The following is a 138,469-nucleotide window of genomic DNA, read 5'->3' as shown; positions in this document are numbered from 1 at the left end:
TTCTGAAGAACACTATGTCGCTCGCAATATTGATAACTTGGAAGAGTAGCCTGATCATGCGGGTTAGCGATCAGAGCTTGTCAAAGCCAGCACAAGCCGTACAACAAGAGTAGCGATGTAAGTCGGGGCTGCCATCCGATCGCCATATTACATATCCGTTGTCCAAATTTAGCCGCCAGTTGCTGCAGTCAGGATATAAGATTGCGTGAGTGATTCGGAAGCGAGGTTGAAGAAGGCCAGGATGGAGGCATTGTCAACCCTAACATGTCAACAATGTATCTGCTAGGAGAGCTAAAGTCTCAGCTGAAGACAGCTGAGTTCGCGTACAAGCCTTTCGAATGGCGCGGGGGCTGCATATCGTGGACAGCACTTGTGGCGTTATTGAGCCAGACAGAGCCTATCGCGCGCCCATGACCAGCCTGCCATCTCTTGCCAGGCAGGAGGTTTCGCGTTACGAGCAATACCGATCACCATCTTTTTGCGACATGATGTGAGAGCGCAGTCTGCAGTCCGTCGTCGTGAATCCAGTAGTGTTGTGTCGTGATGGTATAACAATGAAGGTTTCCGCCGGGACGCCTTGCATCGCTCGGCGATTTAGCTGCTGCGGAAGCGAAAATGGAAGGACCTAGATTGTCGGGGGTTCGGCAATTGCATTTGCCAAGCATCACGTGATCGCGTTCCAGCCCTGAGGAGGCGCCTGACAAGACCTCCAACACATCTTCTGTTCACGCTTTGCTAGATTGGCATCAACTCTGGGATTTTGATACATTATTGAAGGCTTTTAAGTCGCTCCATCGACTATGATCTATATTGAGGTTCGCATTGAGTCGCGCAATCCGTGTACTACCTATCGTGTCCCCAGTATGTTACCTATCAACCGCCAAGTAGGAGGTGCTAATTAGCCGTATCTACCACACTCAGCAAGTCTAGCTGATTGGCTTATTTGACGTTATAGTGCCCGTAATTCTAAGCAAGGCGGCGGTTGAAAATCTTACTAAGGGCAGCACTGTATGGCGCTGCGGCATGGGGAGTCGGGAGGCCTGATTGCCAGGCTTCCACCCGGGCGGCTGCACAACGCCCTCGCCAGCGCTACTATGTACCCTCAAATCCTACTCTACAACGCGTTGCAAACACAATTGCGCAATCCATAACCGAGTGGACTTGTCGCAGCGGCATGGTAACGCCTCACGGATAGACACAGCGTGTGAGCCTCCCAGTCAGTCTCCCAGGTACTGCGCAGCGAGTCTTGGGCGGCTGACTCGCAATCTCTGAGCCGTGATCGTCTGGGGCGGTGGGCTGTGACAGGCGGCTACATCGAACGCTACTGTTGCTACGCTGAAAATGTTCACACATTCCACTTACTCCGGGCATCTGATGTTCTGATTGGAGACGACGCAGATTGCAAGTAAGTCGGCTAGCTGTTGCTAATTGCTTTTGCTGCGCAAAATGCCACCCAAATAGGACTTATCCCGAGGTTCAATACAGCCTTGTCAGCCAAAAGATGCGGCTGTGGCGTTGCTATGTAACACTGTTGTGCTGCACGTACATAAAGGCCGTCTAGTTCGTTCCGTGGGCTTACAAGCTAATTTACATAATGCACCCTCTCCAGTTACAAACTGTTGACTATCGCCCTGTTGCTTTTGCTCCTGGGATATGGCGACCACACAGCAGAACAAGGACCAGTACAGCACTTCTGAAATTGAACTCAGTTTCGCCAACAGTAAGGAACGAATACGTCATGAGTCGCGGATCAGTACCGATGCACCTCAGCTGGAACTCCTTCACCACAACGAGCGAGATGCTGCCAACTCAGACGATCGCAGCTCACGCGAGAGAGTACCGAGTACTGCTTTAAACGATGAGCTACCGAACGCTCCTCTGCTTGAGAAGCAATCTGACCTCTCTCTCGGCTGGCCGACATCACCGCGACCCGTCAAGAACTCCTTCAGTACGACCGCCTGGAAGATTCTTATTGATCTTCTCCTCCTGCTTCTCTCACTCGCATTCCTTTCCTTTGCTCTATTCGTCATCTGGTACAACGGTAAACCCACTAGCCGCCACCAGGATGCAGCTGGGAGGATCAAACAAGCTTCAATATGGGTTCGTACAAGTTCGGGCGTGTTAGATTGTTCATTCGCTCATCAGACCTAGGGCCCGACAATTTATCCTATACTCTTTGCCTCTGTGGTTGGGCGAGCGACGTTTGCAATTTTGCTTTGGAGGCTTGGGAAAGGCGAACGAATCGGCATTTTGGACACACTTGCTAGTAGCTCTTCGCTCACCAGCACCGTGGTCTCACAGTTGCAACTCCGAGCCATCAGCTACGTAGGCGTCGGTCTCATAGCTATATGGATACTGTCTCCTGTGGGCGGTCAAGCATCTTTTCGACAGATAAGCTACGGGCCAAAAGACTTTCCTGAAAATGCGGAATTTCTCTACGTCGTGCCTAGCCCGTGGCTGTGGCTGCCTGATTACGAATTGTTCAAGCCCACCTTGGACAGCTCTTACCTCGCTGCCCTCATGAGTCAGACTACTACACAAGGCTCTCAACGCGATACCTGGGGTCACGTCAAGGTACCTCGGATCGAGCATTACGAAAGCACATCCCCTCTCGGGGATGGAGGCTGGTACAGTACAGAAAACAGCACTCTGGAATCTTACTCTTCGTTCATTGGTGTTCCCATAAGTGGAATGAATTCACCGGAGTTCATTGACTACTCCACCACGATCCAGGCGAAGTACTTTCATCTGGAATGTGATCGATTCCTCGATGATTCCGACGATTGGGCAGCCCAGCATAAATTCAACAACGTAAGGTGGCTAGGGGACTTGTATTGGAACGAGAATGTCACCCAACGCGCCGAGATCCCTCCTGGTCAAGTTGAGCCTTTCGCTTTCGCGATTCAGACGGCACGTCGCAACTTGAAGTGTACGATTGAAACGACGTACGTGGAGGTTGAAGTCGCATGCTCTACATACGATGCCTGTGCTGCGGTTCGTATTCGACGCTCTCGCCTCGCACACCCACCGGCAGCACACACCCTATTGGGTCCACTGATAGGATTCAAGAACACACCTTGGGAATATTCACTCACAGCTATGTACGTTGGAGCTGAACCAATTGACGCTTTCCGCGGGGATGACGAGGACTCCGTGGCTAACGGTTCTGCTGAATGGGGCATGACAATCTTCTCCCGAAGATATCTCGACGACCCCGAGTACATCTTAGGAGTGGAGGATGGGACTTCCTTGGTGGCTGATGATGCGTCTTTGATCACACATCTCAGTCAGGTACTGAATGCACATTGGGCGACAATGAACGGCAAACGCTCGCTCATGGGGAATTTTGACATATTCACCTCTCGACCGAATGTGAATCTTTCTTGGTACCATCAAGATCAAGATGATATCCAGAACATGGACGCCAGAGCTCAAAACCACGCGTTCATCTTAGCAAGAACATGGCTGACTACAGGAACAAGACGCAGTAACGTCGAGGTCTTCAAAGCGCACTTCGGCTGGGTCATTGCGCTTATCGTCTCGTCGACCGTGCTCATCGTAGCGAGTCTGGTGCCGTTCTACCTCCGCACCTTTCTCCCGCATGGCCCAGACGTGCTCATGAACTTCTCGAGTCTGGCTGCGAGAGATAATCCTTATGTAGCTATACCGGGGACGGGGACATATCTCGATGCAGCTGATCGATCGCGGTTGCTGAAGGATGTGCGCATACGTTTTGGAGATGTCGAAGAGGGCGGTGAGATCGGGAGGTTGGCGATTGGACGGGCGGACGGGGATGTTGCGCCGTTGAGGAAGGGGAGGAAGTATGCGTAAAAGCTCCGGGAAGTAGGTGGGAGACGAGGTTGACCGGATGTCATCATACTACGTGTTGGGCACATGCTCTTAGATCATGATGGTGACGATGTATCTCATTGCCGGTGCATCGCTTGAATTCAACAGGGTAACTCGTTGATAGCGCAGTGGTGGAAATCTATGGGGATGTAGCGCGAGGACTGCGAACAAAGTTGCACGGCGCTTTAGCATCGGTGTGAGCACATGTCACCCCCGCACATTAACATCATGTATGAGACAGCGACGATCCGCGCTTATGAAAAAGCGTTAGACAGCGATTTCCGCAAGCTATGGTAGCCCACTTTGTCAAGACAGAATTGTCCCATGATGGTAGGATTAAAGTTCTCTATGCAGTACATCGTAGCGGCCGTCATCAAATTGACAAATTCGGGAAGAGAGTAATGACATGGATGGACATTACAAGCAGATGTATAACTGAAGACAAACGCACTATCATAAGCTAACGGTGAACGGGAAAGCCTAAACAATCCTCTGGCAGGCTAATCCCACACCTGGTAGTCTCTCCATCGATGCTTTATAAGGTCGTACACCCATCACCCCACCCACAAGATTGGTTCCGTCATTTGACAACGTCAAAGATGGCTATTTACGTGAGGCTCCTAAAAGGGACGTGTTTACGAAAGCTCCGTGGCGCATACAGGGCTTTCCTTCTGTGCATTAGCTTGTCCGGGCTGCCATTCTAGTTGTTGCCCAGACAGGCTCGGCTTCTTGGATTTGACTGTTTTCAAGGAGCGCCAGTTCGCAGTGAATGTACACATCTGGTTGCCCTTATTTTCGGGCAGTCTCATGAGTCTCGCGCACCGTTCGCATACACCACCCTCCTGTGGTTTACAAACTCGTCTCCTTGTCTTGCACGCGTCACAAGCACGTGATCTCCGGATGAGAATGCTAGCGATGTGCTTGTTATGAGGAATCAATTCAGGGAAAGCACTTCTTGCTGCTCCTTGAAGTACTCCCCGTCGTCCTTGGAGGGACGGATTCAGCTCAGCCAGCGCCCAGCCAATCGCGTTCCATATTTTCTTTTCGTCCTGATCATCATCCTTGCACTGATGTGTATTAACCAGAGTTTGAGGATAGATGCAGTTGTCTACCTTGAACCCATGAGGCAAACGGTCGATGTCAACTTTGTCGATGTCGTGTCGTATCTGATATTCTGTTTTGACTCCATCCAGAGAGTACTCATACGCAATCCAAGAAACACCGCTCTCGTCGTGCCATGCATTGGTAAGCGGAGCCTTGAGGTGTCCAAACGATGATGGCTTTAAATTTGTCCTCGTATTTATAGAGGGAGTACCTGGGTCCATCGGTATAGCATCGTCGCATACAGCAGCTGATGAATCGTAAGACGACCCATGTCTACTTTCCCCTACTTCTACCTCAGACACGCGATTTAGGCTGCTTGGAACGACCCTGTCATGACTTGCGTCATCTGCTGATTCAGCGTCCGAGTCAACACCGGAAGGTAGTATTGCAAGAGCGATTTCTTCCATATGACGCGCAATATGGAGTGCTAAAACTTCTCGGTCCGCGGATGTAAACTCAACACACAGGGGACATGTAACATTCGAGACTCGAATGTCCATGCCATGGTGATCCTGTAGATGGTCCATCAACCCCTCGCCGTTCTCGAAAAAGACGTGGGTGTCGTGGCATTCGGGAAAGAAACAAGCATATGCTAAAATGTCTTCAAACACATGCTTTCTGAGGCAACGTAGTCAGCATTGGTATAATTCAAGGGACATGGATATATGTCAACTCACTTCCAAGCTTTGGTCCGTCGAAACTGAACCTGCTTTTCGCAAATCTCGCATGTGAAAGGCTCGCCAGACCGCGCTTGGGCTGGCATTGGAGGCACACGCTTGTGACTCGCTTCAGCTCTGCTGGACGTGATCGAAGGTTCGTAGGCCGGATCTGCGTTTAACCCCACTTCGGATTGTGCAGGCACCGAGATTCCAAGGCCGGAGTTATGGAAGACCGTTTTCGCTTTCTCTACAGTGGTCGTCTGAAGCTCCTGCTCCATTGCTTCCCGTTGCAGACGAAGAATGTGATTATATCGATCCCAGTTCAATCTTCCAAGTTGGGCCACTATTTCTGGTGGAGCGAAAGGGTACTTTTCTGCAACACTGCTAGCGTAGGCCTGTTCCGGTAGGGTCTCTCCAATGTCTTGGATAGTACGAGGCTTCTCTTCGTCGAAGATTTCTCCAGCCGGTGATTCCAGGCTGGGTGCCAACATGATCAGTGTATCAATCTTCGTACGAAGGGTGTGACACATCGTCTCCGCATCTTGCTCGGGCTGATAAGCGAAATTATGTTGTCGACCAATCATGTCCGTGACTTGTTCCAGAACGGTCGCAACATCGGTAGACTGTAAAATCTCTTTACGATGATGCTCGCTGATCACAAGGTGTATCAAAGCTGACTCGTGTTAGCGTTAAGGTGATACAGTGGTATGAGTGAAGTTCACCTACAGGTGCTCACAAATCGAGAGATGGATACAAGAACGGCCAGGCAAGTGTTGCGCAGCTGGGGAGAGCCCTTAAGCACATCGTCAAGCTCGCCTCGCGGCAGTCCAAGGTCGGTACCCCAGAATAACAAAGTTGCGCAGGTTGACTCTAGAGATATGTAATGCCTGGCATCACTAGATTGGCTCCTAAACTCCTTCATGATGAGTCCTAGCATCTCTGTGAGAGATCTGAATAGTGACCCAAGAATTCCCAGCTCCTGGAGTTCGACATGTTGCAAAGTGTCCAGGGCGAGCGCTTGTAAAACCTCGTCTTCCTCTTTCTTCACAGAAGAGTGAGCTGATTTAGCTTTGCTACTCCTAGTCGTTTCCTTCACGTCTTCGAATTGGGGTTGAAAGTCGACATAAGGCGTGAGCTTCTGATGCAAAGTCTGACATACGAGTGACCCAATGTCATCCACGAACAAGGGATATAGCAAGTCGACGACCTTTTCTGCGTTCGCCAATTCCAAGGCACGCTCGAACGGAATCCAGACGCCTTTAAAATGTGTTGGCCCGAGTTTGACCACGTGTTTAGTCTTCTCCCTCTTCAGCAAATCGCCTTTGCGTGCTGCTGTCATACCAGTCAATGTGAGCAGCTTGGTGCCGTTGATCATGCGATTGTCGTCGCGACGAGCTACGGAGACACCCCTAGTCTCGACTTGATAGCAAAGACAGCCTTCATCTTTCCAAGGAGCTGTAGTAACCTTAGATAACGTTTCCGGAGGAGCGATTTTGCCTGCGCGACCGAAAGGGACCGGTGGGTGGTTCTTTGAATCGGAATCGGAGATGATATGGGCGCCCGGAGACCTTGCCAGTAATTGTGTTGTAGACGAAGTTGTTGGCTCGATCGCTGGCGACGACATGGTGTCTTGCTCGCGTTCCATTTCAGCCTGCCGGCGCTCCGTCACCAAGCCGCCTTCTTCCGTAGCCGATGCATTACGACGGTTCTTTGGTGGAAGCATGCGCGCCGACTACCTGGGACACCCCGATCTTCACGCGCGATAACCCCCCTCCCGAGGCTCCTGGCTATGGCAACGCGCGTTTTCTCTCTTCAATGCCCGCTCTGCGTCGAGGGCGTGCAAAGAGCTTGCCCAGATTTCGTTGGCGATCTGCACTTTGCGAGCCCGCTGCGCTCTGATCAAACCACTGTGTTTAGATTGATTAGAAACCAGCGGGCACGGTCAGTAGATGCTCAAGGGCGGGAAGACGATGGATAAGGACATGCGCACCAGCTGAGATCATGTAGCTTTTGCCAGGATGCCGACACGGCTGAGCAGCCACACGTGAACGGGCTGCGCATTGGAGGGGTATGCGCCGCCTATCGCATTGGGGGCCAAACTGCGCCTCGCTCAATCAACCTTGGAAGAGTGCGCATCCCGAGACTCATCAACCCCCATGTCTTTTGAGACTCATCTTTCACACCATGTCCGGCATCGAAATCGCAGGTCTAGTTTTCGGTGTTGTGCCCATTGTTGTCGAGATTCTGAAGTCATACGGCACGGCCAAGCGCACATTGGCGACCTTCTCACGACACGCGGAAGTTGCATACGACATCCAGCTGAGATTCGAAGTAGCAGCAGCGAACTTTAGCAACGAATGCCGCCATCTGCTGCAGGCTGCCATCGCCCATCCGAGCGATGTCTCTGAGATGATGGAGGACCCGACCCATAGGAGCTGGCAGGAACAAAGAAAGGAGATCGAACAGCGGCTGCGAGATCTGATGCAGCACGATTACGAGCTATGCGAGAGCATCGCGACGCGACAACGCGATATCCTTCGTGAGACACGGAACAGCCTGTCCAAGCTCGAGAATAGCCTGGGTAACGCAAAACAGTCCCGACACGAGTTCGCACGGAAGCTTTGGAACGCGTTCAATACAGCTCGCAAGGAGAACGAGTACCTCCGACAGCTTGATTCGTTGGACAGATGGAATAAGTCGCTGGGCAAGTTGTGTAAGCAGAGGCGCAAAATGCAGAAGCGTCGCAATGTTCCTTCGGCTTGCATCATCCGCAAAGCCGTGCCAAGGAGCTACCAGCAGATCCGCGTCGCCTCACAACAGTTAGGAGAGTCCATTCACGACTCGTGGTCTTGCACGAACACCTCCCACAGTGGACACCAGGCGAAGTTATCGCTCGACGCCAAAAGCGAGTACGATAACGTGCAACTCGACGTTGTCATCGCTTGCCAGCCAAAGCCGAATACGGCATTCCAGAAGTATGTCAGAGCGGGTACCCTTCACGGCCCGAAAGGAAGTAGAAGCGCTGTTGACTAACGACGATGTGTAGTCCATCTAGCAACGTCCCAATATGGCTGCAAATTCGGTCCATTACATCCCTCGCGATGTGTACGGCTCCAACGTTACCTCCACAGGCACTAGCGAACGCGTTTCGTTGTGGGATCAACGACGCGTCGGAAGCTAAGACCCCAACACCGCCCATCAAAGCCAAGTCGAAGAAAAGAGTCCGAATCAATGATCCCAAAGACAACATCAAATGTGTTCGAGCACCACCAACAAGCCACACGTTAGCTACACAAGCCCAATCTTTCGTCATGCTAGATCTAAAGACAACAAAAAGCGTATGCTGTCATGTAACGAGAGTGCGCTCATCTACATCGGCATGTCAAGATAGCTGCGTTGGGTTTCTTGAAGTCGCAAAGAGTCAGCCAACAACCCGCTTCATGTTCTACGATGCCAGCAAGCTCGCAACTAATGATGTACCTTCTTGCAGCCGTCGACAAGGAGCGCTACCGATCAAGAACCTCGTGCAACGCTTCCAGATCCTGCAAAAGATCACACTCGCGCAAAAATTGGCTGAGGCTGTTCTCCAATATCATTCAACCTCTTGGTTGCCGCAAGCATGGACTCTTCAAGATGTAGCATACTTCACGGATCAATCTCAAGCCGACGCGAACAATGTATCCAATGCACTGGACAGCTTGCATCTGAGCAACCGCTTCCCAGATACGACCTCGCCGGACAGTGTATCACAACAATCCTCCCTTGATCTGAAGCATAACTTCGGCATCCGTAACCTGACGCTAGCTAAACTCGGCGTCGCGCTACTAGAGATTTGTGCTCAGACGGATAGCACGACGCCGCAGCTGGAGGGATCACCTCAAACCCGTGAGATCATCGCGGCGAGAAAGCTGCTTGATGAACAACATCATTCGATCACGACTTTAGGCTCGCGGTACCTGCAAGTCGTGCGCAAATGTCTATATTGCGACTTCTCCTGTGACGATGACCTCCATGGCGAAGCGCTCCAGAGTGCGGTGTACACTGAGGTCGTGTGTACTTTACAGGATATGGGAACTCAATGGAAGAAAGTGTTCGGTCTTTGAAGGTTTGCGATGAATGTTGGATGGTATGGGTTCCGTAAAGAGCAACCCTGGGAAGCTAAGGAGCGCAAGTTGATAGCCTTCATGATTGTTCAGTTGAATTGCATGCGTGCCAGCGCTAGGACCAATGTAGCATAGTCTGGGCGGCATGACGTCGAGCATCAGCATGCCGGTGTCGTTGACTGAGACCCCACTTTCCGATTCCCAACACCAAAAATCCACATCAGAAGTCACACCTACAACGATGAATTCCCCGCGCCATGTAAGGTCAATAGCATGCACAGGTGTGGATATGATGATACATCGAAATACATGCGATCTGATGGAAACAGACCATAGCCCTAAAGGAGACGACAAGAACGCAACGCCGACCTCGGAAATTAGCTAACCAACACGTGATGAAATAGGCAGAAACATCAAGTACGGGATAACGCGTCGGCGCGATGCGCATCATAGTCGGCAGCTCACGAGCAGCGGAAGTCGGTGACGGCTGTCCAGGGCACCCGTGGGCGTCGATTTTGACGAACGGGAGGGTTCTCATACACAGCACGTCTAGATCAGCTGCGCAACTCTACTCATTCCCGTCAATTACATACAGACATCTTCAATCATACACAACACATTCGATTCCACGCTATCCCTAACGGCATTCAGGTATAAGGAACGCATCGTGTTCCCAGCAACAGTCCATCAGGCTTAAGGGCGACATCATCAGAATGACGACACACTGACTACATCAAGGCATCCCATGATTCATCTCCGAATGTGGGAGTAACGTGGTGTCACAACTCAAGTCGCGCCGACACTGCGTGAGACTACTCAGGGACTAGAATCAGGGTTTTCCTCCGGGCAAGGGTCTAAGAGAGTCTCGGTTAATAAGGCAAAGAAAAGGAAAATCGTGGTAGACGTGCACCATGGGCCTTCCAAGGCGGAGATTCGGAGTTGAGACAGGGGGAAGCGATCAACGGCAGCCCCTGGATGATGCGGCCGTCCGTTTGGAGCTACGTCACATTGAGCCTAGAGCCTGACATCAACCTGCAGCACGAGAAGATATCGCCTTCCCACGTGGCTACCCTGTCTATCAGATAATTATAGCATTCCATTGAATGCCTGTCGATGAAGCTCGCCGACATAGCGGGCTGCTCTCGCTTTCTTTGGGAACACCTCAGCTTCGGCGCTTCATAACCTCGGGTAACGGAGAGCCGCCGAGATGAGCGTTTCATCAATTGCTAGTCGTCTTAGAGGAAGCTATTGTTGAGATGAAGAAAGCGACGAAATGACACGAGTCAAAACACCGGCCACCCGCTGATGACAGCATCGATAAGTAACTGAGTTGAAATCCAGAAACACGAGAATGCGTAGTCAGAACCCGCAGTCTCCTCTTGGGTTCCATGCGAGGACTGATCTAAGGGCGCTAAACGAAGACTTTCACCGCCTTCTTCCACATGCTGCGGACAGGACGCTGCAAACAGGTTCAAGATGAGTTGCTAGTTCCCGCATGTGGGGTGACGTACCTGCACCCCCGCTCGTTCCAGTCACTAGGATAGGTCGAGAGAACGGGCTCCATGCCGTAGTCCCGCGATTGGCGTACGCGTACGATACCTCACTCGCCTTTCGCAAATCCCGAATGCGCAATGGCCTTGTAGTCTTCACATACGATACACGAAGATCTGAAAGACGAGTGGTTGTGATGTTCTGCGCCCCAAGCATCGACCCAAAGCACTGACAACATAGTCTAACGCCTGGCTTTGTGCGGCACGTCGAGCGACATCATGTTGAGCTGGATTTATCGGACGAGTGGGTCCGCAGATGATTTGGTATTCGCCATCCTCCAAGGTTGGCAAGATCTACACCAGCTCGTATTCCTCACCTTGGCAAGACATACACCATGTCATTTACAAAAAGGCTATCAATGGGAGTCGACGTGGCTAGGCGTCCTTATCCAGCTCATGCATTTTGTCACGGAGCGCGCAAGTGGAGTCGTGTGTATTAGAACTCTGGGCTGAGGTGCGCCACCGTTTTGAAACTAAGCTGAGCTAGTGCATCCCTAACGGTAATCTTTTAGAGGCCGCCATGCCGTCCGCGCCGTCTGTCCAGCATTTTTGACGGATCGTGAACCCTGGTCAGCTGCGAATGAGCCATATCAATCGAGCCAACATAACACCTCTAGTTTGATCATCTCTGAAGCCTTCCAAAACGTCACAGCCAAGTGATGGACCCGCACATCTCGCTTTCAAGCGCATGGCATCCCAGAATCACGTCGTCGGGGATCTCGGTCCCGGCGTTCTGTCATCAAGATCAGCCCAGAATAGTGTTACTAGCGAAGTCAACCTACAATTGGCTGATCGCGTCAGCGATCCGAGTCGCAAATAATAGCTGGAGTACCGCCACGATGATTGCCACAACCCCCACGGCGAGAGTTACCCACGTATCGCCGTTGGGCCATTCGCGGTCCAGAGCTGGAGCAGCCGCGGTGCAATTGGCGATAACCGAGATGGGGAATCTGGCGTCTCGTAGTAGAGAAGACATGTTTTGCGGTGTGATGCAGCTCATTTTGCGTACGGGAAGTTTGTGAATGTTGTTTCGATGAAGATGGGGATGACTGGTTCCAAATCTAGAAGTAGCCGTACAGCTCTTATACATAGCTACATAGCATAGCGATAGCTGCGACCATGACTGTGGTATCCACGATGGAAACGTCCAAGTTGCGACAAAGTGAGCTATATCGCGAGTTTCCTCGCAAAGTCTGGTTAACAGCGAACTTATCGCACGTTCACGAATAGCTCACTAAGGTTGATAGTCAATGCTGAGATGCGCAGCGATAATTTCGGTCAGGTCCCGCAGGCGCATGACAACTGCTAGGTCCGCCGAGCTCTAGCCCAGGGGATGATGCGTCGTGACAAGACGCCAACAACGCCTCTCTACAGTAGCACCACGCGTACCACAGTCGGGCTTGCGGCAGGGAAAAGTGATTCACAGAACATGGCAATTGCAAACACGGTTCTTCCTAAGTGGGTCCAGATCTTCAATGATTAACCGGCCGGCGGACACGGGCTTGACTAGCACCTGCGAAAGCTGGGGTCTGGATGCCTCGCTAGCGACGTCGCAGTGGTACTGGTACGGGCCCGGCACGAACTGACATCAACACTATGGACGTCGTTGTCGATGCTTATCGTGGCGCGCTGATCCAAGCGACATGCTTACCCAGAAGGGGTAAAGCCTTGGCCTAATGAAGCTTACTTTCTTACGATCCATACCCACTGCCATCACCGCTTGTTGTCCGTCTCTTCCCCGCCGAAAACCATAGCAAAGCTCGCAGAAACCGCCATGGACAACACCACAGGCCCTGTGGGTATATATGATCCTCAATGCCGGCACCTAGCCCGAAATCCTGACCTGCTCTGCATCTCTCGCAATCTTTGAGATCTAACACATTCCTTTGATACATTCTACAATCTCTCTACCACTGCCCCGGTGGCCTGTCAACTCAACTTCTCGCTCACTATCGTTAACATTTATACCCCACGTTCATCCATACCATCACGTTCCTTCCCTGCCCTTGGACACGCCAAACTCCTCGACAACCTACGCGAACTTTGCCGAGTACAATACGCCGAAACTCGCACATCCGTCAAGTAAACCTCCTTTGTCTCCGTCCGGCATCATGGCTTTCCCTAACCCGACGACTCCGTCTCCCGGCACTGCAATGGAGTACAACCCGACCATGGACATGGACTCCAGCACAGGCGAAGGTTCGAACCAGGCCACACCGCCCACACCATCGTACTTGGGCTCGCCGTACGGGTACGAGTCAATCCAGGGCACGGACTCCATCATGGCAACTCTTGGTTCCCCCTCCCTCGCTCAGCAGAACCAGGCCATATTTGCTCTCTTGGTGAGAGGCGCAACTCTAGAGTTCATCTTCCACTATGTCGAGACCTTCAAGCATATGGTGTGGTCCAACGATATCGTTGGGCTCGCGTTCATGGCGTTGTCTGGTAACCTCCAAGACCTCGCTATCATGGCGGTGATCCCCGCGGAGGAGCTTGTTGGAAGGATCCTACACGTCTGTCAGTAGATCTGGCTTATACTACGATACGACACTAATGATTCTCAGTGCACCTTTCAGCCCACCCGTTCATCGAGCCGCCCCCGAATGTCGCATGCGAACCCATCGATGACTCACGCCCGAGCACGAATGCCGGACCCTCTGACGAGACAACCCCTCCGCCTCAAGCCTCCAAAAAGCCGCGTGCCTCACGCAAAGGCAAAGAGCCAGCACAACAAGCCATTGTCCGAAGGGGCTGCCCAGGCAATGGATGGAAGTGCAAGCCTCATGAGGAAAGCACCAGGAAATACTGGGATTCGAAGACCGGGTTCGAAACTCACTTCACGGCCATCCACATGGAGGGATGTGCCGATGGCTTTCGCTGGAAATGCCCACTCCACGTCCGCGGCTGTGCTCGTTCGTTCGCGGGCAATGGGTCTGATCTCCTCGATCACCTTTGGTTCGACCACTGGGAGCCAGTAGAGCCTTCCCAGTAGGGGGGCAAACTTCATTACGTTCTTGTACATACCTAGGGTACCTTGGGTGAAACCCACTTTTCCAATCCAGCAAGGCTGTGACGCTCGCCACGATGCATTACATAGGCATGAATAATGACACTCTTCCTTCGTCGAGCTTTCTCCGCTCCCCAAGATGATCATCGCAGCTCGTGAAAACGGCGGTCCGGCGGCCCCTGCAGCAGCAGCTGTACTATGTTGACGTAGCATCGAGGACCACTCTTGCGTCGCATGCACCAACGAAGTCGCGATGCCACAACATAACCTTGGAAATGCTTAAGCTGAAGCATTAAGCACTCTGACGGGTGCGCGTCTCGGCGCAGTATCTGTCGCGTCGTGGCATCGCATGCGGCATGGAGGTCGATCGCTCATGCTAATAGGGGCGTCGACGTGCTAGTCACTAACACTGTGGTCTCTATCTCGGTCGTCTCTGTAAAGGCGCGACAAAAGTCGCGACATGTGCACAGCTGAAGTGCATCGTTCAGTTCCCGGGCGTTTCCGAGCGGAACGATGACGTCTGCATCTAGGCCACTTTGGGTAACGCGCATTTGACCCCCTCCGACTATTCCAAGGTTACCATGTGGCGCTGCTATACGCAGGGAAACCACAGATGGCAGAACAGTGTGCTACAAGAATGTTCCCAATAAAAGATTGCGAGCTGCGGACCATTCACAGTTTGCTCGATGGATCATCTCAATCACTCAAACCCTGAAAATCTCAACACATTCTCATCCTGCTCGTGTGGCCTATCCTACTCGTTCGTGTTCACGTCCACGTCCTCTTCCATCTGATCATCATCATCCTCCTCCTCGGCCGTAGGTTCCCACTCCTCTCTGACGGCGTCCTCTCCAGCCTCTTCCTCAGCCCGCAGAGCTTCTTCCCGCACCTTCTGATCATCTCTCGCTCGTGCGATCCGCCCCTCCTCCTCCTCCGAGACCCTCACACTAATATCAGGAACCAGCCTCTTCCCTTCCTTCCGTCGCCTCAAGATAAACACCCTATTTCCTTGCTCGTCCTGAAGCTCCGGGTTCACGCCAGCCTTTTCCTTCTTCCTTCTTTGCCTCTTCACTTTTCCATCTTTTCGGGCTATTTCCTCGACCTTGGTATCTCCCACCTTCTCAGCCTTGAAACATTTATCCAACTCGTCCATGAAGTCTGGGAAGGCGAGTACGTTATGCTTTGCTTGCGCTTCATTGTACGTGCCATATCCTACTTTGTAGTCGTCTGTCCAAGTCTCGTGGTGAAAGCCAGTGTTCCAGCGGTCCTGTGGAAAGTAAACATGGAGTTCTTTCCAGTAATGTGTCTCCTTGTTCCATGATACACTCTCCTTATTCTTCTCGGTGTCGCCTGCAGGCGTCTTCTTGTCTTTCTTCTTCGACTTGCGCTTCATCAGCTCCTTTTCCGCGGCGGTCTTCTTCCATTTTATCTCTTTCGTCGCACCGCAGTCGTTGAAACGCAGGGTGTATCCTCTTTTGAAACGGTAGTACTCAACGTACACTGGCGCGTCGCCCTCTAGTTCCTTCAGGTAGATAATGGAGTCGACGGCATCCGTCTTGGAGCGTTGCAGTCGTAGGGTGCTCGGTGAGTCAAATGTCAGCTTTGCGTAACTTGTATGGTGCTCGTAAACATGGAGGAACGGTGCTAGATCTTGGTTAGCGCGTTGTTGTGGTTTCAAAGACACATCGCAGTTTCTGGCGGAATGCTTACTGTCGTTGGGGCCTCCGGAATCAACACCTGACGTAGTGACAACTCCAGACGCGTGAGCTGCTGCGCGATCTTCATCTTGAGCAGCATCCTGTTTGTTCTTGGAAACAGCTTTCTTTACCATGGGAAATTTCGCAAGCATCTCCTGACGCGCATCGTCCTTCCCGCCTGAGCCAGGGTTGTAAGGAGGAATTGGTTTGGCAAGATCTTCCTTGGCGACGTATAGTCCTGGAAGCTTTTGAACAAAGTCTTCAACGGTCTCAAGTCCTTCGCTTCTGAATTTTGCACTGTCGTTGTCATGCATGTCTTTGCCGTTGTCGTGCATGTCGTTGCCGTCGTCGTGCTTGCCGTTGTCGTGCATACCGTGGTCCGACATGTTGTCGTGAAGCTGAAAGCGGTGTTATGTCAACATGAGACAGGGCGCATTGAGGAGGTCTCTATACTTGGTGAGAAGCTTGCTAAAATCGCTCGTGACGCTTGTGCATGATCACACCCTATGATACACAACGTCAGTAACAATCGTCAGATAGAAGACGGCATGCAGAAGACCTTTGTCGCTGCAAATGTCGATTATTATTGTGGTGTATATGATCCTCGAGTAGTTACGATACCAATTCGTTTCCTCGTCACGATAGCTTCCGGCTGTCATCTACATTCTGCCGTATCGCGAAGGGCAGTAGATCTTGAGTGTACATGAAGCGTAGGGCCAGACCGATGATGTGCCGAAGTCGCCCAATCATTCGATCTGAGGTGCGACGGGATCGCACTCTGTATGTCGGTCGTCGTAAGACGTGGCTAACGTTGCGTCCAAAGATCGACCTTCGAAATTCTCATACGCCCACTCGATCGTGGCGCCGCAGGGTCTCTGCGCAGATTTCCCTCCATTACTCTGCGTCGCATTGCGGCATGTCTCTGCCAACACACCCATGACCCCTCCAACCCATGGCGTATATGCCGACAACCTGCACAATATATACAATAGCGTGCCATCTCAAAAACGCCTTTGGGGTATCAAACGCCGTACAATGCCGTAAAATCGTGCAGGAAAGATATATCATGTCGTCGTTTCGTCCATTCCATCTCAGCAACTGCGCTCAAGGATTCGAATGAACAAAACGTGCGCCCTGACAAGGCGAGCGAGCCTGCTTGAAAGCTTTTATCCTGCCTAGCATCCACCCAGACACCCATGAGCGCTCGCCTTCGCGGCTCTGGTGGTGGCCTAATCGGATGGAGTATCCGAGGCGGCATTCGATGCCGTCGTGTTCGAACTGGAGACAGCGGCCGTCTTTCGCGCAAGCCCGTTGGCATTTGTCGAAGGACTTGGAGGCTGTCTTGCCTTTTCGATATGTGACGTCTTCGGACATGTTGGACCAGTCTTCGGCCCTCTCCTGCAAGTGTGGCTCGATCATTGTGAAGAGCTCTTCGAACATAAGTGGCCGTTCGGGATGCGATCGCGCTTGTTCCCATTGGGAGAGTCGTGTGAAGTCGTCTTCGCCGAGGTGGTGCATCGTCATGATGGCTTCGCACCACTGCTCGTTGTCGAAGCGCATGCTAAAGGGCTTCTCGCCGTTGAACATGGGCCAGTATCCGCGGAGGGAGACTCCGCTCTTCTTGAGCACCTGCGCTAGCATCTCGTCTCCGCAGCACTGTTTCTTGACGTCGACGCCGAAGAAGTGTGTCCCGGGGAAGTGCTTGTTCTCGCCAAACATCCTGCCCAGCGCCATGATCTTGTCCAGCGCCGCGCGCGATAGCACAAAGCCAGTCCCACCATGTGCAAAGGTGGTCTTCTTCTTGGGCCAAACGGGGGATCCGAAATAGTGGGCCGTCTTGGGGTTGAAGTTGGAGAGGAAGCGGTAGAGGTTGTCGTAGTTGACGTAGGTGTCGAGTTCCAGGAAGACATACCACTCCGACTCGGGCCGCATGTATGACGTCCACTCCATCATGGGCAGGAACTTGTACTTGTCCAGCCGCCACCCCTCCTCGGTCTTGTCCTGGGTGCTGTTCGTGGCCTGTATGCGGTCGTATACGTCAAAGTCGGGGTTGTTGAACTTGTACTCCGGGCGCAGGTGGGCGAGGGCGTCGGCAATCTCGAAGCCGTTGAGCGAGTCCTTGCGGTCCGAGAAGATGAGCAGGTCCTGCTTGCACCTTCCCAATCGGTTGAGATACAGCGGCAGCTGGGTCGCGACTTCCCCGGCGCCAATCTTCAGCACAATGGTGACGCGCTCCATGACGCCGGCGGTGAAGGGCGAGCACTCCTCACCAAAGTGCACCGGAGCGACGGGCGCGGGCCCAGCGGGAGGGGGCCGCTCCTGCAGTATGTCGTAGCCGCGCTCGCCCCGCCATAGCCGGAAGACGAGGGAGGTGAAGAGGAAGGTCACGAGGGTTATGGCGACGCACAAGAGGCGCAACGGCGTCAATCGCACCCTCATGGTGGTGGTGGTGCGAGACTGAGTCCGTCATGTTTGCATGAGCGGGCCTGGCGCGCGCAAATTGGCGCTAGTCCCAGCTCCAATCCGGCTAGCCGGCCGTTCTATGCGCGCCTCCGCGGGCGGCCTCGAACGTCTCTTTCCGACATCACCACATCACATTGACAACCTTTGGAGTATCATGGTAACACCAACCCCGATTTCAGCATACGACGCTATCTTTCGTCCTATCTTTTGTCATAGTCATTAGTACCCACCACGCCTTCTAGATAGCCATCTTGACCTGCCAATCTTCACCCCCGCCAGACACCCGGAACTCAAGCGAGCTAATCTTCTCTCTATCAATATCACCCCGGAGACGCAGACGCGTCAAGATCCCTCCAAAGTAGTCCACTCGGTTTCGATTGCAGCAACGTATCCTGCGCGCAGCCTCTGGCTTCATGACTAATGTCAACACCCAATCCAGCGCGTGCCTACGCACACCGGACGGACTACGACACAGCACTGGCTGTGCGCGTAGGGTAAGAGCATCCATATCTTTAAGCCACAAACCGAATCCCAAGAGTGACGGAACATAATCAATCGCCTCAAAAAGACTGATCGGCCTGTTCTCAATAACGACCTCGGCCTCGGGGTGACCACGCAGCCACTCGCCTAGCCATTTGAGGTCGATACTGGTGTTTGGTCCCCAGCCGTGATCGCGACTGAGTCCGACGACTAGCTTCCAGGCGGGAAGTGGAGCAAAGGCCGACGTATCACTATAGAATGTCCGGAGAAAGCGTTCTACTAGCACAAAGTGGATACGAGTCCTGACCGAGCCAAAGTACAAAGGCATGTACTCCGACCGAGTGGTTCGGCATGCATGGCCCAAACCGACCGCTGTCGACAGTCCGACGCCCGAGAGGCAGTAACCATAAATCCGGTTACGTAGTTCTGCAACAATGATTAGCAAAGTGCCGGCAAGCTCATCGTCATCACCTACCACCGGGAAGATCTAGGAAGCTTTTGGGTTTCGAGATGCCTGAGGTCTTCGTGTGTGAGGAGTGCGCGTTCATTGAATCAAGAGCGGTGCTCGAAGGCTCGTTGCCCAACATCTCCATGCCGTCAGGTACGATGCTATTGTTATTCGAGGACTTGCAATCGTGCGTGGTCAATTTAGAATGAAGAGTCAAGAGATCTGCGGTTGAAGGCACGGAAGAACGCTTCCAGGTTGTCGCCCTCGGAGGGTGTCATTATATCAGTGGTGTGCACAACATACAGCTTTCAACAATGCCTTTCACCCGGCCTTTCGTCAATGGAGTGTCGACTTCACACTTCCAGTACCGCTTCACAGTCTGGATTGCACTGTACAAGAACTTCTTCAAGAGTCGGTGTACTTGCGACCCCCTGCTACTTTCACCGATCCAATGGCATCACAGGCCTAACTGGCCGCGGGTACGGCGAGTCTGTGCCTACCTTGTAGCCACTCCAAAGTTGGCGAGGGGCGCAGTCCTCTGCGCATCGCCACACTGCCTACAAATCGCGGCGCCAACTCTACCTTTACCTACACATACAACTTCTCAACCCGTCACGTACAACCGCTACACTTACCGAAAGCCTCGAACACAATGGCACCCTCATTCACAGAGTAAGTATATCACATTACAACATCCTTGATATCTTGCTGACACATTCCAGGATGTTATCTTCCGCGCAGTTCACGTTCCTACTAGGAGCCACCCGCGAGCCCGTCACCGTCCATGGCGCCATGATGTCAGAGGTATCTGAGCCCTTGGACCGCCTTATCAACGGGTTCATGAAGGAAGCGCAGGAGAAGTGCGCCGCTCTGCCCCATGTCGATCGCGAGGTCTTCCTGGGCCTCGTCGAATACGCATACCGCAGTGACTACAACGTCCTTCCCTGCGAAATTGACCCCAATGTCGAAGTCGACTCCCATGTCGAAGTCGACATGGAGGCTAGACCGTGCGAGATCTTCGACAATTGGGTTCCTACAATAAGCGAAGAAGATTATGCCAAAGCAACCACCCCTGAACACATGTGGCATATGCCACATTTTTACCCAACGCCCTACGAGCGCTTTGTCGTCAAGGAGCAATGTCCATGTTATTATGGAGAAGACTGGGACAAAGTCGCCCCGCACATGAAAGAGCAACATGTTGGTCGTGTAAATTACAAACACAAGGACGTCTTCCTCTTCCACGCCAAGATGTACTGCCTCGCTGACTACTACCTCATCCCCGCACTGAAGGAACTCGCCATATCCAAACTCCACGTCGCACTACAACTATGCATGGAAGAAAAGTTCGTAACAACCCACGAGCGGGTCGAAGATATCGTCGCCCTGGCTTCCTTTGTCTACAACAGCGACAACACTCAAGACCACGATACCCCTTCGCAGCGTGATGCCCTACGAGAAGAGATACTGGGTTACATCATGGCTCAGATCCAAAACCTGGAGCTGCAACCTGCGTTCCAGAAGGCGCTAGGTGGCGGGGGCCAACTGGCGATTGATGTGATTTCTTGTTTGAGGAAGGGGCTGAGCGAAGGGGCGGAGAGGATTAAGGCCGCTATTGCATATAGGAATCTGGTGGAGGAACAACGTCTAGGACGAGGAGGCTACTACGCCCTACAAGCGAAGTTCGATAGACAGTAAGGTTGTGGAGTAGGTCTAATGACTATTTCTTCTTCGTTAGTCTTGTAGCTGCTTAGCTATCTCCAAGGTTTGCACAGTGACATATGTTAGTCATACGGTATCCTTCCTGCGACCTCTTCTGTCGTCTCATCACGCAGTAGTCGACTCATATCGCACCATCAGCGTCCGCTCCCTTCGTCGCAACCTCCACGTCCCCCTTCTCCCCCTCCCCCTCCTTCCCCTTCGGCCACCTAACCATATTCCACTCCCCACACCCCACAAACCCCGCATGCAAATACACCGCCCGCGCACTCGGCCTACTCTCCAAATACACAACCTCCCCCCTCGCATCCGCCTGCCCCAACGCCCACTCCATCAACCTCTTCCCCACACCCCGTCCTTGCCACTCCGGCCACGTAAGTAGCGGCGCGAGATACCAATGCCGCTCTCCGCCCGTCGCCTCCCTCCTTACCTCGTCGTCTTTGGCGAAGCGCTCGCTCCAGTTCTCCGAGGAGACGTGCGACCACATGAGATCGAGATCGGCGTCGCTCCAGTTTTGCGACTTGGCCCAGGAGTAGTGCGTGGCGGCGCTGCGTCGGAAGAGGTTGTGCACGGAGGGGTTGGTGGGGAGCGTCCAGCCGGCTATTCCGATTGTTGAGCCCGTGGGGGTGTAGACGGCTTTCATGAAGGTGTGATGGGGGTCGGTGATGGCGGGGGTTAGTCGTTGGGCCATGCGTTGGATACGGATTTGGAGGCTGTTCTCGCCTGCTGGGCGGATCTCTGGGGGTTCCTTTTTGGCCCACCAGTCTTCTGGGAAACAGAGGTAGAGGCCTTCGGCCTGGGTGGGGGTGTTAGTTTGATGGGGTTTATGGGTAAGGAAGATTGGGTGAAGGTTCAATGGAGCAACTCACGATCTTCTCAGCATCATCAGGCGTGCATTTCTCGATACGCAACTCCGATTCTGACAGCCGTCTTGAGGGCTCTACGGGCATTGTCTGGAAGCCATCTGAGTTATCGGTGGGCACTTTGATGAACTCTGCTTTTTGCGCCGCCATGTTTGCGATTGTTGTGGTTAAAGTCCTTAACGTCGAGGCATACGCAAGATGAGGGGATGTGACAACAGTGGCCTTGAGCTACCTAGCCAGACAGGCGCCCTTCAACACACTTATGTAGACACAAGAACTGTAGACCTGCGTTATGGTAGTAGCATTACGCCCTTTCCTAGCGCTTACTCGCGCGAAATTATCCGACGGAATGCTCAAATGTTCGCAATCAATCGACTCATCCTTGCTCATGCGCGTCGGAGTAGACACCGACCGAGAGCGCTTGAGGAGAGGGCGAACGCGATGTCACGCGTTACCTGAAGAGGGTTAGTGGCGGACGTTATTGCTCCGCTCGGAAACGGAGTGGATCGCGGAACCTGGCTGTGACAACGTTGTGACTTTGACACCACCATCGCAGACATCAAACGAGCTACACCAGCAGCTGGCGCTCGCACCGTATATGTTACGCGCAATCTATTCATCTCGAGTCAATACTCACGTGATGACGTTTGATGATTCTACAGGCAAGGTGTTTCGTCCAGAAGGTGCGCGGTGTGCTCGGTCTGATGCTAAGCTCGCCTGGGGCTCTCTTCAGCTGAGCAGGTATACCATACCATGCGATCATGTCTTCTGCTTTCGATTTCCTCATGATTCCAGCTAAGAGCAAACTACGGGCGACGACGGTAACATAAAACCTCCAGGCACCATGGAGAAGAAAGTGCATACCAAAACCCAGCAACTTCAACCAGATGTCCACGACGAACGACCAAAACGCTACATTGGTAGACGAAAAGATCAGCGACGGATATCTTGTGACCGGAAAGTCAGGAATCTATACCCAGCCAACAAGCCTTCATGGTAAGGTGTGCATCGATCGTCATAACGGTGAAGCATGGCGACAAGAGTGGAACTCAGACAAGGAGCATGAGCACCTACGTCTAGTGGATGTTGCTGACAAACGCGGGATATGTATTCCAGGCTTTCTCATCGTCCCCAGTGAGCTCGAAACGAAGATTGGCATTCGCTGGACGCAACCGAACGCAGAGCCTGTAAACATCTACGTATACCCAGCGTTGGCACCGCAGGTCCTGGAAGAGTATGTTCTCTATGTTACTAGCGCATCAGATCAACTTACAATTCACAGGGATAGGATCAGCGTCTCACTGGTTCCACCAACATCGAACACTCACGATGGTATGCTTGCCCTTAACACGATCTTGGTAGCCTAGAGGGCTGACTGACTACAGGAGATGTATATGCTCGAGCGCGGCGACACCGGAGCGGGACGTGGGACTTGGTCATTGAGGACGATGAAGTCGTGTACCAGCGCATGTCTGGCGACGACCTGCCACCCGAAGTCTTCGTGCCAAAATACTTTAGATTCCGCGCGGAATGTAAGTCTCATGCCTGCCACCCCCTACCTTCGTAACGACTAACCTCAAACAGCAAAGATCGAAATTGAGCGCTTCAAGAAAGGCTGGCAAGTACGATTCCTTAGCTGCGGTTCCACCACCAAAGCAGCTATCAAGGGAAACCTTCCAGGCGATCCGAAACGGGAGTTCATCAAGGATACGTCTTATTACGCGCTATACCCGCCGTCAGCTGAGTTCGAGCACGAGGAGTACGATGCTGGCAGTGAAGACGAGGATGAGGATGAGGATGAGGACGGGGACGACGATGGGGAGGTGAATGTCGCGAGGCGGAGCAGGCGAGAGAAACACCGAGACCGTAAGACATATCCAACATGGAGGCCGGAAGTTGCAAAGCACAACAAGGATGACTGGGAGGAGTTTGTGGAGGGACTGAAGCGCATTGTTGAGGAGGCGGGTGGTGTGTTCAGCATGCTCCGTTGATCGATGGTGAGTTTATCACGCGGCATTTGCGATCATGTATACAGGTATGATTGTCACACATGTGATTCAGCGTCGGCCATTTGATATCAGTTTCTCTACTAATCACGAGCATCCATGAACAACATAATGACTGACCTGAGCAAGCCTCTTGCCGCGCTCACGACATAAATGACTTATCCGGCTGCATGGTCGATCTTCATCATACTACTTCAGTGACATCCCGCTATGGAGGACATCGAATATGACAACAGTGAACATGACACCAACGAACGTGGAAATACCGAGCATGAGATCACTGAACCCGAGACAACTCAAGATGCTAACACAAAAGGCCCAGAAGAAGGTGACCCAGCGTGCGACAGCACCGCTGTTGCAGCTCCAGGCTCGAACAATTGTAAGTATCCTACACCACATCATCATCAAGCTGGCGAGACAAAGCTAACAATACACCAGCATTGTTCCTCTATGTCTTTGAGCGCAATTCGAGCTGGGTCACTCTAACCCTCGACTTAGAAGACCCGAACGCACCAAAGATGCAGCTTGACAAGAACAGACCCGTCGATCTTCGGAAGCAAGACGATGCCGATGAGCCCTTCCACATCGACTATTACACCTTCAAATACGGATACACCCTGCGTCTCAACAACTGCGGCCACACTACACTGATCAAGGGTCACCCTGTGGAAGGAAAGATGTACAAGGGAAAGAGCACGAAGCATAGCTTTGCCACAATCCGTTGGAAAGAGTTTCACATGCACTTACCTGCTGACCGTTGGCATGCTCAACTCAAGCATGAATGGCCTAGAAAGTACAGCGGTAGGGCGCAGGGTATGCACAAAGAAGACTATGCGAAACACAATGTGATCGTGTTCCCCAAGTTTATGGACAAGCTGGAGGAGATTATTGGAGAGGGGAGAATACGGAGGTGTAAGCTGAAGGACGGTGAGCTTGTTGATGTGGATGCAGAAGATGAGGCGGAAGGCGAAGAAGGTGAGGATAGCAGTGGGGAGGACGGTGGTGGGGAAGCTGAGATGGAGGAAAGTGATGAAGATAGTGAGTAGAGTGTAGTAGACAACGAGAACACCTGCGATGCAGCATGGATGAATGATGCGCATTGGTGGTGACATTGGTGTAGTTCTTCATCACCCGAGACGGCGCGAATGATATTAGGCTAGGCCTTGGTATCTGCGCGTGCCACCCGCGAAAACCAAACTTCACTGTAATCACAACAGGTTGGTGACTTGTAAAGCCAGTTGCGTCTGCAGAGTATAGCTGGTGATGAATTGCTAGGAGGTCAAGCATGACATGCGCAAAGGTCATTCTGGACGACATGAGTGTGCCATGCACAAACTTGTCGCGTTAGACAAGTTATAAAACTGGTAGATTTCCAGCTACCATACCCAGCATATTGTCCTTCTAGCCACCATGGACACCAGCTTCGAAAAAGACCCAAGCGTTCAAGTCACCTTCCAGAAGCTCAAATCCGCATTCAACGACTTCGAGAACCTCTTCTCCGGTCACGGAAAAGAGTACTTTGCCATCAAACGCAGAAAGGGACTGTACATACGCGCAGACGAAGGACGTAACCCACACCATTTCACCATCTTGCGTGAGTTCAGCGAACCGCCGCAAATCCAAGTTCTCTGGGACTCTGCATGGGAAGAAGAGAAGATAGACCTCCACAGGATAGGGCTTCAACCATGGCAGCTTGCGATCAAAGTTCACGGCCTTTTGATCTTCGGAAACGAGCTTAAGGAGGAACTGACGATCTTGATCCGATCGGGCAATGATGGTGAAGGTACACGACTACGCGTTTCGCCTATGGAAGAGGGGGACAAGTATTGTAGGATTATGGACTATGTGAGAGACTCGAACCGTAAGCCCGACGATCTGCGGAAGAATAAGCGGGTTGTACCAAGACGATTTCTTGGATTGGGGGATGAGGGCGATGCAGGTAAGTCGATTCTCATTGGCCTTTAACAAGAATGAACGCTTACTATCATTAGCAGGCGAAGCAGAGTCGAGGAAGGAGGAGGAAACATAATGGCAGGTCATTTGTGGCATGACTTGGGCATCGACATCCCGTTCGCAGGGGTGATGATGGCCAGTATCTCATCGTTTAGTTGGTATTGGGGGAGCTGTTCGTAGCTCGGTTGACTTCCATCGCATTTATGCCATGGCTGCTGTGTCAGAGCGGATGTGAGTAGTTCATTGTACGCATCGAATGGAAGATGCCCAGTTTGCGCAAAATCGTGAGCGAAGTTTGCACTATGATGTTTTGACAAGTCTGATGAAGCGTCAGACGGGACAACTCGTGACGAAAACGTATGGGGCGCATCGGGTGCTGACGACGCCATGTTTGAAGTCTGCTTGCTGTTACTGGAGTGATCGATTGCCGTAGTCAGCTTGACCTGACGCAAATTTATTACTATCAAACTTACTACAAGACTCATCATATAATGACGCCTAACCTCATCTTACGGCATCCACCAAAAGCTCACTCAGCACCAGGAGTTGACAAGACACGATGGCCCAGACGCGAAACGCCTTCATAAAGCTCAAAGATGCGATCAAAGATCTCGAGACCATAACGAGCCCGGACTCAGAGATGTATTACAGGACACAATGGCCTGGACTATACATCGCCGAAGACTTCGCAAACATGCCTGGCCATCTCTCCATTCTTCAAGACTACGTCATCGAAGCCAAAGAAGAACGTATAGTGAACTGCCTGTGGGACTCTACCTGGGAGATATCTCACACACTTTCCGGTCCGACTGTGAACATGGCAGAGAAGGCTGGCACTCGCGTACGTGGTGTTCTCGTGCTTGAAGCAGAACTGTCGGAGTGTATGACGATCTTATACAAGCCGGCTGAGGGTCCTGGAGTTCGCACGCATGTGAGACCGTTTACCGAGCGAGACGGATACCTCTTGAATTACGTAGCCGGGCAGGGCCCATCGGTGCGACCAGACCCCCGACCTCTGAACGACTCTGCAGAAAATATCGAACTATCGTCGCATGCAACCGGTAGCGAGGCCAGTAGAGATGCTGCCAACGGTAAGTGAATACTTTATGAGAGAACAGGAGAGTTGTCGCTAACAGCTACAAAGCAGCTGAGGACAACACTGAGCCTAAAGGAAAAGCCAGGGTGACGATGAAGATGCCCGCACACGCAGCCCAGAGCGAGGGCGAAAGCGAGGATGAAGACCGTGGTACGTCCTTTCAAGATGACCGACGTACATGGACACTAACAGTGAACCAAGCGACCTTCCTCTGTTGCCGCCGAGACGGATCAGGGACGTACTACCTCATTGTAGACGACACCAAGGTCTACCACCAACGATTAAGTCCGGGTATAGGAACAAGTTTCGACGACGAAGATGGTGATTTCATCCGCATGTATGAAGAGGGACCGAAGGAACCATACCGTTCATTCAAGTTGAGCGAACATTGTAAGTGGCTCAACACCCCAGATCCTGTCATTCTGAGCTAACGCATACCGTTAGCAAGCATTGAGATCTCGCCGTTCGCCAAAGGCTACACTATCCGCTTCATCGCATGCGGGCTGAAGTCCAAGAGAAAGCTGGAGAACTCAACAGATCGTGTGACTGTAGATGAAGAGTCTTTCCACGTTATTCATGCCAGGTCGGATGGTCTGCCGCATCGAGACTGTGTGGTGGATGCTGATGGCGTGTCGGAAGGGGAAAATTACGCACACACGTGGCATGACGGGACTGCTCAGCACAACGAGAACGTGTGGGATGCGTTTATCGCTCAATTGAAAGCGCTGGTGACGGATGCTGGTGGCGCATGGCTCGATATGAGATCTTGAGGGTATGTCCTGGGTCGCGTGCACACGGCGGACGGAAGCTAGCAGTCAAGCGATTTCGAGGTGTGCCGATTCATGTAACCTATGGAGTCAACTGTAGCTTAATGTCCTACAAATCCAGATATCGACAAGACAAGACAGGCGAAGACAGTGCAAAGACACCTGAAGTTCGAGCGGGAAGCACAGAAGGAGTGTCGCACCTGCTTTCCTCTGGGCCCCTGCGAAACGCACGCCCCACCGCCAAGCCCCCTATCCCCTTCCGTCCTCCCTGCGTCCCCACAAAATACCCGTCTTGTACCTCGGTCAAATTCCCCGAACACCAGCATATTACCATTACCCAATTCCGCATCTTCCCACCACAACCGCATCCTTGAGAAACTGGAAAACCAATGTCCATGCGCTTGTCGATCGATCCCATGGAACTTCACGCCGAAGTTGCCTAGACAGGTAGGTACGAGGGAACTGGGGGGATGGGGGTGTGAGTTACTGAGGAAGATGCTCCGTGGCCAATGAGCGGGAGGGACAGATTTGGGGATGCTGGAATGGGGTTAGTGTTCGTAGAGGCTCGCGATGTGGCATATGGGCCGCCTTCGAGCACGCTCACACCACTGAGCTGCAACACCTCATCGTCGCCGAGGCAAGAGCCATGTTTACCCATGGCAACCCAGCTTATGACGTCGACGTCAGGGCCTCCGCTCTTGCTGAGTTACGGTCTCTCGAGGCCTCGACCATCCCCAAGGCAGCGACATCTCCGCCTAGAGCACATGATCTCGCGAACTTGTGGTTCAGATGACACCGTGATTGCTGTTACCAACCTTGGAAGACCGAAGACATCGAACCAACCGAGAAGTGAACATTTGATGGCATATTGGGTATGGGGTGTTTTTGGTGGTCATGCTGTGTATCAATGGTCATACTTACATATGAACGTACCTTTGCGTATATATGAGACTTGCGACGTGCTCAGATCATTGCGATGGTCGCAGACCTGCATGTGTTCGGGCGCGAAGACGTCACGTGGTGGCATTCTGTGCAGGTGCTTAGGTGAATCACGAGGGCGCCTCGATTACTCCACCAATGAAGGGTAAGCGCAATGCAGAACAAAGATGATTTTCAAAATGCGAAGATATGTATTTTACTATTACAACGATGGGAACTACATGCGATGCGGAAATATGTGATGCAGGGGTATTGTGTTGTGTTGCCAAAAAACGCCAAATGAAGTGTGCTGTGCCGGGGCCGAATGATGTGATGCGAACGCCCAAAACTACCGATGATATGCCGGGGGGTATCTTACTACAAGACTATCGAGAACATGCGGAGAAGAAAAGAAAATATCGCTACACAATGTACGATAATGCGATAATGCGCCACCTCCGGTTCGCTATGACCAGGTGCAGCAGCCACGCGTGGCTTGAACGAGATGCGAGATGCAATGCTCATGAAACACATCAACGACGCGACCGTCTCCGACCACTCGATTCACCACTCCGATTGCTTGGTCTAGCTGAGGCCTGCGAACTGCTTACGCAATCCCAATTGAAAGGTATCTGCGATGTCGGGATGGTAACGCCCTCATACCTTCGCAGCCTCTCTCGTCGCGGAGGTGGGGAGGGTTGCGCAAATGCTTCTTGTCGGACTTCCTCAAGCGCCTGGTTGGTAGCGGCGAGTACAGCGAACCGTCTGTCAGGCACGCGACGAGCAGTTGTGTTTGGTGTGCGAGAACGCGCTTGGCGCGGAGAAGAAGCTGACTGGTCGTGCTGACGAGAACGGTGGTGGCGGTTCTGAGATCGTGATGACTCTGGACTTGTCTGGGATGCAGTCGAGGAGCGATGCTGGCGGGACGAGCGGTTGCTGCGGGGCGAAGAATCCAGGGTCTGGTAACTGCGGTGTTCGCGCTTTGGTGTCTTAGGCGGGGAGGGCGCAAAGAGTGACCACCCCCGAGAAGGTTCTGGTCGGACGTTCTTCTTCGATTTTGAATGTCTTACAGGGTCGCGCTTTGCTCCGCGCCCGCGCAGAGTGCTTTGCGACGTTTGCTTTGGGTGCTGCCGCCGACGGTGTTGACTTCGGTGGGGGCGTGGGTTCAGCAGAGCCTCTTGTGATGAGTTGACGCTACTTGGCTCAGCTGCACGGCGATAGACTTGCGGTACTTCGACGTCCAGTGTGGAGCGGCGTCTCTCGCGAGTTCGGTATGCATCTTCGTACTGGTGTTGCGATCGCGGTCGGTGCTCCTCCCTCTCTCTTTCGTGGCGCGGTGACCGCGGAGATCGCGGGGTAGAGTCACCAGATCTTTTCCTTCTGCTCGAATCCTTTGAACTGCGCTTCTCGGAATATTCTGCAGCAACTGGCCTTCCTTCTCCATGAAGCGCGCTATCCGCCGGTCGATCCCGCCTCTTCTTCTCGTCCGGCGACGACGAGTCTTTCCGCTTTTTGTTGCCTGGAAAGCCAAAGTTGAAGGACCAACACATGGCGATCAAGATGCAAGTCTCGGATCGCTATGCGCCTAAGGTTCAAGTCCAGTATCCAGGTTCTGAAGAGGTGATGACTGCATGCATACAGATGCCGAAGTTCGGAAAGCTAAATTCGACGATGGGGGACGCGGGTGATACTTAAGACGCGCGACACAAGCCAATAGACAGGAACAATCTAGCGTTTCAAGGGAAGGAGACTTGAGAGAAGCGGATTGAGAACTATGATATCATGTGAAGACAAAGAGTGTTCCGGCCGGGCAAGGGAGCAAGTGCACCGCAGTCGCGGCGTGGAGGCCAAATTCCAATAGACGCATGGCCATAAGCTAAATCAAGAAAGGATTCAGTCAAAGTACCTTGTATCGAGGGTTTGCGCTCCAATCAGGGCACAGCCCACTTGATGGTGTGCGAGAAAGTGACTGATTCGTAAGTTTGCACACAGTGGCTTACTGGGCCACATGACACCTCGGGCTCCAGCTGATCGCCTCATTGTCTGGCGCACTGCAGATGTCGGTCTGCAGTGAAATGGAGTGTAGAACACTGGAACACCAGCGCAGGGCCGGCTGTCAGTCTTATAAGCTGCAGCGATCTGCCCGCGACGTTTATGCTTCTTTGTGTGCGGCTTCTGTGCGTACCTGCGTCGCTGCTACGTGGCACCTGTGCTGTACAGAAGAGCAGCGGGACGGTTGCGGGACGATCCTGGGTGCAGAGTTCGGCCATGCTGCGAGGGCGATGGGCATTGCTAGCTGCATGCTGGTGCATGATGGTGCAGGTTAGCTGCATGATGATGACCGCCTGACCAGCCGAGCGCTGCAACATGTTGGGTTCCTTATCCTTATCGGCCCATCAGCGACGTCATTGGTGCGAGAGCGCCCCACCGCCCCAAGCGAGCTGTGAATGCTGGCTGCGATGCCTCGCAAGGTTTCAGCCATTCCTCATCATCGCTTTCAAGGGTTGCACGGCCGCGGGAGTGTGCTGTTCCTGCTTTTGCACGTCCTTAGCACAGACGGCGTTCGCGAGACACACGCTCCGCCTCGACGCCTTGCTGCAAGCAGTTCGCGCGCGTCGCGGAGCCTTGGTAGGTCCGAGGTAGCTATCCAATAGTCGTGCGCAGACGCCTTCTCCCAACCAAGTCGTGGCGTTTCCAATGAATCGAGGAACCATTCGGAAGCAAGGCAGAGCAATCTATATTGCAATTGCCGTGACCGACACCATCAGAACGATCTCGGCGGCGCCGGAGTATTGAGAAGCAGCCTGGGTTAGAACATGTCGCATGCTATACGATGACTCATCCAATGAAGAGCTGGGCCTGAGCCGGAGCTGATCGACCCTCAAGAGGTGGGGATGCGGTAGAACCCGAGATCAAGTGCTCTCGACTCGTTCCGATCGCACCTGCACGAGTCCTGTCAGTTCGGTGTCGGGCTGTTGCATAGCGGCTTGGCGAGAAGTCGCGTTGATGATACGTTGCGTCATGCAGGAGACTGTACCTAGAGATGATCTGGGAACATCGAGGATGAGATACGACGCGAAGAAAGAGCGATGTCGGAAACATTCCGATGGCCTGCCGAAGGCGTCCACCCACGCTGTGCAATCACGCTAATCTTCACTCGTGCCGCGCGCGCATCTTGCGGAAGCTTCATAAGCTACGGTGCACTGATGAGCGCAAAGAAGTCGAACGGTCAGAAATATTATATGCAGGCGGAACGAATGGATGGTCGAGACAGAAGCTGAAGCCCCAGGCAGTGCAATGGCTCAGCCCCAATGTTGTCGCGACTCAATAGCCCTGCCACGCCGCCTGCGCGCTCCTCAACCTTCTTATTCTTGAACGATTCAGCTTGCTGCATTGAATCTGCCTCTTCAGCTAACAGCGAACATCCACATCAATGAACAGCTTACGAACGCAAGCGCGGGAACGATTTCTGTCAGAGCAGAAGTTCAAGCAGGGTGCCGAATTATACGATGCTAGAATTTCGCTATTGACCGTGGCGCAATATACCAAAGCAGAGACAACCGCCAAACTAACCAATGTTCATTGGTCCCAGACTTCTGAGATATGTGACCAGATCAATACACCTATCCCCAAGAACGTCGACGCGACAGCAACAGCATCTATGCGGATGATAAGCTTGGAGCGCGATTTCGAAGGAGTCCTTGCCATCGACCGGCGAACCTTTCTGGAGATCTTTGACAACTTCGGGTACGATCCGTACTGGCTTGGCATGATACTGTCTTCGACATACGGGTTCTTTCCTCGACTGAAGGAAGGTGGCACGCAGTATGCTTGCTACCTACATACCGTGTCGTATACGATGCTGTGGACTTACGACCCTCATGCGACGACCACCAAAGCCGTGCTCATACCCCGAGAACATTCCCAGTATCCTCAGCAGATCTTTAAGAGTGTGATAGACACCATCATTCACCACAAGGATCTTATAAGCGACGCGCGTTTCTGTTCCTTCGTGTGTGCCATACAAACGGTCCGTTGGATCGAAGGCACTGCTTTCGAAAACCTGGGCCGCATTCGATCCATAGAGGTTACCACTGGGCATGGCGCATGGCATGAGGTGCTGCACGACTCTCCTCCAAGTACGGATGAGCTAATGAAGCATTCTAAGCGGCTGGGATTCGTACTTACGGCACTTGCAAATGTCTCCCGGCACGCTTGCATTGTAAGAGCAATCCTCAACGACCTTGTATCAGCCCAACCCTTGTCACCAATTCATTCGACGCTTGCGCAATCTTCGAGCACTCCCAGCGTTCAAATGCCATTGGACGATATCCTTGTCGCTGCATCGATGTTGGAAGGTCAGACGAAATCGGGCGAGCTGCAGGCAGTTTATCTCCAAGAGCGTGGCCGCACGCAGCAGGCTGTAGTAGGTTGAAACAAACAATCCAGGACGTCGCACCAGCAGCTGATTGTGAACTCCAGATATTCAACCTACTCACGCGTGACGATGCTAAAAGTAGCAAGGAGATCGCACTAGCAGCACGAAAGGACAGTTACTCGATGAAGACTATCGCGATCATGACCATGATCTTTCTGCCTCCTACCTTCTTCGCTACTCTTTTCGCTATGCCTTTACTCAAGTGGGACGGGCCAAAGGTCATACAGCCAAGCTTTGGCATCTACTGGGCTGCCTCTCTACCAACTACCGCGGCAGTACTTCTGATCTGGCATTGGATGTCATCAGAGGAGACCATCTTCGTTAAGGGATGGACGTGGATTAAACCCGGAAGGCTCGAGAGCGACCAGGATGTTGACGTAGATAAGGCTCACAACGACTTGGAAGCGTTTCGCTGGAATGGACTGAGGTACAAGTCGAAGCAATAGGGAGTGGGATACTCGCAGCATTTGTGTATCGACATCCATCAATGAAGAAGGTTCGTTCGGCTCTTCCGCATATCTCCGCGTCTTTATCTCCGGGTGGGGCACCCCGCTGTCGTCATCTCGCGACAATGACGGCAAGCATGAAGCTCTACATCAATATTCCTTACTTCGTACTACCGCACAACTCAGACAAAACGCCAAGATGCCTCTCATTGCGCAGAACCCCAAAGACCGAGTCATCCTCGGATTGATGACATTCGGTAAGCTTCGCAGATCAACACCCCAACACCATGACTAATGCATCCCAGGTCCCGACGAGACCAGCGGTGCGCGCATCACAGAGTTTGATGAATTCACCAAGCATCTCGACTACTTCCAATCCCAGGGCTACGATGAGATTGATACGGCGCGCATGTACGTTGGCGGCAAGCAAGAGGCATGGACGCGCCAGGCGGGGTGGAAGGATCGCGGCTTTACTCTCGCCACCAAGGTGTATCCTTATGAGGCTGGTGTTCACAAGCCTGATAGGCTGAAAGAGCATTTCGAGACTAGTCTCAAAGAGCTGGGGGCGGACTGCGTTGACATCTTCTACCTGCACGCGCCGGACCATTCCGTGCCGTTCGAGGAGACACTCGGTGCTGTGAATGAGCTGCACAAGCAGGGCAAGTTTGTCAATTTCGGTCTTTCGAACTTCGCTGCGTGGGAAGTTGCGGAGGTATACAACATCTGCAAGGAGCGGGGTTGGGTGAAGCCGACCATTTACCAGGCCATGTACAACGCAATCAGTAAGTATCTACCTTCTCATGCGGAGGGCATCGTCTAACTGTGCAAGCTCGCGCCATCGAACCCGAGCTCATCCCAGCATGCCGCAAATACGGCATCGACATCGTCATCTACAACCCCCTAGCCGGCGGTCTCTTCTCCGGCAAGATCAAATCCAAAGACATCAAGCCCGACGAAGGCCGTTTCGGCACCAAAGCAGATCGCGTCGGAAGCATGTACCGCGAACGCTACTTCAAAGACGCCACGTTCCAGGCTCTGAAGATCGCTGAAGACGCTGCGCAGAAGCATAATCTCACACTGCTCGAAATTGCGCTGCGATGGTGCGTTCACCACTCTGAACTGAAGACACGAGTCAAGGGCGGAAATGATGGTGTAATCATTGGTGTTAGCAGTTTGAAGCAGCTGGAAGGTAATCTAGCGGATTTGGAGAAGGGCGCGCTGCCTGATGATGTTGTCAAGGCGTTGGATGAGGCTTGGATGGCTGCGAAAGCTACGGCACCGACTTACTTCCGGTAAAGAGGTGGCATGTATAGCTTGATCTTATGCGCATCTCTCGATAGTCTTAGAATCGGAATTCAAATTTGAGGAGGGCTGCAGACCTCTGCAGGATCTCCGTTTAGCTATTGTCAAACATTATTAATATGTTGCTCTGCAAAAAGCGGGAGTCTTAAATCTTAAGTTAAGGCTAAGGTGATGGTGAAAGATGTTGCGCCACCGCATTACCGCCTACGCTCCAATTCCCGAACCCTGTCCATCACGCTACCGAACGTCTCATCAACACCTGTACTTTGACCTTCCTCTGCTTCTACATCTGCCGCTCTCTCTTCTCCCTCCGTCTTTCTCCCCTCTTCTTCACCAGAAACATTTGAGTCCACGGCTTTCGAATTTCGACTCTCCATCAAGACTCTACCTATCTTGTTTATCGGGGCTTCAGTATTCGCACCGAGTTCTCCTTGGGAGCCTTTTCTCTCAGAGTCAGAACGAGGCTGTTCTTTCCCCCATAGCCTCGTGGGAGATGTGTTAGTCATTGCGGCAAATTTTAGGATCCTTTGGACTGATAAGGGATTGGTGGGGAGGATGGAACTTTGTGTAAGTAGGGCAGTGAGATGTGTCACAAGAGAGGGAAGAGAAGCGATTTATATATGCAAGGGCGAATAGCAGTGGTTGTTCGTAAATCGAACGCCATCAGTGTGACGGGCGAGTACAAACGGCTATGTAGACCATGATAGACAGTGTAAACGCCTTGCAATCAGCTGTTGACTGTCGACGGCCAAAAATCTCATCGTTTTCGCTTTACGGCTCATATAAATCCATGTTATCCCGCTCCCCCGACGCACCACCAGTACATGGCGTCTTAACAAACCCATCTTCATGTCCACCCTTGTTCGCCAGCTTCACGCCCTCTCCTTCCACGTCCTTGTCATCGACTCCCGTGGCGCCATCAACGTCCGGCTCTTTAGCATACGGCGCATCATCAGTCTGCGTTCCCTTCGAGTTGGTAGACTCAGAAGGATCTGGTGTATGAACAGGCTTCTCTCTGTCACTTTTCTTGCGTGACTGCTCGTCCACGTACTGACCCCACAGGTTACGCCTTCTCTTGCGCTCGTTGACGTGTTCAGCAAAGCGTTCTATGTTGTCAGATTCTGATGCCGCAGGCTTAGCCTTGGGCTGTTCGGAAGGTTGGTCTCCGGCCATGTCGATGTTGCACGATGGTTGAATTCGTGGGCGAAGATGTTGGCATAACTACGAGGTTGCGCTGGACTTGAGCGAGCATATATACGTGGTGCTCATGCTACATCAACCGTAGTGATGTTTCCATGCAGGCATTCATGTACCAAACGCATTCAATACTAATCTTGACCTCTTCGCTCTGTCTATCTCCGCGCTCGCGTACATACCCCTCTTAGCCGTTTGCATCCCAAGTCTACAAAGACCAACCAGATGATGTACACCAGCCAGCACACCATCGATCACTTGCACATGACCTCCAACCGCCTCTTCAACAGCAGCTTTCATGTTCGTCATGCCAGCACACCCAAGCGTCAACACATCAGCACCATCCGCAACCAGCTTCTTACCTACGTCGCACATGACGCCAAGCACTTCCTCTCCAGGCTTCGATTCCAACTCCAAAACCCCGAGATCACAACTTCTTACACCAGCGCAGAACGACTCCAGGCCGTAGTGTTTCACGGAGTCCTCCAGCGTATACTGCGATCGTCGCGTTGTTGCGATGATGCCAAACCGACCACCCAGCGTTCGTGCAGCGAACAGCGAGGCCTCCATGATGCCAACTACCGGCTGCGAGAGTGCTTCACGAAGGACCTTTATGAGTGCGTGATCGCTGTAGCAAGCTATGAGGAATGCGTCGTACTGATGTGCAACGGGTATGATAGCTCGGGCGGCGGCGGCTGCGGACATGATGTTATCGAAGTTTGATTCGATAGCTGATGGCGCTGGTTTAGGGGCTGTAAAGCCGTAAACGGTGACGTCGGGTGGGAGTGTTGGTTTGAGTGTTTCTAGACAGGCGTTTGTCATTGATTTGGTAGCGTTGGGGTTGCAGAGGAGGATGCGGATGTGCTTTGGAGATCTGGCGCCTGTGACGGAGGCCGGCATCTTACGGTTACCATCGCTCGCTGTAGCCTTGGGTTCATGATGCACTTTTTCCGATTGTGCTAGTCGCGGCGGTTCGACAACTCCCGTTTGAGAAGTCAAAATGCCATAATGCTCTGTTCGTCGATGCCTGGCAAAGTCAAACGTCCGCGTTTTTCCTGGTAGGCATCGATCAAGATCGCAATCGGCGACGATGATTTCATCCTCCTCCGTCTTGCTCTCAGCGATGATCTTCCCATCAGGCCCAATGATAGTCGAGCCTCCTACCAGATCGTACTTCCCATCATCCAACCCGCATCTCGCTGCGCTGACGGAGAAGCATGCATTGGTGTATGAGTGGGCCTGCATGACCAGCTTGTGATGGAAGATGGCCTCAGCACGTGCTTCAGTTGGACTCACGTCAGCGGATGCACCCCACATCTGAGGAGCGAAGCCAGGCGTGTTGAAGCCCACGAGAACAACTTCGACGCCTTGGAGACCCAAGCTTCTCCAAGCTTCTGCCCAACGTCGATCGTTGCATATCATCATGCCGAAGATGGGCTCGCCGTGTTCAGGTGTGGTCTCCACCAGGCCAGGTACTCGGAAGGCGTTGAACCCTAAATTACCCGGCTTAAAGTATCTCTTCTCCAGCTGGTTGACGGCATCGGGCTCGGGGAAAGGGTCAAAGTCTCCGGGTAAATGGACCTTTCGATACTTTGACAAAATAGATCCGGACTTGGCGTGATAATAGACGCAGGAGTTGTAGTGGTCGCCGTCATCTGTGGCCTCTGCGAATCCGATGCAGATGTCGACCTTTAACTCTTTAGCTCGTTCGAAGATATGTCTCGTGTTTTCTGCTGTAGTCACATCGCCGTGCTCGAAGAACGACTCGAGTTCCGCTTCGTTGGTGATGAGATGACGAGGGAAGAAGGTGGTAAAAGTACATTCTGGGAATAGTACAACATGTGCGCCTTGCTCAGCGGCTTGATTGAGAAGACGGACGAGTCGGTCTATTGTGTTTCCACGGATGTCAGTGCGATGGACTGCGCCAACCTGTGCAGCGGCTATGCGGATCGTGCGCGACATGCTGTTTCGACTGGCCTTGGCGGAGTATAGAAGCGTTCTGAGTGCGCACTGGCAACTCGAAAGGATAGTCGGTCACACATCTCGTCATTTCGAGGACCGCGAGTTGTTATGCGCGTCGATGAGCTTATCAAAGGTGGGATGAGAAGATAGTGATGAAGTTCTGGCGATAGAGGCGGCCAGTCGCGTAAGGCCAGGGTGGTCTTAGCGCCCCCCGCACTTGACGAGGTCAAGCCTTCCCCGCTGTCGACCTTGCACTTCACTCCTTCTATGTATCCTATCAACTTCAATACAGGAGCTTGATGGCATAGCTTGCCTATCGATCATGCGCCCATGTAGATTTGCTATACTTTACTTACTCACTTGCTCCTTCTAATTCCGAATCTCACCAGAACAAGGCGGTGAAAGCTATACTTAGCTTTCCTTCCGCATGCCGAACTGCGACGTCACGTGAGCGCCAGGTACCACCACATCATTAATGGAAAGCACAATGATTTCCGCAAGCGATGTAGCCATCGAACCGTCGCCCACACGATCAAAGCAATTCCTAGATGCGCATCTGGACCTGAGTTCGCAGGAATAGTAATCCATTACCACCGACGGTTAAGGCGTGCCTTGTGGGTAAAGCCCAGCCGTGACATCCAGCTTGGCATACCTCAAAGCCACACAACTCGCCCTGATCACAGCATTCCGGCCCCGATCCGTACAAGCCTATGAAACGTCTGACTGTGCATGCATCGCGTGTCGACCACAGACTTGGCGGCTGATCCCTGTGGTACCTTTTTACGTCAATCGCAGGCTTAGCGTCAGTATCGCATAGCCGCGACCGCGAATAACAACACATAATCAGGCGTCCTGTTGCACCACAGCGAAACAAGGCTGACTACGATGTGACGTCAAGTTGGGCAGGGCGATGCACAGCCGTCAGGGCAACAAAGTGGTTGGCCTTAGGATGTACAAAAACAACTTGACGCCCTCGTTCTTCTACGTAATCGTCACCAGTCTCAATACCAAACGACCTCTACAAACACATTCCAACCATGGCATCAAGATCATCCCGACTCAGCAGCGCCCTCATCGCAGCATCCCTCCTAATCACCTCATCTCTTGCCCAGAACAGCAGCGAAATCCACCCCAGCTCCGACAGCTGTCCCGACCTAAACCGTTTAGGCGACCACTACAATTACCCCGTAAACGGCAGCGGCACAGCAAACGTGTCCGACCTGCGCATCTCCGTCACATTCGGCGAATTCCGCGATCCAGACAGGTGGAGCCGGACATTCGATGCACAGTCAATGGTGTACCTTAGCGCTCCCCCCAACAGCCTCGACCAAACCTGCGTGTGGTTCTTCCATGGCGTTGATAATGTCAGACAAGGCGACGACGAGAGCGGGTGTGATGGCGTACTACCGCAGGAATGTCTGGATTATCTAGAAAGCGAATTGACGCTCCCGGATGACGCGCTAGAGCAAATGACCAACGGCACCAGCGGACGCGCTTCGTTCGTATGCCCGCCACCGCACTTGAACGAAACGGAGATGAAAGAGATTTGTGGATCCGGTTTCTCGAGTAGCATGGGCATGATCGGTACGTCGGGTTTTTAGCTCGAAGTTCCCTCTTCTATGCGTCCGGGGCTTTACTAACTCACTCTCTGTACAGGAGGCACCCTCAACACAACAAACATGACCTGCACCGTCCCCCCAACCGGCGTCCAACTTCCAGAGGGCTACCACACCGCCCCGCTCGTCGGCTACGGCCCCGCCGGTGTAGGCAATTCGAGCTACGATCACGAGTTGGACAATTTCACCATGTACGACGAGTATATCACTCGTCCCCATCCTGTTGTTGTCGCATCTGTTGCGAACGAGAAGGCGAAGACGAGCGTTGTTTGCATCGCGCCCGACAATGTGCTTGAGGGGAGTCGTGTGCCTGCTGAGTCTGTCAATCAGCCTAGCGGTGATGGTAATGATGACGAGAGTGCTGCGGTGGGGATAGCATGGGGACGGAACATGGATCTGGCTGTGCTGGTGGCGGGGGTAGCGGGTATGTCTTTTGTGCTTGCGTAGAGAGATACATGGAGAGCGTGACGTGTGGAAGTTTGTGTGTCGTTAGAGATGACGGATACCATATACCCGCACATATCAAGAGAGGTTTCACGAAGAGCTCAGTAGTCGGCAAACGCCATATTTATCAACCCCAGATACTGTTCACGTCGTATCGTGCTGGACTTCAATTCGTTTTCACGTACCAACTACATCGACAAAGTCCACCGAAGCACACCCCACCCTTCCAACACCGACCAGATACCAACCCCTACTCAAACTCTGCTCTATACACCGTCTCCTTAACCTCCGCCTTCTTCCCATTATACCCACCCCTATCAGCGACAACCACAGCATTGACCGCCTCCTCCATACATCCCGCAACCCACTCGTCGTCTCCAACCGCCATATCCCGTGCATGCAGCCAACTTAAAAGTAGCTTGAAGTCGGCAAACGTGTCCTTGAAGCAATCATCGAGGATACGTGGATGCGATTTAGCCCACACGAAGAGCTCTACTTCCATGCAAGCTGACCTGTAGACTTCCATGTTCCTGGTCTGCGGCTTGGCGTGGAGACTTTTCGCCAGCAATCTTATCACTAGTGACGCGCAGATTGGGAGTGTCAACCAGAGACGAGGACAGCGATGGGTCGATTTTGGTGTCTTCCGTCGCGAGTAGCTTGGTTACTAATGCGATCGTGCTGTTGTAGTGATACAATTGAGACATTCGCTTCAGCTTGCGCATGTAATGAGCTATCTGGTGCAGGCGTCATGTCTTATCGGGGCATGACGTGAGGTGAGCGAGATGATGGGCCGGTGTTACTGACGTAGTTTTGGCTGTCTTTGTGAGATCGCACCTCCTCATCCATTGAGTCGTCGTCGGCGGAAGTCAGATCCAATAGTTCTGCGATCGCTTCAGCTTCATTGCGGAGGGAAAGAGATAGCGCGGAGTCATGATGTGGGGCTTGGTGTGAAAGATCCGGTGCATCGCCGTCGTCGGCGGGCGCCTGACTGCCGCTGGGGGATTGCGCCATCGTGAAAGCAGCCAATATGTAACTGTCGATGTGAGGATGCGAAAGTAGAAGAAGGCAGCAGCGAGGGTGGGGGAAGTAATGTTTGGAAATATACTCGTTTGCGCACTAACCCAATCGGGCGACTTCCTCTCTCACCCCGACGGCAACCCCAACTAAACAACCGCGCAGCTCGACCCAAACCTTGCTTGCTGGATTTGAGTCCGAACCTTAATGGCTACATATCATGAGGCCTGTCTCCAGAGCCCAAGTGCATCTCTGCCATGTCATGGTAAAGTTCATCTTGATCTTCCTCCTCCTCCTCCTCCTGCTCCTCCACATTCTCAGTATACACCACTCTCGCATCTTCTTCCTCTTCCTCACCGTCCTCAGTATACCCAACACCCGCACCCTCTCCCATTCCATCTCGCCCTTGACCCTCCCCCCGCCCATCCACATCCTCAACATGCACCACACCCGGCCCATCTCCCTCCCCCGCCGTACCAGCCGTACTCTCATGCCCCTCGTCCTCCACTCCTCCCGCATTCACCGGCGCTACACCATATTCCGCGGGGTCCAACCATTTCTTAGTCCAAGCCGCCTTTTTGCGCAGCCACTCCGCATCTATAACAACAAAATGTAGGTCAATCTCCACATTAAACTGCCCATTGAGATGAGCCAGTAGCCAAGGACTAATCTCATCAGGATCAGCGGTGCCAAAGTCTTCCAGTAGCCGCGCAGATGCGTGTGCGGGAGAGTAGCCCCAGCTTTGGTATAGCACCTCAGCTAGTTCCTTGAGGATCTGCTCTATTTCATCGAGTTTCGTGTAGATGGGTTGGAGGCGAGCTAGTATGTCCCTCTTTTGACTTTCGAATTTTGCTGCGGACGTGCTGAGCTGGGACCGGTACACTAGGTCTACGCTGTCGCGAACGCTGTAACCGCCAAACATTATGAGTTGATCGAGTTGGTCGAGGTAGGATCGTTCATCCGTGACACCAACTGCTTGCATGAGATTTCGTAGGCGGACGCGGATATTATCTCTAGAGCTCGTCAATAGAGCGTAGGGGTCGTGACTGAACCCGAGCCTGAGCCTGTTTATGTCTATCCTGAGGCCTTGCATCTTTGCGCGCGTCGAAGCGGCATTGCGGTATATGACGTTCAACCCATTGATGGTTTCCTGATGCGTAAGGATCTCGCGGCATACAGCTTTGGCTCGGGCTAGGGGGTCGTACCGAACGAGTTCGGTTTTGCATAGCGGACATGATCGGCGAGCGGCCGTGGCAGTGACGTCTCCGTCTATCCAAGTGCAGATGCAGTCTTTGTGAAAGAAATGATTGCATTTCCAAATCTGTACGACGTTTCCTTGGGGAGTTTGCTCGACCGTTGCTGCGGCGATCGCAGCAGCAAGGATTCTGTCCTGGGTCGTCATTCCATAGCCGTGCTCATCCGATGGCTGCTCTTCCGCTTGGTCCTGATGGGCGAAATCGAGCCGGCATATAGCGCAGTTGCCATCGGCGGGTGGGTTATCCACAGGTACCAGTTCATTCTTCACAAAGTCCTCGTAGTTGCCGTGGAATCCCCATGCCACGGGGGATGTGGTCATGAGGATGGCGTTGTTTGTTGGGGGCTGTGTGGGGTTGTCCATTTAAAATAATAGCCATGGGGTTTTTGTATAACGGGAGCAAGTTCAAAAATCTACGAGGACTACATACCTGAGGGGATTCCTTACCGCGGTACCCAAGGCTTGGAAGCATGCTTTGCGATGGCATCGAGTGATTAGCAAGCCACTCATGAACCTCGAACGCAAGATATCCCAACTCACCCACGAGGGTATCCGCAAATCACACGTCGCAAAGGTCAGAGATTGGCTCTGGTGACTGTACCATTGAGTCGAAAGACATTGCATGGGCCACTAGTCCTGGATCTTGGTTTCCAACCCTCGCATCTCCGTTGGGCGAGGGGCATAATTACTGTGTGTGTTTTAGGGGGTAACCGATATGTTCCGCGGTAGCGACAGGAGCTGTACCACGAGTGCGAGTCTGGCGTTAGGAAGATGCGCTCCACGAGGCATCGAGGGCGATCCGAGGACTCTACCAACGCTTTAACTTAGCCGGCAAGGTCATCGGAGAATGCGATGCATCATTGTTCTTTGGAATGGTACGACCTCCTGCGCTGTACTCTTAGAGGGTCAGTCTGATGCACAGCCCTCTCGCCAGCGGTAGCTATGCATTGCCATCGCGGTGCCATCGTCGACTCCCTCTCTTACGCGTCATTGCAATCCAGAAGAAATGCGGGTTCCTTGCAATAACATATCGCGACGTGTAACCTCGTCGATCATGGAGGCTGAAGCTGGAGAAGGTTGACACGTCGTCCAACCGCGACGATCCTGCCTTGTTTTTCAGCCAATGCCCAGCCCCAGCCGCGTCTGGGCAGTCGCGAATCGCGTCACCGCTTTCTCCGCAAAACCTCGTACCTCAGCTCCTCAGCTCCTCCATCCCAACTGCCCTGCGCAGGAAGAAGCATCAATCGCATCTCGCATCTCTGTTCGCGAGGTCTGCTACGCTCTCTCTTAAGCTTCCCGCCCGTCACCTTACCGTGGGGAGCCAATCAAGAGCTGCACAGAGCTCCAGGGCCCTCGGCCAACCACAGCTGCCCTCACTCCCGAATATCCGGAATCCTCCCACCAGGTACCATCAGCATGTCGTCCGCCCGCCACGGCCACGACAATTCGCACAACGTCTCGCGCGTCCTGTCCGACCATTTCAACAGCCGGTCAAACAATGATTCCGAATCTACACCTCTGCTGCACAACATCATCCCCTCGCACATCCACCCCGATGGCGAAAGCGGGCGCAAAGGCTTCCACCCATCGCACTTCATCAACGTAGCCTGGCGATCCGGCAGCAATGCCGCGAAATACACAAACCTTCTCTGGCCGTTCGTCATTGTAGCCATCGTACTGCATTTTGCGGCACCGGGCATGCCGATTGCTATCTTCGCGACTAGCTACATTGCCATGGTGCCGGTGGCCAATCTTCTGGGTTTCGCGGGACAGGAATTTGCGAGGAAGATGCCGAAGGTGTCTGGTATCCTGATTGAGACTGCGTTTGGTTCGATTGTAGAGATTATTCTCTTCATCATCTTGATTGCCAAGCACCATTCTCAGGATGGGTCGAGTGAACATGGGAATCTCATTCCTGTTATCCAGGCTGCAATTTTGGGTTCCATCATCACCAACTTGCTGCTTTGCCTTGGACTGTAAGTGCTTTGCGGACACATCATTCATCACGTGTATTAACGCGGATCTAGCTGTTTCTTCGTAGGCGGCCTCCGCCAAATGTCGCAAAAATTCCACGCCTCCATCAGCGAAGTAGGCTCCGGCCTCCTCCTCGTAGCCGGCTTCGGTCTGCTCATCCCCTCAGCCTACTACTCCGCGCTCAAAGGCTCCGCCGTCGCAAAAGCGACCAAGCACCACGAGTTCACCGAGAAGATCCTTCAGCATAACGTCTTGAGAATCAGTCAGGTGACGTCGATCCTCCTCATCATCGCTTTCTGCATCTTCATCTGGTACAACGCGCGCTCTCAACACTCGCTCTTCGATGAAGTTCTCGAGGCGGACGAGCACGCTGATCTGGATCACCATGAAGATCTTGCGAAGCCCAAGTTCACATTCACGGAATGCGTTGTCGCGCTCATCCTCTCTCTGGCCATCGTAACGCTCCTCGCCGTCTTCCTCGTTGAGCGCATCGAAGACGTAGTCGAGAATGGCGTGCCAGACCAGTTCCTCGGTCTCATCATGCTCCCGCTTGTTGAGAAAGCCGCCGAGCACCTCACTGCCATCGATGAGGCATGGGACGGCCAGATTAACTTTGCGCTTTTCCATTGCATCGGCCCGAGCATCCAGACCGCACTCTTCAACGCCCCGCTTGTGGTTCTCGTCGGCTGGGCAATGGGCAAGGACATGGATCTCAACTTTGAGATTTTCATGATTGTGCTGTTGGTGTTGGCTATTGTTGTTGTTGGCAACTTTTTGAGGGACGGAGAGTCGAATTATTTAGAGGGGGCTATGCTTATCGTAAGTCTATGCTCGTCTGAGTACTGGTGACAGGACGCTTTTGCTAACGATTCAAAACAGATTGTCTACGTTATCGTAGCTGTAGCAGCGTGGTACTATCCCAACCCCGATGTCGCTACTTCGAACGGTGCGGAGTAACGGGAAACGGTACAAGAAGAGATGGAGGGGAGGGGACTACGCCAGTTGGTACGGCGGATCGGTGCCCGATTAACATTGAGGTATTCTAGATCACCGGGGTTTGCAAGGTAGCTGGGGTTACTTTTTCTTGCTAGAAACTGTTATGTAACCAAAAAGTGGCTTTGAAGAAAGTCATTTATTGGTTCCATAACAGTTTCTAATAGGAAAAAGTAACCCCAGCTGCCTTGTGAGCGATGCCTTGGTCAATTACCGCGGCGTTGGGGCGTGGACGGGATGCAAGGAGGAGCACGCGATTACGGATTGCGATATGATCACTGTACGATACACGACATGATACTCAACAATAAGTTACTACGCAACATTACTTCATTCGCGTGAACCCATTCTTTACCAATAGGTTTTACACGCCTTACCACATTCATCTTCGACCTAATACCCACAATCCGCGCCCGCCAACTTAACAAGCTTAGGGAAATTCGGAGTACCGAACCCAGTAACCGGGTCCCAACCTTCGGTAACCGGGAAGCCCTCAACGTTGCAACCCCTGCTGAATCCCTTGGTGATATCAGTCAAGCCCTTGTATCCCTTCTTATACAACCACGGGTTCATGAAACCCAACGCAGGCTTCCCAGCCGCCAGGAGCGCATCGTTGACAAGCGCAAAGATACCACCTGTCAAGGGGCAAGAAGCAGAAGTACCAGAAATCGTTCCCTCGGTTCCGTTCCAGAAATACGCGAAATACAGACCCTGGGCCGCGAGATCGGGGTAGCCGCGCCCGGTCTTGTTGTACAACCCTTCGTAGGTGGAGTTGAGTGACGCCACGTATGCGGGAACGACTTTGTCTTGGTACCAGGGGCGCGCAAAGTAATTGCTAAACCCACTGCCACTGCTGTACAAATCGCGGAACCCAGCCGTCGTATTGCGGCTCGGGCGGTAAGCAGATTCCTCAGGCTCGAAGTTCATGGTAGCACCAACAGTCGTGACATACGGGCAAGACGCCGGGAACGCGGGCTGGAACTGATACGTGTTCTTGCCGTCGTTGGTGTAGCAGGTATCCGTGCCACCGAGACCGCGGTCGCCAGACGAGAAGAAGAGGGTAGTGCCGCGAGCGCCCACTTGGGCGAATTGCCGGCATACGCGCTCGGCGTAGCTTTTGGGGATGGTTTGCTCGGGCTCGCCGTAGGAGGTCGAGATGATGCGCGGGATGGAGCGTTGGGTTAGGAGCCAGTTTACCCAGGCGAGGTAGGGTTCGTTTGTGTTTGTGGGGGTGGAGATATCGGGGACGAAGGGGGGTTGGCCGCCGGTCGAGTAGGAGGTTATGGGTGTTTTCCAGCTTATTCCGGAAATGGCTTGCACGTCTAGATTGGCTTCGCGGCTGATTCCTTCGACGGTGGATTGGTTGTAGGTCAGGGGGCCGTCTTGGACGGGGCCGGCGTCGATGGAGATTTGCTTGAAGGCGTAGGCTTGCGAGACGGCTTCTGGGCGGTACTTCTCGAGGAACATTTTGGTGTCTGGGCGGATGGGGATTTCGCCGAGGTAGTTTGTGAAGCCGATGCTGTTCTTGCGGCTGGCTTTGGTGTGGTACCACTTGGTCTTGTAGAGGGTTTGGAAGCATTCTGGGGTGACGGATGTTACGTTGCACACGGCAGAGATGGACGAGTTCTGGGGTGTGTGGTAGCTCTTGGGTACCTCGACAGCCTCGTCGACGAATGTCGCGGCGTGGGCTGCGCCGCGGAAGAAGGATGTAGTGGGCTGGACGGTGTCGATGTGAGCGTGGAGGTGGCGTGGGAGAGACCAGGCTGTGGTACGCGCAACGACAGAGCCATCCTTGTGCTTGTAGTTGTGGTATTCGGTGTCGAGCAGACTCTCGACCATCTCAATGGGAAGATGGACGATGACCCAGTCCTTGGCCGAGCTGTAGCCAAGGTTGCTGGTGTCGATTCCGCTCTCGGCGAGCCACTCGTGCACCAAGTCGTGAGTCTCAGAGCTGGGTGCAACGAGTTCATCGACCTCGTCGGCACTCAGATGCTGACCGTAGCGGGCATGGTCAGGGTCAGAGACTACACGTCGTTAGCTCAGATGCCGCCGCATACCTTTGAATCAAAAAACATACCTTCATGAAGATGGCGATCAAGCTCCTCAAACCTCCCCTGCTTAAGACCAATCTGCAGCTGGATCGTCTTCCCGCCATGCGACCTCTCAAGCTTCGTCCACTCCCTCGGCGCATAATGCGTCTCCTTAACCACATACGGCGAGCGAGCCTGAATCGGCGAAGCCAGCGCATCCCGCGCGGCAACAGCAGCCAACACAACCGTCGCGAAGATCTGCATTGTAGCAATTGGTATAGGCGTCTCAGAAACAGATGCAGACAACACGCGCACGCCCAGTCCCACCAAGCAAGCCTTGCCAGCTATTTAAGCTCCTGCGAAGCTCCGCCCAGACTCGCGTCATACAGCTTCATGGTACCTTGGCGACCCTAGGGCAGGGCGCCCCATCTGGAAGGACGATAGTAAAGCGCATAGTACATGCATGTCGATCGCCGTATCGTCGGAACAGCCTTGACTGGATTGCTATCGCGTGCGGTACAAGCCAGGCTAGACAATCTCTTCATCGCGACAAGCTCAGCGTTGCCAAGCTGGCGAAAAGAACAGTCGGCCTGTCCATCACGCATCGTGATTCGTTCGAGGTGTGTGATAACGCAAATAGCGATGTTCACAAAGGCGGGGTGTGAAGTTGGCATGATAGCAAGGGCATTTGAACGGGAACTGCTCTAGCCCCGGAAACGGCCGCGCTAACGCTGGATTAGGCAGCTACAAAACTTCGACATCATCGTGCGCCGCGATAAACAAGCAAAGTCAAGCCACTAGCTGTTGGGTCCGACGGCGTGTTAGCTGCTCTTGGGCGTGCTTGACTTGCTTTTGGAAGGTGAGGGAGTGGATACGCGTTCCGGACCTCGAGAGAATGCTGCATGTACCCCGCCGCCAACCCGGTTGACGGCATTGTGAATGACCCAGCGACGTTTTTACGAGGAGCTTGTTGGGGCGAGGGACAATATGGTGCTCGCGCTTATCTGTGGCTTGATATGCGCGCGTTCGTGGAATATCTGGGCAGCGCGGCAGTGTGGACAGAACGAGTGCATCTCGTTGCATCGCCCGGAGATTTAAGCTTACCCAGGTACCTAGGTACGCCCACATCACCACCTGCCGGGTCGTACGGCATCGCATCTCCTTATCTCATCAATGTTAAAGCAAAAGGTATCACCGTGTTCGTGAGGGAGAATATCTAAACACCGTGACGGCTACATCGACGCTACGTCTTCACCTTTGCTGCAAGCCTCTCCGAGGTGGTCTAAGACCTACGAGATCTTCCATGGAATGAAATCGACAGACTACATGTCGCGTTTACACGAAGACTGTACCCCGATAATAGAAACTGACTGATTGTTTTCGCGATCATCTCTGCGTTATGAAATCGCGGTATCACTCGCAAACCCCCAGACTCTCTTTAAAGCACACGTCTGCTCTCTTAAACGCGCATCGTATACCTCTTCTCGGCTTTTCATCCACGAGCAAACACTTACCTAAGCTCATACACTAAAGAAACACGCCCCATACCCAGTAAAGCTTTAAGAACATGTCGACCTCAACGCCTGCCAAGGATGGGAAAGCGAGGATGGAGCCGCGCGAAGCAGGTCGGGCACCGCCTAAGAAACGCGAGAACGATGGAAAAGATGACGAGAAAAGCGGAAGCGTTGAGAATGGCGTTCGAAAGGAGGAAGGGAAAGGCAATAGCGGGCAAAATGATAAGGCCGACTCTCGTCTAGAGACTTGGATGGATTTTGTGAAGAGATCAAGGACGTGATTGCGCAGGGGCGCAACTAGTAGACGTGAACGGGGTATGACGGTACTGCCAAGTCTGTTCCTTGGGATAGTCTGCAAAAGATTGGCTATGGGCATACATCACACGACCACTTCTTGTTTGATATACCCAGGCAGAGCAAGCTCAGTGATGTTTAGCAATTAGCATTTACGATAAATCCAAGTGCTTTCCCTTCGTCTGCGTGAGATCACATCACCCAAGAGTACCAGACTACCAAGAACCAGCCACTGCTTCACTATGTCATCCTGGGTAAAGTTATCAAAAACGAATCCTCAGGCCGAACCAGATGCCGCAGCTCAAGAACTCTACCTCCCCACCAGAATCCGCGGCTTGTACACTTCCCGTCCCATAAAATCCCTCCCCGTCCACATAAAAATCGCGATACGCCAACCTGGAGCGAACAACCTTCAAGTCGAGTGGTCATCGTCCTGGGACGAAACAAGAAAGGCCTGTGACGATGGGGTCACCATACCAACCTTGAAAGATGCCGCTGCTAAAACCGTCAACTGCTATGGGAAACCCGGTGCACGTGTTCCTGGCATCTTCGTTGCGAGTGAAGAGGTGGAGAAGCCACTGGTGGTCGTTTGGACGCTGGAGGGAGGGACGAGGACGATTATACAGATTCAGCCCGTGGGTAAAGAAGGTCAACAGGAGAGGGATGAGGCGGAGGAAGATGGGTTTGTCATGGTTCAGATGTGTTGAGAGGTTGGTAGTAGGCGTTGTATTCTTGCAGTAGGGGATGTTGTAGTTGGATTCACTGCGCACTTACCTTTCGCCATCTCTCACGGAAGTCGCTCATAAACATGTTCTCAGATTCACCTTCCTTCCAAAGACAAGTTCAGTTATTGTTTTCTAGATCGATCTCTCAAACAGTTTGCGAACGTGAGATCATTCTCGTAGTTATTGTATAGAAAGCTCGTCGTTTGACTCAGCGCAAACCCAGTGACCACTACCCGCTTATTAGCAAAACGCCCCTTCCACCTTTCCTAGCCATGAAAGTCCGCTTCCAACCTTGGGACTCCCGCCTTCCAAACATACCATCCATCACTTCTCACCAAATTATCCACTTATCCACTTGTCCACTCATCCGCTCATCCCACCATGCCCCGACCGCGCATAGTCGACCTGGAAAATCGAATCGACGAACTCACCGCTCATCTAAGAGTTGTCACAAAAGAACTATACTTCCCCATCCACATCCGCGGCGTGTACGTCTCCCCCAACAGAGATACACTCAACGGCACCATCTCTATGACGGTTGAGCGGCTAGCACGATCAGAAAACGGAGAGCTTAAGCCCTATACCCCTCCCTACCCGATACAGTTGTCGAACTCGGCGTATGCAGGACACAGACCAGAAGACATGGTGAACATGCACGGAAGGGTGGGTGTGCGGCTGCCTGGTGTGTTTGTTGCACCGGGAGAAGTGGAGACGCCGATTATTGTAACTTGGACACCATTCGCGGTGGGGATGAAGAAGACGGTGGTGAGCATTGAAGATCATACAGATCAGGACCTTGTGAGGTGACCTGGGTAGGGGACGGAGTTTGGGGAAGAGATTTGATAGCCTGTGGGGTACCTTTGCGAATGGTGAGAAGGATAAGCTGAGGGTGTAGTAGCAGGCGCCGAACATTGATACTAGAAGCTGTCTACTTCAGCCGGTCGGAGTGAGAAGAAGTGAAACTGTCATCTTTCTCCGCTGTTCAAGCGAAGCGCTGATTTGATGTTCACTGCGCACTTACCATCCACCATTTTCACGGAAGTCGCTCGTCAACATTCCCAGACCCACCTTCCTTGCAAAGACATCACCTTCCAGCAGCTGCGTCCTCGCCGATGCGCACGTCTCATGCACCCCAACATCAAGCCATCACACCACACAAGCCCCATCAATCAACGTACCGCAGACCCACTTACTCCCATTACTTCCATCCATCTATACAACGAAACGCGCTCTTCTCACCCATCTCAACCCACTCAGATCTCTTACCATCACCACTACCACCCCTCTCCATCCACCTCATCACCCAACCACATCATGCCTCCGCATCCGTCATACAGATCTCAACTACAAAAAATGATCCACGATCACACTGAGTCACTCCGAGACAGCAACCCCCGGCTCTACGCCGCAACGAAAGAAGTCAATGATCTCAAAACGTCGCTCCGGGACAGCGACGCTCGACTCCACGCCGCAACGAGAGGAGTCGATGATCTCAAAACGTCGCTCCGGGACAGCGACGCCCGACTCTACGGCGCAACAACAGAAATGTATGCGATAACCCCGTTCCGCGGTATCTACGTCTCGCTCGACCCCAGTGCCTTCTCAGGCCAAGTCCAAGTACAAATCAAGCTGCCGGGTGAAACGCAGTACAAGATCCAGTGGTCGACCTAGGGCGACGACCTTGGGATTATGTCGCGCCGTGGAGACAAGAACATGCATGGGAGACATGGGATACGGTTGCCGGGGCTGTTTGTGGATCGGGAGGAGGTTGATAGGAAGGTGCTGATTTGCCATACTACTTTGGAGGGGATTAGGACGTGGATGAGCTTTGAAGCGAGGGGTGACCAGCCGGCTGGGTAGGGGGGTGCTATGGATGTGTGTGCAGATGGGGAGATGGGTGAGACGAGTGGATGGTAGCGGGTGATGATTGAATCCATGCGCAGGTCTTGTGCTTTCCAAAAGTGCATGCTGTCAGATCACGATCCGGATGTCATCTGCCATGACGCAGATACTATAACTATCAATCGTCAGTACAATAAACCCCCATTCTTCATCCCTGTGCCCCTCAACCCATCACTTCCCGCAGCATCACCACGACTAATACCAAAGACCCAAAATACCCTTTCCCCCTTCTCCTTAATAGTCTACAGTACCATGCCAACAGTACCAGCACTCAAGGCCGCCCTCAACAACGTCAACGCGCAGCTCACAGTGCGGGACGCCCAACTCGCCAACCTCGAAACGCAGCTCAACAACCTGAAAACGCGGCTCAACAACCAAAGCTCGCATCTCATCCAAGCGGCACAAGAGTTATACGCGCCTATGATTCTCCCTGGCATATATGTCTCGCTCAACCCTGGACATTTCTCTGGTGAAACACAGATAGCGAGACAGGTACCTGGAGAAACCCCCGAACACGTTCGCTATGAAGAACTATGGTCGTCGGCCTGGCCGCGAGGGGTTCTTGGAGATGTGCAGTATAATTGGTATGGGTGGCATGGGACTCGTGTACCGGGTCTGTTTATCGACAATGTAGCGGTTGATCGGTGGGTGATCATTAAGCATACGTTCGGGGGTAAGACGACGTGGGTGACTTTTCAGTGAGGTGGTCACGGGGCTGGTTTGGGTGTCTAGATGGAGATGTGAGTTTGAAGTATTCTCAAAGCATGGTTCCCGCATGTGAACCCATGCTCGTGACTAGATCACTCGAGATGTGGTTATCAACTGACATAGTTACCCCCAAAGCCTTTCCGCAAGCATTTAAAACTCACAAACCACGAACCACATAACTGCCATCATCAACCATCACACGACTATATGTCCGCTTGCAACATCAAGCATGACAAGCACGCATCTGATCCAGCGCAAATTAACCCACCATCAACAATGAGAACAAGAAGACGCACTTGGTCATTGATACGCCTACATCCATTCATCTCATCCCCCCTTCCCACACAGCCCATCATTATAACCATGCCAGCAAGAACCAAAGCCAGACTGGAAATGATAGCCGACACTCAGCACAGAATGCTCGAGGGAATAACTAAAGAACGCGACAAGGCGATTACAGCGCGAGACGCCGCAAGAAAAGAAAGAGACAACGCAACACAAGACCTCTACATCTAGGGTGGGTGGGGGAGGCGGAGGGGAGGCGGAGGGGTGGTGGAGGGGAGGATGGTGGAGGTCAATCTATGCAGATAGGTGAAGATGAAGTAAACAAGCACGCCAGGCTCGGCACACGTATGCCTGGTATATTCGTTGCGCATGAAGAGGTAGAGAGGCTGATGCGGATATGGTATTCTACTGACGATGGAATGGCGGTGGTGAAGATGCACAATCTGGATATGGAGCGGGATGGTATTAGGGAGATGTATAGGAGGTGGAATGGCAGGTGGGGTGGGGTTTGTGAGTGAGCTGGGGATGAGGATGAGGAGCGGAGGATGTTGGGTTGTGGAGACTGGAGGGAATATCCATCGACGATAGACATGATTGCTAGTATCACACACCACACCCCCTCACCCCCGTTTGTCAAGCACCCCCTCCCTTCTCTATCCAAACCACAAACTACAAACCAACCCCTACCACTTCATAGATAAGCAGCCCATCCACCTAAGAAACATGTGAACTACGCTTTCACACTCTCTCAACGGACCTCCCTATCCTCATCTCATACCTCAACGTACCACTTACCGCTTACCACACAACCCAAACCATGGATCCCAACGACAAATGGCTCAATAGTCAACGTTACCAATGGTGAGGAGCCCCTCAGCGCTCCGCAGACAAGAAGGAGGATGAAAAGAAGAAAGACAATGACAAAACTACAAAGGCGATGCGGAAGGACAACAAGGAAGCGGAGAAAGACGGGCGACGTGAGGATGAGGAGCAGGGAGAAGAAAAGGTGGATAAAGATACGAGGAAGAAGGCTGATAGGAAGGAAGAAGGGGAAGTGTTGGCTAAGATCTTTGGAGACGAGTTGGGATTGAGGAAGAGACGATGAGAGGACGATGTCAGGTAAGTGGGTAGGGGCACCATGTAGTCCTAGCAGAAACCCCTACATACCAATCACTACCAGAGCGCAACTAGCAGAGTCTGAGAATTGCGATCTCTCTCATTTGATAGGTAGTACCTTGGCGTATGTAGTGATTATGTATTTCGGGAGTCATAAGTGGCTCGTCTCGCTCTGCGACATCGCAGTACCATGGATGCGATAGAAGGGAACCATAGCAAACACCATCAGACAAGAACATGCAAGACGAACAGAACAAGTTTCTATAGACTAATACTCGTACAAAACAACCGTAGTGCTAGGAGAAAAAAGGGTCACATCGGTCTTCGCGCGTCTAGTCAATGAGCAAGCTATTCAGCCTCGCCTCGGTAGCAATAACATCCAACGCCTGCTTAACCTCCAGCACGCGCCTACACTCGCCCAACCAATCCTTACTCAGCACCTTCGCCCACCCTTGTAGTCCATTCATCTCTCTAGCCGCAGCATCGAGATCACCCTCCTCGAGCAGAACCTCCGTCCGTGCAAGCACAGCCTCTACGTCACCACCAACAGCCAACCCGCTCTTCTTGAACAGCACCTTCGACATGGCGAGGGAAGCGAGATGGGAAGCCACACCCGCGTCTTCAGGCAACAAAGCCGCTTTCCTGACTTCAGAAGCGACGCGGCGGAAGCGGTCGATCAGGAGGGCCGAGCTGGGGATGCCGCGTTGGTAGGCGGCGGGGTTGATGCTCGCAATAGCGGCGCTGACGACGGGGTCGTCCTGGGCGATTTCCTTGAGCGCCGCGAGTTCGGTGACAAAGGGCTTGGGGATGGCTTGTGTCTCGAGAGCCGACTTGACGGCCTCGACGGCAACGACGAGGTGCTGCGTCTTGAGGTTGGCGTCGACGACGCTGTTCCACTCGGCGGTCAGCTTCTCGAGCTCGTGCACAGACGAGGAGAGCTCGTTGAGCTTGCCGAGACGGCCGTCGCGTTCGGCTTCGACGCGCTCCCGGACGTTGGCTGTGAAGGATTTTTGCATGTTGATGCTCTGTTCCAGGAGTTGGTTCTTGAGTTTCTGGTCGTAGACCTTTTGGGCGGCCTGGAGTTCGGACTGGAGGCGCTCTTTGTAGGATTGCGACAGGCGCTCGCGCTCGTTCTCGAATTCCTCCTTGAACTGGGCTTCTTGCGCCTGCATCTGGTGGTCGAGGCGCTGGACGAGCTCCTTGGCGGCCTCGTCGAATTCGGCGTGGGCGGCCTTGACCTTGTCTTCGGTCTGCTTCTGGAGGCTCTCCTTCATCAAGTTGATGTCGGAGACGACCTTGGCGAGCTCGCTCTTGGCCTTGTCCAGCGCTGAGTTGTACCTGCCGTCGTGGGCGTTGTCGGCGTTGATGACGGTGATGATGTCGTTGACGATCTTGACGACATCCTGGACGACGGGCTCGGTGGCGGATGGTACGCTGAGGTGATCGAGCTGGGAGATGGGCGTGGCGGTCTCCTTGACCTCCTTAACTTCCTTGACCGGGGCCTTCTTCTCCGTGGGCGCGGGTGCGCTTGATGAGACCTTCGGCTGTTGTCCGCCCGACTCGGTCTTATCCTGGGGCTTGTTGGCATCGACGGCGCTCAGATGGGGGCCCTTGGAGGCAAGGTCGCTCTTGTTCTCCTGAGCCGGGCGCGCAGTCAACCCGCTCCGTCCAGGGATGGTGACCTTGTTCTCGCCCGAGATCTGGGGGTGCAGTCGTGGTTCACCAGCGCGGCCGGGGAATCGCCGCCTGAACTCGCGCTCCTCGAAGTAGGCGACGGCATCCTCGCCGTAGGGAATGTATTCGGTGAAGAAGTCGTGGAAGTTGTCCGACACGAGCGAATACCACACACCACCGGCGTACCCGAGGCCAGAGAGGACCGTCAGCCAGAGCAGCAGCTTGCGGAATATGCGTCTCTTCTTCTTGGGCTTGGGCTGGATGGGGTCGGGGGCGATGCTGGACGATCCGGGGCCGGTGGGGGGAGTCGTCTTGGGCGATATGGCGGGAGCGTCACGCGATGCGCCTGCAGTCACGGTGCTGTCGGGCGCCGGCGGTGCCTTGGGAATGTCCGAGGTGGGGATGGTGCCCTTGGGGTCGGAGGGCGAGGTGGTGGGCGCGGGATTGGGGACGGCCGTCTCGCCCAGGTTCTTGCTATCGGCGTAGCAGCGCTGGGCTGGGAGCCATTGCGGGCGGGCGGCGCGGGCCAATGGGCGGGCAGCTGGACGGGCCCGTAGGATGGAGGCGCGCAGCATAATGGGCTGCCTCCGAATGGCGGATGGGGTGATGGGGGAGGTAATTCGGCGTTGTTGATGGGCTGGACGTCTGCCAACATGAAGATTTGGAGCTCGACCAACACACGTCAGGGTGCACGGACTCTCGGCAGTCCCAGGTTATCGCCCGCCGCCGCACCCACATGCTCCCACGACAACTCACCACCACTCCAAATTTGATGACAGCCAACAATATGCTGTGTCAAATCCACTCACACTCACAATCTTGCTCAATGACTAACCGCAGCTTCACTTCGGCTTCCCTTGCCGCGCGAGCCCACGGTTGATGATCCGAACTTGCAGCCACCCACTCACAGCGCCTCTTGTTATTCTGGTCGAGAGCAATGTACGGTTGACTGCCAACGAATTCTCTCACGGATTTCTCTTATAAACTGTCGATTCTTTCTCTCTCTCTCATTTCAACCATCTCTCTCTCACATCACTTTCTCAATCAAAATTCTATCCAAAGCAGACCCCAACCGAAACCAGTCAAGTCAGCCCAGCTGCGCCATATTGCAACGTCAGCACATTACGGCCACCATCACAAGCTACACCAGGCAGCCGCATTTTCACCTTCTCATCACCCGCGCACTCTCACACAGCTTTCGAGCGCCTGAGATCGTCGCAAAAAGCCAGACCCACCTTCCAGATCCGTCTGCAGGAGCAAATTCCGAGTGTGGCTTTGTCCTCGGCTACCTTTTCTCCGTCTCAACAAACTACCGCCAGCAACACACACGGCCAGCAAATTTGAACTTTCCAACTTCTGGTCAGCTGAGCATTCACACCGAACACCTGTTCGCATACCACGGGCCGAGAAAATCTCCCCCAACAAAACCCTTCGCACGAGACAAAGATCTCCGCGAAATCCCAAACCCCGCCAGCAACACAGCCAGCACAATTTGAAATTTTCAACTTCTGGTCAGCTGAGCACTCACACCGAACACCTGTTCGCATACCACGGGCCGAGAAAATCTCCCCAACAAAACTATCTCGCACGAGACAAAGATCTCCGCGCAAAACCCAAACCCCGCGAAAATTTAAACACCCCGCAAACCACAAAGATGTCTACCACACCATCATCCCACAGCTCCGCCACAGCGCGCGATGCCACAAACTACTCCTACGATCTCAGCAACGCGATATACGGCGCCTTCCCCAGCTGCGCAACCGATATCTCGCCGCGCAGATCACGCGCCGCATCTCCAGCGTCCGCATCAAATTCGTCAAAGAAGCGCACAGGCACGGCTACTGCAAACACCACCGGCACTGCAAACCGCACACTCTGCCGCCAAGCCATAAGTCTGCACCGCGAAAACGCGCCTCCAACCTGGCTGCCCGCACCCAATCCCACCACCACCACCAACAAACGCAGTGCGCTCGCGCGAAGACAGCAAGGACAACAAGGCATGAATATCCACGCGAGCACGTGCCTCAACCTCAATGCCAGCGCCGAAGACGAGACTTCAGAAGCGGATCTGTGGATTTTGCCTGAGCTTGACGACTGGGAGGAAGACGAAACCGAAACCGAGTCTACGATTCTTACCCCCTCGTCATCTGCGGAGTTGGACGCACCAGCGACTGGGGGAATGGAGAATAAGTGGGCCGGAGTACTACGCCGCGCTGCCAACTCGAACCTTGAGCGACTGCGCAACCGTATGGAGGGGGAGGGGTGGGATTTTGTCAAATCGGCGGATCAGGACGATGAGGATATGGATGATGAGGAGTTCGATGTGGTTATTTTGTCTGGAACAGCGAGGAATGAGTAGGCCGGGCGACTACGGAGGTGTTGATGATCATGATTTGTACGATGATGGGCGGAAAAGCGACTTCACTATTTACGATACCCAATTTTTGATAGAGTTTTTTGAATGGATTGTATACTCCAAACCACGTCTTTGGGAATTGCGTGCATGTGAATGGTGATGTTGTATGCCTCAAACTAGCTGATTGGAAATTGTGTGCACGTGAATGGTAATGATGTATACCTCAAACCACCTCTCCAGAAAATTTGCTCATGTGGAACCTGTTGTTGTATTCCCCAACCAACCAACCTACCAACCACCCAAAGATTATTACAAAAACATACTAAAAACTTCTAATTATACATCTCATCCCAAGTTCCCCCAACCCAATACCCCCCTTCCCCCATCTCTACCCACACCCTCCCCACCCTCCTCTCTACCCTCCCATCCCTTCTACCCCACTCCCTCACCATCCCACACAAACCCGCACCTACTCAATCCTCTTCTTCCCCTCCTCCAACCCCAATAACCTCGCATCACTCTTCCCGCGCTCATGTTTCGCCGCACCGCCCACAAGCGGCCCCACAACAGGATTATTCCTTACTTTCGCCAGTGTCTCTTGGAAGGCTTCGATTTGAGGGGGTTGGCGGTTGAGTTTGGGGAAGTTGACCTGTTGGGAAGAGAGGGTTAGCGAGCGTAATCCCTTAGAGAGAGTGGATGAGAGTGTGGGAGAATGGGTGGATGAATGATGGTAAGGGATCGAAGGAAGGAAGGGAAGAAGGGGAAGGAAGAATGGGGAGGAAAAGGGAAGACTTACATATAACGTCCCATGATTCCAAATGAAATTCGCACAGACGGCTGCGGTAAGGAGGGAGATGAGAAGGAGGAGACGTAACGGCCAGACCGCCGCGTCGGGTGCACGCTGAGTAAAGCTACCGACGAGAATGAAAAACACCGCCGCAGCAAGGATATACGGCACCGACTGCACAAAAAGCGGCCTCCGATCCGCAAACAGCGCCTGCCCACCCACCCCTCCATCCCCGGGTAAATAATTCCCCAGGAACAAATCGAATGCATCCTGTCTCGGTCCATCGGTGAAGTTATTAAGACAATAGCGCGTGATACTATTATTGAGATCCTGCAAGGCACCAGCTTTTGTCCTTACACCCAGGCGTGTGAAATCGGTCTTTAGGGCTCCGGTACCAGAATATGATTTCGACACTACATCCGCATTATCGGCCCAGACGTTGCGGAACAGGTGTTCGAATGCTTGATCCTCTTCTGCGGACTCGCCTTCGCGCATGAGACCGCAGTCGATGAGCATGCGGCTGAGAACGTAGCGGCCTAGCATACTCTGTACAACGTTCGTACGGTCGAGACAATCCATGCAGTTCGTGCGCACCACAGCCGTCTGGTGCCGTCGGACTTCCACGCCGCTGCCATCACCGGGCATGTCGACGCCGCAGAAGTAGCCATGTTTGAGGACGTGGGGCTCGAGTTCGTTCATGAGGAGTTTGGCGCGGTCCCACCTTAGGCCCTTTGTTTCGTTGTGGAAGTCAAAGTAGACGTAGTGGAGGCGGTCGTATACGGTTTGCGCTTTGGCGGGGTCGATGATGTGGAATTTCTCAGAGGTTATGCGGTCGCCTTCAACGTTTTCGGCGGGGGATGTGTGCAGCAGGTTGACCATTTGCTCGTAGGCTTCTTTGACGCGCTGCTCGCGGCCTTTTTGGTTGACGAGGTTCACCATCCAGTTGTCGCCGTAGAGCCGGATTTGCTCGGCGAAGTGCTTCTTGGCGGCTGGCAGCGCGTTGTCGATGCCGCGGACTTGTAGCTTGGGCGTGTATTTTAGGGTGTTGATTTCGGCCCAGTAGACGGGCACGCTCCCTCTTGTTTGCACGTATGCAAGCACCTGTGTCTCCTTTCCGGCATTTCCACCTGCTGCGCCGTTCTGGTTTGAGCCGAACCCGCCGGGGCCGCCCGATGCGTTGTCGTTCAGGATGATGGTCTGCTCCGTCTCGTTGAAGTTGGACACGTTGCCGTTCTCGTCGATACCGCGCGAAAAGTAGCGGGTTCCGGCCTTGAGGCGCGAGCGGCGGGTGATGAGGATGAAGGTGAGAGGGGTGCCCTTGATGGATGTGTTCTTGATTTCGAGCATTCCGTACATGACGGGCAGAATGTAGGGGTCCGCGCCTGGCTGGTGTCCGCTCGAGTGCCTGCCATATCCGCCGCTGAGACCTCCGCGGAAGTCGATGAGGTCGCTGGAGACGAAGCGGTTCCAGTAGAAGCGGTCGTCTGCGCGCTTCCACAGGGGCGTCGCGGGGTCGAGGTGGGCCTGGCGCTGGAAGGTGTTGGTGATGTCGAAGGAGTAGGAGAAGAACAGCGGGGACGTCTTGATGAGCGTCTTGAGCAGGCTGAGGTAGTTGTCCTCGTCGGCGTCGTGCAGCGGCTTCTCGCGCAGGGAGAGGAACTCGGTCGAGACTATTTTGTAGATCATGTGGCCCTTTATCCGGCCCATGGGCTGGGCCTTGGTAATGACGATGATGTACTTGTCTTCACGTGCATCAGCATTCGTGTCCCCTAGTGCTGTGCAGGAGAGGCATACCTAGTCGCAGCTTGATCATGCCCAGGATGCCGGCAATGCTCGACACACGCTTGGAGCCCAGCAGCTTGCCATCGTGGAGGCGGATGTCACCTGACGGGCGGTCTACCACGAGTGTAGGGGCCGAGGGCGACGAGGGCGACGAGAAGGCGTAGTGCGAGGGCGACGAGTGGACGTTGATGTCGCGGTAGGGGAGAGCGACGCTCATGATAATCTCGTCCACCGGCGTGTATACGGGGATCTGACAGTGGTGTTGAGTGTGTACCTAGGTGGTGTTTGGCGCGATGTGTTTGGATGTGTTTTCTCAAACGGGAGGTTTCGTCATGGCGGCCATTGCGGCCAAGGGTCAGGACGCAGGCTATCTAACTAAGGGCGCGCTAAGACATAGCATACTAAGGCATCTATACGCAGTTAATGCGCACACTAAAGTAGCACCTTAGTAGATTAATTTTAGATTATTCTAGAAATAATTCTACTTAAATAATAATAATATAACTCTACTAAACCTCTCTACTAAACTACGCTACTTATAATAGCTTACTAAATCTAAAGTATTCTTTAAGAAAATGTATAAACTATTTTTAGATTAATTTATAAATAATTCTAATAAATTTAGCTTACTTATAAGTAATTTCTCTAGCTTAACTAATACTTATTTAGGTACCTACCTTTTACTACTAACGCGTAAAGTAAGTCTATTATTTATATAGATTAGCTATACTACTATATTAAAATTAGAGGTAGAATTCTTTATAAAGTATAAACTATTTCTAAATTATTTCTTAATTATTTCTAATATTTCTTTTAGTAGAAGTATACTAGTTACACTACGCTTAGAAACTACTTACGCTAAGCTTACTAGCTAAAAATAGCGTTTACTAAGTAAGTTAGAAATTCTACTAACGCTTTAATCTAAGCTAAGATAAGTAAGTTTATTTAAATTACTTCTTAATTAATTCTTAATTAATTTAACCTAGGTTTTTATATTTAGACTATAGCTACCTATAATACTATTGCTAGCTTTTCTACTATCTTCTCTACTAACTCTTCTACTTCTTTTACTAACCTAGCTCTTATATAGTTTTCTACCTAGGCAGAATCTAATAATAAGTCTAAGTTAGATTATTTATTAAATAATTTAAATTAATTAGTAAATAATTTAGACTATAATAATTTTAAGAACTCTACTTTTATACTAGATAATAAGAAAAAGAATTAAGAGTAGAAAGAGTAAGAACACTCTCTCTCTAAGAGTAGTAGTTCTAGTATATAGTTAGGTTCTATTTCTAAGTAAATTATTTCTAAAATAGTTTAGAATTAGTTTAGTATAAAAAGATATATATTATAAATAAAATAAATAAATATTCTATAACTTTCTCTCTAGTAGAGGCTATATTCTTATAAGTAGAACCTTAATAGATAGAATAGCTAGTAAGATATTAGTATATATTAATTTTAAAATATTTATAGATTAGTTAGCTCTAGAGTTTACTAGAGTACTAGAAGGCTAGAGTACTAGAGCGCTAGAGCGCTAGAGCGCTAGAGCGTCTATACGCAGCCTATGCGCGCGCTAAGTTAGTATCTTAGTAAATTAGTTAGAAATTATTTCTAGAATAATTCTTTTAAAATAATAATAATACTACTCTACTATACTACTTATACTACTAACTAAGCTACTAAATCTTACGCTACTTACTACGCTAAATTATAGCTTACTAAGTTATAAGTATACTTTATAGTAATATATAAAACGTTCTAGAATTATTTATTAATTAATTCTAATAAATTTTAGCCTACGTTTAAGTAATTTCTATAGCTTAACTAGCTGCTATTTAGTTACTTAGCCTTTACTATAAATACGTAGAGTTAGCCTATTATCTATATAGATTAGCTATACTATATAATTAATATTAGTAGTAGCTTTTATAAAGTATAAATTATTTCTTAATTATTTTTTAAATAATTCTAACTATTCTTTTAGAGAAAGTTTACTAGCTACGCTTTTTTTAGAAACTATCTACTTACTACCTATAGATTAATTATAGTAATAGCTAGGTAGATTAGTATACTCTCTAACTAGCTAATTTAGCTTAAATTAGGTAAGTTTATTTAAATTATTTTTTAATTATTTCTAAATTAATTCTACCTAGTTTTCTATATAAATATTATAGCTAACTATAATATAATTACTAACTTCTCTCTCTTTATTACTAAAGAGAATTTAGATCTAAATTAATTCTTAAGTAATTCTAATAAAGAAGAAGAAGAAGTAGAAGATAAGAAAGAAGAAGAAGAGTAGAAATAAGAAGATAGAGGCGCTATCTCTAGCTAAGAGAAAGAAGAAAAAAAAAATAATAGCTCTTTTTAGAATACTATTTAGCTTAATAAAGGTTAAACTTAGGTAAATTATTTTTTAAATATTTCTAGATTATTTCTAACTAATATAGCTTAATTATAACTTTATAATAAATTATATCTAAAACTATTTCTCTAATCTAGATAATAAATTTAACCTTTCTTACAAAAAGTGTAACATAGAAAGCCTTAACACTAATAGCCTAGAGAGTAAGCTTTATTTAAATTATTTCTTAAATATTTCTTAATTAATTTTAATAAAATTTAGATTATACTTTCTTCTATAATAAGTTTACTATATATACTTCTTAGTAGTTCTTTTACAACCTTTCTAGAGAGACCTCTAAGCCTAATAGCTTATTTACTCTCTCTAAGTCTAATAGTAATAAGAATTAAAACTATAGTAGAATTATTTATAGAATAATTAAGAAATAATTTAAGAATAAATAGATATATAAAATAAATTTAATAAAACTATAACTTTAATTATATTTTCTATAAGTTTTAAAAAGTAGAGGTATTATAATACTATTAATAAAGGTAATAAGCTATATTTTAGTAAGTAAAATATATATTAATTAAAGTTTAAATAGTAAAAAGAAGCTTATATTTAAATCTTCTACTTTAGTAGAATTTACATAGCAAAGGCTTGTTATTTTTAAGTAGTAGGTAGTAAACTAATTAGAAATTAATTTTACTCTTTTTTTATTTTTTTTACTTATTTAAAGATATAAAGCGTAGTACCTCTAATAAGAGTTTAGTAGAAAGAGTAGCTAGTTAGACGTTAGGTTAAATTAGCTCTAGATTAATTAGAGAATAATTCTAAAGTTTATTTTAGATCTACTTCTTAGTAATAGTATTTTCTTCTACTACTCTAGAGTTATTATAGCGCTTTATTACTTTTTAAAAGAAGTAATAGATAGCGTAGTACGTTTATAAAAGTATTACGCTAGTAGAATTTAGTGTAATAAAGTACTAGAGGTAGGTTTTATAAATATATTTAATAAGATTTAATCTTTCTTTATAGCGCTACTAGAATTAGTTTAAAATTAATCTATAAAGAGTTCTAGGTAACTATTAGACTTATACTATAGAGACTTAAGAAGCTTTTATTATACTTTATATAATAAAAGAGTTCTCTATAGAAAATAATATATCTTCTTTTAGAGTTTTTAAGGTTAAACTTTATAGAGCTATATAGAAGTATAGTAAGAGTAGCATATTAGGTATACGTAGGCTAGAATAGTTAGTAATTAATTTAGAATTAGTTAGGTAGAGATAAACTTTATTAGAAAGAACTCTACTTACTATATTTAATATAGAAAAGATAAAATTAGAAAGTAAAGTAAGTTTTAGTAGATTTTATCTAGCGCTAAAAACTCTTTAATTATACTAACTATTCTAAGACTAGTCTAGTTACTTCTTAACTAGTTCTAGATTAATTTACGCTAAAGGTAAACCTATAGTTTTCTTACTTAGAGCTCTAACTTAGCCTTCTTAGTTTAGATTTAAAGCAACCTTCTTTCTTATTAAAGTTTTACCTTTTTATACTCTTTTTTAAGCTTACACTTTTCTTCTTCTAAGTCTATATCTAGGTTAGAGCGTTCTCTACGTAGATTAGTTCTAAATTAATTTAAAAATAGTTATACTTATAGAGCTAGCAATAAATTAGCTCTAAGAAGAAATAAAGCTAAAGGTAATAACTAGAATATCTATGTACGCAAGCGCTGCGCTACTAGCTAGAAGCTTAGACACTAGTAAGGTTACTATCTTAATAGCCTAGGTAATTTAAGTAATTTAAGAATATTATATTTTTCTTTATTCTCTTTCTTTTATTTCTTACGCTCTAAATAGTTTAGAATTAATCTATATATAAATAACTAAATACTTACTTTTTTCTTACTTTATATTATTATAAAAGTAGCTACTTAGGCTTAAATTTTACTTTAATTTATACCTAACACTATACTTTTTATAGATCTTATATTTTTATATATTTTATAGATCTATCTATATAGCGCTATATAAAATTAGTTATAAAATAATTTAGAACTAATTTAATATATAGTCTAATACTAACTAGAAGCTTATGTCTTAGGCTAGTGTAATAGCTCTTTATATATACTTATTCTATAGTATTTATATAGAATTCTAGTATATTCTAGGTAGCTCTAGATATACTACTATAGTATATATTTAATTCTATAGTAATAATAGAGTTCTTTTTATTTTTTGCCTATTCTTTAGCTATAGGTATTAGTACGCTAGTAAATAGGTTAAAGCTAGATTAGAGTTAGATTTGCTTATATTAGACTTTAGCCTAACTCTAGCCTTAATCTAACTATTATATACTCTCTATAGATAGAGGTTAAAGTTAGGTTATATAGACGTATAGTTAGAGTTAGGCTAAAGTTAGGCTAGAGTTAGGTTAGAGTAACCTAATCTATCTTTTGTAAAGAAATAATAAAAATAGTTTTTTTATAGTAAGATATGCTCTAGATTATTATATATAGTATATTATAGTTAGTTATTATAGTATATACAAAGCAGAAGAGAGCACCTATTACATTATATTATATATAGTCTAAATATACTTTCTCTTAGTAGTACTAAATTAACTCTATTAGAGCTTCTAAAGGTCTCTACTAACACTAAACTTTTTATAGTACTAAATTACTAGTGTTAAATTCTTAACCTAAATAGTAACTCTCTTTATATAAATTATATTAATATTAAGGTTTATAGTAGTTAGTTTATAGTTTATAAATTATAAAATAGATTACTATACCTTTAAAGTAACTAACTAAGAAAGCCTCTAGTAACTCTTATAAAGCCTCTAACGCAGATACCTAGAAGCGTACGTCTACTATATAGTTCTTTATAATCTTATAAATAAGATAACTAAATAGAAGTTTATAAATAAGTAGCTTAAACCTCTTCTAGTACTTATAGATCTCTTTTAGAGTAATAGCTACGTAGTATTAGACTCTATATATAATAAAAGAATATAATAACGTACTACTAGACTTATAATAATATTTTACTTTTAGCTTTAGTTAATATCTTATAATTACTACTAGAGTCTTATTACTACTACTAGGCTTCTTACACGCAGCCTTAGTAGTAAGTAGCTTAGGTATAGCCTTACTACTAGTTAAAGACTTTATAGTTTACTTAGTGTGCGCTATTATAGCTAGAGTATAAGTATAGATTAATTATATAGTACTACTAGTAAGAAGCGTAAGTAACTATAATAATAGACTATAATTATAAAGTATAGTAGTTATAGTTAATTAGATAGATAGGTAGTAGATAATATATTAGAAATATAGTAATTCTTAGTTAGTGTAGTCTATGCGCCTATAACACCGCTAACTAAGAATTACTATATTTCTAATCTCTAATCTCTAATCTCTTCTCTACTACCTACCTAATTAATTAACTATAACTACTATACTTTATAATTATAGTCTATTATTATGTCTATTATAATAGAATTTATTAAGTAAGAGCTATATAATAGTTCTACTAGTCTAGCGCCTCTACTACTAATTAAAGTACTACTAGACTTTACACGTAATAAGTAGAAGAAGCTTATAGAAGTAGTTATTATAGTCTATAATAATAGCGTGCGCTAATATAGCTAGAGTTATAACTATAAGAAAGATAAAGTTTATAATCTACTTACTACCTATAGATAACTTAGCTTTTAGAAAGGTTAACCTATAAACCTTAAGATCTCTTATAAAAGTAAATTAAGTAATAGCTCTTATACTATTATCTAGAGAAATAAAACTACTCTACTTAGCTATAAAAATTAAGCTCTAGAGTATGCTAAAGGTATAGATTACGTAGCTAAGTACTAGCTTAGAAAGAAAGTTATAGGTAGTAATAAGTATAAGAACTTAAGTTAGTCTAAGTAAGTAGAGATACTTACTATAGTATAAGAATAGCTAGATAAAAAGCGCTATTAAGACTATAAGAGTAGTAAGTTATTATAGCTATTTATTACTATATTATACTTATATATTATAGTAGAGTAGATATAGTCTAATCTTAATTAGATCTATAAGAAATAGAAGTACGCATACTATAAGGTTAATCTAAGAAAACTTTCTAGATCTCTAAATAAGGCTATAAACGTAACTAGTAATTCTACTAAGTTTTAGAGTTACGTAGACTTACGTATTTATAGTTCTAGTAGTGTTCTTAAAAAGATTATATATTTAACTTATAGAGATAGATTATTTAAGCTTAATAATAATTACTTTAAAAATATATAAGCTAAGAAGAAGTAGTAAAGATTTATAGATAAACTTATACTAGAGAAAATAGTAGTAGTAACTATATATAAATAGAAGTAAGTTTATTACGTACCTTTATTATATAAAGATACTAATAAAAGTAGATAAGTTAAGCTAGAGTCTATTTTTAATGCTCTAGGCTATAAGAATAATACCTTACTACGTAGTAATAGACTATACTATAATAGTAATAATAGTAATAAATGCAAAGAGAAAGTAGATATAGATTTAGATATTAATAACTTCTATAATTAGAGTAAAAATAAGTATAAAATAGAGAAATAGTAGAAAGAAGTATAAAAGAAGACTAAGAATAAAAAGAAAAAAAACTAGAGCTCTAATACTAACTTTAAAAGCTTTTCTAATAATAATTAACTAAGTTTAAACGCCTAGAAATACACTAGAGAATAAGCAATACTTAGCGCTTATTATAGCTAATTATAACGTTCTATAGTAGAATACATAAAAATAAAGTTACTACTTATTATTATAGACTCTATTAGTGTATAATTTTTATTTTTATTATACCTATATTATCTTAGCTAGTAATAAGAGATTTTATTAGAGTTACGCTACTTTATTATTTTGTGTAGCTAAGTAGTAGACGCAGCGTAATTATTTCTTAACTTATATTATAGAAATAAACTTACTATTTATATTTTCTCTATAGTCTATTATTATAAACTATTATTATAGTATACTTTACTTTCTATTATATTATTTCTTTTACTATAGCCTATCTATTATACAAACTTCTATATATTCTCTACCTATTAGTAATAACTAGTTATTAAATTACTAAAGAAGAGAACAGAACACTATAGCTAGTAAAATATCTACCTATAATTACTATAGTAGGCAAGATAGAAGCTAAACTACTTACTACTTAGAATAAATAGTAAAGTTTAACTAAATAGAGTAGAAATACAAAAGCGTCTACTCTATAATAGAACTCTCTAAACTAGTTTAGCTAAGTATAGGTATAGTTTAGAGAAGAAGTAGATTTCTCTAATAGTTATCTATACGTATATTATTTTAATTATAGTTTTATTCTTTAGTATCTAACTATAAAGAAAGATATTAGAATAAAACATTTTCTTAACTATCTTAAAACTTAGAGTTACTAGGCTACTCTAGTACTAGCTTATTTAACTCTATATAAGCTACTTTCTTAGTTTAACTAACTACACTAAAGATAAAATACTACTATAGTTTTAGTATTTACTACTTTAGTATTCGAAAAGAAGCTTATTTAAGTAGTAATTAATAGTAACTAGTCTTTCTAAATAGTAGAGCAGCTATTATTTTAACGCTTTCTTTAATTTCTTTAGCTAGATACTATAATAATTAGCTATTATAAGTTTAAAATAATATTCTATATCTAATTTAAAGAAGCTAGAGTTGCTCTTCTTAGTAGCCTTAGCTCTAATACTAAGATTTTAATTATATTAGATACTTAGTCTATAGCTAACTATCTTAGCTTTCTTACTATTAAGAGATACTATATATTCTAAGACTAGACACTTTAGAAGAAGCTTCTAGATTTTATTCTAATACGTAGACAACACACTAGAATCTCTATAGTAGTAGATATAACTTATATCTTAGAAGAAATAGATACTAGGTCTTACTTTCTAGCTATTATATATAATAACGCTAGTAATAATAATACTCTTACTCTAACTCTAGAGAAAACACTAGAAAAGTAGAGTATTTACTAGAGCGCTATAGAGAATATAGTTTCTTACCTAGCCTATATTATTAACTTAGTTATTTAGAATATTATCTAATATCTCTAACTTATAGCTACTATAGATATTTAGACCTAAGAACTACTATAGAGGCAATATATTAAGAATATAACCTAGTATATATCTATTCTAAACTTACTTTGCAAGGTAAGTTCTAAATTATTATATCTAGTTATTATATACTAATACATTTAAAGCTTTAAGCTATATATATAGTAATTAATATATTACTATAGTAGTATAAACGCTTTATTACTATATAATAATACCTACCTATAAAAGAATAACTATGTATTATTTAAGACGTTAAAACCTAATAGAACTCTATATTTAATATATATACTTACGTAATTAAGATATAGAAATATATTAATAAATAGCTAAGATAAGAGCTAGTATTAAAGATAGAAGCTTCTCTTACTACTTCTTTAAATAATAATAGCACTATAGAAGTAGACTTCTATAATTTTAGGTAACTCTAACTATTTTCTATTAAATAGCGTTACCTTAAGCTTATTACTAAGATACTTAAGCGCTTTAAGACTATAATAAGTTACTTTAGTAAGAACTAGAAGCTATAAATCTAAAATATCTAGCTTATATATAACTAACTCTTTAACTTTCTAGATAAAATAATAAAAGACTTAGATAAGAACGTAAAGAACTATAAGAACACTAACTAGCTAGCTATAGTATAAGTAGTAGTAAATAGAGGCAGAATAAAGTTAAGTAAATACTACTCTAAGATAGAGGTAGAACGTAGTTTCTTATTTAACTATATAACTATTCTTAACCTAACTTAAAAGCTTATAGTATATAAGGTATAGTTATTATATCTATTTATTATAGTGTATAGCTAATACGTGTATAGAATAATATATAGAACGTCTAAGATAAGTACATCTATTAATAATATTTTCTTACGTACTTTAATTAATATAATACCTATAAAGGCTTAGTAGCTACTCTAGACTTATTCTAGTCTTATTAAAGATTATTAGGTAGTAAATAGTTTTAGAAGCCTACCTCTCTACTATTACTAAGAGTGTCTACTCTAAGCTAAAGATTATCTAGCTAAGGCTTAGATAAAGTAAATAGTTAAACTTAAGAAGAAGAAGAGTTATATCTTAGCACTATATATATATTACTAGATAAGTTATTTAATATTCTTAACTAGTAGTAATTAAATAAATCTATATACCTTTTTCTATCTTAAGTTATAAAAGATATTCTAGTAATACTAATTACTAGCGTAGGTGTTAAGCGTATTTTTAATATTACTAAGAATATTATTAGAGATTAGAGATATAGACTTTCTACTAGAATAATATAGTAGATTATAGTTCTTAAGAATACTATTTTATAAGAGGTTAGAAAGTATACTAAGCCTAGTATAGCTAAGAGAAGTAGTAGTAAGGCACTAGCTAATAAGGTAGATAATCTTCTTAAGCTTTAAGTACCTATTAAAGATAAGCTAAGCGTAGAAGAAATTAGAGAAGATAAGCTTATAGAAGAGATCTCTCTAACCTAGAAATAAGCTCTCTTACTATAAAAATATTAGTATTCTAAGCGTTACTATAATAATTAGCTATAATAAAAGAATTTATATTTAGTCTATATTATATTAGCTATAATAAAAGAATTTATATTTAGTCTATATTATATAGTAACCTAACGTTAGCCTCTAACCTAACTCTAACCTATTATTAGTATACTTCTAACCTAATCTCTACCTATTACTAGTAACTCTAACTCTAACTATAACTCTTTTTTAGTAACTCTAGTCTTAACCTTAACCTATAGTCTATGTAGCTCTAACCTAACTCTAACCTAGCCTAAAGTACCTCTAACCTATTTACTAGCCTAGGTATTAGAGTATTTTCTAGAAATAGTTTAGAAATATTCTAGAATTAATTTAAACTACTTACTAATAAGTAGATTATATAGCTTAAAATACTTAGCCTAGCTTACTATAGTAAGTAGCGCCTACATTCTACTCTATAATAAATCTTTAATATATAGTATACTAGAATAAGCTTTATTAATAGTGTAAAGAAAGTAAATAATATAGAATTTTATATAGTAGCTAAGGTAGTACTTCTAGTCTCTATTAAGCTAGTTAAGGCTAGTAAAGTACTTTCTAAATTCTAAGCTAAAATAAGCGTAGATTAATTAGAAATTAATTTAACTTACTAGCTATCTACTTAGTATCTATATTAATAGTAATACTATAGAAACTACGTGTGTAGAGATGCTACTATTATACTAACTAATCTAACTACTTCTTAATAGTTTAGAAGAAGGTAGTAAATGCCTTTTAGTATATCTTAGAAAACTTAGCGTTAGTAGTAATACGCCTAAATATAATAACTACGTAGATTAGTTATAGATTAATTTAGAAGTAATTTACGTACTCTTTTTATAGCTCTTTAGTATAGTAGTAAAAAGAATTTCTTTTTAACTATTATAGTAGCGCTTAAAAGATATATCTATCTAGAAGGTTTCTTATTTTATAAGTAGTTTAGCTTACTTATTCTATACTTAGATAATAATATAGCTTCTACTAGCTAGTAAGATTTAGTAGATATATATCTACGTAGATTAATTTAAGAATATTTAGAAAATAATTTAGATAGCGCTTATAGTAGTAGAGTTAGAATACCTTACTCTTCTTTTAAAAAGAACTCTCTCTAAGCTAGCGCCTAAAGAAAATATAATTAATCTTTAGGTAGTAGCTATTCTTATAAGGTAGTCTTTGTTTACCTAAGTAGTATAGAGTTTCTTAATTAATAAAACTCTACGCTGCCTTAAGTAGAAAGCAAACTAGTTAGACTATAAAAAGGTAGCTAGAATAGTTTAGAAATAATTTAGAATTAATATCTATAAAATAGCTTATATCTTATAGTATTTAGTATTAATATTAATTAGAATATATAAACTATATTCTTAACTAATTCTATATCTAGCTACTAAAGTAGAAAAGATATATACTAGTGTATACTAGTTAAAACTACTATAAAGTATAGAACCTACTTAAAATACTAGAGAATAATAATATTAATTACTACGTTATAGTCTTATTAGATAAGTTTGTCTTAACTCTAGATATAGTTAGTATCTAAAATAGTTTAGAATTAATCTAGAAATATTTCTTAAGAACTTACTATAGTTTAGTAGGCGTAAGATTTAGAGCTTAACTATATTATAGTTCTTATAAAGGCCCTCTACTCTACTATCTAGAAGAGCTTATAAGTAGATAATATTAATTTCTAGTAGCACTCTTTAGATATAGTGCCTTATATTACCTAGAGCGTAATTACTATAAGTAATAAACTAAAAGGTAAGCTTTATTACTTACTAGAATTAGTTAGAAATTGTTTAAGAAATAGTTTAACTATATATACTATTAATTCTACCTAAAATAACTCTAGACTATAGAAATCTTCTCTATTAGTATAAATACTATCTCTAAACTAACACTAAAGCCTATTAAAGTAGCTTCTAGCCTTTCTTTTTTCTTTATTTTACTTAATTTAGCCTAAAGATATCTTTATTTACCTAAGTATCTTATATAAGCCTTTATTTACCTATAAGTAGGTAAAATTCTATAATTAATTCTAAATATATTTATATATCTTAATACTAGAGTACTTAAATACCTATCTTAAGATAGTTAAATTTAAGAAGAAGCTAAAAGTTCTTTTTTTCTTTACTTTACTAGCTCTACTATATTAAAACTACTTATACTAGATTAGTTCTAAATTAATCTAGAAATAGTTTGTGTAGGCTACTTATACTTTTAGTATTTTATAATACTTTCTTAACTAAAGAATATTACCTATTTACTTTTAAAACTTAAATAATATAGATATAGCCTCTAGAGTCTATACTAAAGTATTAAAGTAGATATATAGTATACTTAATAACTCTAGCCTCTAAGAAAGGCGTGCTACTATTTCTAAAAGTAAGTTAAACTATACTCTAGTTTAAATAAGTCTAGAATTATTTTAGAATTAATTTAACTATATACTTTAATCTAGTCTTTAATACTACTATTATTACTTTTACTAGAGCTAAATAAATATAAGTTAAATCTCTTATAAATATCTAGGTCTAATATATTAAGATTAATAAATTTAAGCTTAGCGTTAAATATAAATAATAAAGACTTTATATTATAGTATAGGTACAATCTAGTCTAAATTAATTTAGAATAAATCTAAGAATTATTTAAATTAAAAATTTTTTACTAAGAGCGCTAATTCTCTTAAGTAGTATAACGCTAGTATACTATATTTTAAAAATTACCTGTTTGCGTTAGCGTATGCTATGTCTTGGCGCGCTCTTAGTTAGATGGATTGTATGCACGGCCAAGGGTCCCCGACTCGCGCGCTAGGGCCAAGCACCAGACGCAGCACCTCGTCACAGCACCATCCAGCTCTTTCACCCTCACCACACCCCAACACGCCTCTCTCACCCATACCCCGACCCGGTCCCGCCTTGACCGCCCACTACTCGCACCACCACCCTCGCCCACTCTACACCAGCCCCCTCCGCCACAACCCGCTAGCGCCGCGTCACCCCCATCATGTCGGCCAGGATGCAGCAAGGCCAACGGCCCGGAGGCTCCAGATTCGCACAGTTCAAGCTGGTGCTGTTGGGTACGAGATTACTATGATATGTGTATGAAGACATGACTAACCTGCCCAGGTGAATCCGCCGTCGGAAAGGTGCGCAGGCCTATCAAGGCAGCCATGACATAAGCTAACATGCCGCAGTCGTCTCTAGTATTGCGCTTCGTCAAGGTACGCCATACCACATGTCCAGACATGTTCCGAGGACTAATGTATGCAGGACCAATTCGACGACTACCGGGAATCCACCATCGGCGCCGCCTTCCTCACCCAAACCATCGCCCTCGATGAGAACACGACGGTCAAGTTCGAGATCTGGGATACCGCCGGCCAAGAGCGCTACAAGTCGCTCGCGCCCATGTACTACCGAAACGCAAACTGCGCCGTCGTCGTCTACGACATCACACAGGCCGTACGTCCCTATCCCTCACCTTCCACCTTCCCCAGACTAACACCCCCAGGCCTCCCTCGACAAAGCAAAAGCCTGGGTCAAAGAACTCCAACGCCAAGCCAACGAAAACATCATCATCGCCCTCGCCGGCAACAAACTCGATCTCGTGACCGAATCCCCCGACAAGCGCGCCATCTCCACCGCCGACGCCGAGCAATACGCCCGCGAAGCCGGCCTCCTCTTCTTCGAGACGTCGGCCAAGACAAGCGAGAACGTGAAGGAGCTCTTCACGGCTATCGCGAAGAAACTGCCCATCGACCAGGCGGGACCCAGGAACCTGAGACCGGGCCAGCAACGACAGGGCGTTAACCTCAGGCCTGAGGCGAACCAGACTCAGGGGCCTGGTGGGTGCAACTGCTAGGGATGCGTGGGAAGGGGAATTTGGTTGTTTGGCATATTGCAAGGAAGACCAGGAGGTGATAAGAGACGAGGCGAGGCGATGCGACTTGGAATGAGTCCATGCTACTACTGGGTTACAGAAATCGTCCTCGGTATAGCCTTTCTTCGTACGTATCAGTATGTTCATTGTGGGACATTGGTGGGCCTTTTTGGAGTAAAGGGTTTTGTGTTTCGTCCGCTCGATCAAGTCCATATTGCTTTGTTCACTCACAAGAGAAGATATTTTGGGGCTGCTTGCACCGACCTTTTTTAATTAATGAATTTCGACAACTGCCCTACTGCGTACTCGTTTCCTTGAGACTGGTATATCGCCGCTTCCTCAGTCCAAGTTCGTCTTCAAGGATCTTGGTTATTCTCTCGGCGTCTCCCCTCTTGCCTTACTCTTGGCATGTTGGTCCGCCTACTCTGCATTCTATCTGTTCTGTAGCGATCGGTACCACGGTAGCTTTGTACCAGTATTAGTCTGTAGGAGTCCGTTCTGTTCGTCCTTCTCCGCATCATTTTCTTCTCATAAAGCACGTCCCACATACTTACTTCATAAACATTAGTTTCTCATTACTACCGAAGCTAACAAGTCCATTGATAACACGCATCTGGTAACTCATGGCATTTATAGATCTATTTAGCGTTACCTTTAGTATCTACACCATGGCAGCAGCCAAACGCTCACAAATCACCAACTGATGCCGAGAGCGTGACGTTTCTACGGGCTCAAGCTCTTGCCTAGTTTTCCCTCGGTATGTCTGACTCTTAGCTGAGACACATGGCTCTGTGTGTACCCTCAGCGTTAGTGTATCGGTCGTGGAGCTTGAGTTGTCGTAGTGACTCGAAGTCCACTCTATGTGGACCCGTTACCGTAGCTCATGTTGGTGTTTCAAACTCATGGCTCAGAGCGATGGCTCATAGCAATGGCTCAAAGCGGTGGCTCACTGAGAAGCCTGACTGTAGTAGCTGATTCCTATGGCTCATACGGTGGTATAAGTAGCATAATGGTATTGTCTTGCATCACCAGTAGCCATTGTCCATTATCCTCAATTCTGCAATCCATTCATCTAAATACCCATCACAATGTCCACACGAACTTTGTATCTGATCATCTGGCCCGCTCCAAAGAACCAGCGAGCTCACTTCGGTATTTGGGCGCCAGACGAAGAGGACGGTCTTGTTGGGACAGCGATCCACGTTGTTGGAACACCAATGTCAGGTTTCAAGCTGGAATTCAAGCGCAAGTATGACCATACGAAGACAGCTCGCGCACCACAATTGGTACCGCTCGGTGAAGTGCAAGAGGATTTGGTTCACAAGTGGGACGGCGAAAGGATGGACCACTACACCGCAATGGGTACTCTCGAGAAGATAGCTGAGCAGGTCCCGCCACCTAGGAAGAGCGAAAACTTCCTCGCACCAGTGAACGATGTGAGTAACACACAGTCTTTCTTAGACTAGCGCGCTGAATCAGGTAGACTACGAACCGTAGATGCCAGGAGTGGACGATGGACTATGTGCGCCGCCTCGTCCAGAAAGGTTATCTTCAGGAATCGGCCATTGAAACGGTCCAGGCAAGGCGAGACCCCCCCAATGTTGGTATCGGGCTTCGACCTGCTGCAGAGCGTCAACAGCAGGCCGCAGAGCAAGCAGGGCCACAGAACGAGTGATGTATCCATCGGCTCAGGTGCAGTGTTGTCGCGGGGCCAGGTCGTTTTGGGATGCTATTCGAGCATGCCAGAGCTCGATTCTTCTCCACGGATGCAGGCTGTGATATAATTCCTTTACCTTGTCATAGTCCATGTATGCGTCTACGGGTGAAGGCTTGATCCGTCTCGCTGGATCCGTTACCCTCGTTTGACGCTTGTCAATTTTGTCACATCGGTGCTGGTCATCGAACCATACTATATAAAATAATACAATTTTTCCAAGCCTTCAACTCTTGCTCTATCGCTCACTATCAGAACTTCCCAAGAGCCATGGTATAGAAATCGAAAGCCTCCAAGGCAGCCTCCTGAGGCTTCAAAAACTGGTCAATCCATCCGCGCCATTCCCCATCATGTGATGCCGTAAAAGCGGCTTTGCAGTACTCCCAATAGTCTGGGTACCACCCCGCTTGCTCCCAGTCGACGATAGCCGCCACACGGACAGGTGACTGGGCCGTAACGATAATGTTAGCCGGCCGTAAATCACCATGCGTTAGAACTATAGGTCCTTCGTCAGGGAGCAGCTGTCGCCAGGGATCTTCGATGCTCTTTGGGTTTGGCACATCGCGTCGCCATAGCCAGGACAGCCAGTCGTGAAAAGAAGCCCGAGTAGGAAAGGGTCTTAGTGATGGCAGACCTTCAAGACAGCGATCCGATCCAGCTTCCTGGCGGATAGACCCTGTGTGAACTGTTAGAGGCGTTGCAAACTGATGGGATTACACTCACCAATGTGTGGCTGCAACCCAGAGAATCTAACCTCGCGATAACACGACGTCATGGCTCGAAGATCACTGCAGACCGAGCTTTTATCCGCAGAAGACATCGATTCCCACATCCGTTCAAGCGTAGGTCCTTGTATATGCTGCATGTAAATGAACGTCTCGCTACTTTTGCCTGCCCGCTCCACGACCCTCCAACCGTAGACTTCAGGCACGGGGACCTTATCCTTTAGAAGCTTGTTCATCATCCAGAGAGCCACACCTTCTGAAGTATGCACATCGACCCCAAATTTGACGACGAGACCGAGTTGCGCGAATGTTACTGGGCGGGCGCCCTGGCGCGGCTGTATGAATGAGCGCACGTGGTCAGGAGAAGGGAAGGCTAGAGTTTTGCCATGCGTTTTGAACCATGTCGACTCTAGGAAGTCTACCTGAGGTTGTGTGGGGTCAGGCATGTCTGTGATGCAGATCTGCGGAGGGCTGCTCATGATGGCTGATTAGAACAGGTCGATAACAGGCTACACCAAAAGGAATGCCGCTGAGGAGAAGAACTGCTCGTGAAATGTGCTTGTGGTTCTTGTTCCTTCGCTATTTATGGGGAAGAGCGATTCATTATATGACTGGTTCAAGTTACATCGTGTGTAGAGTCACAGAGTGGAGATATGTTGGATTGTTGGACTGCGTCGTGCGCTGAAACCGGATGTCTGGTTGCGCCTGTCGGGACCTTGGATTAGTCCGGGAATGGATTAGTGTCAGTGCTATCCATCGCTGCATCCCGAGGTCATGCCGAAGACCGCACCATCACTGCACTGCACCATAGATGGACTTTGCGAAAGAGACTGTTTGTGCATAATCTCTCCTTAATGACTACTGCATTCGCTGCGCAAACAATACTGTAGTGCTGCAAGAACAGGCGGGCAAATACATACCCGCATCCACGATGCTTTCTTTGGCCACCACCTCGTTTCCATCGCATCCTATCATAGCTAGTACAACATACGTTCACTTATCTATACCTCCGAACCACTCCTGAACTATGCGCCTATCCTTGCAAAACTCCTCCTGCTCGGCATACGACGCCTGAGCAGATTCGATCAAGGTCTTGACAAGTGCTGTTACATTGTCCTTGTGATACCACTTTACAAGTAGATTCTCCACCTTCACTAACATTGAATAGTAAGCGGTGCGGGCTTCTTCGATGGTAGCGAAGGATAGGTGGCCGATAGGGGGGTAGTCTTTGGTAGGGGGGTTGTTAAGTAAGAAGGAGGTTAAGAATAAGGAGAAGTTAGAGGAGAAGTCTGGGGAGCGTGAGGAGTGCGAGGAGTCGAAGGAGTTGGAGGATTCTGCGGAATCGCTGTCTGATAAATTTTTGTCTGGAAAGCTGTCGTCTGAAGAGCTAGCGATAGAAGAGCTTTGGTCCGGAGAGCTGTTGTCTGAAGACTTGTCGTTGAAAGAGCTAGCGACTGAAGAGATGTCGTTAGTGGGGTCGCTAATGAGGTCAGAAGAATGGTCGTCAGAGGAGCAGTCATTCTCGGAGTCGCATCGTGATGACTCTGGTAGTGGAAGTGTTTGCGTCGATGGGTCCGATAGACTTGAGACTGTCAGCGGCTGCATCAATGCTCGCAACGAACTTAGTAACGCAGATTCAGCGTTCTCGGTGTCTTCCAAGTCATCGTCATCATCGATATCCTCCCCACCATCCTCATCCTCAACATCCTCCAACTCTTCGTCATCCTCTTCATCGTCGATATCTTCCCATACATCCTCATCATGGACATCCTCCCAATCTTCCTTGTCATCATCGTCATCATCGACATCTTCCCACTCCTCGTCATCATCAGCTTCAAACTCTTGTGCTGACGATACTTCTTCTTTTTCGAGAGGACCTGATAGCACGGCTTCAAGCAACATGCCCATCAACTCTCGCAACCTTTTCTCGCTTTCAAGTGCTCTATTGGCCAGATCTCGATCCTTGAAAGCGCCACCACCTACAAAAGGAACCTTTGCGTGTGCTGTGGCTGTGGCTGGGGACATGTTGTGAAAGGATTGAGGGTCTGGTGTTTGGTGAATTGACTTTTTCTCGCTTTCAAGTTCTTCGGCACGATTTCGAGCCTTTAGAGCGCCACCACCTTTAAAAGGACGCTTCACGTGTGCTGTGGCTGTAGACATGCTGTGGAAGGATTGTGGGTCTGTTGTTTGGTGGAGTAGGAGTGATTGAATGTAGCGGGAGTGCGCGCTGCCATGGTGAGGGTTTCTTAGTAGTAGTGAAGTCTTGAAATATAGTTATGGGACGCGAGTGGTTTTGACGGTGTGAAATTGCTGTGTTGGTATGATGGATGAATGGTGGATGTACAGTGGATGGTGCGTGCTGCAAGAATTATGTTTGGTCAGTTTATACACTGTGAAATTTATCTTCGTAACAATTCAAGACACACAGTTGTAGCACTCGAAGAAACCGATTAACAAACAATGCAGCCATGAAATTAAGTGGCTTCTTCGAGTGCTACAACCACCTATCGAGATGTTCTTCGAGCTCAATACCAAAGTATCCAGCTCTTCCTGGCTTGACATATTGAAGAAATGGGCTGTTTACGTAGGGGAATCCCTCACGAAAACCATTGTGAGGGGTTCCCCTACGTGAACAGCCCACTCCAACAACATCTCAACTCAACACCACCCCCATCCCGTTACCACCCCCCTAAGCCAACCCCGTACCAACACTCCAAGTCGCATCCGCATTAAAGCTCGCCGCGGCATCGAAATCATGAACACCACCGTTACTAGCAACGTTTCCAACATTGTTGTAATGACGAATATACCTCGTCGGATACCCCCACGCGCGAATCGAGCTGCCAGACCCCGAGAACCCTGACTGAGGACAGAACGTCGCATCCTCCTTGAACGCCTTCGACCCATCATTCGCCTGCAGCTGCAACACGAAGTTGAAATGGCGAATGTAACTACCAGCGGTGTCTTTGGATTCGAACGAGTAACAAGCACTGTTAGCGAGTCCAGCGCGTACGGTCCAGCTAGCCTGTCGCTTGAGCAGTGCGGTGCTGGAGGAAGAAACGACTTGCGTGTTTACGGTTGAGCCGGTGTGTGCGAGGTAGCGGTCTGTGTATCCTGCTGTTGTAGCGCGGAGAGAGATTGACGAACCGACTGTGTAGCCGGGTCCGCTGGTCAGACTTGTAGTGGCGTATTTCGCCGCGACGATATTGGCTTGCACAGCGTTCTCCGTCGCATCACTCGGATACCCACTCGTCATAACGCCCTCGTAAAATGTTCCTTGCGCTCCATTACTGTTATCGCCGCCGATACCTAGGATGATGGCGCCTTCTTTGCTCATGGGGTTGTAGCCTGAGGCGCTGGGTCGCGCGCCGTTGTAGTACGTCGACAAGCCGCCGGAAACGGCGTTTCCGCCGCGGAGCGCCCACTTGTTTGCTCCGCCCTTGAGCACGGTGGTGAGGAAGCGGTCTGTGAGAGTAGGGTCCGCTGGGTTGTTTTTGGGCGACATGCCGGAGAAGAGACCGTTTTCCAGGTCGGCCATTAGCCAGGGGCCGGAGCCGGCGCCGGTGCCCCATATGGTATTTGTCCCGAAGTAGATAGCCTCCATGTGGCCGTTGCCTGTGCTTTCTGTTAGATATATGCCGTTGATAAGACGATGTGAGAGTATGCTTACCGGTGTCGAGATTGTTCGTCTCGGCGTTGCCGTAGTCGAAACAGCATGCGTCGTTGTAATGTGTTCCGTCGAGGACGGCGTACATGCCCTCTGCTGCATCGCCAGTCGCTGAGCCGCTGACCTTGTTGTTGCGGTATCCGGTACCCGGTGAGACAAAGACACCATATGCCTTCTTCCCGTTCAACGTAACTGGTGCGCCGATAGCCCCAGCCAGGTTGTCGTAGCCATTAGCTTCCGGGCCGTTAAAGCCTCCTGGAGGAGCTTGAGTGAGGTGGTTACCACGACCAGATTGATCGTAGATGATGGTAATGAGACATGTGGTGTTGGCACAGAACTTGTCTTGAGTCGCGGCATTGGCTACACCACCGGCAGATAGAGGTGCGACGTTAGTCGTAGCGCCATCGGATCCGCGCTTCACCTGGTAAAGAGAACCGCTGAAGGAATTGTAAAGCGCGCGAGTGGTACTGTGAGCGGCGATGCAAGGCGTATTACCCGAGGCGTAGATGTCGCAAGGTCCAGCGGCTACAAGAGAGCCCGTAGCCACAAGGCCAAGCGCGGCGATCTTGGATGGTGAAGGCATGACTGGCTGTTGCTCTTATTACCGCGAGAGAAGAACCGGGCGATCGTCTGGATCAACCAGAGAACTGGTACATCGCCCACATTTAAACAAATGTCTCTGCAGCCTCGTTCTTACTTCGTCAATATACATAGTTCATGTCTGCGTCCGTGGACTAGATGAGAAAGGCAGTTGGGAATGCACGGAGTGCAATTTCTCCTCCAACAGCGACAAGGCCTGTACTTTTATCAGCCTAAGGACGTCACGAGGAAGCAGCTCCAGGTTCTCTGGCGCCTGCCCTCCCCGTATTTTGGCTGTAGAGATTGCGGGGGAGACCAGGGTATAAGGCTGTAGCTCCGGAAGATATAAGCTTTGCCGAGGAACATCAGTCGGATGACAAGACCTGGGCTAGCGTTTCCAAGAGCCGTCGGAGTCCACGCCGTTGCGCCGCATACACGTGAGAACACGTCCGTAACTTTCCATGGCAAGCAGTGTGAATCATTTACAGTTCTTGGTGCTCCACAGTCGAGAGTGCGTTGAGTTGGCCTCGGGATTCGCATCCGATGGCGTTCTAGATTTGATCGTCCTTTTGTGACAGTGCCGACAGGTATGCGTGTGACGTGTAAACCTTGGATGGTTGTTTTGAAAGGCGAAGTGAGCCAACTCATGCAGTTTGAAGCTCGCTGGAGTCAATAGTATCACGGCGAAGGTTTGCAGGGCCAGATTCACCGCTTACGGCATGCTTATGGTCGGCGCTTTCGCAGTTGGGTGGTTGGAGTTCGTTCAATAGTCTGGCCGATGTTCGCCGGGTGAGCTCAAGGGCTGCGATCCAAGGGTACCGTGGACAGGATGAAGATGGCGCAGAACGCCTTCTCTCTCAGTTCGAGGCTGCGAAAGTGTTGAGCTGGATCGTTGAAATTCCTGTGCGCGAAGCTAAGAGCTGTCATACTGCTGACATGTTAGCCTTCTGTCATTGACGTCCAATGCGGGCCGCTCACTACACGGATGCACGAGGTGAGCGTGTGGACGTAGTGGCGCGTCGCACTGAGATTATTGATGTATTCGGCGTCCTGGCCGTCTGTATTCTGAGATGTCTATTTTTGTACCCTTGATAGAGTCGTCGAACGTGGTATCATATGCTAAAGCGATGCAGAAAAATCCACCAAGATGTAAGCGCCCCCAATATGCCAGTCGTAACTTTATGTTTCCCGCTTGCGCGTACATGATGCGCGACGTGAGATCTTTGATGTCGGTTCGAGGACGTTGTCGCTATCATGTTTGATCGCGCAAGTCGGATCGTGGCGTCACCGGTCGTGTCCACTAGATCGCGGTGCCAACGGTGGTAATGGCATGTGGTTCTCGTGAAGGTCACCGTGTGTCTCGTACCGCGCCGGACGTTGCTTCATCCGCTCGACTTGCAGTTCCACTTCGCTGGTCAAAGTGATCGTCATGTCGGTGTCCGTAGTCATATTTCCGTTGTTGCTTTTCGGGCGGACCTTGCCCCACAGGCGCGACATGCCCGTTTTGGGAGCTTCCTCCTCTTCCAGAATAGCTTCCTGGCTTCCTCGTTCCAGATCCTGTTCTGTATCCGCCCAATGCTTCATCTCATAGCTGTTGCCCTTGTCGTTTGCGAGTTCTGGCGCATTGCGCGGTGCTGTGGATTTCCGGTTCGTGGAGGAATGCGACGCTGATGCGTTGGCGGTTAGCGTCTTTGATGAGTTCGCGCTCTTCTTGAAGGATATGCCACCTGAGAAGGATTGCGATAGACTGAAGGGGATCTTCGCGAGGAGGGGTTTTAGTACTGGGGCCGAGGCGCATATCTGTGGCGAGTAAGCATCGTGTCACTGATTAGCAGTCGTACGTAATAACTTACTACACCCAAGTCTATCTCTACAGCGGCCGCAATCCACAGTGGATATGCGTACCAGGTTTGATCGTACTCGTTGTTGAAGAGACTCCGATAGATGAACCAGGTACGCACAATACCAGCAGCAGAGACAATCAGCCCCATACCGAATAGCGCGGCGACAGCCATGCGCTCACGCAGACGCATGTGAAGCTGGGATCAGTTAGTAGTGTTTTGCCTTGCGTATGGGATTGAGCCAACTCACGCCCATGACCAAAGGTATTGGTGTTAGGGTAGTAAGAAAATCCGCGACACAGTTGATAATTCCGCAAATGAGAGTCGCAGTTCCCTCGTCCATGCAAGTGTCTGCCGGTGCGCCAATGGTCCAATAGTTCTTAATGGGTGTGCAGAAGAAGATGGCGATGAAGGGAAACGATATCAAGATGCCGAGTGTGTAGGCTACATTGACATGAACCGCCCACTTGAACCATCTAAGCGAATTAGCAAGGCTATCATAATGCGACAGCAACGCCAAAAGTACTCACGTCTTCCCCGAGTCTGTAACCAATCGGTAGTAGAAGCAATGCAGAGAGAGTCTCGTGAAGCTCGCGGCCGCTGTGAAGACGACCTTGGCTGTCATGGCGATTTTGTAGGCCGGAACGAACATGTGAAAGGGTATATCCCAAACATGTCTATAGTGGTTTGATGATTAGCTGTATGCTATGCGAATGGGGATCGGGTTATTTACCTATCCCATCCATATCGGAGGTTTGCCAGGAGAACGACAGCAGTGAGACCGCACGTGAAGAGCAGCGCAAAGAGGATGAAGATATCGTCAATACCGAACCACCTCTTGATCACTATACGGGTGTATAACCGCGCAATCACAACGAGGATGGTTAGTGCGATGAGGATGCTGTTGACGATGAGGAGGGCAGGGCCGCGCGTTTCCGGGTCAATGTAATTTGGAGTCGGCCAACCCAACAGGACATCCACCGGAGGCAGCTGCATACTGGATTATCGTGGGCCTGCCCGGGGAGGTATGCGAGACATGTGGACGTGGAGGATTGACGAGCTGCGGATAGACGGGTCAGGTCAAAGAAACGAGATCGAGAGCTTGCCACTAGGATAGGGTCTCGAGGGTTATGTTCAGTGAAGAGTGGGGCTGCGCTCATGGCCGTTAGCTCCATCCATGTCATGAAGCGCAATGGCGCGCTGACTACCGTCACGACGCTGGTGTCGCATTGGCTTCGAAGCTCGGCTTGTACACGGACCGTACGCAAGGCACGATAATCGTGGCGCATCAGCGGGGTCTTGCATGCGGCGCACGAACTCTCCGTGAAGGGTGGAACCCAAACTCACGACAAAAGGTTCTGCCAACCGCACGATCCGGGCATCAATGACGAACCCTTGGACGGGTTCGCTCCATCATGATCCGCCCAGGCATTTCGAGTGCATCCCAATGACCTTGGAGAAATCCATTCCGCCCATTCGGTCGGTAGCAAAGATGGTTCTTGGTTGGTTGCTGGCTGACGGGACACCAATTTCCGCCTCGCCGGCAGTACAAACATGCCGCCACGACAGCGAGTATGGCAGTCCCTTGCACAAGAACACGGTCATGTCTCAGGTCACAGGGACATCCAATGGACGAGTCGTGCCACCTGTAGCTACGGGAGCTAGGTCTTGACCGAGTTGGAAGCTTTCGGGAGGCACCAACCAGTATAGTCCGGCAATAACGGGGGGCTGTTTAAATCGTCGAAACTTTCTAGACCCTGAAACCATGTGTTGAATGCAGCAATCGACGCGAAACATGGTGTTGATCCAAGGGTTCGTAGTTGTGGAGGGAAGGTCTGCCTGTGCGTGCGGCCAGGTCAGATCAGGCATCCCACGCTAGCGCCGACCGCACGGGGCCTAGCGTCGGATCTTTGTCACCCTGCAGCGATCCATTGCTGTTCCGCCCCACCCGTATCCTCCATCGTCGAACTCAAAACTACGGGGGCATTTCGATCTAATTATGTTGCGAAGGAATCACAAACGACTGTGCCGCTTGAACATCGGCACCCGACAAATGCCTACGATTATCTCCGAGGACGCCAGCATCACGGATATCACGGACCCGTTGACAGCGGTGTGGCTGTTGCACGCTGGCGTGCAGTGTTCACAGTTCAACAAACCTTCGTAAAGTCGGACGTGCAGTTCTCGCGGCATTGGGTGCGGTCATATAGCGCCGACACCAGGGTACTGGAGCTTACGCGTGCGCGTGCCGATGTATTTTGCAGAACTCATCTGCTACCCACTCTTTGATCAATGGCTGCGGCGTGGGTATCACTAGGGTATGTACCGACTCGTTCACGTATGACGCCTACATGCTCGAACGATGAATCCTTCGCTCCATCGGTTCCAAAAGCCACACCGCTGGATCCATGTGCGATATCCTCCGCATACATAGGACCATGTTCGCGCCCAGGCCCCTGACTCGATATGAGGCTGATACGCCCTCCTTTGCGCTGCCGGGACACGGCTGCCACGAGGCTGGCAGTGGCTTGCACCTAATTCCATAGCGCGCGCAATGCACGAGCACATCGGCGTGCTCTCGAGACGAGGTTTGGCGTCGCTTGAACTTCGATGCCCGGGCATATGTCTCTTTCTGCGTCGATTCTGGCGTTGAAACATTCTCTTTCGGCTTCAGATGCTGATGTCGCAGTGAATACCCACAGTATATCTGCAGTAACGGGACGTATCTCGACAATTTCGTCTGCAGGATCGATCCGCCCCAGGAACATGATTCGGGTGCGGCTCCGTTCGACCGTCATTGGCCGAGCCCGCCCCCAGAAGGCGCGCTGCCCCAAGAAAACAAGGCGTGCAGCATCGTGCGCAGTCAGCATTTGCGCCTCCGAACCATTGCCCAACTACGAGGCTTCTACGCTCAACGCCAGAATCATGCCATGTCCTCATCCGGCCTCATGCTGTCAAGCCCGCGTCTCCCGCCACGTGTGGGTTGTCGCCATTGTTTACCTGACGCCGCATCGGGCCTTCTGCCGCACAGTTTTTGCTAGGTTGTTCCTAGTTATACAACATCAACTAGGACTCAGGCACATACTCGCCCACGACCCTCTGCCGTCCCAATACCGGGTGAAGACTACGGTTACTTGCAGGCGACCCGCCGTTGTGGATACTGGATGCAACCAAGGGGTGTTCATTCATATTCCATGTGGACTCGGGAATCTTTGACGAAACTGTCTCAGGGACTCAAACATGTATCGCGGTCATTGCGATGGGGACGAAGGTATGTCGGGTGGGCAAGCTGGTTACATGATGTTGCACGCAGAAGAGCAGTATCACCGCACGTGAATGTCGGCATGCAGGTAAGTGTAGCGAGACACTATTGAGTTGCTCTACATGTACATTTTGTATGCCGGCCCAATAGGCAGATAGCATACAAGCCACATGTCGGCTTGTAGTCATGTTAGTGTACACATGACAGGATGGCACAAGCCTCGTTCATACTCCACGCGACACGTCCATCGAACCATTCCAATCGCTGACCAATGCTTACAAGTCTCGTGACTTCTCCAGGTACCCGCGGTGATCTCCCGATACATCCACCTCTCCTACCACGCCAGTAACATCACGCCATACAAAGGGGACATTGGACAATTTTGCAGCCTACATCAAGATGGAAGCCTGCAAAGTAGTCAATCTCACGTCAACGTGGGCTCCATGGTGTTCACTTTTTCCATAGGTCGCGCGACAGACTAGGCCCATGACATCGTCGCATTCGCGAACTCAGCACTCAGATCCCTCGCACGAGGAGGATTGAAGTCGGAGGAAGGGTCACCGTAATCATGCTTGGTCTTCTGCTTGCACTTCTTGAAAGGGTGCTTCAGGCTGTCGGGAATCGGCGGATCACCTGGTTTGCGAAGAGCATCGAGTCGGGAATGCCAATCGACGTCATTGTCGCCTTTGCAATGGCCTTCGTTGTGGCAAAGGTTCTCCCAATCTTCCGAGAACATGAGACCACTCCGCACCAGGAAGTTGAAGGTCTGGTCCTGGTAAGGATTGTATGTGTTGTCGTTCCATCCGAACTCGCCGACCATGCAAGGGAAGTTCCGACCATGAGTGGACCATACACTGGAAATGGCTTCGCCGCGTGGATTACGTGCGATCGCTAACGTGTAGGCGCCCATGAGATTGAATTGGCCGTTGCCCGCGTTCATCGCCTGTCGTAGAGCCGACTGGACCGTCTGGAAGTCAGCAGTTTGTAGAGCGTCATACAGATTGTGCTCGTGAACCGCAAGGGATGAGCGGACGACGTCCTTCAAGGTAGCTCCGTAGACGTCGGAGTTGTGTCCTTCGAAGAAGTTTCGATATCCTGTGGGGCCATGGATCAACGCTTTGTGGTTTTTACCAGGGTCGTTCTCCTGCGAGATATCCAAGGCGTATATCCAGTATGAGTGATCCGGACGTTCCGGCAGGCACACTCGGTTCTCGGTCGGTCCACGAAAGTCTACCTCACAGGCACCTGTTGATACGTCAGCGTCAACGATAAAGGGCCGTTCCCATTGCCACAATGCGTTGATCACGGCATGTTTGAAGACCCTCTCGGCCATCTTCATGATATCCTCTTGGATATTGCCATCTCGTCTGAAGAAGTCTTGACCCTGCATCAAACTGAGCAGATCTTGGCCATGGTCGTTCTTGTCCCCTTCCATGAGCTGCTTCGACTCATGGGCAATGCTGATCATACTGTGATGGCGGAAGTCGTTCAGGGATGAGCGTATAACCGCCTCGACGTTGTCAGGAAGCTTCACAGGGTCAGCTCGAGCGTTGTTGATTGTGCCGATGACGGAGATGTAAGTAGACGAGGCCATGTTGACCATCGAAGGCGCGGCAGTCTTGTCGAGACCGATGAAACCTGGGATAGCTAGTGCCCCACCAGCCATCATCAGTAGAGCGGAGACGGCGGCCATGCCGAGCTTCTCTTGCCTCTTGTGATCGTTCTTCTCCTGTTGGATTTGCGTCGAGATGCGTGATGCAGCGCTGTATCTCGCCACAAGTGAAGGCACTTGTCCATCCGCATACAATGCACCTTCCTGTAAGCCTTCGCGGAGGCTCTTGTACAGGTGGTCCACACCGGCGATCTGTTCGAAGAGGAAGTAAGCCATCTGCCTATCGTGTTGCGATAGCGAGGGATTGAGAGCTTGGCAAGAGAAGCTGCATCCTCCAACAGTGTCGCAATAGGAGGCACTTGGCGCTACACTGGGCGCAAGCTTGTCGCGAAGATAGTGCGGGAATGAGTTGTAGCCCGGGTTGTTCAGATAGCCGCTCCAGTGCGCGGCAGCAAATACCTGGATGCTCGGTAGGTGCTGCCTCCAGGTCTCGGCGGTGGGGGTGACAAGGCCACAGCTGTCCGATGAATACGAAGGCACTGAGACATATCCGCCGGGGCCCTGCGTTGGTGGTGGTTTCCGAGGATCGACGTTGACGGGAGCGCCGTTGGCGAAGGTTACAAGACAGACCAGGATTCTGGTGATGAGAATCGTGAACAGCATCTTGATAGTTAGCGTCTCTGTGAAAGGGGTTTGTGGTAGTAGTAGTACTTACTGTTGTAGTGGTGGTAGTAGTTGAAGTTGTTGTAATTGAAGCTGTAGTTGAAATTGTAGTAGTGGTAGCTGTCGTTGTACTAGTGGTGATACTGTATCTTCAGAAGAGTTGAAGTGTGCACGATATCCGGCATGTTATATACGAAATCCGACGGCAGTGCGGTGATGAGATTTTCGCCTCGAAATGCGGCGAATTCTCTCAACCATGGTTGTCACCTATTCAAGTCTACCAGCTGAGTTGCATCAGGCTCTGCATTGGCTACTTGGTTCGTCAAGTAGGCCTTAACATCCAGCGATGTTCCGTAGTTAGCATGAATAAAGTTGGAGGTGTGGGAAAAAAGGGAGTGAACCAGAGTTCAGATCTCAGCGCACCGGCCACCCACATCTAGAATGACAATTAATAGCTTTGATTATGGTCTATAGCCGCTCTCAACGGGGCGGGTAGTAGTAGCTCTGAATATGCGACCGCATTCCAGCGTATCGCGTGCAATGGATATCCTGTGCTGAACTCTGGGTGTCTGAGAACCGAAAGAAGAAGCTTGTTGGGATTGCTGGGTGCGCCGCATCGCGAGAGAAACTTGGTATCGCAGAAGTAAGGTATCCCAGGTTGCGACTAGCTAGTATCCGAGTGGCGATCCAGAGTGATCTGATACCGTAACGCGAGTTGCGCTTGGTGGTGCGCAATCGCGAAGTTCGGTGGTGCGTCATCGCCGTGTTTGGCTTAGTGCATCTTAGTCATCTTCAATCCGCCGAGCTGCCGATGGCGCATGTGGCCTCCTTCAACGCGACACCAGCATCACCACTTTGCACGACAGCGTCATCAACAATGGATATAGTCTACGATTCGGAGTCTTTCTATATGCGATAATTTATTCTCTTCTCCTTCTCCACACCGAACGCTCGGACATGCACGTGAGAAGTGTCTCATCGCGCATGCGAGCAGCGCCCCTTACTGACAGCGATGTTCCACCACGATACTACTACCGAAGTCCACAGGCCTGATACGATAATTTTCTCCATCTACTTCAAAGGTAGCAGTCGCTGTATCAATAACCGTCAGGAGCGAATTGCTTATCCCCTCGGCTACGCAGTCCACGTTGGCCGCGCGATACGAGCAACCCGGAGGAATGGATATCGTACCAATGAAGCCATCCTTGGAACCCTCCCACATCGCAAGGCGCATCCGGTCACAGACCCCAGTAATTGAAGAGATCGAACAGCCTTCCTCGAGCTCCATACTCAGACCCTCCGACGTGTGTATTATCGCGCGATCCCCACGGAAGGCGATGGAGGTTACGGAGTATATTGGCAACGAACAACCGCGCTCCAGGAAGACCTTCACTTGTACAGCGGGAGCGGCCTCGGTAGTACAACGCACTGGTGCGAATGTCCTAGCTTCTCGAAAGAACGTGGTGGCTGCCTCGTCGCTCCACCCAGAGATGCGTACCTCCGGCTCCAGCACATCGTACATGCGCAAATGTCGTCGAACATAACTCGCAATATCGTTGGTTCGCAGGCTACGGAGCATGCTCACATCCCACGCCGTTATACACATGTTGATTTCGGGCAGGAGCATCCGCATATCCTGGATCGCCTTCGTTGTCTTGATTTCGGCGTTCATTCGAGCCAGCCGCTCCTGTTCAGCGTCGAGTAGAAGTCCAACTGTTCGGCAAATTTCTGGCCCTACAAAGCACTCGTCGAACACTTGTTCAAGGAATGCATGCGTTTTGCTTGCCTTGCTCTTATCTGCTAGGAGCAAGAGTTCGTACGCTAATGACAGTACAGCAACCAGCAGGAGCACGTACTCTGCATCCCCCTGACACACTCCGAGGTCCTCTTCGATCTCGAATGTCGCGATCATCGGCCTGAGAACGCGCTGATTCCAGTCGATTCCGGGATCAAAACCCTCTGTCGACACGACTGTGGCGATCTCGTGCTGGACACGTTCGACTATCCTCCCGCCGATGCTTTCGAGAACCGAGGGGCTGACATTCGGTTGTTGCGGATAAGACTTCTCGACTAAGGTGCTGTGTATACCGCGAATAATGGCCGAATGGTTGAAGGGTATCTTCTCGCGAGGAACAGCGGCGATGGACGTGGTTGAGGTTGAGGTTGATTGCGTCGATAGGCTCGATGAGCTCGACACGTTTGATAAGCTTCGTAATTTCAACCAGCTTGCTACTCGCGAACGGCTATCGCCCATAATGCTTAAGGTCGAGGTCGACCGCGTCGACAAGCTCGATACGTTCGATAAGCTTCGTACTCCTAGCCAGCTTGCTACTCTTGACCGGCTGTCATCCATGATGCTTGAGATGCGGTCGAAGCGGTCTTCTGCGCTACTTGACAAGCTGTCTTGTAGCCCGCAGCTAGCTTGACCATGTCTTCGCGAAGAAAGTCACGTTCCATTCCTGAGACATCTGTCTCAAGTCTTGCTCAGACAATGCGCACAGAAGTTTCAGCACACGATTGCTTTCAACATTACAGCGCGAAGTCGACTAGTCGACTTGAACCAATGTAGGTATACTCAGGATTGATTCGCTAACTTTGGGAGCGCAACGTCAACCGCCGACGTTCTCAACGGTCCCAAACAGATCGCATAAGGCTCCGACCTCAACCAGAACTCATTTCCCGCATCATCCTGGATACATCATCCTGGATACATCATCCCAGAAGTCATCCTATCTCACGCTTTCTGCCCCCTCACCGCTTCGTCTGCCAACGCGAAGAATCCGAGCCCTCGATAAGCCTCGACGATACTCATCGTCTCTTCCTCTTCCCAGTTTCGAAATCGGTCAAGTACAACCAATACAGCAGAATTGACCCATCCTCTCTCCCTGTTGGATTTCGCGATTGCCCTCAAGATCGTGCGCACTGCAATGTATTCTCCTGGCCCGCCAGGATACAACAATATTTCTTCCTCGAGCGACCTTCCCCTTTGGCTCGTATCGGAAGATTGCGCGGCCCCACGTAGTAGGACTTTGTAGAAAGGAAATGCTTGCTGGAAAACGTCGGCCCATGGAAGACCTGTTAACAATCTTCCAGTCGCATCTTCTCGTAAACTGCGAAATGTCACGAACAGCTCCTCGACGACTTCGTAAAGCATGTCCGTCAAGCCAGTACTCTTTACCAAATGTTCTATGAGATATATTGCTTCCCATTTCTCCTCTGCCCAGTTGTCCGAGAGAGCAGGATCAAGACACTGTAGAGCGAACCCTCTCTTCGGTGTGCAGGCAGTGAGACTGGTAGTGTAAAATGTGTAGAGAGTTGGGATGGCCATGTTGAGTACCGGCGAAGTTGCAAGTGAGGCTTGGATGGCGGCGTGAACGGCGGCGTGAAAGGCGAATTAGATTTCGGATTGAAAGGGGGTGTATTGATCTCGAAAGGAGTGTGTGCTGAAGGCTCGTTTTATACGGAATTCCGCAGAGGGTCTGTGGGATCTGAGCGAGAATATATGGTGCGTATCCATGGTTCGCGACCAAACACTAGGCCAACCAGCGGCCTGAGAAACGGATGCCTCGCCAATAACATCCTGCTTGTTGGCGGCCAAGAAAATGAATCGGGATACGCCTATTATTCATGGCTGAAGCATTGTCAACCCCACACCACGACTACGTCTTGCGGTGAAGGCGAGTGTCACCCAATCGGGCAACCCTGGTTTCTCCGCAAGCGGACCCTGACCCAGTCCACCAACTTGCTTCCTCTTCACTACCTACAACTACACTCAATACCAAAAGACTCACGTCCACCAACCCGCATCATGGCTTTACCTACCCGCACCGAGTTCTATCGCGACCATTTGGCGCCTTGTCGCATTCTCCCAGGCGCCCCCAAGTTCGCAGACATCGGTATCTGCGTTGTTTGCCAAGAGGACTTCAACGACGCATCATATGACATGGTCGCCGTCAAAAGCTGTTCGCACGTCTTCCATCGCAAGTGCATCATCCAGTGGACGGAGACCTGGGGCTCACCCCGCGACAAATGCCCTTCGTGTCGGGAGTCGATGTACCAGTACACGCCAATGACGGCCCATGAGATCCAAGCCATGCAGGAAGCGCAGGCAATCCAAGACGCTGAGAGTCGGCTATCAGAATTGGGTCCTTATGCGGCAGCAAGAGAAGCTGAGCGCCTCTGTTTCGCGTCCATGGGAGTTTCGGTCGAAGGTCTCCCCGCCTTTGACGACATGACTGAACCGACACACTTTTCTGATGAAAACGGCGAGGATATTGCGACGTCATTGGACATGAACTTCAATCCGAATTTGTCGCTGCAAGTCCCGACTTTCGCAGACTTTGGAAGCGCATCGCCAGCATACTCTCCAACGTTCTCAATGTACTCCGACGCATCGCTGGGAGAATCGCCCACGTCACCAAGATACTCTCCTCCCTCTCCGCGATTACCTCCCACATGGCCACTATACGCCCAGTCGAGGCCACTGTATTCCCCGACGGTCCCGATATACTCCGATGCATCACAAGGAGAATCTTCTACATCGCCAGTATACCAACCGTCGTTGCCGGACGCACGAAACCAAGGGGGTCACACAAGCCCGAGGCAGTCGACGCAGCTGGAGCAGTTGACGCAGCTGGAGCAGATGCGTGGCGTCATATCCAGTGAATTCACCATAGCGAGAGAAATCTCCAACGTCGCTGTCGTCCACACAGTCCATTCGTCGCTACCGAACTCATACCTTGCGACAAGTTTCCACGCCAACAGCGAGTACCGGAGTGAGGCGGCAGTGCATGGTGCAATTGGATACGTCATGGTAGGCAGGACGGCGTTATTTTACTATTAATCGGAGAGCGCAATTGGGAAGGAATGGTTTGGTAGCAAACGTCACTTCGATCTGAAGTCTTTGTCATTGGGGGAGGGGGCGTCACCTCAACACGTCGCTCGGGCAGGTTGAGACTACTATATCAACACATTTCACCATCTTCACATGTATTCTCCTTGCGTCCTCGTTATGTTGCGCTGTGATGCGACAGTGCTTAGGTCGAAGACCTCCTTTCACTTCCACTATAATCCAGTCACTGCACAGACATTGCGTCATCCAATGCTATTGTTCCTGAACAACTCGGCCCGTCGCATTCACTTTCGCACGCTGATACCGTAGACTTGTCCGCCACAATAGCGGTCTTTTCCACTCAATAAAGCTTGAGCCTGGTTTGAACCTATACGTCTGCTTCTCATCACCGCCGTCTCCTCAACTCTTATCTCCTCAGTTCAGCCTACGATATCGCAATATCCATACGCACTATATCGGAGCCTTATTGCCCATCTATCTTTCAACATAACCACACCGCAGCTTCCGGAAATGTCGTCATCTACCCCCATCGTACCTACCGCCGCCGTCAGTGTGGATGCTCCGCGTTCGCGCCCAACTTCGCTGGACGAAGTCGCGCCAATGACGCCTCGCCGCCGGTATTCCAACGCCTCCGACAGCAGCAACGACGATGATCTAGATGATCTATTTGAGGACGAGACTACCTGGGGCCTCAACCCACCGCCTCTCGTGAGTCAATCTGCGCTTGCTTCCATCAGCGCTGCTGACCAAGTTTCGCAGCCTATATCTTCACCCATTTCTTCTCCCGACGAAGGCCATATCGCTGTTCCTCAGAAGCGCAAACGCGATTCTGCTACCACCGACGACGACGCCTCCGACGACTCTGACGACTCTCCGCTGTCCAAGAAGGCCAGAAGTGCCGATGAAGAGGCAGAGAACAAGAACAACGGCAAAGAAACCGAAGCCACTCGACGATTCCGCACCATCGCCACCGCCGCGTCATTGAAGCCATCGACCAATAACGCGAACAAGTTCCTTGACACCATGAGAAAGCAGCGCTCAATCCCCACACCACGCTACGTCCCAACCGGCCGCGAGCGCCGCGACGAAGTCAACCAGCTCGCCGCACGACACGTCCGCCACGTCGCCCCCGCCATGCTCGCCAACAACGCGACGAACCGCGACGTCGGCGGTGCGATGACCAAGTTTGACTGGGCAGAAACCAAGCGCGAAATCGACCCCTCCCAGATCAAGGCTCCTGCCCATGCGCTGCAGAAATGGGTCGACTCGGACGATGAACACATCACCTGGTTCGTCATTCCCGCTTCACACAAATACATCAACACGGGTAGCATGATGGTGGCCATTGCGGATATCGTCGACAAATCGATCAAGTACCCAGAGTGGACGTTTGTGGAGAAGATTATGGGGCCGCATTGGAAGACGGGGGAGGAGGTGGTTAAGGCGGTTAAGGTCAAGTATGAGAAGTTGACGGATGAGCAGAGTCTGGAGAGGATGGGCGTCATGGTTAAGCAGAAGGAGGATGAGGTTAGGCAGGCGAGGAAGGATGAGGCGGCGAGGAGGAGGAGGGAGAAGAGGGAGGCGAGGGCGAGGGCGAGGGATGAGGAGGATGAGTAGGTTGATGGGGGGTTGGAGGAGGAGTGGAGTTGGGGTTTGGGAGTGACAGGTGTCGTTCGCGTGGCTTTGCGAGGAGGGATATGTAGCTTTGCTGGTTACGATATAATCACGTTGCTCTCATCTATACATCCTTTCGTGCATGTATCCTGCAATACGTCCTGCTTCGCCTCTATCTTTGATTCTCTACATACATGTCTACCTTAACAGCTTCCGTAAATATCGTAACAACATATTCCGACTTCGTTGTGGTCCCCTCGCGTAACATGGTTCTCCAAATTATGAAGTTCGTCGAACTAAGGGACCTCGCATGCTCAACCACAGTTCTGACTTTGGAGTCGCACTACGTCATCAGTGAAATGCACATGACCATTCACTCTTCCAAGGTTCAATTGGTTCCTATTGAGCAGGAACAATGCTTCTAAAGCGGATTAACTATTCTTCACCTCGCCCCAGGCAACTACCCACAAGCACGGGGAAACCATCCGCTCGGCATCTACGACCCAGCCACCGATCACAAAGCGCAACTCCACGAGGAGCCCAGACGTACACGATGCCTCCACCGATCGCGAGAACGCCGACAAGTAGCGATACGTCGTCGCCTCACATCGCGTTCTCGACGAGCACACCACCTGTACTGAGTCCGTATACGCCTAGCTCTATCCAACCACCCATGGTTCACCCAGCGCAGAAGCGCCCGCGGTCAGAAGACGAAGAGCAAGAAGCGCAAGCAAAGCGCGCCCGCAACGACTCCATCACCACATCGCAAGAGCAGCGCTACAACGACAACAAGCCCGCAATCGAAGCCTGGTGCAAAGCGCAGCAAACCCACCCCAAAGCACGTTGGTACGAGAAGCTGCACGCTTGGGAAACGAATGGCTGTCGCGACGTAAGACGCAAGTCAACAGCCACGACATCGCCGCCTACCCCCGTCGCCATCACACAAACCCCCGGAATGGATTCGCCCGCAGAGATTCTGGATATTAGACGGCAATGGGGCGACGCCAAACCAGACCGTCGCGTGCATCCCCTAGACAAAGCCGAAGTCCCCGAATATCCCACCGAAGACTCACTCGCGAACTGTACAAAGAGGCCTGATGGACTTTACAAGTGCCTACATCCTGAGGGGAGTCACCACAAGTGTTGCCGCGAGGGGCTTACACAGAAGAACAAGAAACATGCTATTGGCAAGCAGATCCGGGCGTGGAAGACGCGGGTTGAGGAGATGGTGTTGAAAGGGGAGTTGCATGTTGCGCATAAGACGTGGGGGGATTGGAATAAGAAGTATAAGGGGGAGTATGGGGGGGAGGTGGAGAGGTGGGATGGGGTGTTGAGGCTGTTGGGGGGTTTGCAGGGGAGGAAGGGGGGAGGGGGGATGGCTGTGTCGCCAGTTCCTCCTCCCTCAGGGACGCCATTTCCTCTTCCTGCGGCGTTGCCTGCTCGGAGGACTCCGGTCGAAGCTGCCCGTCATGCTAGTCCGCAGGGATATGCGCCACAGACATTTGTTCCATCCGCGTCACCGACTCAGCAGATGTCCCCGTTGCAACAGGCTACCCACGCACATGCAGTATCGAGGCAGTTCCAGCATCAGTCCCCACAGCAGCAGCCAGTTCAACAGCCAGTTAACCCGGGCAGTATACCGAGTTCACCAGCTCATCCAGTGTCTTACCCGCAACTTCAAGCCCAACACACCTTCCTCAACTCGCCAACACAATCTCTCACTCCCTTGGCCATATCAACAAGTCCCGCTCCAGCAGCAAAGCGTCAAGCCGGAGAACCTGCATTTGGCTACAACGGATTGCCTCCAAATGGACCACATCGACAGCAGGAACTTGCTAGCTTCTCTCCTCAGCGCAGGGCGCAGGAGCATACTGCGATCGCATCTGTAACAGCCCCCTCATTTGCTCACCATTTGGCGCAATATGCAACACCGCCGCGTCAGACACTGCCGCCAGTCGCCTCTGCGCAATCGGACCATCGTAGTAACGATCTGACCACACCGCACTCCACGGGTCGAGGGCGAGGGGACCGCCAACAGGAACAGCAAGCTCCGCCGCAGGTTCAAAATGCTAGACAGCAGCAAGCTGGAGTCCAGCTGCCATCATCAGGTGCGACGACAAACCATGCGGCCAAAACACATCCAGCGTCGACCCAGACGGCTACAAGCCCAAGCACAGCGCCAAAGCACACTTCCGCATCCACCCTCACACCCAGGATGTCATCCACCACTCACACACTCTCGCCAGACAAGTCTTCCACCCTGGCAGCTGCGTCGCCTGTGGCACCAAACCGTGGTGTAGACTACGAACCAGCAGCGGCGCGCATGCTGCAACAGCAGATCAAGGACAATGAGCCTATTGTGCTTGGTGGAGTGAAGATCACCAGGGAGGATGTGAACAGCAACATGGGTGGCTGTGTGCGAAGACTGGCGACGGCATTGCGAGTGGAAGCTGAGGAAGTTGCGCTGAGAAAGGTTGAGGAAGTTGCGCGGAAGGAGGCCGAGGAGACTGCGCGTACCAACTCGAAGGACGCTTCTCAAGGCCAAGCTGAAACTACCGACGAGATTGCGGCTCTCGCGGTGTCAAATGAAAACGAAGGCCACGAACTAGACTACCTCTTCTCCGACACTCCCATCCCCGCCTCTCACAGCCACCCCATCGACTTCGGTAACGTAAACGACTACCTCTTCTCCTCCAGCCCCGACAGCCCCGACAGGAACGAATGGCGCCCAGACTTCATGCCCGACCTACCACCCAACTTCGGCAAAATGGATCTCGCTGCAATGACGCAGCGCGCCTTTGAGGAAGAGCCCACAGGAGCACAACAAGACGACCCCTTCCTGCAACCGCCTAAGGACGAAGATACACTAGCCGACCTGAGTTACCCAGAAGCCTGGTTCATAGAAGATGTCGAGGACTTCGTAACCAGTGGACCGCTTCCTGAGTGGATGCAACGGCCTACGACGGATTTCACTTTGGAGAAGATGGAGGGTTTTGATGGAGATTTGGTGATGCCGGGGGATCCAGAGGATTGGTTGCAGGCAAGCAGGGCCTGGCAGGAAGAAAGGGAGAAGGAAAGGGAGGCGGATCGGAGGGGAGCGCGTGGAGGTGTGCAGTGAGTGGGGATATGGATGATGACGTTGCTGTCACGCCGGAATCGTCGCGTCTCGAGCTTGGTGGTTGAGGGAGCATATTGCTATCACAGACCGAGACGTTTACGCGAATGCCATCCTCGTGTTCACGCTCCAACCAAGGTTCTTGTCCCAGCACGCGATGTTTGAGCTGGCTGTTCACATGGTTCGCGGCGCACACACGTGCGCGATTAAAACAACGTGATCGGGTCGACAATAGCACTCGAGGTACCTGAAACGTCTTGCGGTGGCGCAGACTGATCTAGCGGTCGATATTTTGAAGTTCGCAGCCAGTAGAAAGCCCGCAGCCAAAGTCGCGCTCACTTCCAAATCAATTCGAAGAGGTGTCATTGGTCCACACGCCCTTTCACCTCACCCAGCCTCATCTTTTCCCACGTATCGACTGCTATTGTGCCCTATAGAAACCAGTCGTCAGCGAAAATTTGCATGCTCACCTTCACTTTCGCAGTCCTTGCTATTGTAATGCCGGCAGAATAGACGTCGTCCCAACCAAGAAGTCCTTACTATATAAGAGGTCCTTTCGTCTCCAACTCTTCTGTTCCCTAGCTCTTTCTATCCATCTCACATCCACAATTACTTTTCAAGCACTACCATACCACCATCATACTATATTCAAGACTAGAATTCAACACAAGTCATACCATACTACTACTTCACCACCACCACACACCCACACTACATCAGCGACCAAGCCAAATCGCGATCATGTACGCAACGCCGCCCATCCGCATGTACGGAGCCGGAGCCAAGGAAGCCGCCGACGCCCGCCTCCTCGACGAGGTCAGGAGCCGTCGTGCCGCCGCCGACGCTACCAAGACCAACGTCGTCGCCGCCGCCGCCAAGACCGCCCACCACGAGTCCGCCGAGGGCATCCAAGAGCAACTCGTGGAGCTCCGCCGCCGCCGTCAGTTCCTCGAGGAAGAGCTGAAGAAGAACAAGGCGGCTGAAGAGACTTTGCTTCGCAAAGCAGATCGGGCTTCGGCCATGAAGAAGACTGTAGTGGGGTTGGCGGAGAAGAAGGAGGAGAGGGAGAGGAGGAGGAAGGCGGCTTTCGAGCAGAAGAGGAGGGAGGGGGAGATGGGGAAGGGGCCGGTGGGCGTGGTGAAGAGGAGCCCGGGGAAGGCGGCCTGGAAGGGCAAGTTCAAGGACTTGTAGGCGGTGGGGTGGTTTGGGGGGTTGGTGGGTGGAAGTATGTAGTGGTTGATGTCGTCGCTTGGCTTGAAATCCGCCTGAATGAATGATGTTTCCCGACGATGGTGTATGCCTCAAACCGTCATTTGTATCCTCACATCTCCGAGCGCATAGTGGTATGTCGTCGTGAAGTCACTCTATGTCAGCGCAGAGACTCACCCCATACTCACTAAATACCTCCTCGCTGCAAGATGTCGCGACGTGCGTACTCTAAAAATGTGATGTCTGCCTCAAAATGTGGTGGCAGAAGTCAAGTTCAAGGTACCCCACAAAAGCCATCTATGCGGCAGCGCACGCACGGACGGTGACGTACTGCGATATCGTGACCGATACGCACCTATCACGCCTGCGTGGCGACGACAAGCACCTATCTCCTTGCATTCGCCCACTTCCTCTCCCTTTGTCAGCGGCAAACCTCTACATTGTACATCAACCTCCTCCTCACCCATCTGCCGTCGCACCCGTGACATTCCCGAGCCGCCTCACCCTTGCAGCGCATCTTCCGATATCGCAACCTCGTCATCACCGCAAAGCAACATCAAACACCAAACGCCTAAAAGAGCAGGTACTGAGCGCGTCCAAGATACGCGAGTTAGTGCTTTGATCTTCTTTGATCTTGCATAGCGCTCGTATTCGCTGCTTGATCACGCCAATCTACCCCGGACTTGTTAAGGCTAGGCGAAGGTGGGAAGGTGTCACCACGGAACGTTGCCGAGACGGTGGGATCGGGTGGAAGAGCGCCCTGCAGGACCGACGATTGAGGCGTTATATTAAGGTCTTGGGGCAGACGATTCACTGATTTACTCCTCCTTTCGGTGCGGGTTGCATAAGAGAGGTAAGAGGGACGGACGTGGTTGCTACTTAAGCTTTTCGCCACCGCAGCTAAGGTACTTCAACGGTCGATCGATTCCTAATAAGAGGCTGCATACAATTTCAAGGAGCTCAACACCATCAATCGACACCATGGAGCTACGGATTCGCGAGATAGAAAGCCCTGCATCGCAAACGCCCATCCCGCCGCTGCTGAACCTCCCTTCAGAACTACTCCATCATGTGCTCAGCTACCTCACCCTATCAGACCTCCTCACCGTGGGCATGGTCAGCAAAGTCCTGCGCACCCACACATTCCAAGACACGCTCTGGCAGGCCTTCGTAGAAGCAGAAGTACCCAACGTCACGAAACCCGCGCGCCTCACATGGCGAGAACTATACCAAGAACACCACCCATACTGGTTCATCGCGCGCCGCAAGATCTGGTTCGCCGACACAGCCCACACAGGCAAACTCCTCATCGCGCGCTACGACCACAGGCTCAACGCAATCGAAGCCTATGCCCTCGTTGCCGAACGACGATCACCGGTGGCTCTATCCTGGGACCAGCACCCCGAAGCCATAATCCACACCTTCAGCCCCAACGTGCGCCTCGACCTCAACGCGCCCATTGTGCGCCTAAATCGCGATGCCTACGAAGAAGCTGTCGGGAATATAGGATATCGCCTCCAGAAAGAAATCCGCATGTCTCTCTACCGCGACCGCCAACAACAAGCCGCCTCCCTCTTCTCCCAACTCATGCTCACCCGCCCCTGGCCCTCAGCTATAACAACAGACGCCACGCCCGTCTGGCCGCCCCTCACACTCCCCAGCGCAGACCGCACGCGCAACGACCACTCCCCCTCTGGCTACCGGCAGCCCGGCCAGAAACCCGCGACGCTCTCCCAGCTCTCTGACTCCACATTCCGGATCCGCCGCTGGATGGAGTTTTCCACGCGCGTCCTGGGTATGGGCATGCGTATCGGCGAGGACGTGACGACATGGGCAACCCTACCAGAAGCGTGCTACACGCCCACGCCCCAGAAACCATGGCAGGGCATCTGGTGCGGCGACTACGCTGGCCACGGCTGCGAGTTCCTGGCGATTATGCAGCCGGATGAGCGGGATGCGAAACCGCTTCCTGAACGCGCGCTGTGGGCTATGCGGGCGAGGGAGCGCGAGGAGAGTGTTAGTAGTGGGGGGAGTTGGACGACGGCGCCGACGGATGCGGTGGGTTCTTCTGCTGACGAGGAGGGGTCTGTTGATGGGGGTGTTGAGGTTGGTGGGCCGGCGATGGAGAACGCGGATGATCTGGAGGATAGTGTTGCTACTTTACAGTCTGCTTACCACAACTACATCTTCGCCTCAGGGGAAACATCAAACGACAGTAAACACAGGTCGGAGGAAGACGAGAGTGTATACAAAGGCCGCATCGAAGCCGTCAAACTCACCGGCGACCCCAACATTCCTCGCGGCGAATACACGTTCATAGCACCGGATATTGGTCCGAATGGCTTGATCCGCGTTGCGAAGGAGGAGATTTTTAAAGGAGCGAGGATCGTGAGGAGCGTGGGGCATATTGCTGCCACGGGGTTTAGAGATGGTATGTTATCTTTTGCTTTCTTTTCCGTTGGTAGTTTAGAAGACATGATGGTTGGATCGAGGAAAAATGGATACTAACTTGAAGGGCAGATAACTACATGACAAGCCAGCTCATCCTCATCAGCCATGATCGGCTGGCGCAGTATTGGGAGACGTTTGGGCATGTGAGCTTTTATCAGAGGGTGGATGTTGATGCTTTTACGAGGGTGTGATACCGCGTGAGATGGTCTCTGGCGCTAGGATGATGGAGTTGGTAGAACGAACGGGATATCGTCCTTGAAATATACATCATCTCTCTCCACAAAGTCCATACAACACATCTCACACTGCTTCTACGGTCGGTTCAGCCAGCACTACTTGCATCGCAGCTACGCTATAAAGCGGTCTTCCGACAGACACTACTACCAACCCTTCTACAACCTCTTGCAAATATCCTCGATAATCTCCTCCGTCTTCGCCTTACCGCCCATGTCAGGGCTGAGCAGCCTCGCCTCCTCAAGATTCGCATCAACAGCCTCATAAATCCTCGCCGCAGCCTCCTCCTCGCCAATAAACTCCAACATCAACGCCGTGCTCCTAATCGTCGCGATCGGGTTCGCAATGCCCTGGCCCTCGATGTCGGGTGCGGAACCGTGGCACGGTTCACCGATAACAAAGTCCTTACCCACGTTGGCAGACGGGACGAGACCGAGCGATCCAACGAGTGCGGCGGCGCCGTCGGACAGGATGTCGCCGTAGAGGTTGGGCGCAACGATGACGTCGTAGTCCTGTGGTTGGCGAAACAGCTTGTACACCATTGAATCCACAATCTGTTCCTCCACATTCACACCCCCATACTTCCTGTTCTGCAGCGCGCGGCGGGCGGTCTCGCGGAAGAGGCCGTCTGTTTGCGAAAGAACGTTCGACTTGTGCGTGATGGTGACGAGCGGGCTGGAGTGAATAGACTTTGCGCCAGCGTCGCGGACGCGTTGTCGGCGGAGTGCGATATCGCCCGCCATTTCCGCAATATTGAAACTCGCGGTTTCGGAGATGCGCTTGATCGCTTCAGCAATCTTGCTTCCATCAGGCGCAGCATACGTCTTCTCCTCCTTAACATAAAGATCCTCAGTATTCTCCCTCACAATCACCATATCCACCTCCTTCAACCCTCCCCTAACGCTCTTAACCGGCCTTACATTCGCATAAAGCTTCATCTTCTTCCTCAACGCCACAATCGGACTCGAATAGCCCTTGGTTTGCACGGTGGGCGAGCTGACGGCTCCGAACAAGGCGCCATCGCAGTCGGACTTTAGGGCTGAGACGGTGTCGTCGGGGAGGGCGGCGCCGGTCTTTTGGAAGGTGGACCATCCGGCTTCGTGGTGCGTGAAGGAGAATTTTAGGTTGAAGGATGAGGGCAGGGCTTCGAGGATGCGGCGGCCGGCGGGGATGACTTCGCGGCCGATGCCGTCGCCGGGGATGAGGCCTAGGGGTGTTAGTCGATGATGGTAGCTTGAGATGTTTTTGGCATGTATGAATGCAATTGGGCGTCTTACCTATCCTCAAAGTGCGTGCGGCCATGTTGGGGATGTGATGCGGGAGTGACAACTTTCGCGATGGGAATTTTTGGTGTTGCTGCAGCTGCCGCCGAAGTTCGGAGGTCCGAGCTTCTCTTTACCGGCGGCGCCCACGTTGTGTCCCCGCGGGGGAGAACGGAGATTGCCATGAGTGGAAAGTATCGTCAAAGTTACATTGACTGCTGCATTTGCTGCTCATATCGAGCGCGATTCTATGTCATCCCTAACAATAGCCCCATCCCATCCCATTCCATTCCATCCCACATTACCCATTCCATCCCACATTACCCATACCCCCCAAACGCCATGCTGTTACCCCCAATCCAATGCCCCATCCCCAATCAACCCCCCATCACCAAACAAACTGCGGATACCAAGACCCGATCCCCTAATCAAGGTCACTATTCTTATCCTCCTTCTTCCCCCCGCCATGAACCTCCTCAAACTTCTCTCTCGGATCTTCCGCGCCCTCTTTCTTCGCTTGCTCAGTCGGCAGTAGTTCTATAACCACGACAAAGAGCTCCTGGTTGGTTTCCCGGTTCTTGAGCACATATCTAAGGGTGTGCGGTCTGATTAGTGAATGCAATCAAGTCAGCTCCGTATCCCGAGGTCCAATGAAATGTGGAAGTGGCGGTGGTGGTTGCGGTGGTTGTGATGATGACAACGGGGGATACAGGAGATGAAGAAAAGTGTACTTACCGCAACGGCTGTCCATCCCAATGCCCAATCATACTTATAGTCGGCAACCCATACCCGATCTTCAGCGCAAACTCATTGAAGTCGAGATACGGGTTGAAGAAATCGCACTTGTATTCCCTGCCGGCCTCGAACAGAAAGTCCTTCCTGTTCTGCTCCGTGAGGAAGAACTTTTGTCTTGCGCTGGCTCTGTCGGGCACGTGTTTGCTCTTCCTGACTTCCACACCGTCACCATCTGCGCCTTCTTCGTATACAACGGCCTCGCCGTCTGAGCCAGGCACTTCCACGTCTCCTTCTGTTTGTGCCTCGCCTTCCAGGTCGCTCTTGGCTGGCTTGTCCGCGTCCTTCTTGCTACTAATGCGCAGGACGTTTATCGAGGAAAGCAGCGCGCCATAGAGGTATGGCTCATCTGCGTAGACATCGCCGTCTAGACCCGGATCAATCCACCACCTGACTACCCCAAACGCCTTGTCGAACAGCGGCGGTAACCGGTCGCGAATCGGGTGGTCGAAGTCGTTTCCGAAGACGAGCTTGTCGCCGGCGATGTCTTGTTTGGGTGTGAAGGAGAAGGATATCGAGTAGCGATCGTAGGCATGTTGGGGTGTGGAGAAGTAGGGTGAGGTCTTTGGGGAGCCTTCTGGTAGGCCTGGGCTTTGTTAGTGCCTGGAGCGTTGGAGGGGCAGCGTGATGGAGGGGCCGGAGGGGGAGGCGTACCGCGGTAGTCTTTGATGCGCATGTGTACGCGCACGTCGATCAAGTCGGAGGATATGTCGACGGGCTTTTCGCTGTTGACTAGGACGTCTGAGTGTTTTGATGTGTCGTAGGTTGCGCCCGCTGTGACGTGCAGTATGTACTGCTCGTGCGTCGCCATGTTTGCTTTGGGACGCTCTTCAAGTGGGTGAAGGTTGGGTTTAAACAAAGATGCGAGTAAAGATTGGGTTTCCTATGCGAGTGAGTAACACCTGAAGTGCTGCGCGGGGTGTTCGTAATGTTCGTCAGTGTTGATCACACGCGCTGTTGGGCCTGCCCCAAAATTTGGTGATGGCCGATGACGCAGGAGCCGCGGAAGCAGGGATTGTGAAGCTAGCCCTTAAACAGCAAAGCGCGATTTGCCATGCAGCGGCGGCGTCTGTCACCTCGCGTGAACCATGGCACATCACCACTGCGCCAAGTTGAAGACAGATGCCATGCGCTCCTTTGCGACGCTAACTATTTCAATTGACGCAATGATTCTTCAGGGTGAAGGTGCCGCGAAGATCAAAGCCATGCACTCGTCCTTCCAACCCTAGTCTGGCTCCGCTGACAGCCGGCAATAAGACCACCACCGAGCTCGATGCCATTCTTGAACACAACACTAGTTCCACGCATGAAGATAGCGATTTTCCCTGTCGGCTCCTGATGATTCTCCAGGTGCTGATGCCAGACTCAGCTACGATTAGCTGGAAATCAGCATGATACCCCACCTGCTGCATACAGTAACGACCCATGCACAGCAAGCGAAACTGCTGCCTGCCCGAGTAATCTCTGCAGGTACCACCGCTCAGCTGTCTTTGCTCATGAGTACCGGTAAGGCTTCCGTGCCTTGGAAATGTCCTCTTACCCATACCGACCATTACAAGAGAGCGACTCCATTCGCATCCTGATCCTGCATCCAAGTCCAAACGCGCTAGACCCCATCGCCTGCACGATACGCCATGAACAACTCTCCGACCCCTCGCTCAAATATGAAGCCGTGTCTTACACCTGGGGCGATAGTAGTCAGAAAACAACAACAATCTACTTCAATGATGGCCAAGAAAGATTACATGTGGGAAACAACTGTCATGCTGCTCTTCGTCGATTACGCACGGCACAGAAACACCGACCAGTCTGGATTGATGCTGTCTGCATAAACCAGGCGGACCTCCAGGAAAGATCTCGCCAGGTCCGTATAATGAACGAAATTTACAATCGCGCGTTGGGTATTATGGTCATGCTCAGCGATCAGGTCCCAGACTGTCGCCTCTTGCTGGATGAATCAGGGAAAGTCGCCAATTTTCTGAAACGTGACCACGGCGTAATGCCACGACCTCCACCGAGCAAAGCTATTATTAAGCAGATTGAAACAGTGTTCGAAGAGCCATGGTTCAAGAGAACCTGGGTCCTTCAAGAAGTGTACAAGAAAAATGATATCAAAGTCGTCTACGGTTCAGCAATCATACCACTGGACATCTTAAGGCACCTCTGCTACGGAGGTCCATCAAATGGTCCTGACGCAATTAGGTCAACACGAAAGACAACACGTGGTGTTCTGCCACGCCCTCTGGAATTATTGTGGACGAGTCAAGTAGAGTACTCGACGCCACAATTCAATCTGTGGAATCGCCTGTACATGAGCAGGGAATGTCTAGCGAGCAACCCCAGAGACAAGGTCTTTGCTCTGAAATCTCTACTCGGCTCTATGCAATCGGACATTGACGATTTCATCGACTATACACAAAGTGTAGAAACGTTGTTTACGCGAGTCGCTGAGTACCTTTTGCCAGTGCTAGGAACTCGAATACTCGCCGCCATCCGCCACTCACACACACTGGATATACCCTCATGGATGCCAGACTGGTCTCAAACCTTACCACTCCAGTCTCTTGCTTCTCATTGCGAATCAGACAAAGCAAGAATGTTGGGCAATCCATCACTCCGCCCTACTGCTGAAGATCGTAAACGCACGCTAGAATCCTATTCGTTGAAAGGTTCCCCTACACGCCCGGAACTACATGTCGCAGGATGTCATTATGCGCAGATCGTCAAGTCGAGCCGGACATTTCACTTTCTGGATAACGATGACGCCGAGCAACAGATGCTCAATGTATATCACGATCTGCACAATACCAGAGTATATCGGGATGCGAAAGGGAACCGTGGAAATGCTACCTCATTCACACTCAGCCAGTTTGGTCGAAAGATCTTCTCTAGTAAGCGCGCAACTTGTCTAGAGAATCCTGGGAATTAATGAGCGCATAGTCTTATCTCGCATGAAGGGGATAGATCTGCATTACTCCCTGACTCGAGCATGTGGTACCTACGTAAGTCTTCCCTCATCTACTTTATGCAAACATCTCATTCCGATCAGGGCAAACCGATCTACCTTTGGGAAGAGATGGAACTCTTTTATCAAGCTCTTCAGCTTTGCAAAATTAGCCTGTTAAGTAACGGCGAGCTTGCGACCGTACCTGAAGACGCACAGTTTGGGGATGCAGTCTGTATAATCAAAGGTGCTGTGGCACCGTGTCTTCTTAGACAGCATCCCAATGGAAGATGGAAGCTTGTCAGTGGCGATTGCTTCCTCTTTGCGACAGGTCTTCAGCATGTGTCTGGATTGGGTGCTTATGTCAAGGCGAACCAAGATCGGGTAGAGGAGTTCATACTGCGATGACAGAAGTCTCGATCATGCAGTGCGGTAGTCTTGCACAAAGAGGTGTTGAACACGATGCAGGCATGATGTATTAAACACAGTCAAGCGTATTACCAGCCCACGCCAGCCTCATTCCTCCTAATGACCCAGCAGTTCATCCGCACACACACCCCTCCACCACTGCTCTACCTCCTACTCCGATCAAAACCCACAGCAATCAACCCCCTCCCTACATCCATTCATGACCTGCTCAACCAAACTACTCTCCACAACACCATCCTGCCAACAAAACCCCACACTCAACCCCCCATCCGCCCCCGTAACAACACTCGTCGTAACCGCCGCGCCAAACACAACGGCACTGCGACTAAACACCATTTTACCAATCCGCCAGTGCGCGGCATCATCGTCGCCACGACGAAGATGATCAGCAGAGGGGTCGTGAAAGCGGCCCAAATTCGATATCTCAAACGCAGCATCGCGAGTCGTACCAAGCAGAGATGTAAACACCGCAGCGACATCGGGGATGAGTTTGAAAGGCGCGATGGACGTATATGGCTCACAGGTTGGTGAGGCGTTGGCGAGATACCTCTTGATCTCTTTCGACGCATGTTGCGCAGCTCGCAGACCGCTCATCTCGCTTTTCCCATCACCACCGCTTTCCCCGTACTGCTCACGCCTCACCTGCACTTTCATCGCATCAATAAAACTCCCCATCGCCACGTCCACCTCCGTCGCAGGCAAATCAAGCCACGGCCGTAGATTAATCGGTATAATCCCCGTCAGCGCTTCCACAGTGTCTGGCAAAGCGGAGAACAGAGCGCGTGCTAGCACAGCGGTGAGACCGGATGTCGCCGAAACGCCGTTTTCTTTGCATTTCCTCGCGAAGGTTGCGGTGGTTGCGGGGGCGAAGTAGAGTGTTTTGTAATGTGTCTTCAGGGGTGTGTAAATGGGGGTTCCGAACCATTCTTCCAGCTCTGAGTCGCTGGCTTTTCGGTGGGAGCGGGGATGAGGGTTGAGAGGGAGGGGATGGAGGTGCTCTAGGGGTGAGAGAAGGTGGATGGCGGGGTCGACGATTATCCGCGTGTTGTTGTAGGTGACAGCAGATGGAAGAGCAATAGCGGTGTTTAGACCCTGCAAGAAAGACGTGTGGAATATTGACCCTGTCGCGCCGTCGCCAAGGCTGTGGTGAAACATGAACGATGCAGTGAAGCTGAGCTCCGCCCCAGCATCTTGAAGTATAACCAACCGCCAGAATGGCAAATCACCATTATCGGATTTAAACCCGACATTATGCTGCCCTTCGAGAATTGCATCAAGTTCCCCATCCTCTTCCCCACGAGCCGCAGAGCCAGTCCGCGTCTTCCAGAACACGCACTTCGTCAGATCGATTACCTCTAATCGCGCAAAGTACGCCTCCGGCGACGCTTCGTTTATTGGAATAGCGGATAAAATGGGATGCTTGCTCACGACATCCGCCAACGCCGCATACACCACGCTTTGTAGATCAGGTGGTTGGGTAGTAGTAGTAGAAGAAGACAGGGTGTAGTGGGCGGACATGCCGACATTCTTGAAGAAGCCAAGAGCGTGGGATACGGCGGAGAGTTGTTCGGATTTACCTGTGGGGTGGTAAGTTCGTGTGAAGGGTAAGGACTAGAATTGGGGTTTGCATACCTAGTGGTCGCAGCATGGGAAGATGTTGCGTTTTGGGCGGATGGTCGGGTATGTTACGTGCCATTTTGCAGATAGTTGCTGCGATAGTATGAAGGATGAGATGCTTTCGACGAGGAAAGGGGGTCACGACAGAGCTTCCAATGCATTATGGAATGAGGTGATATGTGTCTGATAACCCGGGTGGTATACGCAAGTAGTCTAGGTTGTCGGAACGGATACAACGAATAACGCGGCATAGCCGAGCAATACCAAGCCAACCAGCTGTTGCACTAACGTCTGTGGATACTTCGAGTCTAGTCTTTTTTGTTCTTGGCTATATGAGCAATTTATTAACAGCCATTCGATCCTTCGGTGGTCACTGTAGCGCTTTGAGGTTGGTGGATGACAATATGTTCGAGGCTAGGCTGGATACGCCACAAGTCCCAAGTCGCTGTTTAACCCAAGAAAGACATTGAGGCATTGGTGAAAAGGCTGACAGCAGACTACGGGTATTTGACAGTGAGCTCGCGAAAGTGATCATGCTATCAAGGACACAGTTTCGAAAGGGGTAGACTTTGCATTTTGGTGGCCACGACGGTGTGCCAGCAATGCTGATCACGATGAATTAGCTGCGAAGCACAAGTAGAGATGCGGGTAGTAGGGAAGGCCAGCTGCCTGGATCGCAAGCAATGAACATCATGTTAGCGTACGTTCATAACGATATTTCTAACGGACGCAAGAACGAAGAATCTCGACCTGGACACGTACGCAATACCACGGCAAGCATAGCACTTCATGCCATGCTGCCGTCATCACCCAACGGCAGCATAACCCGCCTCAGCCAAGCCCTCTTCGCCGCAATCGCAGCCCCTACGACCGGCACCTTCGGATTCTCAACAGCATCGAACAAGTGCGTGCCTCCAGGCCAGACATGCAGCTCACACGACGAACCACACCGCCACATATTCATAGCATACATGACTGCAGGATCGCGGAACACCTCGCATTCAGCCGCATCGATGTAAGTCTGAGGTAAGTTGGACAGGTCGGTAGCGCGGGATGGGGCCTGATATGCGGTGATAGTGTTGGTGCCACGCTGACCGGCAAGGGCGTGGTTCCAGGCCGCGCGGTTCGTGGCGCCGTTCCAGGGCACACCGTACTCGAACTGGTGGTCTGAGACGCTGTCGCAGCGGTCGTCGAGCATGGGCGACAATAGCATTTGCGCTTTGATCGGGACGGTTGGAGTTGCCTTGTCGCGGGCCATGAGACAGGTTGCTGCAGCGAGGGGCGCACCGCCTGAGGACCCGCAGATCACGATCGCGGCTGGATCGATGCCTAGGTGCGCGGCGTTGGTGGAGAGCCAGACGAGCACATCAAAGCAGTCTTCGGCGCCGCCTGGTGCAGGCGTCTCGGGTGCGAGCCGGTATTCGATCGAGGCGATGACGCATGGGATGTCTTGGACGAGATCGACTAGTTGCGCGACAGCGCTGAAGCGATCGCCTGAGATCATGCCGCCACCGTGTGTGTAATACAGGACTGGTAATGCATTGGGCGAGGCCTTCGGGGCGAAGACTGACAAGACGATGCTGTGGCCGCACGAGCCGGGTACGGCATGCTCCGTATGCGTCAGATGCGGGTTCGCGGCGAGGATTGGCTCGGGACTGCCACCAACATCGAAGCCGCGGAGGAAGGCTACATCCAACTCTTCCGGTAAAAGCGCAGAGTCGATCAAAGGTGCTAGACCGGGATCGATTGAAGGCCTCGGGATGGTGATGCGCGGATCTAGCTGCGCAGCCTGCGAATACGGGTATGGGTATGGTGTTGAATCGTGTGTCATGTTGGCCGGTGAGGGCGCGATAGCGAGCCGCGACGCATCATGACCTTACATGTGTACATGTACTGGATGTTTACGGCGGGCGCAGAGGCGCCACGCTGACAGTAAGCGGGGATGCAGACACGACCCGCGAACCAGGGTGAGGTTGGTGAAGCCATACGCGAGCACGGACCCTGTCCAACGGCCCGCTCCACTGCAAGCGGTCTGAGGGCATATTACCCGCTGCTGTGGGCTTGGTTCCGACGCCGTCATCCCACGCACCAGGCCTTCAACACATGTCGCCCACGAGTGCGCAGCCGATTCTAGTCCTTGCCACGAGGCACCCTGCCTGATCAGCCACCTAGCTGCACGAGAGAAGCGCCTTCTCAAACAAGCGCATTCTGCCGTGAGCGCGTTTTCGAATGAGCGAATTTCGCATGAGCACGTTTCGGCTATCAGCTGCTCTTATTAGCAAGTCTAGCGACGCATCTTTTGCCGCTAGGAATCTCATGTAGAAGTCCGACACACGACTGAGCTCCTTCTTAACCTCGTAGGGAGATATACTCCGCAGCCAAGAGATGGACCCCACCCACAGTAATCCGGATCGCGAAAAGACGACGGAGAAGAGGCTATCAACTTGTATCGATGTATAGCCAGGAGCTTTGCGATCATGGCGGAGATATGGGCGGCATGTTGGGGGCACGGGTTGGTGTGGTCGGAAGGCTGCGAAGAAGAGAATGCGCTTCTGGCTCAGACTACGGTCTAGTCTCGCTTCGGGATGATCGTAAGAGTGCTGTTGCTGTCAGCTTTAATACTCCCACAATACGGCAATGCTTACTCGGTTCTCTTAGCCTCCAGATGTAACTCGTATTGAGCCGTTCTTTCCACTTCTCCACCGGGAGGCCATGGTTGGACAAAGTTATATCGCAACATCGCGTAAGCTAGGGATGGTTGGCGTTGACGCCGCTCTAATCCGCCTGAAGTCAAGAATTGGCGATGGCGGCTGTGAAGTTTGCAATTGCCTGGAACCGTGCACTAAGATTGGCGGATGAGGAGCATCGTTGAGGTGATGTTGAGAGCATTGGTAATGTTGGTGTCAGCGCCTTCGTAGATGGCAACACACGATTGGGCAACATTCTCCTCGTAGCAGGTTAGCATAAATCGCATCTTCAGATATTAGTTGTGATCAAAGCGTGAGTATAGGCTGTACTGAGCCTGCGTCCGACTGGTGGCAGCGCGGATGCAGTAGAGGAGATGCTTGGCGGCGAAGCGCGACGGGACAGATGAGAGGGTTTCGCGCTCGGACCGCCGCTAGAGAACACGTGATGCTTGGCACCCCTCGTCAAACCTCACCGCGGCAGGCGTCGCCAACATGCCATCACACACCAACCGACCCGCATTTTCGACCATCACGCATCCTAGCCCCCATCCGGCTTATCGATCGCCGGATCGGGCTCGTCTTCTGCCACAATGACTATACTCCAGCGACACAGCTTGGCCGGAGCAAACATGCACACTAATCTTAAACCCTCCACCTCCACCTGGTCTCGTGAAGCCCAATTGCATCAATGGCAGGAGCATCTCATGATGCCAACGCTGCGATTGATCGCCATGACTCGGACGATACGCTGACTGTATGCTGCCTGAGAACAAGCGACCCGGTGAACGTCCGCTCGCCTCGAACAACCTCATATTACCTCAGCCGCCCCTGCAATGCCGGAGCTCGGACTGTATCTGCGTGCCGTTCCCGACACTACACTGTCATCGTGGCTTCCGTCAGCCTTCGTCAGGCCTGAAGCCTCGTGTGGCAATCCTGCATCTTACCTGCATACACAACGCAACTCTGACAATCTCATTCCAGGGTCTTTATATGAGCGACTTCAGAACCTGACGACAGGCTTCACTCACCTTCACAGACCACAAGTGTTTTGATGTCTCACTAACTATGGTGGACATGACCATACGCCTCGACGGCTTGACTGGCAACAGCCCCAACGGCCTTGGTATCTCGCTTCAACCCACAAACCCGCCAGTTCCTGGTTCCTCTTCGGACGTAAGACTTACGTCGACCAAGATCCTGGATATCATTTACGAGCATGCCCTCAACAAGTTCGATGATTCCAAAGAACGCTTAGCGGCAGGAACGGCGAACTTCCTCTCCGTGATCGACCGATTCGTTCTGGCGGGCGAACGCGTCGAAGCATGCTTGCCGGCCTTTCCCTTCAAATCGGCCAACAAGGTTTACAAAGTGCTTGGTTCTCTTCCGGACAAGGCTGAAGAGCTAGCGCTTCAACGCCTGAACCACATGTGCGCAAGGATCAAGGATGTCTACAAGCCCGGAGCAAGAGTCACCATCATATCAGATGGCATCACCTACAACGGTATGTGTATGTATGATCGTTACGAACGTTCTCAACTAATGCATCAAACAAGACTTGTTGTCAATATCTGACCGCGAGACATGGATCTATGGCGAGGCTCTGCGGCAGATGGCAGTGGAGAAGAAGTTCACCCACGTTGCCTTCTCTCGCTTGAAGGACATACTAGACCTTCCGCTCCCGGACAAGCTGCGAGAGATCACCTACGTTGCCAATTGTACCAACTTTAGGCGACTGCTTTTAAACAAGCATGGACGGCCGGATATCGATATCGACAAAGAGATCAGGGAAAATGCGGATACGAGGCTCACTTATCTGGGCTACCGCAAATTTCTCGAGTCGGATTTGAAGCACATCTTCGCGCTTGGCGAGAACCGCGGCAGCAACCAATACAAGAGGGACGTCAAGTATCTAGCCAAGCAGATGCTTTTCAGGGGATACGTGAGTTCCGAGAGCCCTCGTCCTACTGGCTGAGCTATCGGACACTGACATCAAATACAGGCTTATGCGGGAGCAGTCAAGGCAGCCTTCTCAAACCACCTGAGGTTGTCGATACACGAATCGATAGGCGACCACAAGATCTCGATAAGTCTCCTCAACACCAAAACGGGCTACACTACACCCTGGCACTGTAGCGTAGCCATGCTAGCGGACGGGGAATGGGTCAGCGCTCCCAAGGGCGAGTTCGAGAAGGACCAGCGGCTCGAGCTGATATACGAGAACGGGCGGCCAAGCTACTTCAAGGAGAGGAAACTGCAACGAGCCGATATGCCGTGGATCAACGAGGCGAATACCAGCTACCTGCAAGCTCGCAGCCTGTTCAACGGCACAAAGAGCGGATACTCATCCCCGAGCGCAATGTCGATGGCCAGTGGCGCTTCGACACCACCCACCTCTTTCGCACAATCACCACCGCGATCCCCACCACGTTCTTCACCGAACATGAAGTCCTCGGATTCATCATATACGTACGCCACTGGAGGAGAGCCGGACTATGGACGCCGCCTCATACCTCAAATCATGGACCAAGTCGCGAGAGATCACCCCAACCGTGTTGTCTTCTCGATCGCAAAGCCTTCCGGAGCAGGTCTGGCATACCGAGACATATCAGCGCGTGCGTTTGCGAAAGCCGTAGACAAGACAGCTTGGTGGCTCCATGCACAGATCGGCGAGTCGACATCCGTGCGGCCAGTAGGCTATATCGGGCCACACGACCTCCGACATGTCCTCCTTACATATGCGTGCGTCAAGGTGGGCTACGCCGCACTCAATCTTTCGCCCAAGAACAGTGTTGAAGGCGCCCTGGCCGTGCTCGAAGCAACCGACTGCGACATTTGGGCCAAAGCAGGCGAGGTGCCGGCAGTACCTCTGGTAAAGAACTTCCTGGAGAGGCGTTCGATGAAATTGTTGGAGCTACCACTTTTGGACGATCTCTTGGATGCAGAAGACACCAAGCCGTTTCCCTACACCAAAACCTTTGAAACCTCGGCTTCAGATCCTTTCTGCTATCTTCACACATCGGGCTCGACAGGTGTGCCGAAACCTATCCCATGGTCTCACAGCTTGATCGGAACGATGGATGCAATCCGCCTACTTCCACCTGTTGACGGCGATGAGGGGCTGGTACCATGGACTTCGGACTGGAAGGCAGGAGACCGGATCTACTCGTCCTTTCCTATGTGTCACGGCGCTGGCATCATCATGAACATCCTGATGCCTATATTCTTCGGTCTGCAGGTTGTCATGGGACCAACAAACGTTATACCCAACATGTCGCTGGTCGAGAACCTTGCCGACAGCGCGAAGATCGACATTTGGAGTATGGTACCATCACTTGTCGATGAGCTTGGGGACACACCTGATGTGTTGGCCAAGCTCCAGCGATCCAAATTCATCTGCGCATCCGGTGGCCCGGTCAGCCCGATCAGTGCCGGCAAAGTCAACGACGTCATCAGAGTGCTCAATTTGACGGGAACGACGGAGGGTCTCTTCATCGGCAACCTCGTCGTTGACAGGGAGGATTGGTTCTGGTTCGCCTTCCATCCCTACTCCGGATTCGAGTTCAAAGAAGTGGAGCCTGGCGTCTATGAGCATTGGGTTCACCGCAACGAACATTCATCCTTGTTCCAAGGCATCTTCCACACATTCCCGGAGAAGACATCGATCAACTTCAAAGATCTCTACAAGCAACATCCTACCAAACCCAACCTTTGGGCATTCACAGGTCGCAACGACGATCTCATTGTTCTGTCCAACGGATACAAGATCCTACCTTTGGAGTTCGAAGCACTGGTTGGTACCCACTCCGCGATCGATGGTTGCCTTGTGGTCGGTAGCCACAAGCGTCAGGCAGGCCTTCTCATTGAATTGAAGGATGCTTTGCCCAAGACCGACGAACTCATGGACAGCATATGGGCCAAGATCGAGACAAGCATGTCTTCTGCCCGACACACAGTCAACTTGACACGCGACCACGTCATCTTCGCGCAACCAGACAAACCCTTCGTTCGGACAGATAAAGGGACTGTCAAGAGGAAAGCAACAATGGCGCTGTATAACGACTATATCGAGCGGTTCTACAGTTTCCAGAACGAAGAGAGGTCTTTCATTGTTGATAGTAGCTCCACATCAACGTTGCAGCAGTCAGTCCGAGAGATACTCGCATCCTCTCTTCCAGCCGCCTCCAACGCGACTCCAGACGATGACCTGTTCGCCCTCGGTTTGGATTCTTTGGGCGTGTCTGCCGCCGTCAGTGCCATTCGAACAGCTATCACGGGACTGGACAAACTTGCGCCTCGTCATCTCTACGCCAATCCAACCCTGGCCAAGTTTACCGCCGCCCTTGAACCATTGATTGCTGGAGCGAAGAATGGTGCCAGATCAGGTGACGATCAAGAATCGAAACTGCAGCGCATGATCGCTCAGCGAAGAGCGTGGCAGTCCTTCCGGCTGAACCCCTTCGACTACGTCAATCCGAATCACTACATGGGCCTGGTGTTTTACTTTCCGCTACAAGCAGACGCTTCGTTCAAAGAGACGTTTGCGAACATGCAAGCCGGACTGAATCGGACTTTCGAGCTCATACCAGCCCTTGGTGGAAAGATGATCCGCTCCTCCAAAGACGAGATTGCACATGCAAACGGCGACCTCACCGTTGCCGTGCCACCCTTTGGTCAGCCGGCTCGTGACCGGCTGGTGTTCAAGGATCTATCCGATGTACTTCCGACTTTCGAGGCCCTACGAGAAGGCGGCTTCGTGCCATCAGCCTTCAGGGACGGGTTGGTCTTGCGACAAGACACTTTCCCGCAGCTACCCGCCGATATTCTTGTGGCGCAAGCCAACTTCATCAAAGGCGGTTGCATTCTCGCCATTGACCTCAACCACTGCTGCCTGGATGGTGTAGGTGCTATCATTGCGATCAAGGCGTGGGCCGAGAACTGCAGATACCTGCAAGGGGACTCATCAGCAACATGTGCGTGGTACGATGCGGAGAGCTTCAACCACAGCCTTCCCGAAGTACTGCATGACTTGGAAGGACATGCGCGCTCTGTGGATGAGATCGACCCTGATGTTTGGGGCTTACTTCCATTTGTTCCCACGGACGATGTCCTCGCGAAGCATGCTGCAAGGGCAGCGGGGCCTCTCGGCCGACCGCCACGCTACCCGCTGCACTCGGTATGGCCTTTGCCGGCTGCAGAGAGGAAGATGGATACTACTCTCTTTCTGATCCCCCCCGAGAAGGTCGAGTTACTCAAAGCGGACGTCACAAGCGATCCGGCTGCAAACGGCGTCACCACATCTATTAGCGATATGGTACAAGCCTTCTTCTGGCGCTCGGCATTACGAGCTCGCTACGCTGTAGCCAAGGCCAATGGCCAACAATTCAGCCCTGACGACTGCTCAATTCTGGAGTTGCCGACGGACGGACGACCCTACTTCTCCTCCCTCTTACCAGACTCATACATGGGCAGTCTACTCACGCTCAACCGGACAAGCATGCCAGTAGAAGAACTCTGCGCCTCAACCACGAGTATTGCAAGTATCGCGCAAATGCTACGTGCTTCAGCTGCGCGCATGATGCCAGCACTGATCCACGACGCATTCACTCTACTGCAGTCACTGCCAGATCATAGCAGGTTCTCCACAGCCAACATGGGTCTTGACCACATGCACGCCATGATCTCCAACATGATTCTCTTCCAGATGAACGAGATCAGCTTCGGTGATGTCTACTTCGCCAACGGAGGTTCGCCGGAGACGATGAGACCGCAGCTGGAACGCGGCAGTGGGCGGTTTAGGTTCTTAGTGGTGTTCCCACTGAAGGCAGATGGTGGCGTGGAGTTGGTGTTGGGTACTTTCCCCGAGGAGCGGGATATACTTGCACGTGATGAGGAGTTCACTAGATATGCGCAACTGGTAGATGTTGCTGCTTGCTGAGATAGGTAAGGCTAGGCGCTTTGACGTGATTGCGGGGGGGTATGATAGCTACTGCGCGTATAATTTGACTCTTGACTCTTTTCGGACGTGTGCAGTATTACCTTGGAATTCACCATTAACGCGTGAAAGATGCAACCGCACCGCCCAGCACCATAACAAGAATAGGCAGTTTCGTGCGACAAGCCTCCGCGAGCATGATGTAGCCCCCAAACGCATGTCAGCCGTGCATCTTGAGCCCCCACACTTGCGCACCAGCAAGGTTCAGGGTTTCGGGCCATAACGATCGCAAATATGCTCTTTGCCCAGCCGCTTGAGCCACCTGCATGTCGTGCTCGTGTTGTGCCGTCGACTCGGTGAAGCTGACAAGTCAGCTTAGTTCGAGAAAGCGTGGCTTTCTAACCTGCATTGTTGCTAGGACTATTCGCGACTGAGCTGTGGATGTAGTCAGCCGCGAAGTTATGTCTATACGGTCGATTTTACTCCCGTCGATACAACAGTCCAAATCTCTCAAGACCGCAACTTTGCGACATGCATTCTTCCCGCGCCTCAATCGAAGAGCCTCTCCTCTCTCCATCCTCTTCAACATCCACATCTGCTGAGCCTACGAAATCCAGCATCGACGACACCCACCACACCCACCTTGAAAACCCACGAGCCAATCATGACACCCCCTCCACCGCCGTCCAACCAGGCGTCCTCGCCATCGAAGCCACAACACGCGCCTGGACAAAGCACTCCCTCACAACAGCCTACATAATGATCTACCTCATCTACTTCATCGAAACGCTTCTCGCCGGTACAACAGCAGCGCTCGTACCATACGTCACATCTGCTTTCTCCATGCACTCGCTCACGCCCACCGTTAGCATACTGAGCAACGTCGTCGGCGGCGTGACCAACCTAACCATCGCCAAAATCATCGATGTCTTCGGGCGACCGCATGGCTTCATCCTTTGCGTGATTCTCGGTACGATGGGATTGCTTTTGATGACCGTGTGCGAGGGCGTGGGAACGTATGCTGCGGCTATGATATTTCATACTGTGGGGAATAACGGGGTGCAGTACATCTTGTCGGTGTTCATCGCCGATAGGACGAAGTTAGAGAACAGAGCGCTGATGCAAGCGCTCATGAACTCGACTGGCCTCATTACTGGATGGATCGCTGGGCCGTTAGCGCAGAGGTATCTGAACGGCCTGGGATGGCGGTGGGCGTTTGGCATGTTCGGTGCGCTTGTTCCGCTTGTTACGCTGCCGCTCTTTGGGCTGTTGGTGTGGAATTATCGGAAGGCGAAGAGTATGGGAATTGTGCGCGAGGGCAGCAGCGGTCGAAGTGTTGCGCAGGCTGTGGTGTACTACAGCCGCGAGTTTGATGCGATCGGCTTATGCTTGGTCTCGGTGGGCGTTACCCTTTTTCTGCTGCCGTTCAATCTCCACACGTTGGCGGGCAACGGCTGGTCATCGCCATTAGTGGTCGGCATGTTCCTAGTCGGCATTGGTCTTCTCATCGCATTCACCTTTTGGGAGAGGAATCGTGCGACAATACCTCTCCTTCCATACAACTTACTCATGGACCGAACCGTCTTCGGCGCATGTCTCCTATGCACATGTCTGTTTGGCAGCTATGCCGTTTGGAACAGCTACTTCGGCTCATACTTACAAGTCGTGCAAGGCCTCAGCGTAGAGGAAGCGAGTTACGTCGCGCAAGCCTATACCGTGGTCAGCGTGGTCTTCGCGGTCTTGGCTGGATACATCATCCATCGCACTGGCCGCTTCAAAACCGTATCGCTCGTCGTTGGTGTCCCGCTCAGCATGCTGGGCCAGGGTCTCATGGTCCTCTTCCTCGCTCCGGGGAACACCGGCTATATCATCGTGTGCTTCCTCTTCATCTCCATTTCACAAGGCGTCCTCGTCGTTACGGATGAGATCGCTATCCTGGCTGCAGGGTCGCACGAGCATGTCGCGGCAATGCTCGCTCTCGTTAGCATCTTCGGCAACATCGGCGGGGCCATCGGTTTGACCATCGCCGCCTCGATCTGGTCGGACGTACTTCCAAGTCGACTTCGGCAATACCTGTCCCCGGAGGAGTTGCCAGATCTTCACAAGATTTTTGGGGATCTGGCAAAGCAGCTGTCTTATCCGATCGGCTCGCCTACGCGCATCGCTATTCAGCATTCATATGAAGACGCGATGTCTCGATTGTTGCTCGTGAGTACTGGTATCTGGGTCCTCGGTGCTGTTGGAGTGTTGATGTGGCGGAATATCAATGTGAAGCACGTTCAACAGAGCAAGGGTCATGTCTGGTGATAGCGACTTTGTCGGAGTTGGGATGGCATATGGTATCTGCAGTTGACCGGAATGAATATTGTTATAGGGTCGATGTTGCGCAGGAGAACGCGTTGACGAGAATAGCGTATGTGTGCCGAGAATGGAGCAATGACGGCCTCTCGTTCGATCGTCGGAAATAGATGCTCCGTGATACGGCTTTATGGGGCGTAATCGACGTCCTGAGAACATTTTAGTACGACTCTCACGACACAACGCTTCACGAGAGTTTGCGCCTGTCGATTGGAACTAACCTTCACCAACTGTCGATATATAACTCTCTCCGACTTTCGAGGTAGTGCACGACCTAATACCCAACAAGAAGAAGCTATGCAACAACCCCGCCAGCCCCCGCAACCATCGCCTGACGCACGGACATTCGCGAGGCTCCATTGTACCAAGATTGAGACCTCGTCGATACAAATCGAAGACCGCACTTGCTTGCTTTGCAACACAGAATACGACGACCCTAGCCCTGAGGAGGGAAGCGATCCCGAGCACCCTGTGCAAATTGACTTCGGCGATTGTCACCACGTCTTCGGTCATCGTTGCTTGCGCAGGTTGATGGATGCCCGAACTGCGTGGAGTAATAAGTGCCCGCTATGCCGGACGCAGTGGTTTGGCATTATACCTGTACCTTTGCGCCCAGATCAAGTCATTTTCTACATTCGAGCAAGAGAGCCGGTATACTCTCCCTGGCCGGAGCGCCGTCGAAGGGTGGAGACTGCAGTAAGAGCTCAAGCTGCGCGACTGCTTGGTAGGAGAGACAGGGACGGGGGTGGCAATCAAGCGGATGCATCACGAGTTGCAGACCTTGAGGGACCTGAGGAACGCACACGGCCAGACAATCGTCACATCTGGTGAGGCCGGCGAGGTCTGATAGACTCGCAAGATCCGTGTAACCTATAAAAACATAAAGGGACCGGCAGTGCTGGAAGTCTTGTGCAGGAGCCCAAGGGCGGGTCAATTCGTGAATCGTACGACAAATATAGCAGGCCGCTTCGGCTACTCGGTGGCAGAATGGGCGTTGGCGCGGAGAACTGGAATGCCATGGTTGTTTTTGTAGTTGTCTCTTTGTTCAGCAGGCTGGTCTGTCGTGGATTACTATGTGCGGATATTGCGGAGAAATTAGATACCCTGATACGAAGAGATTGCTGTCGGCGGTGAAGTTGCATGCTTGCACAGGGTACCAGAACTGGAAACGTTGATGTGCATCCTACTGAATGTCATGAATTGAACGCGTGGAAGCCATTACAATGTCTCCGTACGTGACCGCAACTTTGAAGGCTTGAATGTGAAGCACGAAACAATGCATAAGGACTCTTTGCAGGAACGTCGTTTCTTGCTTCCTTACCATACCTACACACGTTGCGCAATCCTGTAGATTAGCTTTTTCAACATGCCCAGTCGACGAGTTGAACGACGCATTCGCGAGTATCTATCGCATTTGATACCCGTGCCACTACTCGATGTACCAGAAAGCGACCGGGTATGTACGTTGTGCTACGAACCTTTTCCTGCGCCAGAAGAAGCCGGCGACTACCCAGTCCGTGTACGCTCCACCCACGCCAACTCGACTTGTCGGCATGTGTTCGGAAGGACGTGTATCGAAGAGCACCTGAGCAGCGGTAGAGGATATAGCAGGAGGTGCCCAATATGTCGCGAGAGCTGGTTTGGCGAAGCTGAGGGCGATGCATTCGGAAGCATCGACGAAGAGGCGGAGGAGTCTGCAGCGTCATCGTTTCTAGAGGGAAGTCGCTTTCGTGCGCCTGCAGTGGGACTGAGAGATCGGCGAATTGAGCTTATCTTCGGGTTGGAGGATACGAATGAGCAAGATGTTCAGCGGTTCTTCGAACACATAGGTGAAGCTCTACGTGGTATGCCTTCCGCAGAGGCCAATGGTCAAGAAGCTATCGATCAGACAACCCAGGCGATTGCTGACGCCGAGGAAAGATTGCGCGTGAGTCGCGACGTCGAAGGCGATCGCGGAGCGTCCACGGGTGTGGACATGTCGCAAGGCATGCGTCGTGGCAGCGCAGAGGAGGAAGACGAGGAGATGGCACGGAGAATAATGCAGGCGGAACTGCGACAAGCCACGCCATCGGTTGAGGATGCGGCCCTACAACCTGCTGCGGCGACTGCGGCGGCCCCGGTCGCATTATCACGTGAGGAAATCGAGCGGCGATTGTCAGATCGAGAGTCTCAGCGGGGACATACACCGCCAGCGTTGCGACGCCGCGACAGATTGTCTGAGCGACAACACGACGCGATCCTTTCGAGCGCAGGCCGCATTACAAGAGCGATCGGCTTCCTGGAGCAACTTCGCCGGATGGAAGAGGTGACGATTGATAGTTCTGACATAGTTGAGAGAGTGCAAGAAGTCGAAGATGCCGTGAACGCACTGTGGCGGGGTGTTGAGGGCGATAGGCAGCGGCGGGGAAACATTCGATTCGTGCGTCGCGACTCTTCAGTGCCTTCGGACCTGTAGAGTTACTTTGCTTTACGTAAATTAAATGCATGCATCTAGGACGTTCCGTTGCCATGATGTGAAGATGGAGTGAGTGTGTTTGGGCGGCGATGCGTTCGGGAACGGCCCGGAGATTGGGATTATCTCCGACGTCGCGCTAGTCGCGTCTGATTCTGCACCCACCAATTGCACCAACGCGACCACCATCAACGCGTTCAGAAGCGCGCAAGCTCTGCCACGTCGCCTTTGTCATCAAGTCGTGCTACCACAATCCATCTGCTGCCTCAATATGTCGTGTCCACCAGCCAATGAAGACTTCAAAGGCGCCACAGATCGCTTTCTGGCTTGGTTCAAAGCCGGCGGCGGTGTCTTCCGCGACGACCTGCTGGAAATACAAGATCTGAGACACAAAGACGCTGGCCGAGGAATCAGTATGCCCTCCGGTCAAGCAAAACGTAAAATAGCGAATACTGATAGTGCATAGTCGCAAAGAAAGACATACCCCAGGATACGACGCTTTTCACCATTCCCAGAGACCTGATCATTAGCGTGGAGACTTCCGAACTTCCCAGTAAACTGCCAGAAGTCTTCGACGCGTTTGTCGGTGGTGAAGGCGACGATGAGAAAGAACCACTCGACTCATGGACGTCCCTCATACTGGTCATGATGTACGAGCATCTACAGGGCGACGCATCACGCTGGAAGCCATATCTGGACGTACTACCACGGACGTTCGATACACCCATCTTCTGGTCCGGAGCAGAACTGAAGGAGCTTGAGGGAACTTGCCTTTCGGTCGACAAGATTGGAAAGCAGCAGAGTGATGACATGTTGAGATCGCGCGTTGTTCCTGTCGTCGAGCAAAACCCGAAGATTTTCTATCCGGAAGGGGCTTCAAATTTGAGTAGTCAAGAGCTTCTTGATCTTGCGCACCGCATGGGCAGCACGATTATGTCTTATGCTTTCGACCTGGATAACAAAGACGAGGAGTCCGACAACGAAGAAGACGGATGGGTCGAAGATCGCGACGGCACCACCCCTCTTGGAATGGTACCCATGGCAGATATACTGAATGCGAATGCCGAGTTCAACGTGAGTCGCATGCCAGCGCAGACGCATACTTCAGTGAGCTAACAGTCCCCGACAGGCACATGTCAACCATGGCGACAGTCTCGAAGTTACGTCGCTTCGATCGACTCTGCCAGCTGGGTCGGAGGTCCTCAACTACTACGGCCCATTACCAACGTCTGAGCTACTACGCCGCTATGGCTACGTAACACCCGAACATGCTCGTTACGATGTAGCGGAGCTATCTTGGAACCTCGTTCGCGCAGCGCTCATTGCACAGCTCACAGTGTCGGAAGAGGTCGTTAGCAAGGCCGAGGTACAATGATGACTGCCACATCCCCGATGGGCGCCTGAGCTGACAGTGATCCAGGCAAAGCTTCAAGAGAATGAAGAGTTCGAAGAGTACTTCATCATCGAGCGCGACTCCGGAGACCCAGATTCGGAAGGGCAGCTCACGTATTCGGCTCAACTGCGCGAGGTCTCTCCTGAGCTGGAAGAGCAAGTAAAGGCTGTGTTCAAAGGCATCAAGAAGCAAAAGCCAGAGCTCTTTTCGGAGAAGCGGAAGCGCGTTGACGACTACCAAGCGATCGTATCGAAGGCTCTGATTGCAAAGCTTGGAACGTACCCCACGACCATAGAAGAAGACGAGACGCTTCTTAAAGATGACGATCTGGCTATGCGCCATCGCATGGCGATCACAGTCAGGCTCGGTGAGAAGAGGCTGCTTCATGAAGCTCTGGCACTTCTGCAGCGGGACGACGCGGATAACGTCGCAACTCAGGCCGGGAAGAAGATGAAGCAGAAGTCGTAATGTGCGCATCAAACCGGGATAAGGCGGTACCTACGTCGCATCCGCGCGTCTACAAACACGAATTAAAGTCCTTAAACTTAATCGCATCCCGATCAATCTCGCCCTGAATATCCTATTGTCGTCCGCTATTGCCTTGCAGAACATACATCCATTCACTGCGTCGCATGCTATGCAACACGGTTATCACTGAACTTAAGCTCCCGAGGACACTCGCCACGCGCCTATGCTGCGACCGCGATATCACACCGAAAGGCCCCACTCGCGATACGCAATCTTCGATGGCAACCGTTGTTATAAAAGTAGAGTGACGCCACGTCGGAATATTTAGAATGCCAGTGCTGTGGCTCAACGTCGTGAGGCTCGGATTGTGTTGCGTAATCCATGCAAGCAGCCTTGGGTCCTAAATTCCACGCGATACCATCACTCCAGTCGGGTAGTGATGTCCGTCACAGCCACGAGGGTTTCACGTCATTTACCCACTCGCGCCACGTCTCATTGCGTCGATGATGACCATGCTAAGCGTCACATCGACAACGCGCGTGTGGTGCTCACGTTCGGGAATGACAACGTGTCAAAACGCTCGCTACCCACGAAGAACGGACGGACTCGAGCGAGTGTGCAAGAGATGGGGAATGCGCATTGCTATCATCTACGAACGCGAATGACCCACGGCTACGCGCGTTGCCATGCAGCACTATAGCCATCGATACGTATGCAGTATCTCCCTCATCCTGATCAACGCAATGTCAACAGCTTCAAGCTCGCGCCGCACACCCTCGTCATCCGCATCAAGCCGCGCCAATCTTGTAAGTGCGCCATTCACCGCCGCGACCATCTCCGTCCGCCCACCGTGCGGCGCCGGAAACCACTCGACTCTACACAACGGACAGGTGTGGCTCCACGGGTGGCCGCCACGGATGTGCGTCTCGATACACCGCCGCCCAAAGATGTGCGCGCACGCGCCGCGGTTCTGCACCTGCACGGCGTACTCGCGCTCGTCCTCGTCCTCACGCGATACGGGTTGCGCGCAATCTGTGGGAGGCTCAGCGAAGGCTCGGTGGCATATGCAGCATTCGCGGTCACTTGGAGCGTCGTTCGGAAGCGATGCGAGCGCGACAGGGATGATGTTGGAGGTGAGGAAATGAGCGATCTGGTAGTCTTGGATATGTTGTGGCATCGTTCGTAGGTTGTAGAGAGTGTTGTCGCGATGCGGGCTGCAGGACAGTGTTTGTAGAGAGGAGTTGTTCGCGCTTCACGTTACTCTTGCCGTGTGCTTGAGTGGAAGAGGTTCTTGTCGTGAAGACATATATTTGAATCGCGTCGCTTCACGCGACAGCATTCTCGCAACGCATCTTCTTTAACCTGTTGTTACGCAATGCGCGTGTACGCAACGTGTGTCTTTGTAATACATACCTTTACAACGTAGACTTTCGCGACGTAGACTCTCGCGACGTAGACCTTTACGACATAGAAGAATATTCTTAGACCTACTATAATTACTCTACTTACAGAGCTCTAAGGTTGTTGTAGATAGAATAAAATCGTACGCTATAGTTAGTCTTACTTTAGAGTTATTACTATTTATACTATTTTAATCTTATATCTATAAGTATATTTACTAGTAATAGCTCTAAAAGCTATAATTACTTTTATAGTAAAAATATAAGTAAGAAATAAGTAAAGTGTTTAAGTGTTAGATACTTACTAATTAGTTTTATAGTAGATTAAAATAAAAGTAAAGTATACCTTTTTATTAGAGAATTAAAGCTAGCTTATAATTAGTTCTATCTAAATATAGCTTTTTTATATAAGTAGAAAAAATATTATATAATAAATATTAAAACTATAACTAGTAGTATACTAGTATATAAAGATATTCTTATATAAATTAAATCTTTAATAACCTAAGAATTATTTAAAAAGAAAATATTTTTTAATAAAAGCTTTTTAGAGATTATTTTATTATCTACTATTTTATTTTTTTCTAATATTTCTTAGTATTAGACTTTTATATAATACTTTAGATAATAGAATTTTTTTATAATAGAACTCTTTTCTACTAAACTAATATCTATATACTTTTTTATCTATACTAACTACTTTATATTCTTATAGTAATATATCTTTATACTTTCTAATATCTATATAAATAGTAAAGTCTATAGAGATATATTCTACTATATAGTATAAGAAGTAGTTAGTATATATTAATATAATATATATAGCTATAATAACTATTAGAAATACTATTAATATAGACTTAGCTCTTTTCTTTAGATTAGCTAAAACTATAATAGTAGTTATATTTAGGCTAACTATATTTTTACTAGTTAGTAATATTAGATAAAATAATTACGTAAGTAAGATAACTACTTAGAAATACTAGAAAATAGTAATTTAACTAATATCTAGAAAAGTAATATTAGAAGTATAATAAAATACTATACTAACTAGGTTAGTATAATACTATAATAGTATATTTAGAGTATATACTAGTATAAAACTATAGTTTAATAGAACTAATAATCTTAGAAAGTATTATAGTAAGTAAAACACTAAGCTATACTAACTATAAAAGTATTTAGAAAGTATCTTCTACTATTAGATAGAAGGTATTAAATACTATTAAGTATTAGTTTTAAGAAAAATTTAATTATATAAGATATATAGTATAGTATTTATATTATAGATTAAATCTATAATCTCTACCTAATTAGGCCTAGCGCGTACTAAGTAAGAAATATTAAAACCTTACGTATACGCGTATTTATTCTATAATATAGTATCTTACTAGTAATATAATTTTAACTTAATATATCTATTATACTATACTATATTTAAAAAACTACCTATATCTAGACTCTATACTCTAACTTTATTAAATTATATTATAATTAGTTATAAGAACTACGTATAAGTTTACTAAAGAAGCGCTATTACTATAAATACTAACACTATAGTAATTAATATTACTTATTATATAAATTAAATATATATACTCTTTTAGAAATAATACTATTAAGATAGAGAGTAATACTACTTATAAAGCTTTATTATATAACTATAGAGTAGAACTTATAAACTACTAGTTATTCTAACTTTATTAGATTTATAACTTTTACTATTAAATTCTATAAAATTTAGTCTATATATCTTTATATTCTAGCACTAGCTTTATAGCTTAAGCTAACTCTAGAAGCTTATTTAATACTATAAGCTAACTCTAGAAGCTTATTTAATACTATAAGCTAGCTCTAGAAGCGTATTCTCTACTATAATTATATCTAGAAAGTACGCTCTATAGTATAAGCTAACTCTAAAAGAATACTTAATAGTATAAGCTAACTCTAGAAGAATACTTAACACTATAAGCTATATATAGAACTACGCTAGTAGTGTAAGCTAACTCTAGAAGTATAGTTAATACTATAAGCTAACTCTAGAAGTATAGTTAATACTATAAGCTAACTTTAGAAGTATAGTTAATACTATAAGCTAACTCTAAAAGTATAGTTAATACTATAAGCTAACTCTAGAAGTGCACTAATAGTGTAAGCTAACTCTAGAAGTACACTTATTAACGCAAGCATTATAACTTCTAGACTTATTTTCTACTACTTTATAGATAAAAACTATACTATTAAATTACTTTTATATTTCTAGAATAAAATTTAATATTCTATATCTATAAATTTCTAGATATTACTAAGTAAAGTTCTAATATTATATATATATAAATCTCTAGATATTACTAGATTAACTTAACCTTTTACGTTTATAAGAACCTATCTATTTATATATATAAATTAATAGAATTTTAATAGTAAAGTATACCTAGAATTATCTATTCTTTTATATTACTACTATTTACGCTAGTAAATTAAGCTAACTTATATTATCTATTAAGTTCTAGACTATCTTAAAGTTCTATTATATATTTTAACTAAAGATAAGTAGATTTATAAAAGTCTAATTAATAAAGTTAGACTTTTTAATAAACTCTAGTAGAAATTATATTAGTAGAAACTCTACTCTTATATAACTTATAAAGATTAGTTCTATAATCTTTACTATCTCTATAGTATTACTATTATAAATTATAACTATATTTATCTAGTTCTATAAACGCGTAATTAGTCTCTATTTAATAAATAAATTTAGTACTTTACCTCTTAGTAGTAAGATAAAGATTTCTACTCTAAATCTCTCTTAGAGTATAAACTATTACTTTTTATATTCTAACTATCTATTCTATATATAAAGTATAACACTACTAATCTTAGTAAATAGCTACTCTTATACTACTATTACTATACCTTACTTTTATATACTTTTTAGATTAATTCTACTATATAAAAAATATTCTAAATATTTATATTTAGCGTAGAGTATTAATATATTCTAGTAATACTATATATTACTAAGTATATCTATAGTTTCTTTCTTTTATATAGTTATAACTAATCTCTAGATTTTTTTAACTTTACTTATAGTTAGTATATTAGTTAATATTCTACTTACGTTAGCCTAGAATAATACTAGCTAGTTATTTTATATATTAAGAACTATATCTATATTATTACTTAGTTTAGTAGTTATATCTTCTACTCTAGTAGTTATATTTTCTATAATATTATATCTAGTTAACTCTATAGTTATAAATAAATAAAAACCTTTTTAATATAACTACTTCTACGTATCTAGAACTACTTTCTATTCTTATAAATAGTTAACTATAGTAACTACCTTTATATAGTTAATTATTTTAGCTACTTTACTAATATCTATATACTTAAATATCTTAGCTATATTCTAGTACTTAAGCTTATAATTAGAATACGTAATTTTATTTATTTTTATAGTAACTATATTCTAGAAATTTACTACTATTTCTACTAATATATAATCTAGTTAATTCTTTAGATACTTATTTACTTATTTTATAGTTATTTTCTTATATATATACTTAGAGAGATACTTATAGTTTTTATTAGTTAGATTAGTAAAAGCGCGTTCTATATCTACTTAAGAATTATTATAAATCTACTAAATATACTTTAAGAGTTATTTCTTACTAACTTATTAATAGATTTAGTAGATTATATTATCTAAAAAGTATATAAAAAAGGCCTAGATAGACTCTACTATATCTAGTAGAACGTAGAATACTACTATATAGAGTTCTAATATTATAAAAGCGTTCTAAACTAGTAAACTAATATTATTATCTTTATTAATAGAGACTAGAATAAAATTAAGCTTCTATAGCTATATAGCTATATTAGTTAGCGCATATATACGTAATAGAGATAGTGTATACTATTAAGTATAAGATATTACCTAGTATCTATAGTATAGGTAATACTAAGAATGCTAAGAACGCTAGAGCTTAGATTTTAGAATACCTAGCTTTTAATAATCTAAGCGCTACTTAATATATAAAATTAATTTAGCTAGTATTTCTAACTATATATAGACTAAAGTAATAGAGCTACTAATAGTAGTATAATTTTCTATAACTTAGATAAAGAGGTATCTACTTTATATATTCTTAGAGTATAATAGAATAGCTTTATTATACTACTTTATAGCTAGTTTCTCTCTTTATATAAGTTAAAAAACTTTATTCTCTTTTTAATAATAGTCTCTAATACGTTTTACTATAATATTATTATCTAACTTCTTTATCTATTTACACTAGTATTATATTATATCTACTCTACTTAATATATTTATCTTAAATACTAACTATAGTATTCTTATTTACTTCTTTTATCTAAAAGTTATACTACTACGTAGTATTAAAGTCTATCTTAATAAGTATTATAGTTATAATATTAAGGTAAAGTAATATACTAGTATATAAGTAGAAGCTCTTACTTTTAAAGTATTATACTTATTAAAAGCTAATTATAATAAGTTCTTTTTTATCTAGTCTAATAGATAGCTACTTTTATAAATTAAGTATCTTTTTATATATAAAAGCTATATATATAGTATATATAAGTATATTACTATCTAAAAGAGTACTAATAAGAATATAAAAGAGTACTTATAAAAGACTTATAGTATTTATATAGCTAGTAAAATCTAGAGTACTTCTCTACTATAAGAGTATATATAAACTATATTTACTTAACACTATTTTAAAGGCGTATCTATAAATACTAATACTACTATATAATACTTCTTTAAAGTAATATACTCTACTTATACTAAAGATAAGCTTCTACTAATATAGATATATAGCTCTATCTCTAATATAAATAAATATAATAATAAATATACTTCTTTAGGTATCTAGCTATAGTATATTAAGCTACTACTTATAGCTTTACTAAGTTATAATAATAGTGTACTTTATAATATAAAAGAATAACTATAAAAAGTAAAGGTATAAGTAAAGAAAAAACATTAAGCCTAGCTTATAGCTATACTCTTAGCGCTAACTATATAAACTAGCCTATAGCTATTCTATATATACTTTCTTAAAATACTACTATAGACTTAGAAAGAAGCATATACTTTAACTAATATACTAATATAAGTAACTAAGCTATTTCTCTTCTATCTATATAATATAGTTAAGAGTATAGTATATATTTAGTAGAATTTAATAACTAAAGTATTACGCTATATTTATATTTATATAATATAAAAGAATAAGTAATATATATCTATATATCTACTTAAGATATACTAGAATAAGTTACTTTAATACGCTTTTTCTCTATAAAAAGTCTTTATCTTTTTATTCTAGATACTAGTATCTAAAAAGTCTAGTTCTAGCTAGCTTATACTATCTACTATATAATAATAGATATAAAAGCGTATAGTTAAGTAACTAGATAGCTACTATAAAGTTTTTCTCTTACTTAACATAAGATATAACTATACTAATCTAGAAGCTATAGAATAATAATACTATAAATTCTAGCTAACTCTTATTAAATATATATTTCTCTAGAATAAGTTTAAGTATCTACTTATTATTACTACTAGCTTCTAATATATTTTCTAAAAGTGTTAGAAACTATATAAAGTATATAACTTTACTATAGATATTAGCGCGCTAAAGAAGATAGTTTATCTAGCTAGTATTTAAAAGTTTAGAGAATTATTTACTATATCTTACTTAGTATAAAAAGAAGTAAACGTAGATAGTGCTATTAATAAAAGTAAAATATATCTATTAATCTAAAAGAGTAAGGCTATTATAGCTTAAAGCTATAAAGATAATTATAGTAACTAGAATACTATAAACTTTTTTAAGAACTAGATCTATAACTATCTAATATAAAAGTACTAAACTTCTATATATTAGCTTATTAATACTACTTAGTACCTAAGCTACTTCTAATATAAAGAGAACCTTAACGCCTTTATAAACTAGAATAGTAATACTATAACTCTTTATAGTATCTATATAATATTCTTTAAGTATATATTTATAGTTTATAATATATATAAAGAGGCTACTAGTTTTATATATAAGCTTATACTTATACTAAACTAAAGGTCTATACTATCTATTCTATAAAATAATATTATTAAAAACCTAAGTAACTATAATATAGAATTTAAACTATTTAATTCTAAATTACCTTCTATTAGAGTTAACTCTATTACGTGTAAGCTAATATTACGTATAAGCTAATACTACGTATAAGCTAATACTATATATAAGGTAACGTTACGTATAATATAATATTATATATAATACTAGAATACTCTATAACTTTATTATAGCTTCTAGAGCTATAGCTTTTTATATTATATAGTGTAAGATATATAGGTTTTACCTTAAGTCTAATATATTCTTCTTTTCTAGTTTATTTATTAAACTACGCCTTATCTATATTATAATATAAACTAGTAACGCTAATATTAGCGTAAATTCTATCTTTCTATAGATATCTAGGTATTAGAAATAATACTCTACACTTATAGCTCTTTTTACTCTATACTAAGAATAATATATTTTAAAAATTTATAAAAATTAAGTAGTAGTATAGAAGTATATTATTCTTAGCAGCGCTATTATTCTACTACTAGATTTATATTATCTTTATATATATAAGCTACCTTCTCTTTCTTATATCTACTAAGTATTAATCTAGAATTAAGTATATTCTATAACCCTCTACTAGCTTCTTTAAATAGAATATATAGCGTAGATTACTATTTAGAGTAGTAAGAGCTAATAATTAGAAGAGGTAATAAATACGTAATTCTTTTAGCGCGTTTTTAATAACTACTTATTCTAGCTTATAGTCTTAAATTACGCTAAATAGCTACTTAGTAAATATATTACTAATATAGCTAATTATTAAAGTACTATAATATATATATAGAATAAGGTATATATACTATTTTACTAGTGTAAGTCTAAGACTTACTATAGCGTATCTTAGTAATTTAAATCTAGATAAAGCTACTTTTAAACTTCTTAATAGTTATTAGCTAGAACTAATACTTATAGTAGTAGAATATACTCTATATATATAAAACTAATATACGCGTATATACTAAAGTTATATTAATTAATAGCTACTAGTAATAATAGCTAAATCTAAAAGTATTATAGAAAATTCTAAAACTTAATTTAAAAGTTAGGCTAAGTTAACACTACTACTATTATAGTTTATAAGAAAAGGTCTACTATAAAGGCTATATTATCTATTAAAGTAGAAGCTTTCTTTCTACTATCTACGTAACTCTTATAACTCTACTTCTAAGAAGTTAAATTTACTAAAGTAATAATAATACATAAAGTTCTATTCTTTCTAAAAGAAATAAAGAACTTTACGTAATACGTACTATACTACTAAAGATAAGATAGGTAATAGATTATTCTATTTCTATACTTATAAGGCTCTTTAGTTAGTTCTTATACTATAAGCTAGCTCTTAACGCTTCTAGAATCTATAATCTACGTAGACTTAATAGAGCTAAGTTATATTATCTCTATTAACTATGTTAGATACTATATATAAAAGTATAAAACTACTTTATCTATAGACTTAATATTAAAAAGCTTATCTAATATAATATTCTTATACTAAAAGTTATCTAATAACTAAATAGCGTATACGCCTAGTAAGAAAAATAACTTAGATATAGAGAAATACTTTTTAGAGTACCTTAGTAGAGTATTTAGACGCTATTATTATAGATATAGAAGAGGTAAGATATTCTCTTTATAAGAGTATTTATTAAAGTAGATATAAGCTAGCTTATACACTAGTAGGCTTAGTAGTATTAAGAGTATATAATAATATTATAGAAAGTTATTATCTTAAGTAAGATTAATATAAACTATATATTATATCTTATTAGAGGTCTTTAGTAGAGAGGCGCTTACTCTAGTTATATTCTTAAAAGTAGTTAGTAAATATAATATAAAGTCTAACGCTTACTATATTTATAATAGCGTATATTCTTTTTATAATACTAGTATATAATATTTACTATAGTATATAGATTAGCTATTTATTTTAGCGTACGTAGTATACTACTACGCTTTTCTTACTACTTATACGCTATAGTAGTATAGAGGTTAGTTCTTAATTATACTATACACTATACGCTAAAGCGCTACTCTTACTATATATAGACTATATTATATAGGCGCTCTATATACGTACGCTAATAGTATGTAAGTACTATACTTATAATTTTCTACTATTTTATTTCTACTACTTTTTAACTTATATAGTTACTACTTAGTTATAAATATTATTTTTACTTCTAGAGCTATAATATTATAAAAGAGTTTATACCTATAAGTTTAGTAGTAAACTATAGAGTTGCTTTTCTATAAGAAGCTACTATATAGAGATTAGATAGATATACCTCTATCTATCTAGTAGTATAGTAGCTAGTAACTATAGCTACTTAGTAATAAGTAGTTTTTTATACGCTAGACTAAGCTACTACTTAACTAGTACCTATTAAAGATCTAGTATATTATTTCTAGAGAAGAGCTATTAGCATTAGTAGTATTATTATTATTAAACGTATTTAATTCTTAAAGTATACTTAAATATTAGTTATATTATATTAGTCTTTCTTAATAGTTATAAGATATTTATATTCTAATACTTAACTATACTAGGTTAGTATAAAAATATAAAAAGTATACTAGATTACTAATATCTAGATAGTTACTAACGTATATAAGCTATAGCTCTACTTAGTAAAAGAGAAAACTAATAAGATAAAATATACTATAAGAAAGAAGTAAGTATATTCTAATAAATATATTTAGTAATAAAGAGTCTAACTTTAACTTACTATTACCTTAATCTATCTAAGATATAAAGCGCCTAATACTAAAAAAGACTTATTAGAAAAAGAATTTCTAGAATAAGTTTAATAGAAAAGTTATTAACCTAAGTATTAAAAGTAAAAAAGATAATTCTAATTTACTATTTATATAATATATTAACTCTCTAGTAAGTATCTTATTACTTTATTATAATACTCTAGCTTAGTTTCTTAAGCTTAATATACGCCTACTCTAAGAGAAATATATTAGTAGCTAGAAATAGTAGCTTACTAAGTAATAATAAAAAAGAAAAAGTAATAGTCTATATAGTTACTAGTTGCAAAGACAAAAAAGCTATATAATTAACTATAGTATAGTATAACTTACTATAAGATAAGTAGAGTAATTTAAAAAGATATTACTTTTCTTTACTTTCTAGAATCTTTTAAAAAAGAAAAAGTAGTAGTATTTAAAATATAATTATATAGAAATAAGAAACTCTTTTAATATCTATAATTTTATCTAGCTTCTTATCTTTCTTATTATTCTATAACTCTTCTTACTATCTTTTATATATTTCTAGAACGTAATATTATTTATAAGCTCTTTCTAGCTTCTATTATCTATAGTTAGATATATAAACCTTAGAATAATAGCTAGAAGTACTTTCTAGATATTATAGCTTTAGATAATAAAGAAGATAGTCTAAAACTATTACTTCTTTCTTTAAAGCTAGAGGTAATAGCTCTAACTATATTAATTCTACGTTATTAGAAATTAAGTGTTAAAGTTAGAATATCTATAAGAATTTTAAAGAGTATATAAAGTAGAGCTTAATTAATATTCTTATCTAAGACTTCTAAAAAGTAATAGACTTCTAAAGAAAAAAAGCTAATACTTTAATATAATTATATAAAGAAAGAAAAGTCTTATGTTATCTATACTCTAAATACTTAACCTTACATTTTTTTAGTTTAGGTTACTTTCTTTTTTATAGAGGTCTTTTTCTATATTTTTATTATACTTTTAGCCTTCTTACTTATATAAAGATACTTAAAGAAGAAAATATTATTTATAAGATATTTCTAATTCTAAGTAACCTACTTATAATAAAGTTATCTAACTTTTTTTTTATAGTTATTAAAGCTATAAGCTATATTTAGCTTATATACTATATAGTTATCTTTTAGAAATAGTATTTAGTTAATTAGTCTTCTATAATAGTTATATAATACTTATATCTAGACGCTAAACTTTATATAGTTAGCGTAATAGTATAAGTAGTATATTAATTTACTAACGCGTAGATAATCTCTCTTCTTCTAAGTAGGTTCTTCTTCTTAAGAGATATCTTCTTTTTTATCTAATATTAGTACTTTTATAGCTTATATAGTTTCTATACCTACTCTATTTTAGTTTCTAGCTATTAACTTACTTATAAACCTATTCTTTAGAGAGTTATTATTATTTTAAAAAGAGTAACGCTAAAGCTACTAGGCTTAAAAATACTAATAACTTATTTAATATTATTAGCTAATATCTCTATTATTATAAGCGCCTCTAGCCTTACTAGCTAGAGTTTCTAGTATAAATAAGATCTATATAAGAGCTAGTTTATTAATACCTACTATAGTAAAGTTATAATAGATACTAAAGCTATACGTTATAAAACCTTATCTTTAAAAGTAAAAGTATTCTATTTATATTTACTTAATAAGTTTACTAAGTTAGAAGACCTTAAAAAAGAGAATTTCTATATTATAAATACTAAGTTTATAGATAGACTAATAAAGTTTATTAACTACTTATATAATTCTAACTATAGGTAGTACTTTATTTTCTATAATAAGTATAACTTAAAAGTTTATAATACTATATTCTTTATATAGAGAATTATTCTAAAGAGAAAGAAATTAACTTTTAACTACTTTAATAAGAAAGAGAAAGAAAAGATAGATAAGCTAGGTAAAGAGGCGCTTTCTTATCTTTATAAAGTAAGCTTAGTATTACTATCTATAGCTTTTAAGATAGAAGTAATAGAATTATACTATTATTTTTACTAGCGTCTAGGTACTACTACTCTTAGCTTTCTTTAATACCTTTAGTATAGTAAGAATAACTTACTACTAGAGCTAAGCTTCTAAGTAGATACTAGAAGAGTACTTACTCTTTTAAAGATAGAAGTAATAGAATTAAACTATTATCTACTTTCTCTTTTATTATATATATAGCGCGCCTTAAGAAGAATTTTTTACTTTCTTTCTCTTTTTTTTATATTCTCTATACTTAGAGAAACTATCTTCTAATAGCGTAATACGCTACTTAACCTATACTAGTCTTACTTCTTTTCTAATCTATACGCTAGGTTTTATTATTATTAAGATACTTTTACACTTTTTAGGCTTATATTCTAGAAAGTAATATACTTAAGCTATATAAATATAAAAGGTAAAGATAAGCACTTTTAATTATCTATATACTAGGCTAGATACTTATAAAAGTAGGTCTATATCTAGAACCTACACTACTAGCTAGAAATAGAGATTTAATAAAAGAGAGTAAAAGAGAAAAAGAAATATCTAATAGATAGAGTAAAGAGGTAACTAACTACTAGAATAAGCTAATAAGCTACGTATACACTAAAATATTATAAAAAAGAAAATATAAACTTTAGTTCTTAAAGAGCTTTACACTATTATCTAAACTAATATCTAGATATAAATATAGTACGTAGTTAGAAGAAGCTATAAGAGCTATAATAGAAGAACCTAAAGCTAGAGAAGAAAAGTAGTAGCTTATCTATACTTATATAGTTAGTAATAGTAAAGATAAAAAAGCTTTAGAAATAACTAGAGTATAAAAGAATTTACTATAAAATTTAGTAGAGAAAATAAAAAAGACTCTAGTCTCTATTTATTTTTACAGACTTTCTAGAGTAGAAAAATTAGTAGTATTTAAAATATAATTACGTATTAAAAGAAAAGTTTTATAATATCTATAGCTTAGATATTTAATCTTAAGTTTTCTTACTTTATATTGCTTTCTTCTTCTTAATAGTCTTTTTCTTTTTCTTTAATATACCTCTAGCTTTCTTTTATACCTAAAGATACTTAAAAAAAAAAAATATTATCTATAAGATATCTCTAATTCTAAGTAACCTATTTGTAATAAAGTTATTTAACTTCTTTTTTATAGTTATTAAAGCTATAAGCTATATTTAGCTTATATACTCTATAGTTATCTTCTAGAAATAGCGCTTAGTTAATTAGTCTTCTATAATAGTTATATAATACTTATATCTAGATACTAGACTTTATATAGTTAGCGTAATAGTATAAGTAGTATATTAATTTACTAACGCGTAGATAATCTCTTTTCTTCTAAGTAGGTTCTTCTTCTTAAGAGATATTCTCTTTTTTATCTAATATTAGTACTTTTATAGCTTATATAGTTTTTATATCTACTCTATTTTAGTTTCTAGCTATTAACTTACTTATAAATCTATTTTTTAGAAAGTTATTATTATCTTAAAAAGAGTAACGCTAAAGCTACTAGGCTTAAAAATACTAATAACTTACTTAATATTATTAGCTAATATCTCTATTATTATAAACGCTATTACTCTTACTAGCTAAAGTCTTTAGTGTAAATAAATAGCTTTTTATAGCTATAATTTACTAAGATAAAGCTACTCTAGAGCTACTACGTAAGTAAGCTCTTATTATTTAAGAGCTTCTTTTTTAGTAAAAATATTATTTACTATAGTAATACTTTTTTACTAGATTCTCTTAGTATAGCTTCTAGCTTTAATATTTACTATTAAGATTACCTTATAGAAGAAGTTATAATAAAGTATCTTAATCTAAGCTTAGTAGAAGTAGTTATAAGATATATAAAGTGCTAGACTAATAATTAAAACTATATTAATATTTACACTCTCTACTAAGTAAA

General features: G+C 47.9%; 39 protein-coding genes across 39 annotated transcripts; 22 read left to right on the top strand and 17 right to left on the bottom strand.

Annotated features, from left to right (window-relative positions):
• Positions 1-1,653: 1,653 nt before the first annotated feature.
• J4E78_008261 (uncharacterized protein) lies at positions 1,654-3,831 on the top strand (the record flags this gene model as incomplete). The annotated part of the gene is made up of 2 exons (XM_049368863.1): positions 1,654-1,948; positions 2,411-3,831. The coding sequence occupies 2 exons, from the start codon at positions 1,654-1,656 to the stop codon at positions 3,829-3,831; spliced, it is 1,716 nt and encodes a 571-aa protein (XP_049219307.1).
• A 1,795-nt stretch (positions 3,832-5,626) lies between these two features.
• Positions 5,627-7,236, bottom strand: J4E78_008260 (uncharacterized protein; the record flags this gene model as incomplete). The annotated part of the gene is made up of 2 exons (XM_049368862.1): positions 5,627-6,285; positions 6,339-7,236. The coding sequence occupies 2 exons, from the start codon at positions 7,234-7,236 to the stop codon at positions 5,627-5,629; spliced, it is 1,557 nt and encodes a 518-aa protein (XP_049219306.1).
• Positions 7,237-7,796: 560 nt separating this feature from the next.
• On the top strand, positions 7,797-8,645 carry J4E78_008259 (uncharacterized protein; the record flags this gene model as incomplete). Its single annotated transcript, XM_049368861.1, has 1 exon — positions 7,797-8,645. One exon carries the CDS (start codon positions 7,797-7,799, stop codon positions 8,643-8,645), a length of 849 nt encoding a protein of 282 aa, XP_049219305.1.
• A 4,731-nt stretch (positions 8,646-13,376) lies between these two features.
• Positions 13,377-14,257, top strand: J4E78_008258 (uncharacterized protein; the record flags this gene model as incomplete). Its single annotated transcript, XM_049368860.1, has 2 exons — positions 13,377-13,782; positions 13,830-14,257. 2 exons carry the CDS (start codon positions 13,377-13,379, stop codon positions 14,255-14,257), a joined length of 834 nt encoding a protein of 277 aa, XP_049219304.1.
• A 769-nt stretch (positions 14,258-15,026) lies between these two features.
• Positions 15,027-16,355, bottom strand: J4E78_008257 (uncharacterized protein; the record flags this gene model as incomplete). The annotated part of the gene is made up of 2 exons (XM_049368859.1): positions 15,027-15,916; positions 15,983-16,355. The coding sequence occupies 2 exons, from the start codon at positions 16,353-16,355 to the stop codon at positions 15,027-15,029; spliced, it is 1,263 nt and encodes a 420-aa protein (XP_049219303.1).
• Positions 16,356-17,073: 718 nt separating this feature from the next.
• On the bottom strand, positions 17,074-18,408 carry J4E78_008256 (uncharacterized protein; the record flags this gene model as incomplete). The annotated part of the gene is made up of 1 exon (XM_049368858.1): positions 17,074-18,408. The coding sequence occupies one exon, from the start codon at positions 18,406-18,408 to the stop codon at positions 17,074-17,076; it is 1,335 nt and encodes a 444-aa protein (XP_049219302.1).
• A 1,604-nt stretch (positions 18,409-20,012) lies between these two features.
• On the top strand, positions 20,013-21,058 carry J4E78_008255 (uncharacterized protein; the record flags this gene model as incomplete). Its single annotated transcript, XM_049368857.1, has 2 exons — positions 20,013-20,032; positions 20,083-21,058. The coding sequence occupies 2 exons, from the start codon at positions 20,013-20,015 to the stop codon at positions 21,056-21,058; spliced, it is 996 nt and encodes a 331-aa protein (XP_049219301.1).
• A 145-nt stretch (positions 21,059-21,203) lies between these two features.
• Positions 21,204-22,092, bottom strand: J4E78_008254 (uncharacterized protein; the record flags this gene model as incomplete). Its single annotated transcript, XM_049368856.1, has 2 exons — positions 21,204-21,875; positions 21,949-22,092. The coding sequence occupies 2 exons, from the start codon at positions 22,090-22,092 to the stop codon at positions 21,204-21,206; spliced, it is 816 nt and encodes a 271-aa protein (XP_049219300.1).
• Positions 22,093-22,829: 737 nt separating this feature from the next.
• J4E78_008253 (uncharacterized protein) lies at positions 22,830-24,994 on the top strand (the record flags this gene model as incomplete). Its single annotated transcript, XM_049368855.1, has 5 exons — positions 22,830-23,176; positions 23,225-23,274; positions 23,328-23,474; positions 23,527-23,910; positions 24,387-24,994. The coding sequence occupies 5 exons, from the start codon at positions 22,830-22,832 to the stop codon at positions 24,992-24,994; spliced, it is 1,536 nt and encodes a 511-aa protein (XP_049219299.1).
• Positions 24,995-25,263: 269 nt separating this feature from the next.
• Positions 25,264-25,977, top strand: J4E78_008252 (uncharacterized protein; the record flags this gene model as incomplete). Its single annotated transcript, XM_049368854.1, has 3 exons — positions 25,264-25,267; positions 25,354-25,887; positions 25,943-25,977. 3 exons carry the CDS (start codon positions 25,264-25,266, stop codon positions 25,975-25,977), a joined length of 573 nt encoding a protein of 190 aa, XP_049219298.1.
• A 483-nt stretch (positions 25,978-26,460) lies between these two features.
• Positions 26,461-27,428, top strand: J4E78_008251 (uncharacterized protein; the record flags this gene model as incomplete). Its single annotated transcript, XM_049368853.1, has 4 exons — positions 26,461-26,992; positions 27,049-27,147; positions 27,190-27,387; positions 27,409-27,428. The coding sequence occupies 4 exons, from the start codon at positions 26,461-26,463 to the stop codon at positions 27,426-27,428; spliced, it is 849 nt and encodes a 282-aa protein (XP_049219297.1).
• A 5,569-nt stretch (positions 27,429-32,997) lies between these two features.
• Positions 32,998-33,566, top strand: J4E78_008250 (uncharacterized protein; the record flags this gene model as incomplete). Its single annotated transcript, XM_049368852.1, has 2 exons — positions 32,998-33,108; positions 33,165-33,566. The coding sequence occupies 2 exons, from the start codon at positions 32,998-33,000 to the stop codon at positions 33,564-33,566; spliced, it is 513 nt and encodes a 170-aa protein (XP_049219296.1).
• A 199-nt stretch (positions 33,567-33,765) lies between these two features.
• Positions 33,766-34,862, top strand: J4E78_008249 (uncharacterized protein; the record flags this gene model as incomplete). The annotated part of the gene is made up of 3 exons (XM_049368851.1): positions 33,766-33,823; positions 33,872-34,348; positions 34,396-34,862. The coding sequence occupies 3 exons, from the start codon at positions 33,766-33,768 to the stop codon at positions 34,860-34,862; spliced, it is 1,002 nt and encodes a 333-aa protein (XP_049219295.1).
• A 777-nt stretch (positions 34,863-35,639) lies between these two features.
• On the bottom strand, positions 35,640-36,041 carry J4E78_008248 (uncharacterized protein; the record flags this gene model as incomplete). Its single annotated transcript, XM_049368850.1, has 1 exon — positions 35,640-36,041. The coding sequence occupies one exon, from the start codon at positions 36,039-36,041 to the stop codon at positions 35,640-35,642; it is 402 nt and encodes a 133-aa protein (XP_049219294.1).
• A 132-nt stretch (positions 36,042-36,173) lies between these two features.
• On the bottom strand, positions 36,174-38,024 carry J4E78_008247 (uncharacterized protein; the record flags this gene model as incomplete). Its single annotated transcript, XM_049368849.1, has 1 exon — positions 36,174-38,024. The coding sequence occupies one exon, from the start codon at positions 38,022-38,024 to the stop codon at positions 36,174-36,176; it is 1,851 nt and encodes a 616-aa protein (XP_049219293.1).
• A 1,037-nt stretch (positions 38,025-39,061) lies between these two features.
• Positions 39,062-40,087, top strand: J4E78_008246 (uncharacterized protein; the record flags this gene model as incomplete). The annotated part of the gene is made up of 2 exons (XM_049368848.1): positions 39,062-39,608; positions 39,681-40,087. The coding sequence occupies 2 exons, from the start codon at positions 39,062-39,064 to the stop codon at positions 40,085-40,087; spliced, it is 954 nt and encodes a 317-aa protein (XP_049219292.1).
• Positions 40,088-41,309: 1,222 nt separating this feature from the next.
• J4E78_008245 (uncharacterized protein) lies at positions 41,310-42,825 on the bottom strand (the record flags this gene model as incomplete). The annotated part of the gene is made up of 2 exons (XM_049368847.1): positions 41,310-42,698; positions 42,784-42,825. 2 exons carry the CDS (start codon positions 42,823-42,825, stop codon positions 41,310-41,312), a joined length of 1,431 nt encoding a protein of 476 aa, XP_049219291.1.
• Positions 42,826-43,769: 944 nt separating this feature from the next.
• Positions 43,770-45,284, top strand: J4E78_008244 (uncharacterized protein; the record flags this gene model as incomplete). The annotated part of the gene is made up of 3 exons (XM_049368846.1): positions 43,770-44,329; positions 44,381-45,146; positions 45,207-45,284. 3 exons carry the CDS (start codon positions 43,770-43,772, stop codon positions 45,282-45,284), a joined length of 1,404 nt encoding a protein of 467 aa, XP_049219290.1.
• Positions 45,285-45,713: 429 nt separating this feature from the next.
• Positions 45,714-47,614, bottom strand: J4E78_008243 (uncharacterized protein; the record flags this gene model as incomplete). Its single annotated transcript, XM_049368845.1, has 2 exons — positions 45,714-47,344; positions 47,398-47,614. 2 exons carry the CDS (start codon positions 47,612-47,614, stop codon positions 45,714-45,716), a joined length of 1,848 nt encoding a protein of 615 aa, XP_049219289.1.
• A 6,612-nt stretch (positions 47,615-54,226) lies between these two features.
• MIC60 (MICOS complex subunit mic60) lies at positions 54,227-56,143 on the bottom strand (the record flags this gene model as incomplete). Its single annotated transcript, XM_049368844.1, has 1 exon — positions 54,227-56,143. One exon carries the CDS (start codon positions 56,141-56,143, stop codon positions 54,227-54,229), a length of 1,917 nt encoding a protein of 638 aa, XP_049219288.1.
• A 1,079-nt stretch (positions 56,144-57,222) lies between these two features.
• On the top strand, positions 57,223-57,927 carry J4E78_008241 (uncharacterized protein; the record flags this gene model as incomplete). Its single annotated transcript, XM_049368843.1, has 1 exon — positions 57,223-57,927. The coding sequence occupies one exon, from the start codon at positions 57,223-57,225 to the stop codon at positions 57,925-57,927; it is 705 nt and encodes a 234-aa protein (XP_049219287.1).
• A 466-nt stretch (positions 57,928-58,393) lies between these two features.
• Positions 58,394-60,710, bottom strand: J4E78_008240 (uncharacterized protein; the record flags this gene model as incomplete). The annotated part of the gene is made up of 3 exons (XM_049368842.1): positions 58,394-58,573; positions 59,069-60,453; positions 60,506-60,710. The coding sequence occupies 3 exons, from the start codon at positions 60,708-60,710 to the stop codon at positions 58,394-58,396; spliced, it is 1,770 nt and encodes a 589-aa protein (XP_049219286.1).
• A 12,790-nt stretch (positions 60,711-73,500) lies between these two features.
• YPT5 (GTPase Ypt5) lies at positions 73,501-74,358 on the top strand (the record flags this gene model as incomplete). The annotated part of the gene is made up of 5 exons (XM_049368841.1): positions 73,501-73,573; positions 73,623-73,642; positions 73,691-73,717; positions 73,767-73,958; positions 74,008-74,358. The coding sequence occupies 5 exons, from the start codon at positions 73,501-73,503 to the stop codon at positions 74,356-74,358; spliced, it is 663 nt and encodes a 220-aa protein (XP_049219285.1).
• Positions 74,359-75,464: 1,106 nt separating this feature from the next.
• On the top strand, positions 75,465-76,051 carry J4E78_008238 (uncharacterized protein; the record flags this gene model as incomplete). Its single annotated transcript, XM_049368840.1, has 2 exons — positions 75,465-75,812; positions 75,860-76,051. The coding sequence occupies 2 exons, from the start codon at positions 75,465-75,467 to the stop codon at positions 76,049-76,051; spliced, it is 540 nt and encodes a 179-aa protein (XP_049219284.1).
• A 1,757-nt stretch (positions 76,052-77,808) lies between these two features.
• J4E78_008237 (uncharacterized protein) lies at positions 77,809-78,840 on the bottom strand (the record flags this gene model as incomplete). Its single annotated transcript, XM_049368839.1, has 2 exons — positions 77,809-77,969; positions 78,438-78,840. 2 exons carry the CDS (start codon positions 78,838-78,840, stop codon positions 77,809-77,811), a joined length of 564 nt encoding a protein of 187 aa, XP_049219283.1.
• Positions 78,841-79,504: 664 nt separating this feature from the next.
• Positions 79,505-81,065, bottom strand: J4E78_008236 (uncharacterized protein; the record flags this gene model as incomplete). Its single annotated transcript, XM_049368838.1, has 2 exons — positions 79,505-80,430; positions 80,486-81,065. The coding sequence occupies 2 exons, from the start codon at positions 81,063-81,065 to the stop codon at positions 79,505-79,507; spliced, it is 1,506 nt and encodes a 501-aa protein (XP_049219282.1).
• Positions 81,066-82,345: 1,280 nt separating this feature from the next.
• J4E78_008235 (uncharacterized protein) lies at positions 82,346-83,554 on the bottom strand (the record flags this gene model as incomplete). The annotated part of the gene is made up of 4 exons (XM_049368837.1): positions 82,346-82,861; positions 82,915-83,100; positions 83,153-83,378; positions 83,433-83,554. 4 exons carry the CDS (start codon positions 83,552-83,554, stop codon positions 82,346-82,348), a joined length of 1,050 nt encoding a protein of 349 aa, XP_049219281.1.
• Positions 83,555-86,642: 3,088 nt separating this feature from the next.
• Positions 86,643-88,439, bottom strand: J4E78_008234 (uncharacterized protein; the record flags this gene model as incomplete). The annotated part of the gene is made up of 1 exon (XM_049368836.1): positions 86,643-88,439. One exon carries the CDS (start codon positions 88,437-88,439, stop codon positions 86,643-86,645), a length of 1,797 nt encoding a protein of 598 aa, XP_049219280.1.
• Positions 88,440-93,801: 5,362 nt separating this feature from the next.
• Positions 93,802-94,908, top strand: J4E78_008233 (uncharacterized protein; the record flags this gene model as incomplete). The annotated part of the gene is made up of 2 exons (XM_049368835.1): positions 93,802-93,806; positions 93,843-94,908. The coding sequence occupies 2 exons, from the start codon at positions 93,802-93,804 to the stop codon at positions 94,906-94,908; spliced, it is 1,071 nt and encodes a 356-aa protein (XP_049219279.1).
• A 670-nt stretch (positions 94,909-95,578) lies between these two features.
• Positions 95,579-98,023, top strand: J4E78_008232 (uncharacterized protein; the record flags this gene model as incomplete). The annotated part of the gene is made up of 1 exon (XM_049368834.1): positions 95,579-98,023. One exon carries the CDS (start codon positions 95,579-95,581, stop codon positions 98,021-98,023), a length of 2,445 nt encoding a protein of 814 aa, XP_049219278.1.
• Positions 98,024-98,761: 738 nt separating this feature from the next.
• J4E78_008231 (uncharacterized protein) lies at positions 98,762-99,211 on the top strand (the record flags this gene model as incomplete). Its single annotated transcript, XM_049368833.1, has 1 exon — positions 98,762-99,211. The coding sequence occupies one exon, from the start codon at positions 98,762-98,764 to the stop codon at positions 99,209-99,211; it is 450 nt and encodes a 149-aa protein (XP_049219277.1).
• A 999-nt stretch (positions 99,212-100,210) lies between these two features.
• Positions 100,211-101,871, top strand: J4E78_008230 (uncharacterized protein; the record flags this gene model as incomplete). The annotated part of the gene is made up of 2 exons (XM_049368832.1): positions 100,211-101,660; positions 101,750-101,871. The coding sequence occupies 2 exons, from the start codon at positions 100,211-100,213 to the stop codon at positions 101,869-101,871; spliced, it is 1,572 nt and encodes a 523-aa protein (XP_049219276.1).
• A 201-nt stretch (positions 101,872-102,072) lies between these two features.
• Positions 102,073-103,216, bottom strand: LYS12 (homoisocitrate dehydrogenase; the record flags this gene model as incomplete). The annotated part of the gene is made up of 2 exons (XM_049368831.1): positions 102,073-103,121; positions 103,192-103,216. The coding sequence occupies 2 exons, from the start codon at positions 103,214-103,216 to the stop codon at positions 102,073-102,075; spliced, it is 1,074 nt and encodes a 357-aa protein (XP_049219275.1).
• Positions 103,217-103,600: 384 nt separating this feature from the next.
• J4E78_008228 (uncharacterized protein) lies at positions 103,601-104,779 on the bottom strand (the record flags this gene model as incomplete). Its single annotated transcript, XM_049368830.1, has 3 exons — positions 103,601-103,766; positions 103,966-104,554; positions 104,623-104,779. The coding sequence occupies 3 exons, from the start codon at positions 104,777-104,779 to the stop codon at positions 103,601-103,603; spliced, it is 912 nt and encodes a 303-aa protein (XP_049219274.1).
• A 4,966-nt stretch (positions 104,780-109,745) lies between these two features.
• On the bottom strand, positions 109,746-110,789 carry J4E78_008227 (uncharacterized protein; the record flags this gene model as incomplete). The annotated part of the gene is made up of 1 exon (XM_049368829.1): positions 109,746-110,789. One exon carries the CDS (start codon positions 110,787-110,789, stop codon positions 109,746-109,748), a length of 1,044 nt encoding a protein of 347 aa, XP_049219273.1.
• A 1,921-nt stretch (positions 110,790-112,710) lies between these two features.
• J4E78_008226 (putative NRPS-like protein biosynthetic cluster) lies at positions 112,711-117,580 on the top strand (the record flags this gene model as incomplete). The annotated part of the gene is made up of 3 exons (XM_049368828.1): positions 112,711-113,146; positions 113,199-113,584; positions 113,645-117,580. The coding sequence occupies 3 exons, from the start codon at positions 112,711-112,713 to the stop codon at positions 117,578-117,580; spliced, it is 4,758 nt and encodes a 1,585-aa protein (XP_049219272.1).
• A 323-nt stretch (positions 117,581-117,903) lies between these two features.
• On the top strand, positions 117,904-119,884 carry J4E78_008225 (uncharacterized protein; the record flags this gene model as incomplete). Its single annotated transcript, XM_049368827.1, has 2 exons — positions 117,904-117,908; positions 118,093-119,884. 2 exons carry the CDS (start codon positions 117,904-117,906, stop codon positions 119,882-119,884), a joined length of 1,797 nt encoding a protein of 598 aa, XP_049219271.1.
• Positions 119,885-121,301: 1,417 nt separating this feature from the next.
• J4E78_008224 (uncharacterized protein) lies at positions 121,302-122,390 on the top strand (the record flags this gene model as incomplete). The annotated part of the gene is made up of 1 exon (XM_049368826.1): positions 121,302-122,390. One exon carries the CDS (start codon positions 121,302-121,304, stop codon positions 122,388-122,390), a length of 1,089 nt encoding a protein of 362 aa, XP_049219270.1.
• A 268-nt stretch (positions 122,391-122,658) lies between these two features.
• Positions 122,659-124,248, top strand: J4E78_008223 (uncharacterized protein; the record flags this gene model as incomplete). The annotated part of the gene is made up of 4 exons (XM_049368825.1): positions 122,659-122,800; positions 122,854-123,461; positions 123,517-123,753; positions 123,808-124,248. 4 exons carry the CDS (start codon positions 122,659-122,661, stop codon positions 124,246-124,248), a joined length of 1,428 nt encoding a protein of 475 aa, XP_049219269.1.
• Positions 124,249-138,469: the final 14,221 nt, after the last annotated feature.

This window comes from Alternaria triticimaculans (assembly GCF_023758025.1).
Source record: "Alternaria triticimaculans strain BMP 0046 chromosome Unknown scaffold_14, whole genome shotgun sequence".
NCBI classification, from domain to species: Eukaryota; Fungi; Ascomycota; class Dothideomycetes; order Pleosporales; family Pleosporaceae; genus Alternaria; species Alternaria triticimaculans.
This window is presented reverse-complemented; position numbering and strand designations above follow the sequence as displayed.